General features: G+C 36.8%; 1 protein-coding gene across 1 annotated transcript; it reads left to right on the top strand.

Moving 5' to 3' along the window:
- Nucleotides 1-12,745: 12,745 nt before the first annotated feature.
- FAM188A (family with sequence similarity 188, member A) lies at nt 12,746-94,229 on the top strand. Its single transcript, XM_011934277.1, has 15 exons — nt 12,746-13,069; nt 24,173-24,252; nt 29,456-29,516; nt 31,126-31,299; nt 34,412-34,463; nt 35,371-35,485; nt 38,128-38,201; nt 39,037-39,116; nt 50,964-51,034; nt 55,755-55,835; nt 76,638-76,710; nt 83,224-83,296; nt 85,894-85,981; nt 90,208-90,279; nt 93,264-94,229. Exons 1-15 carry the CDS (start codon nt 12,976-12,978, stop codon nt 93,411-93,413), a joined length of 1,338 nt encoding a protein of 445 aa, XP_011789667.1. The 5' UTR covers nt 12,746-12,975; the 3' UTR covers nt 93,414-94,229.
- Nucleotides 94,230-115,182: the final 20,953 nt, after the last annotated feature.

The following is a 115,182-nucleotide window of genomic DNA, read 5'->3' as shown; positions in this document are numbered from 1 at the left end:
AAACAACCCCATCAAAAAGTGGGCAAAGGATATGAACAGACACTTCTCAAAAGAAGACATTTATGCAGCCAACAGACATATGAGAAAATGCTCATCATCAATGATCATCAGAGAAATGCAAATCAAAATCATAATGAGATACTATCTCATGCCAGTTAGAATGACAATCATGAAAAAGTCAGGAAACAAGAGATGCTGGAGAGGATGTGGAGAAACAGGAATGCTTTTACACTGTTGGTGGGAATGTAAATTAGTTCAACCATTGTGGAAGATGGTGTGGCGATTCCTCAAGGATCTAGAACTAGAAATACCATTTGACCCAGCAATCCCATTACTGGGCATATACCCAAAGCATTATGTATCATGCTACTATAAAGACACATGCACACATATGTCTATTGTGGCACTATTCACAATAGCAAAGACTTGGAACCAACCCAAATGTCCATCAATGATAGACTGGATTAAGAAAATGTGGCACATATGCACCAAGGAATACTATGCAGCCATAAAAAAGGATGATTTCATGTCCTTTGCAGGGATACAGATGAAGCTGGAAACCGTCATTCTCAGCAAACTCTCACAAGGACAGAAAACCAAACACTGCACGTTCTCACTCGTAATTGGGAGCTGAACAATGAGAGCATATGGACACAGGATGTGGAACATCACACACTGGGGCCTGTCGGGGGCTGGGGTGCTGGGGTAGGGATAGCATTAGGAGAAATACCTAATGTAAATGACGAGTTGATGGGTGCTACAAACCAACATGGCACATGTATGTATGTCTATGTAACAAACCTGCACATTGTGTACATGTACCCTAGAACTTAAAGTATAATAAAAATTTTTTAAAAAATTTAAAAAACTCATGCAAAATAAAAAACCCTTATACTTGCAAGAAAGTAAGGGAAACCCCATAGGCAAAACCAGAAGAAGAACCCAGAAAATAAAAGCAACAACCCAAAGAACTTAATATTTTTCAGCTGTCCTAGAGGAAAGAATATGTATTTTGAGTGGTGGTAACTGGTTTCAAAGTTGTTTGGCTTAAAGGGCTCAAGCCAAAATATAATAACTTCAACTTGACTAGTGATGTCACTAGTTGAAACTGAGCCATTCAAATCGCTGTACCATTAGTGAAACTGTGGAATAGAAAAAAGAAATACCTGCCAGCCCAGGAAAAAGGCATGGATGCTTATATATCTTGACCTGGGAATCTAGATGGATAAGTAAAATGTCAGATCTGAGAATTTTTGATAATGGAGTTCCTGGCATGGGCTCAAGTTCTTCAGTCCATTATCTATGTGGTTCAGGAATGTTTCAGTTGAGAAAGCAACATAAAACTGGCCTGTGATTGCATCACTGCATAATATCACTGGAAGTACCTGGATGAAGCACATTCAAAACCTTTTTATGGGACACATACTCTCTTTAGACCATATAACCAGATAGGAATCCTGCAACAAACAAACAAACAAACAAACAAAAAACTCTCCATTGAACATGAGTTCATAACTCATAAATCAGAAAACTAACAAGAAAACATTTTATTATAAGTGAGCTAGGAAATACTATCATGAAAGTTCAGTCAAATTTGGAAAACAATCAAATGGAACTTGTATAAATACAAATATGTTATTGAAATTAAAAACCTAATAGGTTGGACAAAACAGATAAGACAGAGCTAAGCAGAGAATTAATAAATGGGAGACTTTATTGCAGATATATAATGCTCCAGAGAGAAAGAAATGAAAAGTGGGAAAGAGAAGTTGAGCCATGGAAGATGGAAGAACGAAGCCCAATGTATGTCTATTCAGATTTCCAGAGATGAACAAGAAATGAAATAATGGAGAGAAAATATTAAAAACTAAATGGTTGAAATGTTCTCCAAACTGATGAAAGACACAAATTCCCCAGTTGACAATGTATAACACTCCCAAGCAGTATAAATAGAAGTGAAATACCTAGGTAATCCAGTGGAATAGCAGAAACTTAAAGATGAGGAAGTAATCCCAAATGCAAAAAGAGAAACAAGACTGGTTTCCTAAAAAGGAATGGCAATTAGATAAACCACCAACCTTTCAAAAGTAATAATAAACGACAGACAACTGTAGAATGTTATCTTTTAAGGAATGACAGAAAGCAACTTATTCATTTATTTCATGTATTTTATTTGTAATTTAGAGATGAGGATTTTTTTTTTCCTTTTCCACACTTTCACTAATGGTACAGCCATTTGGCTCAGTTTCAACTAGTAAAATCACACAAGTTCAAGTCATTATCTTCTGGCTTTAGCCCTTAAAACCAAACAACTTTGAAACTAATTGCCACTCCACAAAGCATATATATTTTCCTCCAGTGCAGCTGAGAAATAATGAGTTCTTTTGTTTATTGCTCTGATTTTCTGGGTTCTGCTTCAGATTTTGCCTATGGGGATACCTGTTACTTTCTTGCAAGTATAAGTTTTTGAGAGTATGTTTGCCATGTTATACAAGTAATTTTAAAATGTGTTTACTGGTTATTTATCTAGACCACATATTTCCAAAATCAGTTTATTTTATTTTTAATTTAATCATCATAATAGAGACAAAGTCTCATCCCTAAAAAAAAAAAAAAACTGTACCTACCTTATGTCAGTTAAATGAATTAACATTTGTAACTCTTAAACAGGGCTGGCTCATAGTAAATGCTATGCAAATGTTTGATAAATAAAAATAAAATACATAAAATCCACCCTCCACCTCTGCCTCCTGAGTAGCTAGGACCACAGGTGCAAACCCAGTGGTGAGCATACTCTTAATTTTCATTTTACTGGTGAGAAAACTGAGGAAGAGTTAGGTAAAGCAACATTCTCAAAGGCACATGACTAGTAAGAATTTAGACCTTGGAATTTTATCCCACCTAAATTAACACATAAGAATAATGACAAGATAGGTCAGGTGTGGGAGTACACGCCTGTAATCCCAGCCCTCCAAAAAATTAGCCAGGCATGGTGGCATGTGCCTGTAGTTCCAACTACATTGGAGGTTGAGGTAGGAGGATCACTTGAGCCTGGGAGTTCAAGGCTCCTATTAGCCAAGGTGGCGCCACTGCACTCCAGCCTGGGCTACAGAGTGAGACACTGTCTCAAAAAAAAAAAAAAAAAAGAATGACAAAAGTAAGCACCCTCTTTACAAATCAATGTTTAGTGACAATAAAATTTCTCATTGGAAGAATTTGAAAACTATATGCTTTAGGAAATGGGAAATTAAATCCAAAAAGAAGGAAAGGTAAGCAAAGAAAGTGACAAGTAGGACAGTAAACTTGAACAAACGTTGACTATAAAAACATAATACAGATGAAGACTAATTATAGAGATTACATAAAGGGGAACTAAATATTGGACACTGCCATTATTTATTCTAATATGATCTTACAGATTAAATGAATTATTTGTTAGGTATAACAACTCTAAATGTGTGGGTATCAGATATATAATATAGCAATATATAAAGCAATGCTCGATACAACAGCAAGAAAAATATTGACAAATCCACCTCCACAGTGGGAAATTTAACAGTCTCCTTTCTAAATGATTAACTAGATTTAAACATTTTTTAAGGCTATGGATGGATAAAACAATGAATTAATCTCTTAAACTGTTACCAATACATAAAACCCTATACCAAAAAATCAGAGAGAGCTGATATTCTTCTCAATTAGGCATGAAACTTTTTTTAAAAATGACTAAGAACTAAGCCTAAAAGCAACTTTCACCGAATACCAAAGTATCAGGATTATAAAAACAATTGTCCTCTGAACAAAATATAATTAAAACAATAATAAATAGATAACTCTAAGAGATGTCTGAAGGTTTAAAACCTACTTGTAAATAACAAATGGGTTAAGGAAAAAAAAGGGAATCATAAAACATTTGAACTGAATGATAATTATAAAAATATTATATATCAACATTTCTGTGAGATTTAGATTGTAACTTTATAGCACTAAATATTATATTAGAATGCAGTAGGAAGGTTGAAAAATAATGAATCAATCATCCAACTCAACAAGTGAGAAAAACAACCACCAAAAAACAGAAGGTGATCATTTTGCAACTCTCAATGGAATAATTGATTCAGGCAAGAATTTTTAGTGCTGCTAAACCATTAAATAAAAGGCTAACAGAGAATTGAAATGACACAGAGCTAAGGTAGAGCCCACAGGTTACTTGCATGCGGACACCTTGCATGAATAATCAATATTAGCAACACTAGTAATTAGATGACTGACCAGTTTTGGTGTGATGCAATAAGAAAAACATAACATTCTTAAGATATTCTTGCAAAGAAGTGTTTTGCCATCTAATTAATGTACTCAAATTAAATCGAATCAAATCTTTCCATCTAAACTTCTGATTTACAGGAAATTCCAAAACCTAAGCAAGGTACAAATGAAACATTCCTACAAGGAAACAATCAGAGAAGGAAACAATCAGAATCAAATGTTCTAAAGGAAAATTGATGCAGTCTCTTCAACAAATTGTCATGAAAAAACAGGGGAAGAGGAATGTTCTACGTTAAAATATTCTTTAGAGAAATGCCATATGTTGTCATTGATTGTATCATGGCCTGTCAAAACTAGCTCTAAAAGGTGTTGTAAAACTTAATGGAGACATGCAGATAAAGACTGATAATAAATTATTTTAGGAAATTATTAATTTTGTTGGACGTGATAATGTGGTTATGTGGGAAAGTTTTAATTCTTAGAGATGCATTCTGGAATAACTAGGGAAATATTGTTATGACACCTATAATCAGTTATTTTAAAATTTACCAAAAATAAATGAAACAAATGATTTAATTATTAAATCTAGGTGTGACAGGTGTTTATTATCCCTTTCTCTCCATTTTTTCATATATTTGACATTTTTAATAACACGTTTCAAAAATACAAACCAAAGAATGTAGAAGCAGCCTTGGGGGCTCTACTGTTGTTTGCTTTTGAAGGTGCAAAAGACCTCTGTCTGTCCATCTAGGCTCCAGTCCCGCCTAAGGCTGCTTCCCAAAGCCACAGAATGTGTGACACGATGCCCAGGGGCAGAGGTGGTTCATTCTTCAGCAAGCATGACCTTCTGCCTGGACAGAAGCCATGCTGGTGATTATGACATGAATTCAACCAGGGAGTTTGTTAATGATCATGTACCTTCTCCTCCCCAGGTTTTATATGCAACCTTCCAATATCGAGTTTTAGCCAAGCCAATCTGGACAGCTTCTAAGAGAACCAAGAAAATTGGGAGAGAGTCTGGGATACAATTAAAAGCAGTTTCAACTCATAGAATCAATTTTGTTTTACTATTGCTGACTTAGTTCAAAACTGCCAGACGTTCCTTTCTGGGCATCCAAATCCATTCAGTTTCTGAGTTTTCCCCAACAGAAATTGTCATTCTTCTTCCAGACTATGGAAGAAGAGTTCAATATTGTACCATAATTCCCTGCCTTAGCCACAGTCTCTCTTTCCATATTTGTTACCCATGGTCAAGAAGCTTGAGTATAATACAATAAGATATTTTTGGAGAGAGAAAGAAAGAGACCACATTTATGTAACTTTTACTACAGTATATCGTTATAATTTTTCTATTTTATTATTAGTTATTTTTGTTCATCTCTTACTATACCTGATTTATAAATTAAGGTTTATCGTCAGTTTGTATATATATGAAAAAACATAGTAATTTTAGCATGAAGTACTATCTGCAGTTTCAGGTGTCTACTGGGGGTTTTGGAATGTATCCCTCATGAATTTTTTGCCATATTGGCAAAAGTTAAGCTGCTGGATTTGATATGTTTTTATTGGAGTCTCAATTCATCCAGAGGGGATTTGATCATTGCTGTGAGGGAGTCAGAGACATGCAAAAAAGTAACAGTTCGAGAGAAAGGGCTTAAGGATTAAGGGCAGAGTGTGCTATAGAAGTCCAGAAATATGCTAATTACAGAATTGAACATGAGACAGGCTATGAATCATGAAGCTTTATTTCTATTAGTCTTTTTATTTCTTCTTCTGGCCTTCCTTTATTATACTGAATAGAAGTGACGGTTGTAGGATGCCTTATATTGTTGCCAATCTAAAAGAGAAATTTTTCTTCATTAAATATGTTGTTGCTTAAGTCTTTTCGATTTTCGGTGTGCATATGGATGCGTGAGTTTCCACCTAAATTCCTTTCATTGAACCAGTCGGTATATCCATCCCCCAGCTACTGTACATTCTTGGCAGTTAAAAGTCTATAACTGTCTCTTTCTACAATTCATAATTATCCTTGACCAAACTAGAGCCACAGGGACAATCCGTGGCTAATCACTGACTGATATTGAATTACAAAGACTGCCTTTTTAAGTACCATTGGAATGATAAAGAAAGAAAATGACAGGCTTGTATTTATTAATCAGCAACCTAAGATGAAACATGAGAGTCAAAAATGGTCCCTGGCAGCATTTAAAACAAACACACTAAACCAAACAAAACTTACTTCCTGCAGTGGCAGAAACAAACAAAGCTGAAGGCCAAGACATAATTTATTTTTTGAGAGTAGGAGAATTTCAGAAAAAGCTGAATTTTCTTTGTCTTGGCGAAGGTCCTAATAATAACTAAGGGGGATCTTAGAGACTGGGGATGGGAACATCTAGCTTCAATTTCTCTTTATGTGTGCCTGTCCATAGACAACTTGAGTACCCTCAAAACATGACAGCTGGCTTCCCTCAAAGAAACAGAGACACGAGACCAGGCAGAAACTGCAATGCCTTTGAAAATCACATCCCGTTACTTTCACAATATCCAATTGGTCAGGCAGTTGGGGTCTTTTCAATGTGGAAAGGAACTACCCAAGGATATGACTATCAAGAGCCATGGTCACTGGTTGCCACCTTGGATGCTGGCATTAAGAACACTTGTGATTCATGGAAGGATATCAACGTATCAACAGGAACAGGAGTTTGGAAGAAATTGATTCTAGCTTTTATAGATGACTTTGAAGGAAGCAAGACTTCAGTGGAGGAAGTAACTGCAGATGTGTTGGCAATAGCAAGGAAACGGGAATTAGAAGTGGAGGCTGAAGGTATGACTCAATTGCTATAATGTCACGATCAAATTTTAATGGATAAGGAGTTGCTTCTTATGGATGAGCAAAGAAATCGGTTTCTTAAGATGGAATCTACTCCTGGTGAAGATGCTATGAACACTGTTGAAATGACAATAAAGGATTTAGAATATTCCATAAACTTAGCTGATAAAGCAGCAGCTGGGTTGGAGAGGATTGACTCCAATTTTGTAAGAAGCCGATCAGCAGCCACCAACATGGAGGCAAGACCCTCCACTAGCAAAAAGATTGCAACTTACTGAAGGCTGAAATGGTCATCAGCATTTTTTAGCAATTGAGTATTTTTTAAATTAAGGTATAATGTCCATTGTCTTTATTAGACATAATGCTAGTGCACATTTAATAGACTACAGTCTAGTGTAAACATAACTTTTATATGCAGTAGGAAACTAAAACATTTGTGTGACTGGCTTTATTGCAATATTCACTTTATTGTGATGATCTGAAACTCAATCTGCAATATCTCTGAGGCATGCCTGTATTTAACATTTAATATTTTTAACAGACTGTATTAGTTTGCTTGGGCTGCCATAACAAAATAGCACAGACTGGGTGGCTTAAACAGCATAAATTTATTTTCTCACAGTTCCAGAGTCTAGAAGTCCAAAATCAAGGTGTTGAGAGGGTTGGTTTCTAGCGAGGCCTCTCTTCTGGGCTTGTAGATGGCCACCTTCTCACTGTGTCATTACATGGCCTTTTCTATATAGAGGGAGACATCATGCTCTGGTATCTCTTTCTCCTCTTTGAAGGAAATCAGTTCTATTGGATTAGAATCCCACTCTTAGGACCTCATTTCATCTTAACTACCTTCTTAAAGGCTCTATCTCCAAACACAGTTTAATTAGGGGTTAGGGCTTCAATATATGGATTTCGGAGGGACAGAATTCTGTCCATTACACCCTCCATAGCCTGATATTCCTGACTTATCTCTCTTCACTAACACAAATGCTAAGATTCTGCCATGAGAGTATTTCAAGCATAAAATGCGCATCCTCCCTTTCTTCTCGAGTCAAGATTCTATCCAGCTCAAACTTCTCTGGGTTTTCCCCACTTCAATGCAGAAATAATTCATATGCCGGCCGGGCGCAGTGGCTCACGCCTGTAATCCCAGCTCTCAGGGAGGCAGAGGCGGGAGGATAGCTTGAGCCCAGGAGTTCGAGACCTGCCTGGGTAATACAGCGAGACCCCGTTCTCCACAAAAAGGAAAAAAAAAAAAAAAAAAAAAAAAAAAAAATAATTCATATGCCATCTTTGCTCCTTTATAATGTTTTGCCTAAATCATTAATAAAGCTAACACAAGAATAGTATTTTTCAATGCTCGTATTTCTTTCGTGCCTAATGTTCCCTATTAAATATCACAATCATTGTAAGATGCAATTATTAGTAAGTCCCCTTTATGAATGTGGTAACTGAAGAGAGTGTTTATTCATTCTATCACAATTGAGAACATTAAGGAATGAGCTTTTTGTAGATCATGGCACCATTCACGGATATATGAAACACGGAGAATAAAGCAGGGTTTTTGGGAAGAGTCATGTTTAATTTGGCACGTGTTGAGTTTGAGGTGCCTATGACACATCCAAGTGTGTAAATATTATATGCTTACTTTATACAGTCTTGTGTTAATGTACAAGTTGGAATTTTATCTTTTCATTTCATAATGTAAACACAAGTGCTAAAATGGCAAATAACCTCTTTTATTCTATGTCTTAGTAAAGAATGCCATAATTATTTGTCTCCTCCATATATGTTTTCAATATTTTCTCCCCATTATTCCCATACATTTCAAGTTAAAGACAGCCACTTTTCAGAATCACAGAAGTGAACAGGACCTGCAGCGAATATGACCTTAAGAAATAATCTAAATTTAGTTCTTATTTTACAGATGAAGAAAGCAAGGTGCAGCTAGTTAAATGATCCACCGAACATCACACTTACTGCCCATATAGGGACTAACGTTCAGATTTTCTAATTCCATTTCAAGAGACTATGTCATTAGACCCGTGATTCCCTAACAGTATTTTGCAGAACATAAACGATCTAAGAAGTTCAGTGAATGAAATGATTCAAATGTCTTTTAACATTAAACACGATCCCCACTCTTGGAGAGTTGCAAGGCTTGTTTAAGTTTACTTAACCCAGCTTTTAATGACAGATCCCCTTTGCCACCATGTATTAATGTCGGTAGGAGATGCATTGGGGAGTGATGCACTACGCTACCCTTGAATATGATGTTGGTGAGTTTGAAAGGGACTTGTATGCTCAGCTGGACAAGTATTATCCTGCTGAGGTAAGGTTAGGATGATGCAGAAGGAAGTAGTTTCATTTGCTTTGCTAGATTTATGCTGCTATTGGAAGGCAGAGGACATACAAATGAAAAAGTTTTTGGGTTGTTTTAATGACCCACCTAAAAGTTATTAATCTTATTACAGGGTGAGTTTTTGAAAGATTTGATTTCTTCTAGATAAGGAGTAATGTAAATACACTAAATTAGGAGTCCAGGGTTTCCAACTGGAGAATTGTACTTTTCATGTTAGTTGCTAGGAACTAGGTAATAAAGCTGTTGTGCTTTTATTTGGCAAAAAACTTTGAGGAAAGACAGGAAAATAATTAAACAGAGACTTAGAGTTTAATGCTGAGTAATTAATTTTGTTGCCTGAAATAGTAAAGATGGATAAAAAGGATTCATTATAATGGAAATCTCAGCCCAGTTTTATGGAAGCACCCTGACTTGAATTTGAAAGAAACAGAAGTATTATTAATAAAACTTACATATAAATAGGAAGTGAAAGATAATTAATACAACCTATATACACCTCAGTGATACAAGTTTAATCAAAACCATAGACAGTCCTGAGAAAAACAATATGCTAAAATATGAAGTGTTACAAATACATCAAAGAACATTTACATAATTTTCCAAGTCATTATAACAAGAGAAAGGCATTTTCATCCAGCACCAGGTATAGATGCAAAACGTGATTCATTTAAATATTTATTTTATAGATAATTATTGAATAATAACTATTTTAATGAATGTTAATTTCTATTTAAATGTTATACCTAATTAATAATTAAGCAATAAATTAACAGTAAAATATTCCTTGTTAAAGATATGTACTGCTAATTAAAAAATTTAAAAGATTTCAAATAAAAATTATAATGTGGGCCAGGTGCAGTGGCACACCCCTGTAATCCTTGCACTTTGCAAGGCTGAGGTCAGGAGTTGAAGATCAGCCTGGCCAACATGGTGAAACCCCATCTCACTAAAAATACAAAAATTAGCCAGCATGGTGGTGGGTGCCTGTAATCCGAGCTGCTCGGGAGGCTGAGGCAGGAGAATCACTTGAAATCGGAAGGCGGAGGTTGCAGTGAGCCGAGATGGCGCCACTGCACTCCAGCCTGGGCAAAAGAGCAAAACTCTGCCTCCAAAAGAAAAAAAAAAAAAGCATTATAATGTGAAAGTGGAAAGGACATTACTATAAATGTCTACCAAAATTTTACTAGCATCACTGTAGCTGGAAACTAAGAAAAATCATAGATCAAAAAATTTCTCATTAAAAAAATACATTTTGAAAATACAATTTTTTGTTTTTTCATAACTAATCAAACTTATAACTACTATCTGTATATTAATGGAAAGGAAACAAATGTGGTGTTATATATACTATACCATTAATATTTCCATACATTAATGGAGAAAGTCAAATGTGGAAACACCTCTGAACTTAGAAGTCTGCCAGTTATGAGCTCTATGTACATAGACTCTTCTGTGTCTTTCAGGAAGTGGAAGAATTATGTAAATTGTAATCAGCATGCAAATATTAGATATTTAACTGGAGCAGTCAGTACTACTTCCCCAATCTCTCACTTGCTGAGAGGCAATGAATTCTTAATTTCCAGTAAAGGCAAGTTTTGTTCCTTTGAATCATAATTATCGAGATCCAGTGATGTTCAAGGCCCCTTGCTAGGATTATGGACAGCTCTTTGCTTCCACAAATTTATATCCCAAGAGAAAAACAAATAATTCTTTGCAAATATAATGATGATAGGAACTGTCATAAGCAAGTTACAGATAAGGTACTATGAAGCTTCAGAAATTATAATTATTACTTTCAATTGTAATGATTGGAGAAAGCTTTATTAAAAAGTGGCATGCACACTATGACATGAAGGATAGGTAAGATTTGATTTGCAAAAATAAGGCAAGGAATAGTCTAAAGGGAATAAAGATCAAGAGGAATGCTATGGCTCTAGTACAGGCACTTTGGGCAAGTCCCCCTAATTACAGTAAAGAGTACTGAACAAATAAAATTAATTAAAATAAAATTAGAAATAACGTATAAATAGCAAAAAATAGCTAGAAATAAAGTATAAATTAACCTTATTTGCAATCTAAAAGATTTTAAATTAGTCAAATGCAAGGGCATTCTACAACGAAATTGCCTGTTTTTGGAATTAAAGAACATAACGTATTATACTAAAATACAATTGGCTAGAATTTATGAGTAAAAAAGTCAGAACTACTGTTGCATCAAATTCCCACAAAATGGCTTCTTCAGGTAAAAAAAAATCCACTGTTGCATAAATGCCTTCCATGTGTTAGGAAGTACACCAAATCCTCTGCATGTGTTACTTTTTCCATTTATTCCTTACAATATATGAAATGTATGCAATCTCCCTTTTAGAAAGAAAAAAGCCTAGGTAGAGAGTAGGTAACTTGCTAGTAAGTGCAAAAGGTAGGAATGTGGGCCAGTATGACTCACAGCCTGGCCTCTTAACTATGCATTACTGCATCCCAAAGTAATATGGTTTCCAAGGAGTATAAAAACCTTACACAACCAAAATAAAAGCATATATATATATATGTTTTTTTTTAAAATCAGATTTTGCCCTTTTGTTTTAAATTCAAAGCTTGGGCAATACAAGCCCTCTTTTTTTAAGCAGCACAAACATAAGTTTTCACATGAACTCAATTTAACTGCTAGTTAATTAGTAAAACCTAAACTTTAGTCCAGGTGTTGCCCACACACTCTGCAGTCTCAAAAACTGGAGATGAAAATGCTGTAACATTTACAAACAGGTTGCTTTGAATCTGTTTCCCTACAAATACCTTGTAATTCTGTGTTGCAGCTGGTAGAAGCATTTCTAATGCACATTATGCCACATTCTTTGCCATGTTTTCAGGTACTAGTTGGTCTGACTTTGATTTATTGAAGTACAGAGGTGAACAGCCTCCAGCTTATGAGAAGTGCCTTAAAAAGGCAAGGATGTTACCGCACTGTGACTCAACCATTTCCTTATAGTTCTAGTTTTACAAAATTAATATTGTAAAATACAAGCAAGGGGCATATGTTCTAGTTCCTAGGGCCTGGGCCTCAGAGCCTCCAGCTGAGCCCACAGCAGTGCCTAGAGGAAGGAGGTATTCCTGGAGGTTAGAAATACGCCGACGTCTCCTCCCAATAAAAAACTACCACCCCACCAAAGGGTCGCAGACGGTTCAGAAAGAAGAGAAGCTACTTCCACCGCTTTCCGTGGCTGTTTCCGCCTCAATTTCACTTCCGGGGAGGGCACTTCCGGGCCCTCAGCTTCTAAGGGGCGGGAGTTAAAGAGGAGTCGGAAGTGGCACTAGCACTTCCGGTACGGAAAACTCGCTGCTGCCCGGACCTGGCTTGACAGGCGCGGTCTCTGCAAGTGGCTCTCAGCCCCTTCTCCTTCTTCCTGCCTCACCTTCCAACTCGTTTGCCGCCGCCGTCCCACAGCCGCTGTCTCTGGAGTTGCCCCTTCCCCATGTTCCGGGGCAGGAGTCCGCAAAGCGAAGACCCGCCCGCTCGTTTCCCATCATGTCCGAACTGACTAAAGAGCTGATGGAGCTGGTGTGGGGCACCAAGAGCAGCCCCGGTCTCTCGGACACCATTTTCTGCCGCTGGACGCAAGGTACCCTGGCGGGGCTCTCTCACTTACAGCCGCTGCTTCCTTTGCCCTGCGAGATTCCGCGTGTGACGCCTCTCGCTCCAGCCCCTCGCGCGCCCCGCACTCTGTTCCAGTCGCCGTGCTCAGCGCTGAAGCTGGACTTTCTATAGACACGCCCTGCCTTGCCTTGGTGGGGAGAGGTTGAGTAGGAGAAAGGTTACAGCTGCCACTAAATACCCGCAGCGCCTCTTCCATCCTCCGGGCTGCCCTTCGGCTGGGGAGGAGGAGGGGGTGGCCCCTTGCTGGGTTGCAGGGCGTGACACGGAAAGTGCGCCCCGTGTCCCGGTGCCACTTTCTCAAAGGGTGCTGTGGCCTTCCCCATCTTTACCCCCTAACAGAGCTTCTATTGGTGGTAGTTGGTCTATTTTTGGTGAGAAGGAGGGACGTCCACGGGAAAGTCCAAGTGGCTAATTCAAAAAGCAGTTTTTTATTTGTATTGTCATTATGTGGTAAGGTGTGGTACTCTGTGTGTAAACACTGTTGCTTGCTAAAAAGTATACTCTTGGCCCAAAGTATCCCAGTTTTGGATATGGTTTATTATCTGTCACTGTTAAAAAAGGAATATGGATCATAGTACTTCCTATATCGGTATACTTGTAACCCAGACAGGATTTTTACTTATATAAAGAGTCTTAGTACAAATAATAATGAAATAAAAGAAGTATTTATTGAATTCCTGCACCGTAACAGGCTGGGCGCTTTATACTGGTAACTATCCCTAATTCTTAAGTTTCGATAGGCAAACAACTGACACATTCCTAAAGGTGACTTAGGAAAGATGATGATGAGGTTAAAAGCATAACCTTGAGTCAAAAGGATCAATAATTTATGTATGTAAAACAATATTATTATTAAAACATCTATTTAGAGAACACCTGTTCCCGAAATAGACTGGGGGGAATTTTGGCATAGTAAATATAAACCCCTATTTCAAAACGTGTATCTTGTAAAAAAAATTCAAGATTTACATAATCTCTCTTTCCCTCCCAGATATGTTTGTTTTAAGAGCTGGTAAAATTACAATTATGATGTATTATAAGTTGGGATCTTTAGTTCCTCACTGTTGCTCTGCAGATGAAAACAATTAGTTGTGAAGGTAAATGACTGGGCCAAACTTGCACAAATTGATAGAACTGGGAATGGATTCCAGGTCTCAATTCCTAATACACCTCTGTTTTTATTATCTTCCTTTGAGTTTCCAAACCCTACATGTAATGACCTGGGCTATTATGTCAGTTACCTAATCTTGGGCACCTTAGAGGGAGATTTTATTTTAACACTTCCCACTTTGACTTACTTATTCTAATAGTAAACAGCTCTAAAATACTGTGAAGGACTAAGAAAAAATTTACTTCCATTGTAATCAGTTAACATTGATAAAACATTTTACAGAATAGAATAAGATAATATTCAGCCCTGTTTATATTTATACTGTAATGCAAATGCAAGGAAGATTCAGGGCAGCAGTTCCAGTAATGGTTAAGAGCACAGGCTTTGGAATAGATTCAGGTTCATGCAATTTAACTTATTTAAGCCTCAGTTTCCTTCTCTGTAAAGTACGGATAATAGACCTTACAGAGTTGTTGTGAGGATTAAAGGCCATGTAAATAATGTAGGCACTTAGCACACTATCTGACATATAGTGAACACTCAGTATATGGTAGCTCTTTTTATATTATTTTAAAAAATAATTTTATATTTATTTTAAATTATTTTAATTGTAGACTAAGCCAAATTCACTCTTTGGCTTTTTCCCAACAATTACAATTAGTTGTTTATTTGATGGATAATCATTATTCTCAATAGGACTTTATAATGACTTATTAGAATGCTCTGCCACCTTTAATCATGCAGAAATTCTTGAACAGGATTAGTTCCGTCAGTACCATTTCAAAATAAAGGATTTCTTTCTTTTTTCGTTTATAGAGTGCAGTTAGTTATATTTTGAATATGTAAGTCTTCAAGGCCTTACACTGATTAAGATTTTAAGGCAACCAAACATATATTTTTGAAGTTATCACCTCTGAATCAGAGGGGTCCTGTTATTGGTTTTGGTATGTTAACTGTTGTATTCATTTGTTTGTTCTTTGAGGCCATTGCTAAATATTGCTGTGGCAGTCCTTTGGGATTATGGGAGTAGACACAAGACACTGCTTTGCTGCATTACTAATGTGACATCAACTCTGGCTTTATTTCATAGTCTGTGACTGTCTCCAATTGACAACTGCAGTCTCATTAGTCTTCTGGAAGCAAGAGACAGGTGTAAGATGTTTGGCGTGAATATTTATACAGTTATATCTAGAGATATTTCATCTATGAAATTATATTGATTGATCAACTTAAATTCTTTTGATATGGTTGCTAAAACAATAAGCTGCAGGAGTGGCACATAGTTGTTTTTAATTGGCTTGACATTTTTAGATAATTCTCTTCTACAAATCCTGTTCGTTTTAAAAAAAATGTGGGGTGTTTTTCGTTTTCTTTTTTTGGGCAGTTTTAATTTTAAAGGCAATAAGCCATGTAATTTAAGGGCTTAAAGTTGGCAGGGTTTTATTTTAACTTGAAAATTTATTCTCCTCTCTGCTTCCCTCCTGCTCAATTGCCTATAGTACTTTTTAAAGAGTAGCATATAATTTTCACTTCCTTAGCTCATTAGCACTATTTATCCTCTCCCTTCCCACAAACTATACCAGTATTCCAAGCTCTTACAGTTGAGAGTCAGTAGGGTGGGAGGGAAGACAAACAGTAAATATAATGTAGCATAAATTACACATGTACAATAAATAGTTTGAAGATGAGGAGATATGGAGTTCTGGGTGGGGTGTCCTGGGCAGGCCTTATTTTAAGATGAGGTTTGAGCCAACACTTGGAGTCAACTCTGCTAGTCATGCAGAAGTCAGAAGAAAGAGTGCTCCAGGCAGAACAAATGGTAGTTACAAAACACTTCACACAAACTACGCTTGATCTGTTCCAGCAACAAGGAGGAAGTTAGTGTGGCAGGAGAGGGAATAAAGGAAAAGGAGAATAATAAAAGATGATATAAGAAATAAAATGGCCCAAATCATGTAAAGCTGTCTAGGCTATTAGAAGGACTTTTGCTCATCTTGTACATGAAGCGGGGGTCCTTCGAAGGTTTGGAGCAAAGGAGAGATACCACCTGACAAGCTTTTAAAGGATTGATCTGCCTGCTGTGTTTGAGGATAGACTGTAGTGGATTGGGATGACAAGATCAGAGAAGAGACAGTCGCAGCAATCCAGGGGAGAAAAGATGCCATCTTGGACAGGAGTAGTGGTACTGGAGATGGTAAGAAGTGGGCAGACTGACCACACGCCAACAGAACCAAAATAAGAATCAGCTAGACCTGACAGAAGTAGTATTTCTTGTATAAATAAAACCATTTTGACTTATTTGGAATTTATTTTCTTTTCAATATTGATTGCTTAGCTCAGTGTTTGGCAAACTTCTTTAAAGGGTGAGTGGCCTTTTTATTGCCTCTCAGTTCATCAATGCTATTGCAGCAAAAGCAGCCATAGTTAGTATGGGTGTGGCTGCATTCCAAAACATGAAAGCAGATGAGGGTTGTAGTTTGCTGACGCCTGATGGAGAGTGTAAACTCTTAGAAGCCATTTTTCCTTCTTCCAATTATTTTCCTTCTTCCAGTTATTTTATTGTTTCTCCTAAAGACTAGTCAGAAAGAGAGATATTTATTTTCACTATTTGTAGCAGTGCAGTGGGTGGATTTTTTTTTTTTTTTCTTTTTACCCAGGGGAAGAGGGGCATGTAGGTGTAGTTGATTGAAATTAGAGTTTTGGGCTTTCAGTGTAGCACAATTTTTGTTACATAATATGAAAAAAAAAATGAGATTTAACAAATAACTTAGGAAAAATGAGGGATCCATTAAAATATAAATATAAAATATATTAGGAGTTAATACACTTGGGTTAATTTAAGGTTTAAAGGCATGTTTGGGTATTTATTTTAATGTGATTTACTATTCTATCAAAGTAATAAAATGAGAACACCAGCATCGTTAATTTTTCTTCCGAAGTGAAGTTAATACTGTGGATCATATCGTTTCAAATATTTTTTTGTTTTTGGAAGGTTTTAACATTCTGTTATGTAGGTTTTTCCTTTCTTCAACATACCTAAATTATGATTTGCATAACAGCCAATATTTTGTAATTCGTAATTGGTAAGCATATATGACAAAATTAATTCCTTGGTACTTTGAATATATAATTTGTTTTATTCAAATACTTCAAAGTGTCTATCATAATATATTTATACTATATTTTACAGCTTTTGAAAATCTTACCTAACCTTTGCAACAACCCTGAAAGATAGCAAAGAACAAATGTAGTTATCCTCGTTTTTTAAGATGAGAGGTCCAGTTGAGGTATTTGACTCAGCCAGGATGTCAAACTAAGTCTTTCTATAGCCTTGTTTACGTGGAAGACTAGAACTGTAGAAGCTATAGTTGTCAAAATGGTGTGCATAATGTGTGTGTGTATATATATATATATAGTAAGTAATATGAAAACAAGAAATTGAAAAATTGCGATGAGGTTCATGGCTCAGGTTTACCCTGGTTCTGAGCTATAAAATGTGAAAATGAGAAAGACTTCTCTGTGATCTCTGGTACTGTGTAATGTGATATGAAATTGTATACATAGGATTAAGTGTTTTAAAATGGATAGTTTCAGACCTAATCAGGAAAAACAGCCATTTATGATAAGTTAAGTCCTTCTAAAACTAGGAAATAATTGAGTATGAGAACTCTTGACAAGAAAAGTAATGCTGTGTCCTGAGGAATTCAAACTTAAGTAAAACCTTATTATAAAAAGAGAAGTCTACTTAGCATAGTCCTGTTTTAGGATAGAATACTTTATTTTCATTTAGCTGAATTTATTTCATTTTGGCTCTAATAACCTTTGTCCGCTATCACTTAACACACTGAAACATGTATATTGGAATTAAACAGAAATTGGCATGAAGCATAACTGCTTAGAATTCTCTCCATGGGTTTTTAATATTCAGAGTGCAAAAGCAACTCACTATAATGCAGTTCATGGATAATTGGGTTACATTATTTAAATTTTTAAGGAAGGCAAGATCCATTACTAATTCAAACTTCAATTTCATACACGAAAAGTTTGGCAGATCTTAATTTCACCTCTGCACTTGGGTACAACACTAGGGGCCATTTCCTTATTCTCAGTAGGAGAAGAGCTGGTCAAACAGTGAAGATTTCATCTCTTCTTCCTAGGTTGGACCTTAAATTTGGTTGTTTTAACATAACCAGAAACCTTAGTTGTCACTTTCCTTATTACATTTGTTCCATGCATCTTCTCTATTCCAGTTCTCCATTTGTCCTATTTTTGATCTTCCAGGCTGCTATGTATTGCCGGAGAAAATTGTGTCCAGCACCAATACTTAAATCTTAGCTGAGCCCTCAGTGCTTCTGTTAGTTCTTTCCTTATGTTTTTCGGAATTAACACTTTCCTCAATTCTGTACCTTTCTCATTCTTCTCACTCTCAATATGTAACACCTTTTCACTTTTTCATTTTTCCTCATATGTTTAACTTAAAAGTCTTCTAAAATTTACTTCTTCTGGTAGGCCAGTGGCTCTCAAGTTTTTGGAACTCAGGTCCACATTACAGTGTTAAAAATTATTGAGGACTTCAATATGAAAAAGTTAAAACTTAGACTTTGGCATTGTTTTACATTTTTGCAGATCTCTTTAATATTTATCATATTGGAAGACAGCTGGATTCCCACATCTGCTTCTCCGGTCTATGGCAATATATTGTTTTGGTTGAAGTGGATGCAGAAAATCTGGCCTCACATATGTAATTGGAAAAGGTGTAAGAAGTATGGTAGTAGCCTTTTTGGATAATTGCACGTAGTCTTCTTTAATACCACACCAAAACTTGACACGTCAGAGTATTGTAGAGATTAGTTGCAATATGAAATCTAAAACTGAATCACATAACTTTTCATCCTCTGTTAAATTGAAATCCTTTGGTCTGTCTTGCAGTTCGAGTGGATCTCTTACCTGTGCATTAATTTGTAACAGTATGCATCAGTGATTTGGAAATTATTGGTCTACTGACAATCTTCCAAATGTTAATGTATGTCATGATAACCACACTAGAAGGCACGTTTGTTTCTGTTATCAGTGAGCTCATCAGAACAATCTGTAAGCGTTGAGAAGCTGTCAGACTCACAGTGCTGGACACAAGTTTTCCAAGTTACTGCTTGAAAGCTGGAAATTTTATCACTGGCTATTTTCCTTGAAATGTCAAACTCACTTATTTCTGAGAAAATGTCAGCCAAATACTCAAATCTAAATAGTTGTAGCTTATTGGTAGTTATACTAGGTAAAAGTAACACTCCATTAAAAAAAAAAAAAGTAGCTAGTTCAGCTTGCAACTAAAAAAAAAATTACACATATACTTTTCCTTGAGATAACTTTTGAGCATCATACCCAGTATGTAGCAGAAGTGCTTTATGGGTAGCTTCCATTTTGTTCCACAGAATATATTTTTAAAAGGACACTGTATTCAAGATCAAGATGTAATAAAATTAGTAGTAAGTGTGTTCTTAAATTGGCTCTGTAGTTGTGTGAGGGTGTGGGGGTGTTTTTTAGGACAGTGACCACTAGGACAGCTTGATGTTCCTGTGTTGATTTGTGCTAAGGAACCGGCAATGTAATCCACCATAGCTTTTGTACCATCACTGTGAATGTCAACACAGCGAAATGGGCAAATCATGTCTTAGTTTTATCATTTAAATAATTGTAACCTCCAGTGGGCCCCCTGAAAGGTCCCTAGAACTTCCAGAGGTATCTGTGGACCACCTTTAAAAGTCTTTCTCAGCTCTTTTTCAGGACTTGGAGACCTTAAACTTCGTCTTTTCCATTTAATCGTTCATTCCCTTTTCTCAGTCATGCCCTTCAGCCTACAAAATTAATAATTCTTGATCCAACTACCCTTCAAACTATCATTCTTTTTCCCTTCCGCCAAACTTGAATATAGTTGTCTGTTGGTGTCCGAGGGGTAGTGGGTTCAAGGACCCCCCTGCAGATACCAGAATCCATAGACGCTCTGCAGTATTTGCATATAACCTACACACAACTTCCCCTATGCTTTAAATCATCTCTAGATTACTTACAATACCTAATACAATGTCAATGCTATATAAATAGTTATTACATTGTATTGTTTAGGGAATGATATGAAAAAGTCTGTACATGTTTAAGACAGACCCAACCATCCTTTTTTTTTTTATCACCCTCAAATATTTTCCATTTGTGTTTAGTTGAATCTGTGGTCACCAAACCTATGGATATGGATGGCCAACTGTAGTTTACTTTTACTATTTCTCTTTCTAATCCGAATTACACTTCAACCTTAAAAATTTGGCTACTCTCCCCAGTGCTGTAAATTTATATTTTTAGTATTCCCAGTGACATGCTTAATCTAGTATTTTAATTTGTATCTTTATTCAGCAGCGTTTGTCATAGTTGACTACCCTTTGCTTTTGATTTTTCCTTTCTAAGAGCTCAGTTAATGTGCTTCTCTCTTATCCTTCTAATTTTTGTCAGTCTTCTTTGCCGACTCAGCCTCTGCTCACTTTTTAATGTTCCCAACTTCATTATTTTTGTTCTATAGGTGCTCATGCACTTTTAACTGACATGTTTAAGGTAATTGAAATTGATGCCTCTAGTCCTGAGTCTGCCCTGAGCTACACACTTACATCTCCGATTTCTAAACGTTGCCAAATAGTTATCTCACATTTTTGAGACTGAACTTGGTATTCCTAGAAACAAACATGGCCATTATCTTCCCTGCCAAAACGTCAACAGGCATTAATTGAGCAATAGCTATACAACATACTGCGGGAAAACAGTGATCAGTAACACAGATACAACACCGGTCAGGCAAGGCAGATGATTAACAGGTAAACAAACAATAACTACAGATTATGATAAGTACTGGTTGTGCTGGGGGATGACGGAAGAGACTACTTACATAGGTTTGTAAGGAAATAGCCCTCTGAGGAATTAACACCTGACTGAGACCTGGCAAGTAAGGATTTATCTATATGGAGAGTAGAGGAAAGAGCATTTTCATGTAGAGAAAACAGTAAGCATCGAGGCTACAGGTAAAGTCTCTGGGATGTTCTGAGGACCTAAGGTCACGACTGTAAGTGTAAACAGAGTCAGCTGGATTGATAGATCATACAGTGTCTTCCAGACCACAAAAAGGAGTTTGAGTTTTATTTTAATTGCAGTGAGAAGCCATTGAAATGTTTTAAGCAGGCTGTGTCAAAATCTGATTTCCATTTCTAAAATATTCTTCTGGCAACTATGGTGAATACTTGGGGACTGGACAGGAGGCAGGAAGGAATAGGGAGACGTGGTTGGAAACTCTTGACAGTATTTAAGGTCAAAGATTATAGTGGTTTGAACTATAAGGTGGACTGGAGATGGGATGGAAAGGAACATGTTCAAGATATGTTTTGAAGCCTTGAAGCAGGAAGACCTTATCTTAGGGTGAAACCTAAAAAGTTTGAGTTTTCCAGAGAAATGGTTAGCAGGTGTTTTAAGCAGAAGAAACATCATGTACAAAGGGTAAGAGACAGAAAGAAAACGAAATATCTCAGGACCTGAAAGAAACCCAGTGTGCCCAGAGTCTGAAAGGAAGAATGGCAAAGGGTGAAGAGGGAGATGCAGGCAGAAGCCAGATTATACAGGACCATGTTAAGGGACTTAGACTCTGTCTGTGTCTGGAGTTTCTAATCTGGGCTGTATTTGGGAATTACGTGGTTATAACCAGTAATGGAATTACTGAGAGTAGATGAGATTACTCAGGAAGAATGCATAGAATGAAATGAGCTTAGATCCTAAAGCCAAGACCTGGGGAACATTAGCACTTAAAAGCAGTGATCATGGAGACAGAAGAACTAGAAAAGCAAAACTTGGAATGAAAAGCCAAGGGACAAAGGTTTCTCAGATTTGTGGTCAGCATTTCCGATTGATTCTTTGGGAGATTAAATAAGATAAGACTTAGTAACTAGCCTGTACTGGTCACTGATGAACTTGGGTGAGAATGAGTTTGGTTCACTCATGGGTTGAAAACCAGATTAGTGAGGGTTAAGTAAATAGTTAGGTAAGAAAATTGAAACAGGGTATATATAGATGACTAGCTGGGCTTTGGGAGGACAAGAATGATGGAGTGCTGGTTGGAGTTTTTGGTGGAATCTTAAGGTTTTGTTTTAATATGTGAGATAAATGTTTATATGCTTTCTGGAAGAGATTGAAGATAATGAGAGGAGGTGGGATGGAATGGCACCCTCTCCTTTGCTCTCATCTGGTGTCTCAAGCTAGAAACTTGATAAACAGCTCTAATTTCTTTTGTACCAAGCCATTGCCCCACTTAAACATACTAAATAAATCTTATTTTTACCTCAGAAATATTATTTGAATATACTTTCTCTTCTCCACGCTAATGTTGCTTTCATTAGGTCAGCAGCATCTCTATAGGGATGTTTAAACAACTTCTTCCTGGTTCTGTTCCTTTAAAAAAGGAAAAAGGAAAAAAAGAAAAAAGCCCAGTAAGATGATATTATTGTTTTACTGAAAGATCTCTGCTGGTTAAGTCCTGGCTCTTTGATCCTTTGCAATATTAACCACTTGTCATCTTTCCTGCTGCCCATTTGCTGACACCTTCATCCTACCCCCATGCTACCCTTTAGCTATGTTAAATTTTCTCTGATTTATAAACATTCTCTCCTCTTGGAAAACCTTTTTTCTTTAATTAAGGTATTTTCTGTAGCTGAATTTTATTCTTTCACCTTTACCTCTCTGGCAAATTGCTGTTCAAGATGAGCCTGGAAGTTACCTGTTATGATAGACTGGAGCATGCCTTTCTGTGTCCACAATACTCTGCATTCTTCTGTTACAACATTCGTTTATTCCTTTATTTTGGTAATTATCTGTTCGTATGTCTCTCTTCACCTGGACTAGTGGCTCCTCCAGACCAGAGACTGTGTCATCCAGGCATATATCCTAGATGTTTGGCATAATATCAGATGTTCATTAACGTGAAGTGATTTGGCTGAATGACTGAATAGTAACAATTAATGGAATTTATAGATTCTTAGCATTTTGGAATTGGGATTGATTATTTTAATGAGAACACTGAGGCCCAAGCAGGTGAAATGATCTTCAAAGGGTTATCCAGATGGTCACTGGGTTCTCCCAACTTCTCACCTAGGGCCCTCTGAAGAACTTCCACTAGTTGCTATCAGTCAATGCTGGTTAGGTAATATTTAAATTAAGGTGGAGCCAATGTAAACACATGTACTGTCTATGATGCCGTTGTGTTGCTCTGTCGCCCAGGCTGGAGTGCAGTGGCGCGATCTCAGCTCACTGTAAGCTCCACCTCCTGGGTTCACGCCATTTTCCTGCCTCAGCCTACCAAGTAGCTGGGACTACAGGTGTCCACCACCACGCCTGGCTAATTTTTTGTATTTTTAGTAGAGATGAGGTTTCATCGTGTTAGCCAGGATGGTCTCAATCTCCTGACCTCGTGATCCACCTGCCTTGGCCTCCCAAAGTGCTGGGATTACAGACATGAGCCATCGTGCTTGGCCAATGCCATTTAATTTTTAGCTTATAGAATGTGAGTGAAAGATTGAAATGATACAATGATATGGTATTTAAAGAGTTCTAAAAATTGTTTGAATTTAGTAGATTAACTAGTCCTCCTCAGATGAAAAGTCAGATATAGTGTCATTTTACTAAAGTCCATACTTTATCCTCCTAGAGGACTTCCTCGGTGCAAAATGTGTGGGTATATGTACTCTTGTGTACATTTTGGGGTGGGGGAGCATAGGTTCTATTGTTTTTTTTCAAAAGGTTCCTTAATCTGCATCTCATGACTTGAAGGTATTTTGCTATTGTGATAAGTGATCGTTCTCAAAGCAAAGTACATGAAAGATTCTTTTAGCTACTGCTTGAATTATATTTTTAATCTTTGCTACTTGCTTTCATTTTTAGGGTTTGTGTTTAGTGAATCAGAGGGATCTGCATTAGAACAGTTTGAAGGTGGCCCCTGTGCTGTTATTGCACCTGTTCAGGTAACATAGACTCCTTTACCAACTCCTTAGAGGGACATGTTGAAATCTTTCATACTTGTTGTTTTTTAATGTCTGTACTCCATATAGTAATTATGAGACATGATCAGTTAACTCTTAACTTTTACTCTTGTGTATTACAATAAATATCCAAAACAGAAATGAATTCAGAATATTGATGAGTTGCACAACACTAGCCTTTTGACTATATTTTCAAGGAAAAATAATAGGTGTTTCGTGACTTTGAGAAAATTAGGAAGTTTCTTGACATCTTTAATATAGAGATCCTATTAAGTAATAACATGTTATACTTTAGATAGGTACAATCGCTGTAATTGTACTATTTTCATTTGTTCAGTCTATAAAAGTTATTTTCCTAAAGTTGAAGATGATTTCATATTTTTATGGCCTATAACTTTTTCAAATTTGAAATAAGTTGGCAGCTTTTACTATTTTATGCTATAACTTTGACTTTTCTGATTGAAATTTATAACGACTGATTTCAAACAATTTCAAAAACCAAAAGTTTTTCTTTGCACAAAACATAGGATTTATCAAAATGTCTTTATTTGATTTGGAATCTTGATGTGTTACATTGTTTGAATTTCAAAGGCTGATTCGCTATGAACTGTTAAATTGTTAAAACTAAGAATTGAATTCTCAGTTTACGGCAATACTGATGTCTGTGAATGACAGTGTAACTTTAGAACTGTCATAAAAGAACTGTTATGAAAATTACAGCTAATTTATTGTTTTAACCATCATGTTTTGAAAATATATATTTAATGTGGCATTTATTTTTCTTTGGGTATAAAGAATGCATTCTGGCCGGGTGCAGTGGTTCACGCCTGTCATCCCAGCACTTTGGGAGGCCGAGGTGGGTGGATCACAAGGTCAGGAGATCCAGACCATCCTAGCTGACATGGTGAAACCCCGTCTCTACTAAAAATACAAAACATTAGCCGGACGTGGTGGCAGGCGTACATAGTCCCAGCTACTTGGGAGGCTGAGGCGGGAGAATGGCGTGAACCCGGGAGGCGGAGCTTGCAGTGAGCCGAGATTGTGCCACTGCACTCCCCTGGGTGAAAAAGCACACTCTGTCTCAAAAAAAAAAAATGCATTGCTAAACTGTTGGCTACAAAGTAAATTGTTTCTCAGAAGTTATACTCTATATATTTACATTGCCAAAAATATATTTTTGTAAAGAAAAAAATTATGGTTGATTCGAAAATATATCTTTAGTAGATCATTTTTTAAGTTTTTTTTTTTTGCATTAGAATTTTTTTAAATGAAGAAAAATTTGAATGTCCGAATCTTGCCTTGGAATTATGGAATGTGAAGAATGAAATTTAACTATAAATTAGTAATTATAGCTGTTGTACTGAGTAACTGAAACAAATTTTGGTTGTTAGTAGGAATGTTATCTGAATTTGAAGATTCCTTTGTTATGTCCATATGTAAATTAGATTATGTAAATACTGCCCCTCTTGGTCAGTAATAGCAAGGTTTTTATTGCAAGTAGTGCATGAATATAGTTAAATGGAGGGTATACCACAGGAGTTTCCTGTTTTGTAAAATACAGTATATTTCAGTAGTGGTAGTTATTTTTGCAAGTGGGGTGCTATGCAGTGATGGTTATATTCAAAGTCCTGAACCTACTTTTCTGTATCTTTGAGGTAGTAATTAAGTTTACGAATCACGGGTGGGCCACCACGGCTCACGTCTGTAATCCCAGCACTTTGGGAGGCCGAGGCAGGTGGATCACCTGAGGTCAGGAGTTCGAGACCAGCCTGGCCAATGTGGTGAAACCCCATCTCTACTTAAAATACAGAAATTAGCAGGGTGTGGTGGCAGGCGCCTGTAATCCCAGCTACTCAGGAGGCTGATGCAGAAGAATCACTTGAAACCAGAAGCTGGAGGTTGCAGTGAGCCGAGATCGTGCCACTGCACTCCAGCCTGGGCAAAAGAGTGAAATTCCATCTCAGAACAAAAAAAAAAAGAATCACATAGGCCAGGCACAGTGGCTCACACCTGTAATCCTAGCACTTTGGGAGGCTGAGGCAGAAGCATTGCTTAAGGCCAGGAGTTCAAAACCAGGCTGGGCAACATAGTGAGAGCCCTGTTGTAAAAAAAGAAAAAAAAAATTGAAAAAATTAGCTGGGCATGGTAGTGCACACTTGTAGTCCTAGCTACTCAAGAGGCTCGAAGGAGAGGGTCTAAGCTCAGGAGTTCAGGGCTGCAGTGAGCTATGATCATGCCACTGCCCTCCAGCTTGAGCAATAGAGTGAGACCCCATTTCTAAAAAGGAAAAAAAAGAGTCACGTAAAGTTTTATTTATTTACTTATTTTCTTTTATTATTATTATGTTTTTGAGATGCAGTTTTACTCTTGTTGCCCAGGGGGGAGTGCAATGATGCAATCTTGGCTCACCACAGCCTCCGCCTTCCAGGTTCAAGTGATTCTCCTGCCTCAGCCTCCCAAGTAGCTGGGATTACAGGCACGCACCACCACACCAGTCTAATTTTTTTTTTTTTTTTTTTTTTGAGACGTAGTCTCGCTTTTTCTCCCGGGCTGGAGTGCAGTGGCGCGATCTCGGCTCACTGCAAGCTCCTCCTCCAGGGTACATGCCATCCTCCTGCCTCAGCCTACCTAGTAGCTGGGACTACAGGTGCCTGCCACCACACCTGGCTAATTTTTGTGTTTTGTAGAGACGGGTGTCACCGTGTTAGCCAGGATGATCTCGATCTCCTGACCTCGTGATCTACCAGCCTTGGCCTCCCAAAGTGCTGGGATTACAGGTGTGAGCCACCACGCCCGGCCACACCCAGCTAACTTTTGTATTTTTAGTAGAGATAGGGTTTTTCCATGTTGCCCAGGCTGGTCTTGAGCTCCTGACCTCAGGTGATCCACCTGCCTTGGCCTCCCAAAGTGCTGGGATTACAGGCATAAGCGACCACGCCTGGCCGAGTCACGTACACTTTGTAAAGAATTTTGTTTGTGTTAATATTTCAGTTTAAAAGTCAAAACTAAGTTATTAAGGATGACCAGAAGTGAGCAAATACATATATTAAAACTTTTTTAGAGTATAAAAATTAGAGCATAATACTGTTTAAAAAGAATAGGCAAAATAATGGAACCAAATAGCTAATATAATCATAGACTTCATTACCTGTAACAATTTACCTGAAATTTATCACACCAGGAATAAAGAAGGAACTAAGATCAGTGGTGAAATAAAATAAAAGTTTGGTAAATCCCATCCAGATGACTTGTTAGCACTTTGAGGGGAAGATAAGTTTAGATCATTTTGTACCATATATCAAATATATTTTTGGAATAATATTTAACCATAAGAAAACTTAATGTATCATCAACACTCTTAAGAGAAACAGTGACTTCCAAACTAATACATATTTTCATTAAATATTGGCAATAAAAGGATATTGTCTTTCTTATATAAATAACTTGTAGAAGTTAATTAGAAAACCACTAAGATTCAGGGGTGAGATGGGCATAGATGTGCAGTTGTAACAGGTGGAATGATGCTTCACGGCCAAAGAATCAGGATGCTCACCCTCACTAGGAAGCCAGAAAAGTAAAAATAAAACTGTAACTAGATCCTATTTCTTACTTTTTCTCATCTTTAAAGATAAAATTACAAATGCCAGTGCATGTAAGGGTGGGATGATGCTGGCACACTCATATGCTGCCATATAGAACAAATTTGTACTTTGATTTTGGGAAGGAATTTTAAACTATAATTGGAACCATGACAATGCAGATTCTGATGCAATAGTTGAGTTTCTGTGAATCTTTTCTAAAGAAATATTTAATATGGAAAAAGTTGTATTTAAGAAGGAGCTTATATATTAAAGTAGCAAAAAAATTGCAAGCAATCTAATGCACAATAGTGTAATTTAATAAGTAAATTTTGATAAATAGCTTGATAGACAAGTAGTGATTAAGAATTATACTTACGAATTCTGTAGAAAAACAGAAAATACATTCATATGCCCATTATGATTTTCACTTGTAATAAAATTAAAACTAGGTATTAAGAAACATGGGAAGGAAGTATGTCAGAATGCTAACAGTAGTTGTATTGGCAGTGAAAAAATGAATCTCCCCATCTCACTTCTAAAATGTTGTGATGTGGTTATACTGTTCCACTTGATGGTTGTTGCCATTTTGGGGAAAAATCAGAAGCACTTGCTTACAGTATTTGTACAGACTTTATGCCTACGTAAATGGAATATTACTTAGTTTTTTGTTGTAATACCTTGAGTTGTTTATTGGTGCCAGGTACTATGCTAAGTGCATTACATAGATTTTCTCATATAATCCTCACTGTAACCTTTTAAAGTTTGTACAGTTATTTTTAGTTAGTAATAGTGGAGCCAGGATTCAAACCTAAGTTTGCCTGATTAAAAAGCAGTCTTCCTAATCTGTACACTAATACTTTCAAACACAGGTGAGGAAAAGTCATCACTGTAACCTGTTTTTCTTGGACCTGCCCTCTAGAGATTCAGATAGAGTAGGTGGAGCCCAAGAATCTGCAGTTTAAACAAGTCAGGTGACTGGGATGTAGCTACCGTTGAACTAGTTTGAGAAGGAGACACTTCCCTATGCAGCTTTTTATCCACTAGCCAATGTAACATCATTGACTCGCTTAAGGGGAAGTTTAGAAATCCATTTGTCTTTTCTTCTGAATCTTGTAGCTTTTTTAGTTAATCTTGAGCTCCCGATAATAAAGTGGTGACTGTAATAGTGTTACTTTTGTGTCATAGATGAAGGCTAAGGGAACAGAACCACTTTTATATTTAGATTTCTTTTACCTGGAGGAATCTAAATGAAATGTAGACTTGTTCCTTTTCTACAGGGCTTTCACTTTGTGAATAGAGGAGTAAGTTTCTGTGCTTTTCAGTTATTCTGTTATGTGAGTTAGTTCTTCTACTTGTCAGAAAATATGTACTGTGGAAGAAGAAGAATTTTATGAATCTAGAATCAAGTTTATAGTAGTATACTCTGAATAAATAACTCTGCACAGTTTCTGTCAAATGTGAGGGGAACCCATTTGATATCTTTACAGAACTAGTCAAAAGATTACAAAGGAGGTACAAATGATTTTTTTCCATGTTAAAATTGAAGAATGATATGATGTATAGTTATAATGCATTTCACTAATTATTGCTTCAATTGTGTAAAGGCATTTCTTTTGAAGAAGCTCCTGTTTTCTTCTGAGAAGTCTTCTTGGCGGGATTGTTCAGGTATGATAGTTGTCTTTTAAAAACTTTTGCTTCATCCTCTGCTTTAATAGAGATGATCTATGCAGGATTCATTGGCAATAGTTTAATTACAATTATCTGAGAAAATTAAGTATCAATGGGATTTTTTTTTTTTCCTGAAGTTTCCTTTTAAAATGTTTTAGAAAGTGTCGTGAACACTGACTTCATATTTCCAAATTTGGTTTTCTAACCAGGGGTTATAAGACATGATGGTATAACTAAGGGAAAAACCTTTGGCTTCTTGCTAAAACATGGTGCATTTCCTAGAACTGTTAGGTGGCAGCATACAATAAAGAATAGTCATTTTTCTTTTTTGGTCTTATTTAGCTGTGGGCAAGACCTCAGAATTATCATTATATTCCTGCATGTTTTAGTATAATGCCTTACACAATGCAAATACTGCAGATAATTTTGGATGAAGTTGCAAATGAAATTGTCATAGCTTCTGTAACTTGAACTTCTGTACCCAGAGATATGTGATGCCACCTTATAATAAGAATTTGCATTCCATGTGACAGTTTACAAAGATCTTTCCTTCACGTACACATTTCCTGTGAACCTCACAATACCTTCTGGAAGAAAGTAGGACATATTACAATCCCAGTTTTGTATCTAAGGATGTAACAGCTTACATTCCAAACCATGACTATAAAATCTAATGATTTTGAATTTAAGAGGTAAGGTATCACTTCTATAAGTTTTAAATTAATAGGTGAAATAGAAAAAAAATCTTAGTAGAGAAGAAACTATTTGAGATACTATTGTTGAACTTTTAATAAAATTTATACTGTTTCTTACACAGAACTATATTCACTTTGATAAAATATTTGTAAAGCGTTGTCGTAAGTGTCATAAATGCTGTGGTGATTATAAAGTGAACAACATCATTCCTGCCTTTAAATATCTGTTAATCCATTAGGAGAGACAGAAACCTCCTTACATCATACAATTTTTGAAAGCTTCAGAAAGTGATACTACTTCTTGAGAGTAATACTGCTTGAAAAGAGAGTGCGGCTAAGGTTCAGAAAGAGATGGTCTGAGCATTTGCGCTATTTTCTGTCAAATTTGGATGCTCAAATCTGTATTCTAACCGCTGGCGTCTGCTGATGTAATGCATTGTGGTAACATAGGTGCTGACGGTATCTCATCTCACTATTATCCCTTTGGGACAGGGTGATCCAGGACTTTAGACTAATTCAGGAGTGAGGGGAGAAAATAGAGGTCTCAACAGACCTTTCCATTGTGCTCAGTTCTGCAGTAAAGGAAACCTCATGGCTTAAATGCTGCAGTTGCTAAAGGTTTAAGAAAGTGATGATCAGTGTCAGATTGTGATCTTTCATAATGTTTAATTCTGCATTTTTCAGGATTCTTTTCCTACTTGGTTTTGTTTGGATGGCTTTATTTAAAGTGATATTTCAATCCACAAACACATTGTTTTTCTAAAACATAATTTAAAATCTATTTAGAGATGTTTTCCCTGTTTTTAAAATGCTTGATTTTCATTATTAATACGTTCTTACTATTGTTATTCATGACAGAATTTTTTTTTTTCAGAGGAAACCATTGTAACTTATGCTTTGGTTATTTTTAGAGGAAGAGCAGAAGGAACTCCTTTGTCATACCTTGTGTGATATTTTAGAAAGTGCTTGTTGTGACCACTCTGGATCATACTGCTTGGTTTCATGGTTAAGAGGAAAGACAACTGAGGAAACTGCTAGTATTTCTGGGAGTCCTGCAGAGTCTAGTTGCCAAGTGGAACATTCTTGTAAGATACATTTTTATTTCCTGAAGTTTTTTTCTTATTCCTTTGTTTTAATGAATCTATTGAATATTTTGAATAAAAAATTACATTTTCATAACATGTATTCTTTTCTAGCTTAAGCTTAATTACTGAGCCTTAATATTTTTTATTTCCATTTTATTTATTTTAATTACTAGAAGACGTTACATTTTTGCAAAAAAATGCATCTCTTAAAATAAACTTTTTAAAATGTTCTGGTTAACTTCTGCTTGATAACAATCTCTTTTGAGCTTTAGAACTCTTATTTAGAAACAATGATATACTTCAGTTTCAGATGCCTTAATGTTTTGCTTTGGTATTGCAAAAAAAGTTTTTTTTGACATCAGAAAATTTCATAAATTTATCTTTACTTGCTTCCCAGAGCAAAGATGGGGACATTTCTCTTCGTTGCAAGCTGTTACTTTTCCTTCTGAGTTATTTGGATTATTTTTATACATATAGATTATTTTAAGGCAATTTTAGTTATGCCTTAAGTTTTTCATACCTTGATTGAAGATAAGTTAAATAATAGCTATTCTCATTATTCATAAAACTTATATATTCCGTGGCTTTTAACTTTTGAAAATTCTTACGTAATTGACCCAAAAGCTGCCAATGTGAAATGGAGACAGCTAGTGGTACGGAAGCTAGTTAAGAGTTGCTTTTCTGATTGGCTTTTCAGGAGTAATCTTGCTACTTGATGGTTTTTGATAATTGGTAGTCCCAAATGCTTACGTTAAATAAGTGACTTATTCTACCCACAGAGCATCACATTAACTATCATCTCTGTGGAAATTTTTTGTAGAGAGATTACCTATCTAAAAGTACATTTCAGTTGTATGTGATACACATTTTTCTTTCCATATAGTATTATCTGTAAGATGCTGTTGCCTCCCTGGACTAAAATGTCTCTGTGTTGTCAGTGTCTTTTTTCTCCTACCTTTGCAGTTAAAATGCCTTAAGCCTGGCAAATTCTAATAGTAGTAAATTTGCAAGGAATAATTTTGAACATTTAAACAGTTGAATGATGCTTCCTTTTGAAGCCTTTGAAACATGGCCTTTCAAAAAGAACTTAACATATTTTAGAGTTTATAATGACATTTGAAGACAACAAGTGGAAAACAGTCACAAGGATGGTAGTCCAAAGTGTCATTAAGATTGGTTTTAACATATTCTCTAGGTTTTACCGTGTGGCTATAAACACTTAATAGCTTCATTTAGGATATTAAAATTTTGAAAGAGGAATTGTTGATCTTTTGAAAAATTATTTTGAAGATTATGTGCTTAAAGCCAGTCTGTATATTGATGTGTGAGAAAATAGTAAGATCTTTTTATATAACATTTTCCATTAGTATCTTAATAGTATACTGAGTGCACACTATGGAATGTGCTATGCATTTCTGTAGTGATAGGTTCCATTGCTGTAGGTTGAAGGGCCTTATAATGCATTCACTTTGGTACTTCAGTAACTAATTTAGATGGGCATATTATATTGAATTACCCTCCAAAAAACATTTTAGTAATTTTCCAGTTTACTTTGTATCTCTTTTAAAAGTTGCCATGAAGTAAACCATATTTTAAATTTTTAAAATATTGTATACATTTGAAATACTTTGTTAACTGAAAATTTGAGAATTTACCTTAGTGACAAATGAACTGTATTTATATTACAATTTTTATTCCATGTAACAATCTATTTTACCTGTTCTTTCCTTTATCCCCAGCTATGTTCTTTTTCTTGTGTTTTATATTTTTCCACCATCCCTGCCTGCTAAGCTTTTTATTTTGCTTGCCTCTTTTCTCTAAATTATTATCTTTATGTCTACTTTTGTAGTATACCCAGTAAAACTATTTAGATAATCTAACATTGCAGAACAAATAATATAATTTGGAAAAGATTAGGTAGAATTTTCATTTTCTGAAAGTTTTAATGTAAAGTGTTTTCCCCTCTTGTTAATATTACTTTCTCTACAAACATTAATTTCATTGGCTTATGTGGTGTGTATAGTTTTGGCTTGTTGGTAATGCACAGTTGTTCGCAGTAGTGAATACTCAGGTTCAATTGCAGTTTGTTTCCCACATAAACCAAGAGATAACTTAATCCATTTGGACTGCTAAAGATTTTAAAATGAAATATGAAACACAACTAGGCTTTGGAAAGCTAGCATAATGCAATATTTTAAATTGTAAATAAAAATTTAAAATTTTGACTTCATATTGAATTGACTCACCAGTGAGAATTTATATTTGATAGTAGTAAGTTTTGCTTTATAAAATATATGTGAAGTTATTCATTGTGATAAATAACTCCCCAGAGCCAAGAGTATCTGGGCTCAAATCTTATCACTGCTGTTTAATCCTGTGTACTCTTGAGAGGAGTTTTCTGTGTACCTCAGGTTCCTCTTCTGTAAAATGGAGCTTAGAGGGTTTATATGAGGATTAAATGAGGTAAGACATGTAGGGCATTTAGAAAAGGGCCTGGCACTTAGTAAACTGCTCAGTAAACATTACCTCTGATTACAATGCTTTGATTTCCTTTGATTAATAAACATAATCTAAATAAGTTACTGAAAACGTTTTAACAGTTATACAACTAAACGAGGAAACAAACTTAAAGCTGTCATTGAACCTGTGTAGTTTGAGAGTGTTATGCCTTTTTATACACGTTTGTTTAATAATTAAGCAGTAAACCTTAAAATTTTATATTATGAAAAGGAAGGTTAGCTCTGATGATATTACTTGGATTTATATAATCGGAAAGATTATTTAAAAGTGCAGGACACATTATGATGTGTGAAGCACTGATTATCAGTAATTTTTCATACTTTATAAACTACCATAGCATAGCTGAACTGAAATGTCTATTCAATCACCCTTCTGCATTCTCAGTATTATATCCATTTTAGTTATATTCATGATGACAAAGATGTTGAAATATAAATTAATGTTATAATAAAGTTGAAAATAAACTGAGAATTTTAAGGGAGTAAGGAAATAGGGAAAGTGTTGATTGCTTGAAAGTATTTACAGCCTGCTGTGTGTATCTTGTGTCATTTATTTGCCATGTGTAGTGCTGAAAAGTGTCTTTTATGTATAGCTGCCTTGGCTGTCGAAGAGCTTGGCTTTGAGCGATTTCATGCATTAATTCAGTAAGTAACATTGGAACATTTAAAATACTTACTCTGTGGACACATTGCCACTTTAAGTCTGTTCATACTGTGCAAAGGTTCTTAGTTTTACATAGAAATGCACTACTTAAACATAAATTTTAAATCCATTGCTTCAGAATTAATTTGCCTTTAAAATAGTTTGTAAATGTATAAATTACGCTGAGTCCTTAATTAACTGTCCAAATACGCTTTTTAAAAACATTAAAAAGCTTTTTCACCATTACAATGAAAAAAAATCATTTTAGCTTAATGTTTTTGTGTCTTTAACAAATATAAAAATTTTTAGTAGGATAAATATTAGAATTATTTCTTATTTGCCAGTATCTGTTTTCTATACCTTTTATTAAGAATGCCTATATTTTTGTTAGAGCATTTAAACTTTTTATTACAAAGTTAAAGGTAAAGATGGCTGTTGATAGAATTATGGGTGGCATTTGGTTTAAAATGTAACATTAATTTCTTTTACAAAAAAGCCGCAAATGTAAGTTATCTTTGGCATTCAGATATTTGTTAAGTAATTTCTAGGATTTAAAAAGTGAAGTGTTCTTTGTGTTTACCCCCTCTTACAAGAAGGCCACTCTATTGTTTAAATAACTGTATATTATTGAAGAATTTACTGATGCCAGACAGTTCACCTAAGAGATGAAGAAGTTCTCTGCCAAGTAGGTGTTCTCTCTTAATGATACAAATCGTATATTGTGATAGTTGTCAGAAATAGCTTTTGGTTTTAGTGGCTAAATTTGTATTTGAAAAATTTAGAAACGTCCCAGAAGTTTCCTGTTTGTATGTGTATGTTTTAATGTGTAAGAAAATTTAAAAATTTTCCCTTGTATGAATGTAGTTAATCTCATCATGATACCAATACTTAATTCTTTTTTTCCCCCAGAAAAAGATCATTCAGAAGTTTACCAGAATTAAAAGATGCTGTCTTGGACCAGTATTCAATGTGGGGAAATAAATTTGGAGTATTGCTTTTTCTGTATTCTGTATTACTGACAAAGGTGTGTTCAAGAAAATGCTTTTTCTGCCTTTGATTAATGTTATTTAGTGCTGTTTTTCCTGCCGTGATGAGTAATTTTATTCCTGATGCTGTTTTTAAATTCTTAGAATAAAAATCTTTTACGCTGAAAATTAGTTGATCTGTTTCCTCAGCACTCACTCCTTACTTAAGCAGTTTCATGCTTACTTTCACCTCTGCTCTTTTGGACTACAGAGATTATCAGTAATGTTCTAATTGTGGAATGCTGTCAGTTCTTCCAGATTGTGTTTCCTTTGATCCTTCCGTGTAGCACTTGACCCCTTAACCCCTTCTGGAAGCTGTTTTTGACCTTCATTCCCTTTCTTGATTTCTTTTTTTTTTTTTTTTTTTAATAGAGATGGGGTTTCACCATGTTGGTCAGAGTGGTCTTTTTTTTTTTTTTTTTTTTGATAAATCACTGTGTGTTTTCTTTCTATAACGTCTCACGATTCTTACTTTGTTTTGTTTTCTTTAATAGCTTCCTTTCCTTCTTTACCTGTTACCTTCTGCTCTTTTCTCTCCTCCTCTAAATTTTTGTATTCCAGAAATTTTCTTCCCTGGATCCAGTATACCTTTTATGGATATATCATTTACTCAGATTACCTTTATAAATAGCTATTTAATAGTTCCAGTATGTCCCTTTCTAGTCCTACTCTTTTTCCCCAAATACCTATCTAGTAACGTGTTAGTCTCAGTTGACTATCCTATTAGATCTATCATGTCTGAAATCAAACTTCTTTTATTTGACAAATGTTTTCTGAGCATTGACTCTATGCTAAGGACTATGTTAGTATTAATAATATGGGATACATTTTTAGTGATATGTATTTAGTGTTGTAAAAAAAATGACACATTAATAATTCCATTATAGCAGTGTGTTTTGGTGTTTGGTGTTCTGTCTGAACCTATTAGATGTAATCAAGGGCACACTGTTTCTAGTAGGGACCATCTGACAGAGATAGGACCTTGATGCATGAGGGCAAGTTTTCTGTATGGAAAAGCTGGAGGAAATTTTTTCCAGCAGTGGGCACTGCAAGTATAAAAGTGTAAGGGATTGAGGGTATAATGCAGGTTTAGGGAGCTCTAAGTAGTTGAGCCTTAACTGCAGCATAAGACACCAGAGAGGCAATTGTGGAAGATGAGACTGGGCATGTATGTAAGAAAAGACTTAGAGTATGAAGGCCTTTCTGCGTACACTGTGCAAAGAGTAGGTTTCATCTGCTCAGAATTGGAACACAGTAAAAAGTTTGAACAAGGGAGTGACAAGATCTTTTTGCTGATAAAAGATGTATTAAATTGGGATAGGGAGTTGTGATGGATGGAGTTGGTGTTTGTAGTACAAGACGAGAGTCTGGAAAACTAGAAAAGTGGTATTGAAATAAGAGAAGCCTAAACTAGGACAGGTCATGCAATGGAAAAGAAAGGGAGCATATTTAGAAATGTAAATAAATACTTATTTGGATTATTAAATATAAATAAGAGAACCAAAAGTGCTTAGTTGTGTAGATGTTGGGAGTAGCAGTGATAGTGGTATCTAAGATGACTGGTTTCTTGTAAGTTCTTCTTGACTGTTCAGTATTCTCTAACTTCATATGCTCAAAACGTTTGATATCTCCTGTTTATTCTTCTTTACAGACAATAAATTATCATGCAAGTTGTCCTTCCTTGACCTGGTCTTTAAAATGATATCCGCTTCCTCATTAGGGATTGTGTCGCTTGTTGATAGTATTCATCTTGACATTATCATAGCCTGATTTGTATTGTTTACGAGGATGGCACATGCAAGAGCTCATGCTTCTTTGCTTCCCCCTGCGGGATTTAGTCATTCATTAAAAATCTTGGTTGTTAATTAATCATCTATTTAATTCTTAGAAATGATAGAACCAACGGCTAAAGTTAAGTGAATAGAACAATGAATGGCAGTTGATCTTTGTCCTTTTTGGAACTGATGAGGTTACAATAAGTAGGTCTTCTGGTCCTTATCCAGTATCTAGAACTTCTGGGAGCTGAGCGCCCTTCTGGAGGTTTAGAAAATATCAGGAAATTGCTTTTTAAGAAAAGAAGGCACTTCCTGCCCTTTTAGTTTGCATTTTGTAAGTATACATTTGAATGACCAATATTTGTGAAGTAATACTTAAAATCAGAAGTAAACCTTCCATTTTATGTACCAGTTAAGTAATTAAAATGCAAATTATTTAATGTTATATCTCTATCAGTATTCATGTGTGTATGTATTTACTGCAATAAGTTTTTACATGATCTAAAAAAAATGAGTTTCCTTAACAGGTTCATATTCATTTAACTTTTAAATAATTCATTTATTAAATAATTTCTCCTTTCTCCGATTAAAAGTTAGTTCTCTCTCCTTGCCCCTTTAACCAACAGTACATATTTCATCCATGAGTGTTCTTTATATAGAGCCCATGAAAGAAAATAAAAGATATTTGAGGAACTACTTTTTACAGTTATCTCAAATGTCCCCCCACTTCAAATCTGAGTTACTCATGGTAGAAAAGTTACTTAAATAATTGTATTAGTTTATAGTGTAAACTAGTCAGTTTTTAAACTATCATAATTTTCATTTTAGTTTTTTAAAATAAGTCAATGAGTTCTTTGTTTCTTTAGGGCATTGAAAACATAAAAAATGAAATTGAAGATGCAAGTGAACCCTTGATAGATCCTGTATATGGACATGGCAGGTAATTAACTAAAATCTCTTGTCTCCTCATGTGAACTCTAGTTTTTAGAAACCTGCCTTACGATAAAACATGACTGAGTCAGGTAATTTTGCTTGTCAGTGGCGTTAACAGTATAACATCTATGGATTTGAGCACTTCTTTGTTTTATGCATTGTTTGCTTGATGTATGAAATGTTAATTTCATTTTATGTATGCATTGTATTTATTGTGGCAAATATTTTGTTTTAAGATAACAGTGGGGAGGTATTTTAACAAATCTATTTATGATTTTTTAATGATAAAATTTATTCATTTTGACTTAGAAATAATTATATCTTTGTAAATGCTTCTCTGCTTGGGAGAAAAAAATTCCCAATTTTCCTCTCGGACCACCCTCCTTCTCAAGCTTTTTATGGCTATTTTTACCAAAAATCAATGAAACAGTGATAGTTAACCTACTCTAATACATGAGTCCTTCTTTTTAGACCTTTCTGCCTCAAAGATGAAAATTCATGTATCTTTCATCAAAGACAAAATATTAATAATTATTCATTTTTAAAGATTGTAAATATTAAGTAAATTATTAGTCTATCATTTTTTATCCATTTAAATATATCTTAAAGTTGTTAAATGTATGTGAATATGTAGAACAATAAATACCACTGTGCTGATATACTTAGTGATACATTTAGCAAGGCCGAATATATAAAATGGAACATGTAAGGTTTTCCCTAACTTTGTAAATTCTTACATAATTTAAGGTGAAAAGTCATTACTTTATACCTTGCTGTAGGAATTGTTTGATTTGGCAACTAGTTATATTCATATTTAATTGCTTTTTAATATTTATTAATAGCCAAAGTTTAATTAATCTCCTGCTGACGGGACATGCTGTTTCTAATGTATGGGATGGTGATAGAGAGTGCTCAGGAATGAGTAAGTATATTCTTTGTTATGTTGCTCTCTTTGATGAATAATATTTCAGTGGAATACAGCTGATTTTTATTCATCTATTTAATGGCTCTACATTACCTAGAAATTAAGTGCTTTCTAATAGAAGAATCCTTTATAGTTTTCAAGGCACCAAAATGTTAAGACCATTAATCTTGGAGCCAGGCGATCTTGGGTTCAAATCCCAAATGTATGACTTTAGTCAAGTTACTTCTCAAGCCTTTCATTTTCTCTGGTATAAAACTGGGATTTATGACTCTTAATATATATAAACACAGTGCATATTTATTCAGAGATAGTGCTACATTCTTTGCTTAAAATTGAGCATTACAAAGCCTGGTGATGTGAAATATTTACTTTGGGTTTTTGCCTATATTACTTTTAATGTGCATACTTTAAAACACAGAGCAAATTTAATACTGTCTGAGACTTTTAAACTACCAACTCTTCCACTACCACTTCCATTTCTGGTCTCAATTATTTCTTTCCTGTGGCTTCACGTGTTGCCAGGCACATTGAAATGGATCCTATTTTGGCCAATCCATTCCATTAAGGAGAGCTGATACATAACTGAGTGAAATTACCTTCAGTTTATTACTGGGTCAGTCTGAATTCATTTATTTATTCATTTGTCTTAAATTAAGTAACCACAGTGTGCCTCTATGAAGTATGTAGTATAGGACACGAAGCTCCAGAGTTCTCAGAGCTCACAGGCAAACAGAGCAAATATAATTGAGAAAATAATAGTTACCACTTTTTGCTCCCATTGAAGTGATTCATGATCTTCCATTTGAATTTTTCTCTCAGAAATGTGTAGTTAATTAACAGAAACATGAAAGGGTATAATATTAAGGAAAAATCATTAAGATTAAAACTTCAGAATTAAAGTACCACCGTAAAACCCATTGTACTGTTTAAGAAATGTAAGAACTAAGTTCACTTCTCATTTAATTCATATGCAAAATTATTTACTTAGTGGTGAGGTTAGAATGAGAACCAAGTTTTGCTGATTTCTAGTAAAGGTCAGAGTTTAAACAGTGAAATTCATGAACAAAAACTACAAATTATCTTGCTCAGCTCTCTGTAATTGAGCTTATCCTATTTTTCAGCCCTTATTCTGATTCATAACTGAAAGCATTTAATTCTGTCAATGAAAAAAAGTCTCATCGCAGTCTCTCTTGGGTAATATACAGGTTTTCTAGGTCTCTCTTTCGCTCTCACCTGTGATGGCTTCTGCACACTCCCCTCTTTCTTCTTCTTCCAGTTGTTTCTGGACCCTCAGGTATCTTATCTCATATGATTAGGGAAGCAATAGGTGTTTGCTGAACTTGGGTCGAGGTGCCTCATCCCACTTGACCCTCTGTCCTTGCTGCTTTGCTCTGGCCTGACCCTTCCCACACTGTCTTTAGCGCATCACTCTCTCTCACACTTGGTACCCATCAGTGTGGTTCATCTTTCCACGCATTCTCCGGATTCTCGATAGCTTATCCTAGTCCCCAAACCAGAATACTCCTCTGCCTCCCTCAGCTTTTCCTCACCCAGCTTCTCGTAGACTGAGGTGAGGTACCTTTCATTGGCAGGATTAATAGTCAGAATGAGGTTTCAAGAATAGGAGGCTCCATGGTCAGGTGCAGTGGCTCACACCTGTAATCCCAGCACTTTGGGAGGCCAAGGCAGATGGATCACCTGAGGTGAGGAGTTCGAGACTAGCCTGGCCAACAGAGCGAAACCCCTTCTCTACTAAAAATATAAAAATTAGCCAGACGTGGTGATGCACGCCTGTAGTCCTAGCTACTCAGGAAGCTGAGGCAGGAGAATTGCTTGAACCCGGGAGGCGGAGGTTGCAGTGATCTGAGATCGTGCCAGTGCACTCCAGCCTGGGCGACAGAGTGAGACTCCATCTCAAAAAAGAAAAAAGGAATAGGAGGCTCCTTAGGCAGCTCTTGCCGTGAAGTCGTTACTTCCTTTACAGAATATATTAGTGAATTATCAGTTTCAGTTCTTGAGACGTACACATACATCGTTTTTGTTTCTTGAAATAATGCTTTTCAAGGCTGTCATCTTGCTGTGGACCCTTTTTCTGTGTAGTTTAAAAGCCAAAACTAAGCAATAACTTCGAAATAGCTAACTTGCAAAAGAAAATCAGATCTATTTCTTGCATTTTGGAATGTTTACTTGAAGCGAACTGTTTTCAATCATCAAACTTAAAAATGAGAAAAATACCCCATTTATCTTTCACTGAACTTGTTGGTTTTTCCTAGATAACACATAGGACACATTTTCTCTCCCGCTGCCAGGCTGGTGACTACTGCTAGAAAAGAAACCTTATTATCAGTTTTATTGGTTGGGTATACTCTAAATTAATCCTACTTAAACTCATTTGAATTCTCACTGCTGACTGTACGTTGTAACTCTTTTTTCTGCTCCTCATAACTCATTTATCTACAGCTGCTTAAGGCAGTGGATTCAAACCCCTTCTCCTCCTTATCTGTCTCTAACTTTACCTCTGCCCACTCACTCTCAGCCAACTTTAGAATCTCAAGTTGTCTTTTTTCACCATATTCTTTTTTCCTGTTTTAGAAGAACTATATATCTTTCCAGAGTTACTGTTGATTCCATTTATAGTCTCTTCTATTAAATGTGACTCTCTTCCCTGGTCTACACAAAATTTAGGTGGCTTCTGCTCCTTAAAACAAAAACCGTGATGTGTAACGACCAGACAACAAAGCCTCTTTCTCTCCATCCTTTTACCAGCAGAATTTCCTTGCCTGCATTACTAAAATATTTACTCTTTATGATCTAAAATCTGTGTCATTTGCTCTTCTAAAGCAAAGACCTCACTACCTGCTAAAATCATAGTGTTTTCTTACCCCTCATTCTCCTTGAAGGTGGCACACTGCATGACTCATTTACTAACTCTGTACCACGGACAAGAATCTTTGGATTAAAATCTCAGTCTCAGCTTCTTCTCTATAAATGGGGCAGATGTCTACCTCTCAGGTATACTGTGGAATTTAAATAAGATAAACTCCCATGCCATCTCACGTATGTATTATAGCACTCAAGACTAACATGTAGTGTAAGAGGCAGTATATCATAATGATTAAGTATGTTAGCTGTGCGGAATTAGACTACTGTGGTTCAAATCTCAGTTGTGCCATTTATTAAACTGTGGAATTAAATAAGATACTTCACTCAGTGCCTCTTTCTCATCCTCTAATGGGAATGATTATCACAGGATAGTTAGAATGAGGTGAGAAAATGGCAAAAAAGATATTCATCAAGTCCTTAAACACTGTTCAATACATGTTTGCCACTGCTGCATAATGAGCACTCTTAACAACTGGTTCTCAAACTTGTCTGCACATCACAATTACCTAGGAGAAATTTAAAATCATCGATAGTTGTAACTGCCCTTTGTAGAAAATTGAAACAGTTGAGGGCAAAGATTGTTATGCAGCTTGCCATAATGTTTCTGATGTTAATTTATTCAACAGGCTTTATTTGAAAACCTGCTAGTTATTTGTACCTTACTGTCAGGTATCTAATGACTTGCTGAGTCCTCGAGATTCTCCATTCTTGAACTTTCTCTCACAGAGGCCAAGTGGTACTGCAGGACACTGCGCCATGGTGGAACAAGTAGAGACCTTGGGAGTGGTGATGGCGCCACTTAGTTTATGCCTCTGCTGTTTGACTGTGGGCAAACTACTAGTTATCTGAGCCTCGGTTTTCTTACCTGTGCATTGAGGTTAAAAATAGACATATTCACATACGCTGCCTAGCACAAGCACAGAAATGCTAGCTGCTCTCTTTTTTTCTTCCTTTGCCAAGTCTGTTGTGGTCTCATTACTCTCACCTGTCTAGACTATCATGCTATAGCTTTCTATCAGTCATTCCACTCCAGTATATTCTACAAACTGACAGGTTAATGATTTTGTTTTACATGTCCTGTTAGGTTATTTCTCTGCTCAGTGCCTTCGGTGACTCTCTTGCTAATGCTTACCGACTAAAGTTTCAGCTTCTTAGCGTTCAAGAGCCTCTGTGTTCCTACTCAACCCTATGTTTATAATCTTTTACTAGTCTCCTTCACAAATCCAGTGCCTTAATCCACTGGTTCTCAAACTTGGCTGCACATCACAATTAACTAGGAGAAATTTAAAATCATATGCTAGGCCCTACCACCTAGAGATTGTAATGGAATTGTTCTCAGCTGGAATCTGGGCATTTATATATTTTTAAGCAAGGGATACTGTGTAGTCAGGATTAAGAACCACTGCTCTTTTCAGACGGCTAATTGTACTTTCCCCCAAATGTCCTCCTGCTCATTCCATCTGGCTCCATTAAAATGTTAACTCCTACTTAATGTCTCTCCACCTACCCCTACAGCAGGAAAAGTTTTCTCCTCCATGGTGCTTTACCTCAGTCTGCTTCGTTCTATTATACTTCGCATCATAGTTATTTGTGTACATGTTCTTACTTCTATAAACGAGGTGCATAGGCTTTTGAGGGAAACTAAGTTTTTTCTATGGACCAGTGTAGGCATTTTAGAAATAGGATCTTAATCTTTACAACAACCCTTCAAGGAAAGTATTACTCTGTATGTTATAAAGAAGGAAACTGAAGCCTACAGAGGTAAAGCAACTTGCCTAAGAATTTTCAACTAGTAACAATTTAATTATAATTTTTCTTTCTATATTACCTCCTACTATGTTGTCAGAGCAGGAAATAAGTCCAGTAAATGCTGAATGAATGTATGTCTGATGTCAGTACATGTATTTTTTTCCTAGTCTGTCTTTTTGCCTTGAGTTTCCTTATGGTAAACATTTAGATTGTTTCCATTTTTGGCTCTAAGAAACTGCCGTAGTAAACATATTTTGTATATAAGTATTTCCGTATATATTTAAGTATACCTACAAGTTAGATTTCTGAAAATAGAAAGTATATTGAAATTTTAGGCATCTGTTAATTTTGTTTTTTTTTTTTACTTACAGCTTTGTTGAGATATTCACATATGCTTGTCACCCATTTAAAATGTACAATTCAGTGTTTTAAATATTTTCTCAGAGTTGTGTAGCCATCACCACAATCAATTTCAAAACATTTCTATCATCCCAAAAAGAAACCCTGTTCCCATTAGCAGTAACTCCTTATACTTCCTTCCACGCCAGCCGTGGCAACCGCTCATCTACTTTCTGCTCTATAGATTTGCCTGTTCGGGCTGTTTCATAGAAATGGAATCATACACTATCTGGTCTTTGGTGACTGATTGATTTCACTTAGTATAATATTTTCACGTTGACCATGGTTTAGCATGTACCAGTACTTCACTCCTCTTTATTGATGAATAACATACCATTGCACAAATGTACCACATTTATTCATTCACCAACTAATGGACATGTGGAGTGTTTCCACTCGGCCATTATGAGTAATGCTGTGAGGAACATTCATATACAGGTTTTATTTTAGTGTTTCTTTGCCATAGACCAAGGAGTTGCAATCCTGGGTCATACAGTAACTCATACGATTTAACTTCTTGAGGAATGGCTGTTAAATTTTGATAGATAATGCCAGATGTCCTTCTAAAATTTGCTTTATCAACTGATAAAAGTATAAACTTACTCTTTCAAGTGTGTAGGATAGTTCGTATTTTTCTGCATCCTGCCTGACACTTAGAATTGTCCATCTTTAACATTTTGTCAGTTTGTTGACAAATGATAGACTGTTTTAATTCACATTTCTCTGGTGCTCATTGAGCCTGAGCTTGATCATCTCTTCATGTGTTTGTCAGTTTTTAGTCATCGTCTTCTGTGAATTTCCTCTTCCCATCTTTTTGGCATTTGGGGAGAAGGAGCTATTTTCTTTTGTTCGGTTTCTAGGAGGTGTTTATAAATTCTCTTAGTTCTTTCTCTATTTGACCTTTGCTGCAAGTATTGTCACCCAGCCTTCTCTCTCGTTAATTTTGTTAATGATATATTTTCTTATACCCAAGGCTTTTATTTGTTTATTTATTTATTGAGACAGAATCTCACTCTGTCACCCAGGCTGGAGTGCAGTGGTGCCATCCCAGCTCGCTGCAACCTCTGCCTCCCGGGTTCAAGCACTTCTTCTGCCTCAGCCCCCCAAGTAGCTGGGATTATAGGTATACGCCAACACGCCCAGCTAATTTGGTATTTTAGTAGAGATGGGATTTGACCATGTTAGCCAGGCTGGTCTCGAACTCCCGACCTCAGGTGATCCGCCCGCCTCGACCTTCCCAAGTGCTGAGATTACAGACATGAGCTACTGTGTCTGACTGGCTTTCATATTTATGAGGTTAAATCATTTGGTCTTTTTTTTTATATGGCTTCTATTTGAGCTTTTTTTTTTTTTTCCTCCCGTTATATCAGTTTGATGTGTCTCCCACCCCCAGATTTTTTATTTTCATTTTTTAGAGACGGGGTCTCACTCTGTCACCCAGGCCGTAGTGCAGTGGTGCAGTCATAGCTCACTGCAGCCTTGAACTGGGCTCCAGTGATCCTCTTGCCTCAGTCTCCCAAGTAGCTCAGACTATAGACGTGCACCATCATGCCTGGCTCCACCCCAAGATTAAACTAATATTCTCTAGTATTTTCCAAGAATACTTCTGTTGGCCTTTTGTTTTTTAATGTTTGGCTCTTTAGTCTATCTGGATTATGTTTTTATGAATAGTATGAGTTGGGGATCTGCCTTTTGACTTTTTCTCAAAGAATTATCTAATGTCCTAATTCTAGTCAGTTCTCCACAGATAGGAAATACATTTTTTGTTAGACACATTTTTCCATATTTACGTGTTTTTATTTCTTCTATTCCACTGATCTATTTACTTGTGACTTCCTATGCAAAACTTCACAATTACATAGTTTTATAATATACTTTGATATTCATTAGCGTGTTTCCTGACATTATACTTTTACAAAATTGTCATAGTCATTTCTACATTATCTATTCCAGTTGAACTTTTCTCTCAGCTTTTCAAGTTCCAGTTTCAAGACATCTTTGAAGATTTGGATTGATTATATTGTATTTATAGGTTATTTTGAGGAAATGATACAATATTATCTTCCCAACTATATTGTTTTGTACATTCTTTAGTAAAAATTACTTAGTGTTTTATATAGATTATATGGTCCTGAATCCATTTACTTCATTCTGCCCCAGCTTTTGAAACCATCTTTTGTTTCTCCAATAGAGCAGAAATAAGGTACAATTGAAGTAATCAAACTAAATGCATTCTTGCCCATTCTTTCACAGTGGCTAGTGTGATATTTTTCAAACTCAGTGAGATCATGTTTCTCTCTCCCTTAAAACCATTCAATGGCTGCCTTCCCTATGCACTTAAAATAAAATCCAAACTCCTTCTAAGGCTCTCAAATCCTTTTGTGGTCTATTTCCTCTCTACCTGCCATGCATCTTCATTTTGTACCGTTACATGTATGTTGAGCTAAAGTTTTCTTTGATTTTGATCTTCTGGAGATTAATTTTTTCATGGTCTCTTTTTTATCTTAAAGGAATTATTCAGTATTTGTATATTATTTTTGTCCATAATATTTTTGTATGCTTATTTGATGGTTATTTTTATTTATAATTTTCTTTATGGGATAGGGAAAGAGTCAACTCTTATAATTCAGAAACCCAGAAGTTTCATAGTTTTTTGTGGGGTTTTTTGTTTTGTTTTGTTTTTATAAAAAGAAATCAGTATTAACAGCCAGTCCAGTGCATAGCTAATTGAAAGATGATGGACTCATACATAGAATAATGCATATGTTAATTAGCTCAGTTTAGCCATTCTACAATGTATACATATTTCAGAACATGTACACCGTAGATATATACAACTTTAATTTGTCAATTAAAAAATAAACAGAAATGGATATTATAGTTAGGCCAAAAAATACCATGTTTCTTTGGTGCTTCTCTGGTTATATTCCACTTAATATGTGGAACTCCTAAAAATGCAGTCAGGAACTGAATGAGTCTTCATGGTTTGTTTCATTCTCTTTTATAAGATAATCAGGCTGGACATATTGGCTTGTGCCTTTAATTTCAGCAGTTTGGGAGGCCAAAGCAGGAGGATCACTTGAGGCCAGGAGTTTGAAACCAACCTGGGCAAGATGGCAAGACCCTGTCTCTGATAATAAAAGATAGTAAATTAATTCTGGCAAAGAAAACAAGAATATTAATCACAAAGTAATTAGAATTTTTTGCAGATGTGGAGTACATGCTTGGGACCAGAAGCATTTCAGATTTCTGATTTTTTTTTTCAGATTTGGAAATATTTGCTTTTTTCCTTACTAGTTTAGCATCCCTAATCTGAAAATCTGAAATCCAAAATGCTGTAATGAGCATTTCCTTCAAGAGTCATGTTGGCTCTCAGAATGCTTCAGATCTTGGAGCATTTTGGATTTCAGATTTTCAGATTAGGGATACTTGAAAATAGACACTTTCAAGGCTTATTGAGAAAGTCTCATACAAATAAATTCTGTAAATTGTAACATGAGAATATTATATCCTCACCGTATTACAACTTGGCATAAAAGTAAATTTTCCTTGTGTGATGATGCTCTTGCAACTAACATAAGAAGGTAAAAATGTTAAGTATATATTCTGTTTAAGAAAATAGGCATAATACATTTTTAAAATATTACCATCCAGACTAGGTGTCTAAGCATGTGTTTACTGATCAAATCTGAATAGTTCATTACCCAAGAATTATGAACAACTAGTTTGCAGTGTTTAGTAACATGATAATATTATTAGACATTTGTTTAAAAACCCAGGGAAACAGATGATGTAGTATCTAATTGTAACACTAGGTGGTGGCAACTGATTTTAGAAATTAAACTGTGAAACTGTTTCCCAATGTGTGTATTCTTTTTACATGAAAACATTTAAAGTTGCTTACATTTCAGAAGGAAAGGGAGAGAAAAGTTTGCAAAGATATGAAGTATCCATTTATACCTATTTGGGCTGTTCTCTCCCTTGTTTTGCTTTAACCTGAAGATTCTAAGACCTTTTAATCTCATGCCCTTCATGTTCTTATGGAGGATCCCAAAGCAAATAATCAATGTTTTTCATGTTAGACATTGAGAAATTTTTAAATATGTATTAATTCACTTTAAGTATATGAAAAAATGTTCAACATCACTAATCATGAGAGAACTACAAATCAAAACCACAATGAGATGTCATCTTACCCCAGTCAGAATGGCTATTAAAAAAACAGCAAAAGAAGTGTGGCGAAGATAGAGAAAAGAGAACTCCTATATGCTGTTGGTAGGAATGTAAACTTGTACAGCCACTATAGAAAACAGTATGGAGATTTCTCAAAAAAACTAGGATTACTATTTGATCCAGCAATCCCACTACTCAGTGTCTACCCGAAGACAAAGAAATCAGTATATCAAAGGAATGCCTGCACTTGCATGCTAATTGCAGCACCATTCGCAATAGCAAAGATAGGGAATCAACCTAAGTGTCCATCAACATGTCAGTGGATAAACTGGAATTCTATAAACAATGGAACTGTATTTGGCCATAACAAAGAATGAAATCCTATTATTTGCAGTATACATGGATGGAACTGGAGGTCATAATCTTAAGTGAAATAAGCCGGGAACAACAAGACAAAATCACATGCTCTTACTTATATGTGGGATCTAAAAAAATTTGATCACATGGTAGTAGAGAGTGGAATGGTAGATAACAGAGACTGGGAAGGGTAAGTGGCGGGCGGTGGGGGAAGCATGAGGGGAGTGGGTTAGAGTACAAGCATACATACAGTAAGATGGAATAAATTCAGTATTTGATAGCAGAGTAGGGTCACTATGCTTAACAAAACCATTGTACTTGAGTGATAGAAGTTCTTCATACCCTGGCTTGATCATTATGTAGTATATGTGTTTAAAAAAATTTCACATTTACCTGCTAAATTTGTAGAAATAAAACATAATTTAAAAAAACAAAATATACCCGTTATTAACATAAATAACATTTTAATAAACCATTAACAAAAATTAAGGAGAGTGACATTGTTTTAAATTTTTGCAAATCCCTTTAATGCTTGGCTTATTAGTAGACAGCCGGATCTTCATATATGCTTATAAATGTAGTCTGATACAACATAACAGATCATTCAACCTCTGTAAAACTCTGTAAAAAGGTAATTAACATCATACTATGAAAATCATGTTGATCTCACATAGTCTCTAAAAGGGTCCTGTGGTCCCTAAGGAATCCTAAACCACAATTAAAGAAGCATTGCTCTCCCCGATCTGTGCCTGTAAGAAGCTAGTGACAAAGTACAAACTGTATGTATATGCACCTTCTATTAATTTTGGATTTACCAATCCAGAAAGTTAAACTGTCAGCTCTTGCCTCACACCATCTAGATGTTGTAGTTAAGGCTACATAGTAAATGTTGGCCACAGAAATGACAGAGTTAATATTCTTAATACATTAATTGATAAGAAAATATATCCTAATGGAAAAATGGACAAAACATGACCAGATGGTAAAAAGGATGCAAAATTACATATATATTATGTTCACAGTGAATATAATTTTTAACCAGAAAGAAGTGCTTTTTAGATACATTATGGACCCGAATATATTATTATATTAATGTATGTTAGCTGAAGGGTATCGTTTATGAAAAGACTTCATTATCATCACATTTTTGTTCTCTGTGGTGTGTCTATTCTGACTTACCCACATCCATAACTTTAACTCTCATCTCTATACTGACGATTCCCAAATCTTTATATCCAACCCTGACCTTTCTCCCCTGTATTTCTGAGCCTTACTTCCAGCTGTTTATCCCTCTCTAGCTAGAGCACGTAAAGGTACCTCAGTCCCAGCTTGTCTAAAACCAAACTCATGTTACCTCTTGACATGAGTCCAGAACCTACTTCTTAATTCTCTGTTAATCACTATTTATCATGTTCCCCAGGCCAGAAACATTTAAGGAAACCTTGCCAAATTCTTCATTCCTTAAATGCATTGATTTTTCATATCTGTTGTTTCTTCTGCTTTGAATTTTCTTCTCATCTTCTTTTTGGCCTGGAAAACTATAATATGCTTCAAGATTCAACTCCCTGTTAGCACTTTTATAAGCCTTCCCTAACACTGTAAGCAGATACTAGCATACCACTCCATGTGTGTGTACAGAGAGACCACATGTTTTTTTCATCTGTCGTCTCTGGTAAAGTCGGAGCCTTTCTATGGTGGAGATCATTTTCTATTCATCTTTATTTCTCCAGTCTTAAGCACGCGGCCTGTGTTTATTTACAGGAAAGAGGGATGGCATTAAATGCCCATGTTTTAAGTATCAGGCAAGTACAGTCACTGCTACCCAATGATAAATTTTACCAGTGATTAGCATATCCATTTTTGTTTTTCAAAATGAGAGTCAATTCAAGTTAGCCCTTTTACATGGGTATTAAGTCTCTTTTTCTTCTTGTATTTTTGTCAACAATTGCATGGATTTCAGGGAGTAAATTCTTTCATTTAAAAAGTTAACACTGAATATAAAGTTTTATAAATACATTTAATATACATCTGAAGTATCACATTTACCCACCACAAACCTTATCTAATGGTATTTTATAATGAGCAATACTGTAATGATTAGTTGACATTACCTTCTAATAAATACATGCTAAGTTTTAAAGTATAGTTTTGGGTAAAAGTTAAAAGTTTTGGTGTAGTATAAATATATATATATATATAAAAGTACGTTTCAAATTTATACACACTACTACAATGCTAAGTTTTCGTTTTTTTTGTTTTTTTTTGTTTTTTTTGTTTTTGCAGAACTTCTTGGTATACATGAACAAGCAGCTGTAGGATTTTTAACACTAATGGAAGCTTTAAGATACTGTAAGGTAAACTGATTTTTAAGGTACTTTAAATGTTTTTTTGTTCAGATGTCCACTATTGTGGATACTGTTTTGTTCCTCTGACAGCACATTTGAGCACAGCAATATTGTTCAGTACCACTCTCTTCTTCCTTCCTATCCCCTACCCTAAACCAGCAGGGTTATTAAGTGTGGTTAAGCTGGCTGATTATGCTGAGTTTCCCATGCCAGGTCTATTGTTATTTTTTGTGGGAGGAGGGGCAGAACCCAGTACAAAATAATTCAAAAAAACTACAGACGTCTATTATTGAATATGAATTTATTTTTGGCAAAATGAGGATGAAGAAAGCACTGTTTCTTTATTACCTAATGAAGAATATGCTTCACCAAAACAACTGGTAATACTTTATTAGGCAAAGAGAAAGAATTGCCAGATGCCTGAAATTCTGACTTTTATCTATTCCATCTGAAAAATGATTTCACACTAAAAAAAAATGCAAGCATTTTACAGCGTTAAACTCTTTGACACATGTACTAGGGTTAGGAACTGCCATGGAACTCTCATTTATTGCTGTTTATTTCGTTCTCTTCCTACACAATCTGAAATCACCTGAAATGGGTATTGTAAATAATTTTAAATGGGATGTAAATCATTACTGACTTGAACTTCATAAGATGTCATGATTTGGGAGAAAGAAGTAGGTCTAGTTTTCTTTTTCATTAAAAAAATTTTTTTAAGTAGAGACAGGGTCTTGCTATGTTGCCCAGGCTGGTCTCAAACTCTTGACCTCAAGTTATCCTCCTATCTTGGCCTCCCTCCCTAAGTGCTGGGATTACAGGCATGAGCCTAAGGCAGCTGGCCTTCCTTTTCTATTTTAGAACAGGGTTCCATAGCAGTGGTTCGGATGGTGATGATTATATGTAATAACAATAACTATGGTTTATTCTCTTTCTTTTTTTGTCAGACAGCTTTCCTTTTTCATGGTAACACTTGAACACTGGGTGATATGCATATGATAATCAAATCGGATTTGTCCTGCCCTTACTCTTTTAGTAGTGATCATGTTGTTAAACAGTATTTTCAGTGACTTTTATTTTTGGTGACTTTAACTGTATAAGCTAAAGCTATTCTGAAACAGCCTGGCAACTAGAAAATCAAAGTGCGTCCCCTTCCCCCTAACGCATATACACATACATTCATAGATCCTAAAGAAAGTTAAGCATGGAGGCAGGGGTTGGGGCAGGTGAGATGTGCTTGCATGCCTGCGTCTTGTATGATGCTAGGGGGTGGAGATTTTATATTTGGAAATATTTCCTGTGTATCCCTTAAGACCCTGATGGTCTTTGCAGTTGCATTGCTTTCTCTCTACTGCTGTGCTCCAACCACACTGGTGTCCTCTCACTTTCCCAGACATGCCCAGCCCGCTCCGGTGCTTGCTGTCCTTTCTGCCTGGAGTCATCCAGCTCTTGAGATGGATGGCTCATTGTCCCCTTCAGGCTGGACTTCAGATCGTACCTCAGAGACTTTTTTCTTGACCACTCCCTCAGTTACTCCTTTCCACAATATTTAATAGGAATGATTAATGACCCTTTTTGTTTACGTAACTTTTTAAATCTTGAGTTTGCTCTTCTATTGTCTTCCCTAATGGAATATAGACTCTTTGGAAACAGGGACACTGCTAGGTACATATTAGGTGCTAGGTGCTCAGAAATATTTGTTGAATGAATAAATGGACATATTCAGCAGAATTGTAAGGTTTTCTAAATGTGAGCTTTACTTCGCTTTAATTTTTAGGTAGAACAGAAGAACATTTTTCTCCTCAAGATCTTAGTGGGAAGTCAATCGCTGCTGTATATTCTTCTGTTTATATATTGCTGTAGTGTTTTAGCCGTTAACTATGGTTTTTGAATAAGATTTAAGGACTCTGTTAATGGAGCAGCAAAACACACTAACACTTGCATAGGTGAAAGGCAAAACTCTGTTCCAACTGCAAATGAGAGAGGGAAGCCAGGCAGGGCCACATGCAGGATTGCATCTGGAGACTGGGGTACAGCAAGCTGGAGCCATAGGAACAGCTTATGTACCTCAAGTAGGATGGGGTCAGCTAGATTGCCTGGACTCCCCTGTGGATTGGCTAATTTGAATAATTCTGGGGGGCTCTTGGGTTATCCCTAATAGTCTGGTACTTGACTCCAGGATGATGAGGGTGATCCCTGGAGTGTGGGAGACCTATAATGGCAGTGGCTGGAGTAAGAACTTAATTAGCTGTCTTTTTCAAGAAATGACTGGCTTCTAGTCAGGGCCTCAAAAGTGAGTCAAGACAGCATTTTTTGAAAATCTGTATTACACTACAGTGTTCATCTCTTAACTTCTCAAATTCTATCTATATTTTACATTTACTTTTTATCAGATGCTTGGAGGAATGGCATTAAGGAAGTCATTGTGCTTTTGTTAATTTTGTAAGTCTGAACATTTCCCTATGCTTTGATAAGTGTAGCAGATTTCCCTTTACAGATAAAATTAACATTTTGCAATACCATTTTGACCATACAAGCATTAATACAATTAAGGTGATGAAATGATCTCTTTCTCCCTCCTGCATGCACTCTTTCTCCTTCTCAACACACACATACAAACCCAGCAAAGAATAAAGTGGCTATGGCTACTTTTGACTCTACTTAAAAAAAAAAAAAAAAATAGATTTATAACTCACATACCAGAAAATTCACCATTTTAAAGCATATAATTCAGGACTTTTTAATAGATTCATGATGCTGTGCAACCATTACCCCAATCTGATCCCAAAATGGTTTCCTTACCCACAAAAAGAACCCTGAACCCATTAGCGGTCACATGCTCCTCCCACTCAGCCCCTGGAAGCCACTACTCTGCTTTCTGCCTCTGTGGATTTACCTCTTTTGTACATTTCGTACCAGTGGAATCATATAGTATGTAGCCTTTAGTTTCTGGCTCCTTTCACTTAGCTTAGTGTTTTCATTGTTCATCTATGTTTTTACATGTGTTAGTATTTAATTCCTTTTTATGACCAAATAATATTCTTTTGTATGTTAAACCAGTTTTATCTGTTCATCAGTTGGGTTGTTTCTACTTTAGCTATTATGACTAGGGCTGCTGTAAACATTGATGTACGAATTTTTTGTGAACATGTTTTTATTTTTCTTTGGCATATACCCAGGACTAAAATTACTGGTCAAACAGTAATTCTATTTTTAACTTTCTGAGGAAGTGTCAAGCTGTTGTTCAAAGCGATTACACTTATTTATGCATTCAATATATTTTTACTATTATAAAACATTCCATGAGTTTAGCATTCATTTATTCTTTGATCTTTTTTTACTTCTACCTTAATTCAAATACACACTTTTTCTAAAAGAAAGGTTAATATCTAATCTGTTCACCACACGAGGCACCATGTGATGTGATGGAAATCTATCAGAGTAGAAGTCAGAAAACCTAAGTTCTAATTCTAGCTCTGTACTATTTAGTTGCTTGAGATGAGACCAGGCACAGATCCTGTGTATTTCTCTGGTTCCGTATATATAAATTCAAGGACTTGCACAGCTCACCTCTAAAATCCTTGTCCACTCTGGAACTGTGATCATATCTTTCCCTCTTTCTTTGTTCCTTTTCTTTTATTCTTCTCTGCTGTTCCCAAACCATCCTTCCTGCTTTACTGACTCAACATTGCCACGTTAGCACATCTAACTCATCCCTCCCATCATAGGACAAAGGTACTAGTTTCTCTGTCCATGGATACAAAAGAATACCTATTTTCCACTGTCCTCCTAGTGATAAGAATAAATTCCACAGGGCCAGGGTGGTGGTTGAAGCAGGGGCTGCTGGCTGATTAGGAAAGAATTTTTGGCCTGACTGCCGCAAACAGCCACTTGGAATTCCCCAATTATAGGCAGTCTGTAAGAAAAAGGAAAATGCAGCAAATTGTATTGGTAAGATTCATCATTTTTAAGTTAAAGTTTCTGTCTTCATATGAGAGTGGGATTGAATGACATGAGCATGTTGGTTTTCGTAAGTCTATTCTATTTGTTCAGTATTAAGCTTTTTTTTCCTCAATCACACACACACAATTGTGTTCTCAAGTTTTTGGTATAGTAATGTTCACAGATTATATAACCTTGAGAGCAGGGTACAAATAGGGCTTTTTATACATTTTAAAGAGACTGTTCATATTGTGAAACTTTGAACTTACCTTCTATTATGAAGAGTCAAATAACAGGACACTTACATACTTAGATGGCTTAAATTGTAATTTTTCTTGATTGGGAACAAAGATGTTCTTTCCCTTTGATTATTCATAAATCTACTCATTTGATAAACTATAATTATTTTCCTTATAAAGTTATTATCAACAAGTTTATAGTTTTAGGGTTTGAGCTTTCTTGCTGAAATTCTAAGAAGTGGTCATTTTATCTAGGAACTTTAGCAAAACCTGAGAATGACTCTTAGCGCTAAATAGTTATCTCCAGCTGTGTTAAATCTATATTGTTGTTTTAATGTCAAAGTACAATATCAGCTCAGTACCGACAGTCTTCTACGCTCATTTTTACATTCAGCATTTGATCTCTGTGGGTGAGATGCTTGGGCACAATACATTATTTCAGTTAAATATAAATTGGACACTTTATGCTTCAGATATTTATGGGCAAATAAGAGGCAGTATAAATTTTTAATTTGTTTATTTGTTTTATTTTGCTACATTTGTTCTAGGTTGGTTCTTACTTGAAATCTCCAAAATTCCCTATTTGGATTGTTGGCAGTGAGACTCACCTCACCGTATTTTTTGCCAAGGTATGCTTATAGCAGGATTTTTTTTTTAAGTTATGACATCAGGCAAACAAGTATTATAAGTTCATATTTGGTTTGGATCTTTGTGCAAACTTCAGTCTTTTCCCACAACAAATGAATTGTTCAAAAATCTCAAAAACTAATACCGAAGAACATACTGTTTTCCTGCTCTAAATCTGGAGTCTTTTAATCAAAATCTGTCATGATTTAGTTATAATTTCTTTCTTTCTTTAGAGCTTTAGCTTTTTGAATTTTTTCGGAAATCACTGTTATGGAGAAAGCAACTGAATTTTGAAGTTTTAGATTGCTTTTCTTGTAAGTAGGCTACAAGATTAACTTAGATGATACATGATGTAAAATGTTTTAATTACAGCATCTCCTTTGAAAAAAATTTTAAAATCTATTAGTAGTTCAATGGTATTGAAGTCAAATGCTCTTTTAAGATTGATTACTTCCTACAATTTTAATTTATACCTGATTACAATATTGAAATAGCTGAAATATATCTGAGTATTTCTTTTCTTTTCGTCTTTTTTTTTTTTTTTTTTTGAGATGGAGTCTCACTCCGTTGCCCAGGCTAGGGTGCAATGGCACAATCTCGACTCACTGCAACCTACGCCTCCTGGGTTCAAGCGATTCTCCTGCTTCAGCCTCCCAAGTAACTGGGACTACAGGTGGATGCCACCACACCCAGCTAATTGTATTTTTAGTAGGGACAGTTTCACCATGTTGGCCAGGCTGGTCTCAAACTCCTGACCTCAAGTGATCTGCCCACCTCGGCCTCCCAAAGTGTTGGGATTACAGGCATGAGCCACTGTGCCCCGCCATATCTGAATATTTCTATTTCAAATTCTTAAAACTATTTTTAAATCTCAACTATAATCTGTATGTCATGTTTTTCCACAATTGAGTGGTTAAGAGCTTTGGCCTCAGACAACTTTGGTTTTAATCCCAGCCTTGCCACTTCCTAACAATTCTCAGCCCCCTTTCCTGTGTCTTTAAAATAGGGATTCATAATAGTACCTAGCTTTTAGAATTACTGTCAGGCGTAAATACAAAGTAATTAGCAGTGCCTAGTACAAATTAAATGCTCAGTAAATCTTAGCTGTGATCGTCGTCATCATCATCATTTTTAGTATTCAAGAAACGTGTATTAAACATCTCTGGGATCATAGGTAACTTGATAGGTGGCTGAATGTTCGTAGGAAGATACAGAATTGTATTGTTGAGGTTTCTTCATTGTGCTTTCCTGATTTGTCCTTGTACTTTTTGAGCATACATTTGTCAATGTAAGTTTATTATTTGTTTCTGTAGAAAGTACAAATGGTATAAATTATACCCTAGTCTGAATTGACAATGCTAATTTTCGTGAATGTAATTATGTATTACAGTATTTAACTTTATTGCATTGGCAAAAGTCCAGATAGGGGTTATAGAGCAAGATACATAATTACCTTTTCTTAAGCAAGGAGAGCTTTAAAATTAAACTCTAAAAGTACAGAGTTACTGATACATTGCATTTAGTCTGACAGCTTTTGCTATTTATTTCCCTCCTGAAGTAGAGAGAGGAAGTTAAAAAAAAACAATGTGAACTACAAAAACTAACAATTACTAATTCCTGAGTGAGGATTTCGTTTTATACATTTCCATAAAAGAAAATTAATTGACTTACACAAAAATGTATTTTCAAACCAATTTTTAATCATGTTTATCTGCAACCTTATTCTCTAAGGAAAACTAATTATATGAAACTAAAAGGGTTAAATATAAAAGATGACAATATTTTAAATCTTAAGTTTTATAATTGATATTTAAGAAATGATTTTGTTGTCAGAACAGTAGGAGAGATTTCACAGAAGGTGAATACAAGGAACAGTGTCAAATGAGCTATGAGTCTGAGGACGTTATCTGAAAAAGTTAGTGGTGTTGAGGGAGTTCCTAAGAGTGGAATAGGCCCTTCTTTTTATGACATACACTCTTCCTACCTGTCCTGATACTTTTGTGGTTCCCGTAGCATTTGCCCATTGTGCTGTCGCACGTGTCACACAGCACACGGTTTCTAATTCCCATGCGGTTTTCTGCGTGTTCCGCAGCAGCCAGTTCACTTTGTTGTTCCACAGCAGCCAGTTCACTTTGTTGTTCCGCAGCAGCCAGTTCACTTTGCCTAGGGCCTTTGTCTTTGTCTCCGGCCCACATTTTTATTCATAGTTCCCCATCAGGTGCAGTGACATGTTGGATTAGAGACGTGCAGTTAAGAGAAAAACACAAACTCCTGCTATGTGGCTGTAGGAACTGTTGAATTTTATACTAATTGTTACTGTTTTGAGACTTACCTGTGTAGTCTCAGGATCTGGTATATAGTCTAGCACACTAGGGGTGGGAGAAATTATTAGTTGAATGAATAAAACTTTTGGACAGATTTCCCACATTTGGGTTCCAGTGACATTTATATCCCCTAAGAATATTTTACACGACTCATTGTGATGCATCTATATACTTTCTTAGAATATCGAATTTGGATTGTTTGAAATGTTACCTTTAAAAGGAATTACCAGTGAAGAATTGTTTTTTTCCCCTTGATATAAAAGTAAAACAAAGCTCATTTACCTTAATGGTAAATGAGAACAATAATACTTGATCACATTTATTGAGTCCTGTTTTAGATTTGTTAAATATAAACTGATGTTCTTATAGTCTTCACCATATAAAAAATACTGGAAATTTTGCTCTTCTGAAAATTATAACAAGAACCATTATTCGGCCCTTTCTTCTTTTATATTTCTGCATTTGAGCAAGCAGTTTTGGCTGTGGGTTTTTCTTTTTTTGTTTGTTTTTGTTTTTGTTTTTTTGAGTTTGGTGAGTTTGCCTTATACATTCAGTGGCCTGAAACATTGTTTTAATATTTCCCCAGCAGTTCCTTGTAAATATTATGTCTTTTTTTATAAAACTGATATGTTTGTTGGTGTATTTCATGTGCTGACTTCTTTGTTCTGGTTACAGTTAGGTAAAAAAGTCTATTTTAAGTTCATAATTTTCAAGGCAGTCTGTAATTTGGCATTGTGAAATGCCTGTGAAGAACAGTGGAATTCTTCATGTGCCTTACGCGGTGAAGGTGGTAATAGTTGCAAGTGTCTTCATTCATTCATGTACTCAATTATCAGCTTTTTACTGGACTCTGGTATGTGCCTGGCATTACGCCAGGTGTTACGAATACAGTGGTGAGCAAAAATAGATATGGGCCTGTCTTTAATGGAGGCGGACATTCTCCTTGAGTTACTCAAGGATGTTCAAATAATCCCATAAATTTACCAGTGTGATGAGTGCTGACGAAGCACAGGTCCGTAATGCTGTAAGAATTTATTGTAGTTTTGGAAAACTAGGATGTTTCCTTGAAAAACTGATGCCTCAAATGAGAACCTGAGGTATCAGATTAAAGCAGAGGAGGAGAGGGGAAAGAGCATTCTCTACATCACAAATAGAGCAAATTCATGCCTAAACAAGGAAGGACGGACAGACAGATGAACTGGGGTGAGAACAAACTGAAAGACAAGGGCTGGAGGGAGCACTGAGAATTAGGGAGACAAGGTGGAAGATGAGGCTGGAAGAACAGCAGGCCATGTTACTCTTTGATACTAAGAGTTACGACAACTGGACTTAACGAAAAATTGGTAGTGGGAGTAGTTTTGGGGAGGTGGGAAGGAAGGGAACAGGATTAAATTCACATTTGGAAAAGATAACTGTGGCTAATTGTAGAGACTGGATATATTGAAGGATAACCCAGGGAATAAGTAAAAAAGACTTCTCTAGTTGTATTTCAGGTAAGCAACGAGTGTAATTTGGTCCAGGGTAGTGAGGTAGAGGGAATAAGCATGGATTTCAGAGATTTGCTCCTTGAGGTAGAATGACAGGACTGCATGATGGATTGGATTTGGCAGCAGAGGGGTAGAAATGTCTAATAAGATAGGTGTGGCTAATGATTAGATCTTTTTTTTTTTTTTTTTTTTGAGACGGAGTCTGGCTCTGTGGCCCAGGCTGGAGTGCAGTGGCCGGATCTCAGCTCACTGCAAGCTCCGCCTCCCGGGTTCACGCCATTCTCCTGCCTCAGCCTCCCGAGTAGCTGGGACTACAGGTGCAGCCACCGCGCCCGGCTAGTTTTTTGTATTTTTAGCAGAGACGGGATTTCACTGAGTTAGCCAGGATGGTCTCCATCTCCTGACCTCGTGATCCGCCCGTCTCGGCCTCCCAAAGTGCTGGGATTACAGGCTTGAGCCACCGCGCCCGGCCTAATGATTAGATCTTAGAGCTTTAGAAAATGTGTATGTAACAGTTTAGCTGTTGTTGAACGTAACTGCTCGTTATTAAAGCAATTTGTTCACTATATGCATATCACATAATAAGTGGGATTGGGGAAATGAGAGGTACCTCTCAGACAGGCATGCTGAGCTTGCTGAGACAGGCTATGCTGTAGCTTTTCTGACATCACTTTCTTGTATTTCCCTCCAAAGAGCGGTGATGGGAGACAATCTATTACGTAGACTGATGCACCACGTAAAAACTGCTTAGTTTTTAAATTGAAATTTAGCACTAGTGAGAGCTGTCAGAATCCTTTGACCCACATCTATACTTTATGCCAAAGGAACCAGTCCATAAAGGAATTAAAAACGTTTCTAATGTTGCATGGGTAGGAAGGTAGAAATGTGATAGCTAAGACAGAGTAAAATATCAGAAGCTGTTATTGAATTTAACCTTCTGTGTGGGGTAAAAAGATACGTGTTAAGTGAATTAATAAAGTAAAATATGTTGCCAGTAATATTTAATGCATGAATAATTGAGAAGGGATAATTATACTATTTCCCAGAAATAATAGAACATTGAAATTTACAGAGTACGATTTTGCTTTCTTAAAATGAAGAATTGGCCGGGCACAGGGGTTCATGCCTGTAATCCTAACACTTTGGGAGGCCGAGGCAGGTTAATCACCTGAGGCCAGGAGTTCAAGACCATCCTGGTCAATATGGCAAAACCCGTCTCTACTAAGAATACAGAAATTAGCCAGGCATGGTGGTGGGCGCCTGTAATCCCAGCTGCTCAGGAGGCTGAGGCAGGAGAATCACTTGAACCCAGGGGATGGAGGTTGCGGTGAGCTGAGATTGTGCCACTTTACTCCAACCTGGGCAAAGGAGCAAGACTCCATCTCAAAAAAAATAAAAATAAATAATAAGTAAAATGAAGAATTAAGCATTATTGCAAATGTACATGGAAAACTGAATTAAGCATCTAATTAGAAAGTTTTATTCTTAAGTTTTGGATTATAAGTTCTAGTTTTATATGTTCTATACACGTAATTAAATTTTTGTAGGAATGCAAGCTTTATGTATTAGACCCTAGTAATAGGAGAACGTGCACATATATTATCTTTTTCCTGAAGCGAATTAATGACTTTGGCCAAAAATTATGAGTAATGTTAACTATATTACAAGTAAGATGAAGCACAAATTGACATTTTCTTAAATAGTAGCACTTTTGAGTTCTATTCAATTTTCATGATTTAAAAGTATTTCCTTTAAATCAGTGACATTCAAATATATATAGCACTACTTTAAATACATTACAGTTTTGGAATGTGTGTGTGTGTTGTGTTAGAAGTGAATATCACCTCCAAAATTTTCACAAATATTAATCTATACATAGTCTCATGACTAGCACTGAAAATATTGTGATGTCAAGTGGTTGATGGCTTTGGCTCCTTTTTCTAAATTTTGTAAGTAAATTTTAAAAATGTATTTTGGCATATTTATATACAGGACAGACTAAGGTCTCAGCGATTAAATGTGATGAAAGTAGTGTAGTATATTGACTAAGTTTTAAAATTACAGCATTGTTCTTCCTCAGAAAAAAATATCTTTGACATTTCAACTTTGGTTTTATTGTGAATTATGTTTATTTAAATTTGACTTGATTTTCTTAGTGAGTTGTTTTTTCTTTTCTTCTCTACCCTTATTCCTAACTTACTTTCCTTTAGAAGTCGAAGCTTGTGGCCCATGTTCATTTGCGTTATCAAAATAATCGGCATAGTTTGAAAACTGAATTTTTCCACATCTTTGCCAATACTGGATTATTAAAATTATTATTATAGTCATCCTAGTGGGGGTTAAGTGGTAATTGTAATTTTGATTTGCATTTCCCTAATGACTAATGAGCATCTTTTTATGTGCCTGTTGTCTACTTCTACATCTTCTTTGGATAAATGTTCAGGTCCTTCGCTTGTTTTTTAATTGGGTTGTTTGTCTTTTTGTTACTGAGTTATAAGAGTTTTTAGTATATTCTGGGTACTAGATTCATACTCTGTATTTACTTGTTTTCTATATCATCTCTCTCTCAGTAGTAAGCTCTGTGAAGGCAGGATTTTTGTGTTTTGTTACCTACTGTTTGCCAGTTCCTAGAGCAGTGCCAGGCATAGTGTAGGTGCTCAATGGCTTTTTGTTGACCGAATACATTACTGAACACGCTGTAGATCAATCTTTAAAAAATTGTGAGAGAACCATGTTATTACTTGATAAGTTGGGGGTCGGGAAGTGCACTTAAGATTGCTGAATAGTCTTGGATCATCAGAATTCAATAGATCTGTATCTTACGTGGAGGGCAGATAGAAAAACTAGCTTTTGCTATCCCACCTGACCAATTCAAACCACCCATATTATTGAATAGAAACAGCTGTCATGAGTATTTACAAATAAGCTTTGTCAAACTACCTATATGCTGTATAACATGTTAAAAATTTACTTTCATGATGAGGATGGTTAAGAAAATTGTTTCTGTCCAGTGAAATAACCTCTTAACTATCTGTTTTTGTTTTTGAAATGAACTATTTACTTTTAGGACTTAAAGTAATTAAATATAATTTTTTTTAAAGGGCACTAGTATAGGTTCATGATTTTAATTTTCAGTGCCAAAGTATTTACTTAATGTACTTGTCACTTTATATTTGATATATGCAGTGACCCAGAATTTACCTTTTTAATTGTACTGGAGTCCTCTTCCTGACCTCCAATCATCCCACACGTTTTGTAGGATTAAAAGAGATTTTTCACAAGTCAGTTTTACTTGAAAATCATCATTAAAAATTAATAATTGTATGAACAGGTTGTAAAAATGTTCAGGTTGATCATTGATAACATTTCTTTCATGAAGAAATATAATTTTAAGTTTTTAAATTTAAACTGCCGTGTTTTATAAATCATCTTTTCTGTCTGATACAAAGTCATCTTTTCTTACTCACCCTCTGTCTCTGTCAAACAACAGAACTGTTATTGTACTCCTTGACATAGTATCCTAAGGAGTCCAGTGGTGAGAAATACATCTAAGCCGCCCTATGTAAATGAGAGCTGTATAGTTACTACTGAGGGAAATATCACAGAATCTAACTTCAGGAACCTTATAGGAACTGCAGAGTCATCAAGCAGCAGGGTTCCCACAGAACTTCTAATACGAGGATACGGGTGAGGTGAAATGTAGTACGTAAATGGACCTCTTCAAAGAGGGAAACTTAATTCCTATTAAGTACGATGGAGAACTTTCCAAGCAGGTCATCTGAGCTATAGCAGAACAAAGGTCTGTACATGGAGACAGAATGTGCCCCGTGGGCATGGGTCTTCAGAAATCGTATCATGGCACTTTCAATGAGGTTACTTGAAAATATGCGAACCTGCTGCACAGGTAAAAAGAAATGTACTTTGAAAAGTAGATGGTTAAGGAATACAGAACTTAAACTCAACTTTCTGAATAGTTTTTCCTTAATTTCAGAAGAAAAAACTAGCTCTTATTAGATGAAGGCTGTGTAACATTTGTTTTATAATATGTTAAATATTTAAGGAGTCAGGTCTTTCATAATAATACATAATAATTTAGGTGTTCAAATACTAGGGCATTTGTCCTCTTTTTTCTCCCTAACCATCATTCTCCCCATTGATTCTTTGTCTTTTATTTTTATATTTGGAGTTTAAGAGTAATTTATTTAGGTCAGTTTCTTAATTTCCCTTAAATTGGGAACTAATTACAAAATTAATTTTCAATGCAAATTCAAAATGGGCACTTTAAATCTGAAAATCTACTTTAAATATTCCTAGAATTTAGAATGCATAAAATGGAAGACATAATAAATGCCCTTTTTGTTTTTATTGTGCATTTGAATCTCAATGTGGAGTGACAGCTGTTGATCCAATATAAAAATAGTTGAACCCTACGTATACCATCTAGTTTCATCTTCAGAAGATCAGTGGCTAATTTGCTTGGTACCCCCATTTAAACTCTCCTTTGAAGTTGGGGAGATGAGTTTTACATCCCTTTTTTGTTGCGTTTTATGGTTATAAAGGGACTCTGTGTGTGTGCAGAACCTGACCTTTGACCTTTCCTTTGATAAAGCAGTTTTCTTGTCAGGTATGAACACATGAAAATCCATGACACAACTGTTTATATAAAGAAACTGAATGTAATGCTAAGGAGGAAAAAATTATTTAACTATTGCTGTGTGAGCTGACATTGTTCTTCCAGTGGGATCTGTTACTGGGAATGTAGGGAGCATTATTTCTACAGCAAAGCTGCTTTTATTACCCTTGGGTGTAACAGGAAGAATACTGAGGTGAACTGTTAGAGCCTGTTTCTCTTAGGTGTTTAAAAATTGGACAGTTATACTTTGACATTTCTCTGCGTGTAATAAAACGATGTTAAGGAAAAGTAGTAAAGTGATGCTTTATAGGCTTTACTGTTCCAAGAAAATTCACAGTTGGCATTTTGTGTTTTATTGCAGTTTGGTTACCTCATCCTTTTATCCTAAGTAAATCCTGAAGTTTGTGCGTATATTGAGATTTTGTGCCTTATCTAGTACAGAAAGGAAATAGGGAAAATGCTAATGTATTTGTAGTTTAATCAAAATTTACGTGACTTTTAACACCTTAAAATAGCAACTTAAAAGAATACTGAAGTTAATCTCGTATCTGAACTACTTGGAAAGTTTGGGTAGACATCTGGACATCTTAATTTTCAATGATGTGAATTACTACAAATAAATAAATTTTTAATCACAAACTCCTTCCTAGCTGCTTAGCACGCTTTGGGGCTGTCCCCCATCAGCAGTCTAGGATTACGCCAAAGACTTGTGCCACCATAATACTAAAGCTTTTTACTTCTGATCATTTTCACCAGAAAACTTTCAAAATATAAATGTTCTTGCCTCCCTAAGCCAAGTGGACATCAATTACCCTTATGTACTCTTTGCCTTATGCAGCTGTATTTGTTTGTCTGGTGTTTGTGATTTCCCTGAATTTTCTTTTTCTTTCAGTTATTATTTCTCAGTCATCAGTGATGTCAGCCTTCCTGGAAGAAGTCTCTCTCTCCCATTGAATTTTTCTTTTTCTCCTACAATAGTATCCAAATAATTATCTAAAGATAAAATACTGATGGAAGGGCCTAGAAGTATTCTGTTAGGAATGAAGCCTGTGAGTTTTAATTAAGAGTCGGTATCTTTAAGCCCACACCCCGAGCTATCTGTTTAGAATTGATAGAAAAAAATTATAGCCAGTAGAGTTGATAGCAGAGTACAAAAAAAGGTCTTTACAAAAAAAGGTCTTGTACGGTTAATAGATGACCATCACTAAGTCTTACTGAGTTTAATTTGGGAGATTTTTGCGCGTGTATGCACACGCTTTGCTTATGTTATCCTCTGCCCAGAATGTGCTTATCAAAATCTTGCTCAGCATTCCTGGTCCAACCTTCCACCATTCGTATTGTGTCCACTGATTCTCCTACTCTCTTGTTGCTTCTATTCTTCCAGCCTACTACCTTCTTGTGGCACTACCTGATTTCCCACACTACTTACTGTCACACACATTCAGCATTGTGCTAAGTACTGTTGAAGTGTAAGGATTACTGAATGTTGTCTGTGTGTTAGGCAGTATACTAATCATCTCAGGAGTATTCCTCATTTAATCCGCAAACCAACCCTGTGAGCTGCGTGCTGTTTTCATCTACATGTTAGAGTCTGGGGCCAGTGAGAAAAATGACATCTCCAAAGTTAGATACTAGTGAGTACCAAGGCAGGATTCAAACTCCAGTCTTCTGACTTCTGAGCTGTGCATTTAACTACTTCCCTCCCTCAAGAAAACAACTCATTATGCTAGAGTGGAGTAGAGCCTGGAAGAGGGGAGAAGTAGGTGTAGAAGAGATTATACTTGAATGAGAGGATATGGTAACTTTGAGACTGATATGAAATGAAGGCTGTATAGATGTAGTGTTATAATGGGAAAGTTAATACTGTATTTGGGGAATAGTAATTGGTTGATTATAGCTAAACCATACTAGTTGTGCTAGGATATTAAGATGAAAGCAAAGGTTGACGATCAGCTATAGGACCAGCTTAAATAATCAGATTTATTTCCAAATCATCTTTACTATATAAAAGTCTGTCTTGATATGGAAAGCTAAACAGGAATATCCATGGCATGAATATAAAGCAAATTCATGGAAGTAGAACGGCCTTCTCAGTCAACAATCAAAGCTTCTCTGTACAGCTGTGATAAAATTTTAAATTATAAATGTGAGTACTGTGACTAATTTTTAATCATGCAAACCTTGTTTAAAATTGTAGAAAAGGAGGGTAGGAGTGGTTGGGGGCCCTCACTTTTTGTTCATACTAGTCCAAGCCTCCCAAGATTAAATTATTGGTATTGAGTAGACTACAGTTTCAGTCATCTTCTTAAGCATTCATTTTCATAGGAAACATGAAGTCTGCATATGTGGAGATTCCTCCATGTGAAGCTTACATTGTTAAGGTCAGAGTCCCTGGGTAGCATGAGGGAAGACACAGGAGGAAAATGTAGACTGCTCTCAATAGGAAGATCAAATGGAATACATGTGGCACAAGCAACATACAGCCCAAGCCAGAGTATTACGTTTTAATCCCTTTTGCCAGCTGGCTGCAGTAACCAACAACCCTGACATTTCAGTCATGTACACAGTGGTATTCAAGAAGGGGGTGATGAGAACAACCCGTCCGGCGGGTAGAAGGAGTATGTGACCACTGACATTGTTTAGATTTGCCTGCATGTGGTGATGGCAAAAAGGAATTTGAGAATGTTTTAACATCTCTAAAAACAATGTACCCTCTTTTTGCCTGTACTGGAACACACACACTACACTGCCACCCTCTCCCCAACACACCCAGCCCAAAGCTTACCGCCCTTGTAACTTACATGTCAGCTGCAGGTGTGCTCCACGTGTCTCCTTTATTTTAAAATCTGGGCTGAAGGAGTAGCCTCTGCCTGGAATGTGCAGTTCTCATAAGAGAGGGAAAAGAACAAGACTCCTGGCCAAACCAGATAGTGGCACTTAAAGCTTCTGCTGGGAGCTGGCATAATGTCACTCCCAGTTGTATTTCTCTGGCTAAATCTGACGTCACTGAGGCACAGAATTAGGCCCCTTTCACAGACAGGTACTTCACGTCACTTAGTAACAGACAGTGACAAATAATCCTCTTAGAAGGAGGAAGCAGCAACTAATTGGGAACAATAATATTATCTACCACCATCGATTACCTTGTATCTAGGTGATTATACAGTTTAAGTTAATTCCAGTGATACGGAGTTCTAACTTTGAAATAAAGAGGAACTTTATCTTTTCAGGTACCTTTATCTGTATTACCAGTATAACTATTGACTGTTCACCAGAAACCTTTTAAAATGTAACGTTAACTATCCTTCTAAACACCTACTAAATTATAAGGCCTGTGTACAGTGGGTTGGTCAGGGATAAAAGTATTTTATTACTAAAAGGGTCTTGAAGTATATTCATTAAGCCTTTCATCATTATCAACAGCAATTTGCTGTCATGAATAATCAAAGAACCTCCAAGAACGTCACCTAACTTCAAGAAAAGCTCGACGGATTTTTTAAAGTGAGTTGGTCAATTATGATAATTTGGAGAGTCAGCAGCTCACTCATTAATGATTTTACTAATTATGGCACAAGAGTAGATCACATCTGTTGGAAACGTCTTCTCCCACTGCCTTCTTTCCACTTGTGCATTTAGAGTCGGTGTTTCTAGAGGAAGAACCTCAGAGGACTCTGCTGTTTCCTACCCTGACTTCTCTGCCCATGTTACACAGATTGGTGCCTCACAGCAGTGGGCTACTGTGGAGGTGACCTGGGCTTTACACGTTATTTGGAAAATAATGAAAGAGTAAGAAAAAGGACCACCATCCTTCCTGCTTTCAGATACTGGGATTAACTGAATTCTGTTAATCCTGCTGGTGCTAATGACATACTATGTTTTGAGATAATTTAATTGACTTAAAATCTATTTCCCAAATTATTTGGTCATAAATATAGATAGTAAGCAAAGACTAAAGGTGAAACATTATAAAGTAAAATTTTGCTTAAAGGTAAATTATATACCAGTTACCTTTTATTTATTTATTGGAGGGACTTTTAACACTATAAAATGTTGTCTGCAAGCTAAAGTGTCATAAATATATGTGCAATCATTCTTGAAGTTAGATGATGATGCTCTTGGAGGTTCTTTGATGAATCATGACAGCAGATTGCTCTTCATAATGATGAAAGGCTTAATGAATAAACTTTAAAGACCTTTTCAGTAGTGAAGTACTTATCCCCAGCCAACCCACTGTACATAGGCCTTATATTTCAGTAGGTGTTTAGAAGGATGGCTAATGTTACAACATTTTAAAAGGTTTATGGTGAACAGTGAATAGTTATACTGATAATACAGAGCTGCGTGAAAAGGAGATATCTGTTTCATGATTGTAGGCTATTAGTCCCGTTAACAGCTTGGTCCACCTACCTCCATCCCCAACTCCCCGCCAACCCCCTGCAATTAAGCTGAGTGAGGCTAGGTAATTTTAAAAGCTACATTGTTTAGCAATCCCTGTTGACCAGTAAATTGGTTGAATATAAATTCATTTGATAAAATCCTGTGATTATATCAGACTAATATAAAGAACTGCTTTTACAATAAAAATAATTTCGATGATAGAGCTTTAATTGCTAACTAAAACAGTATGTAATAGTTGAGTCTTACGTGTGTAGGGTCTCTTCCTACTGAGGGTACCTAAAAGAGTTCCAAATGCAGTACATGTTGAAATTTTCTCCTAAGTATTACAACTAGGGATGAAGAAAAGAAAATGCAAGTATATTTGCTGACCTTGGAATCTCTTTACTTAATTATCGTTCGTGGGGTTTTTTGTGTGTGTGTTGGGGGGGGAGTATAGGATTAGTGTATATTTGTTAGAACTTCATCCTAGAATATAATTTTCTTAGGATAATTTTAATAATATTCATGCAAGTAAAGATAGACTAGCATGTTTTTCTCTCTTCTATTAGACTGCGACCTTGAGTGCACAGATTGGGTTTTTCTCTACCATCTATTAATAGCCTGCCAAATGATTAAGAAATTATGATTTTGTGTATAGTTAGAGAAAATATACTACATATGGAACCTAAAAGCTGTTGCTATATTAAATTTTGGAAATGGAAAATCTAAGGGGTGGAATCCTCCTCTTCACATTTATAAAGTTATTACATTCTTTCTAACCGTTTTATGTACAATAAGAAAAATACGGCGGTAAAACGCTTTCAATTGAATGGAATTCTACACTTGCTCTTCAAACTTGCTATGCAAATATGCAGTATATTGAATGTTAATATTAAGTTTGCTACATGGATTTTTCTACAGATCTTTATACTAGGAACCCCGTTTACAAGTGTTTAAGTTAAATAAATTGGTAAAAATTAGTGTTTATAATTTGAATTAAAATTACAGAGTTAAAAGAACTGCAAAATGAAACACTTTAATGGGAATAGAAGGTGGTTTTGTAACTTTTTCTGATTACATCTCTAAACATTTAAACATTACATAAATTTAAACAAGGTTTAACTAAAAGATCATTTTCTATGGTAATCCAAAAAGCATTGTAAACACTCAAAATAAGCAAGCCAGTAATCACTTTAGAAGACTATGTACTGGTTTTGATTTGTGAAAGAAAACTTCTGAAATATTTCCATTTGAATTTACAATAATCTCTTGGGTTTTTTCTCTTTTCATCCTGTAGTATAAACACATCTTTTCTAAGTAATATGATTGAGTTAATGCCTAAGGAGTTGACCAGATTAGCTGTTAGTAGTATATGACCGAGACCAAAAAAGGAAAACATGATTTTTTTTTTTTCTTGTTCAAGACACAGTTTTTTTTATTAGTAATGGCAGTTATAGTTGGTGGTTTTGTTATTTGGAACCTAACCAGTATCGCCGGATTGTTTGTTGGGAGGAAAAAAAGAGTTTCTGTTTAGATAGCTAACAAATGGGTTTGTTATCATTTCCCCACAAACAGGGTTTTGAGTTACTTGTTTTACACTTAACTTCAACCAATAAGTTGCCTTAATTCCTGATACGATTTGGCTGTTTGTCCCTACCCAGATCTCATCTCCCATAGCAAGGAGGGACCTGGTGGGAGGCGATTGGGTCATGAGGGCTGTTTCCCGCATGCTGTTCTTCTGATAGTGAGTTCTCAGGAGATCTGGTTGTTTGATATATATCTGGTGCTTCCCCTGCATGCTCTTTTCCCTGCTGCCTTGTGAAGAAGGCGCTTACTTTTCCTTCACTGTCTGGCATGATTGTAAGTTTCCTGAGGCCTCCCCAGCCAGCCATGCAGATCTATGAGTCAATTAAACCTTTTATTTATAAATTACCCCGCCTCAGGTAGCATCTTTATAGCAGTGTGAAAATAGACTAATGCAATTCATTTTTGAAAACATAATTGACCCTTGAGCAACCTGGGAGTTAGGGTGCTAACCCCCTGCATAGTCAAAAATCCACATAGAACTTCAGACTCCCTCAAAAATTTACTGTTAGCCAGTTGTTGACTGGAAGCCTTATCTAAACCAACAGTAGGTTAACATATCTTTTGTATTTTATATGTATTATATACTGGATTCTCATAAGCTGGAGAAAAGAATATGTTAAAATTATGATGAATGTCAGTTTGTTCTGGCCCTGCTTCTTATACATCACCTTCCTCATTGTCCAGCACTGGTTCAGAAGCATTCATCTCTATCAAACTATCTTCTGTTATTTCCTCTGATGTGGTGTCTGTTAGCTCTTGAATTTCTCCAAGATCTGTATCTTGAAACCCTTTACCCTGATTGGCTGTGTAAATCCTGTGAAGTCATACACAATATCTGGACACAGTCCTCTCTAGCAGGAATATGTTTTGGGCTGGATGGATTAGCTTTTTCTGTAACAATGATGGCCTCTTCAGTACTGTGTAATCCTACCAGACTTCCATGTTGTTCTTGCTGTTGGGGTTCTGTTTAATAGGAATAACCATCTTTTCTACAGAGTACTGTGTGTAATGAGCCTCGAGGGTCCTTATGACCTCCTAATCTAGAGGCTGTATTAGTGGTGTTGCATTAGAGGGCAGTTAACTACTTTGATGCCTTCGGTGGTGAGCTCGTGGGGTTCTGGGTGGCCAGGGACCTTGTCCAATATCTGAAGAACTTTAAAAGGTGGTCTCTTACTGGCAGGGTACTATGTAACTTCGGGTACACAGCGTTGATAGAACCGATCCAGAGAAAGTGTTCTCTTTCAGGCCTTCTTTCTTATACAACCAAAAGATTGGCAAGCTGGTGTTGTCTTTTCCCTTCAAGGCTTGGGGTTAGCAGTTTTATAGATAAGGGCAGTCCTGATCATCACCCTGACTGCATGTGCATAAAACAATAGCCTTTTCCTTCCTGTCTTAAATCCTAGTGCTTGCTTCTGTTCCTTACTTATAAGTGTTCTTTATGGCTTTTTTCCCCCCAGAATAGGGCACCTTTGTCCACATTAAAAACCTGTTCAGGCAGATACTCTTTCTTCTCAAAGATTTTCTTAATGGTTTCTAAACTTAACCTGCTGCCTCTTTGTTAGCAGAAGCTGCTTCTCCTGTTACCTTGATATTTTTAAAGCCAAACCAGTTTCTAAAATTATCAAACCATCCTTTGCTGGCATTAAGTTCTCCACCTTTAGCTCCTTCACTTTTGTTTTGCTTTAACTTGTCGTATAATGATTGCACTTTTTCTTGAATCTTATTAGAATCTAAAGGTGTGCCTTTCCTATAGCAATCCTGCATTTACATACAAGTCGCATTTTTTGTACAAGGAGGTATTTTTGCAAAATGTGGCAAATTTGTATGGCTGCAACAATGGCTTCATGAATTTCCTTTTCTTTTTTTATGATATTCTTACGCTGGATTCATTTCTCTTGACATAGTGAGCATCCCTCAATCCATGGTGCATATCAAGCAATTCCACTTTTTCTTACGTCCAGACTTTTGTTTCTTGGGACCACTTCCAGCATCACTGGTGGCACTTCATATGGGTCCCATGGTTTTATTCAAGATTTACAGTATTGCACTAAACATGATGAAAAGTACGTGAGGACTGCTTCGAATCACTTTTTACTGTGGTTGTGGAACTCACTGGAGCGATGGGCTGCACATGCGGAGATGATTAGCGCCACACTTGTGCTTTAAGCAGATTCAACACAAGCTCACCACAATAGCATCAGGAGATGGTGATGAAATTATTCCAGTAGTACAGTATGCACTAAAGTTAATTTCATGCTGTTATGATCTGATACTGCGTTTTTACATTCGTTTACATCTCTTGACGGTGAATGGTGCCAGGTATGGTCTGTATGCCCCTGTTTTGGTACATTTTAACTTTTTGTAATAGATTTGTGGCATTTCATGGTAGTAAAAAAAAAAAGACTAGTATCTACATATATTTTATGCATGCATGGCATACTTAGTTTTTTCTTAATTTTTGAATATATCGCTAGGCTGCACAGTTTGTGAGTTTTTCAAACTGTTGCAAATTTCCAAGAAAAATTTCCAATATATTTATTGAGAAAAAATTCACATATAAATGGACCCATGCAGTTCAAATCCGTGTTGTCTGAGGATCAACTGTACTCGCTTCTTAGTTCTTTGAAGGAATCTGCTTTCATCAGTTTTCAATATTTTCCCTGGCAGGTTCCCCAGCCATAACCTCAATCTAACACTAGTATTCTATTTCTAATAGCTCATGAGAAGCTCGCAATTGGCAAACAGTGAGTGTTTGTAGTGTGCCAAGTATTAAGATAACTCTTAATTCTACTTGGATGTTTAACCATTAGCTCCAAACTCTTAAAAGTTCAAAAATCAAATTCATTCTTCTGTCGAAGCTCATTTCCCTTCCTAAGTCCTCCTTTTCTGTCACAGTTCTGAGTCCTATTCACATGTTTCAGTTTCCCTGTGTGCTATGAAGTCACATCTCCCTGCCTTTCATGATTCCATTCCTTCTAGCTAGAATTCCCTGCCCTCTTTTCTATTTCTGATAATAGCCAAAATATATTCTTTGTAAAAATCTGTAAATTTTGATGATTAAGATGTCTTTGTTGCCCCCATATATCACAAAGTTGGCATGTTTAATAAATGTTAAGGGCTGGCTGCAGTGGCTCAAGCCTGTAATACCAGCACTTTAGGAGGCCGAGGCGGGTGGATCATGAGGTCAGCAGTTCAAGACCAGCCTGTCCAAAATAGTGAAACCCCATCTCTACTAAAAATACAAAAATTAGCCGGGCATGGTGGCGGGTGCCTGTAATCCCAGCTACTCGGGAGGCTGGGGCAGAGATTTGCTTGAACTTGGGAGGCAGAGGTTGCAGTGAGGTGCGATCATGCCACTGCATTCCAACCTGGGCAACAGAGCAAGACTCCATCCATCTCAAAAAAATAAATGTTAGAGCATTTGGGGGGAAAAGTATGTAATATATTATCTAAATCATGAGTCAGCAGATGGCCCTCAGGCCAAATCAAGTCACCACCTGTTTTGGTAAAAGTTAAGTTTTATTGGAACATAGCCATGGTCATGTATTTGCTGCTAAATCCACGTTCCCTGCAAAACATAAAAATTTACTCAATGGCCCATTACAGAAAAATGCTTACCAAACCCTGCTCTAAATGAACACGTGTTAACTAGAGTCCACCGGGACATTTGCCTGAGTTCCAACTGCTCTTTCTATAGCAGGCGAGCTTGTATAGCCTATTCATAACCAGAGGCAAGAAAGAGATAAGTGGTATACTTTTCATTAAGGTTTACTTTAATTTCGTTCTACGTTGGCATAGTTTTTTTTTTTTTTTTGAGACGGAGTCTTGCGCTGTCGCCCAGGCTGGAGTGCAATGTCATGATCTCGGTTCACTGCAACCTCCGCCTCACAGGTTCAAATGATTGTCCTGCCTCAGCCTCCCAAGTAGCTGGGATTACAGGAGCCCGCCACCACGCCCAACTATTTTTTGTATTTTTAGTAGAGATGGGGTTTAACCATGTTGGCCAGTCTGCTGTCTAACTCCTGACCTCATTATCTGCCCGCCTTGGCCTCCCAAAGTGTTGGGATTACAGGCGTGACCCCCAGCGCCCAACCACTAGCAGAGTATTTTTTTAAAAAACACATGGCACTTAGATAAAAGGCATCAGGTAGTTTGCTTTAAATTATTTTTACACTCCAGACTTTCAGCTTCTTAATGCCAGAGAATCTGATCTAAACATTCTATGGCTAAAATCTGGAAGTGTACTTGCTTCCCTCTACTATGTAAACAGCAATAATTTCCCAAACTTTACTTTGTAGCAATATTGAAGTAATGCTTCAGTTACATTTCTACTACCTTTCCCCCACAAAGATTTAGTTTAACCCAGAAAAAATAACCTGATACTCCCTTTTCTTCTATTTAGATCATAGTTTTAAGTAATATTTAGAAATTTCCAGCAATATCTTAAAACTCATTTTAAAACTTTTCCTCACTTATTAGTGACCCAAAAAAAGGTTGAGAATGGAACAGATGGTGAATAGAAAGAATAACTGTATCCTGATTTTGTGCCCCTGTAAGTTCCCCTCTGCATAAAATTTGATCTGTTAACCGTGTACCTTCTCAGCCAGAATTTCAAAGGTTATGGTGTTCATCTACAAATTTCAACAGTCAAATGGAGACAACTGAAAAAGAAAAATGTGTTAGAAATAGTTAAGGGAGCTAAAGCTTATACTAGAATAAATGTAGAAATCTGCAACTAAGGTTTGGGAGTGATAAAGGGAACTGAGGAATAATAATAACCCATGTGTCAGCAATTGCTCCCTAAATCTGAGAGCCAACACTGCAATCCTGGCTTTGGGATAAAAGTTAATTATAGAGCTAAGGCTATATTGGTAATGTATCAGAAAAAGGAAAGAGGGTTTTTAAGAACTATTGTTCAGGTTAAGTAAAACTTTCTTTAACCCAGTCATCCCACTCTGGTGACCTGCTGTGCAAATATAACTGCACGTTTATGATGTTACATGTTCAGGTTTATTTGATTCAGCATTTTTTTGTAACAGCAAAAGACTAGATACAGTTCAAGGGTCCAGCAATAAAGGACTAGTTCATAAAATCAAAAAGGCATTGAAAGTTAAGCCAAAGGAAAAACATGTCACTTGGGCATATACATTATCAGCAAAATAATGTTGGAAATGCAGTGAAGGGTGAGCCTAAGAAGTTTCTAGGAAGGGATTGTAAATGAGAGACAACTGTACATTACAAAATTTTACAAATGTTAAAAAATATCAAGTGGTTTTTAAGTTGCTTTACCTTTTATTATAATACATGAAAAGTGTGTAAGGGCTTGCACAGGTTGCCTTGTTTTAGTTCCCATTCCTGTTTTTTATAAATAAGGTTTTCAGGAACCGAGTCCTAATGGTTGAGTTAGAACTCCTCTGATTCTTAGTTTCTTCACCCGTGAACAGGGTAAAGGTGAGATATTAGAATAACAGTTAAGAAGTACATTTCTTGCAAAAATTGTGTCCACAGGGGAACAGCATTTTAGATTTTAACATTTGTACCCCATAAAAAGGATTCAAGGTAGTAGGAAGGGATACTTGGAAACTTCCTCTCTGATGACGTTTGTCTGAGTGAACACCAGTATAGGCAAAGATAATTATAGGTAAAAGCTAACTAAAGGTAAACAATAAGTGCCTGCATTTTAGATTCATGTGTGTCAAGTAGAATTTCGTAATGGCTTAGATATGTGGGGTAAATGTAAAGAATCAAAGATAACACAATTTTTGTGCTTAGAATTCTGGTAAATATTTTCTGTGATAAATTAGTCATGGTAGAGAATTTGTTTTATGCGAGAAAGAAATTTCTGTCTCTAGGGTGTTTCCTTTGAGTTCTGAAAAATCAAAATTCTGGACATGTAGAACTTGATTGAGCTTTGACTAGGCTACTAAATTAACATTTTTAATGCATTGCTATCTAATCGTATCATTATTTGCTATAATAAATCTCTGGATTTTATTTTCGAATATTTGAAAACTAGAGTATATTTTAGTTCTTCTTACCTGAACAAAAAAATGTGGGAAAAAATGGTTCGGGTTTTTTTGTGTGTGTGTTTTATGTTTTCTTTTTTTATAATGCTACATTTTTATAGTAATTTTCCCCAGTGTTTTAAGTATTTATATAAGGCTTCACATGTATTGTTCACAACAATTTTCTGTGGTTTAAGTTTTATTGCCATTTTTCAAATGTAAAATAAATGACCTGGAAAGTTTATGACCTATCTCGTTACACATCTGTGATACAAATGTAACTCAAAGTCTTCTGACTCCAATGTCATTATGTCTCCCTACCCTAGTATCTGTTTTCTTTTTAATGTCATGATACTATAGCTAGTTGACAACGTGCTTCTTATCTTTTCAGGATATGGCTTTAGTTGCCCCTGAAGCTCCTTCAGAACAAGCCAGAAGAGTTTTTCAAACCTACGACCCAGAAGGTAAAAGATTTTATTAACATCATCTCTGTGTTTTATGTCTTCATATGTTTGAAATACATTGATACCTACCTGATTTTATTCAAAAGATATATTGGGTTATTTAATGAAACGTAAGTTGTGTTTCTTGAACATTTTAAAAGGAAAATAGTGAAAATGTGAGCAAATGAAAGAGCACACAAGTACTTGCTGAGTTGGGTTTCTTGGAATACTGAAGGTATAGTTGACCTCTGATTAATCTTCACCCCAAACAGGGAAAAATACCACCTTTTGAACAAACTGTTTGAAAAGTAAGTCATTTTCTTCTTTACTTATTCAAACGAATATTAAATAAACACATCTTCCAGGATATTTCTGTATAATTGACCTCCCAGGATAAAGAAGCAGAGGAAGATCATCTGAATCATTCACTTTGGAGCCTATGCTTAGCTATTCTACCTAACAAAGTATAGTTTTATATATCCTTAAAATGTCTGCTGAGTCGTTGTCACCGAGGTTGTTTTGATCACTTTTGTGTTTACATATTTAGGTAATAGTTACGACTTTATTATCGCTAACTCACTGACCTTTCAAGTATAACTTCAAAACTAAGTTGTCATACTTGAAAGTTCCCTTACAAAGTACCACGTAGAAATGGAAGTTGCTGGATCAGTGAAGTCCTTGTGGACACCTGAATGGATTCAGTTATCTTTATGAATATACTTTCTTCTATCTTGAAACTTTTTACACTTAGCGATCTGCTCTTTTCCTCTCTGAAAATCCATGTCATGCAAATTCTAAGAATATACTTTTAGCACTTACTAGCAAATAACTTTAGGCTAGTTACTTTTAGGTCTCCTGTTTTCTTAGGTATCATTGTTAGAACGACTATACCTAGTTCTTAGAGGCATTATGAATATTAAATGAATAATGTAGAAAGCACCTTGCCCAGTGGTACAAGCGATTGTCCAAGGTAATAGTCATATTCTTACCCCAGTATAACTACGAACATTCCAAAACCAAACACATGGCTTTCATGTAATCGTTAAGTGTTGTGTTGTGTTGTGTTTTACTAGTGAAGATTTGGGAACCACAGTTGAAACTGGGAGTGAATGAATTTCATGAGAAAAGAAACATACAAGGAGAGGATCAGAAAATCTTAGGAGATAATAACTATTAAAGAATAAAGGCATGAAAAAATGCCTTCAGAGCAGACATAGGAGCCCTAAACTTTAGAAGGCTGATGTTGTAAGACTAAAAAAATTTCATCAATGCTGCAAAGATTCTGAAGTTAAGGTTGTTAAAGTAGGAGACAGTTGTCAAAAGTAGTAGCTTTGTTTGCTTTCAGTAATCACTAATGAGGTAGCAGGCTTGTACTATTCTTTTACCATGTACCAAGGAAAATTAGAACTTCTCAGATTACCAATACTAAAACATAACTTATAATCAGTGCAGTTATTTCAGAATTGAGTTGTGAGAGATGCATATGAAAATAAATTTGCTGCATTTCTACTAGACAAAGAAAATTATTAAATGGTTTTAATCTACAGAGTTATGTGTAACAACTTATCAGGACTATAAGCAAAATTTATTCAGATAGCTTAGAAACTGTGCCTCTATATATGACTTAGGAAGAAGATAAAATCTACTTTCATCTAAATATCACACTGTTCATGGTTTAGCTATGTGATGGCTCTAAGTAGTAGTAGGATTAAAAGTCGATTAATTTTTCAGTTTGTATTCTTTTCAATCACTTACAGACTAATCTGCTAATTTAATTTTCTTTCTCCAAATGGTATGCTTTTGTTTCAAGATGTAAGCAAATCACGCTTTCTCAGAATACTTAGTATACAAAAAGTTCTTACAAGCATTCAGATACAGTTTCCATTTAGCAGAGACTGGTATAGGGACAGTTATCCTTTGTCACCCTCCTCAGAATGCTTGTAGAATAACTGACCTAGAAGGACACCGAAGGTACCCAGGAGTATTTTTGTATCTTTATCTCACTTTTAGCTCCCACCCCGGTTGCTAAACTCAGGTATCTGACTGGGTGGATTTGCAGTCACACTGTTAACACTGTGCTGTGGGTATATTCCTAATTAAATAGACATGTAATGTACAGGCTAATCACCATTTGTAGCATTGCCTCTATGAGACCACATCTTCCATAACCTAAACAAGTGATTTAGTACTGATCATTTGGAACATAAACCTGGTATGTAAGTGGGAATCTGTCTAAGAATGATGTGTGGCATTTGCATGGAATGTTACAATTTCTAAAGCACTTTACCTCCATGTCCTCATTAAAACCTTGCCACAAACCTAGGACATAGGCAGGGATCATCATCGTTTGTGTTCTTTAGAGAACAACCTTGTGATGGTTTGAGTCACTTCTCCAGAGCCACATGCCTAAATGTGAGAACCAAGACTAGATTTTAAGTGTTTCAGCAATCTTTCCCCTTCTCTATACTATACCAGTATCTTTCTGAAAGGCCAAAGTCATAAAGAGGTACTTTTTAACCTTTCCAAATTTAAGTTTACTTTGAACTGTTAATTTAACGGAGTAAGGATTTGATACTGTCATTTCTAGTTGAGCAATTTCTGCCCGTTTCAGAATCTTGAGGATCTTAGGAGCCCAATACTTATTTTGATATCAAGCATACTTATAAAACAAGGTCAAAAATATATTTTTTAACTGTTAGTTTCTCATTTGGAATACTAGCAAAATTGTACTTTCTGCAGGACCTTGATGTATCTCCTCTAGATAATTGGCTCAGTTTAATCTCACATTCAGAAAGGGGAGACTAGCATACGTACTCAGCTTAAAGAGAATCAGGTATCAGGCCTATTCAAAGTGTTCCACATGAGCCTCGGAGAAAGGCCACAGTGTTTATTTTTGTGGATCTTTTTTGTGGAAGAAAGTGTTTGGATATGTGCTTTGTATTCAGGTACATGTTTTATAGGAATTTTTGTAAAATTATAAGGATGAAGATACATTAGATACTGAACAAGAATTCTCTAATGCCTCTGGATACCAGGAAAATGGCTCAATCTCTGTTACTCCTCACTAGCTGTGTGATGTTGGACAAGTTCCTAACTCAGTTTTTCATCTGTAAAATGGACTTAATAGCAACTACTTTATATGAATTAGTCAGTACTCAATACCTTAACCGTTGTGTTGTTTTTTAAAAATGTGTGGCACAGAGCTTATTCCATAATCTCCAAAGACATCAAGGTCTGCATAGGTAGTGTTTGAAGTGCTCATCACAGGTTTTCACATTATACATAATGGATTTTGTTTTCTTCTTTCTCCTTTATCCCTTCCCCCTTGTACAATTACATGTCAGGAAGCAACACCATTTCTTTTAAAAGATCCCAGTCTTTAAGAATAATTGGACTATTGTAGATTGAGCTTAATATACACCACTCCCTAGACATCCTCTAGAATTGCCTTGTCTTTTCTGTTCCTTTTAAATAAATGCTCCTCCCTGTGCCCTTGCTGTGGCCTCCCTGCACTCCTGTCACTGCCATCACTGTTTGTGTCAGGCAGCCCCAGCTAACAGTTTTCTGTACGCTGCCACCATATTTTGCACCTTTTCCATCACATAACAAATGTTATCAAGCAGCTATGAGTCAAGCAGTGTGGTAGGCCCTGGGGATCTGGACTCCCTGCCCTCCAAAACTCATTGCCCACTGGGGAGCCAGGTGGGCCAGCCAGAAGTAATGCCAAAGAGGTCCGGAAAAGCTCAACTCTGGTGTCTGTGTGACTTGGCCTTGGGGAAGAGGCCACTTGCTTTTTCAGTAAGAGTATTTATTAAATTGTAGATCTATATTAAGGTTTTAATGGTATATTGCTACATAAATATACAGTGTTTAAAATAAAATCACTTAATATTTGACTACAATGACATTAAATTCTAATTTTTTTTTTGATTCCCAAGAAACCATAATCTCTCTCTCCCACAGTATATGGAAAATGTTAGTCTCAAGTATGCTGGGCTTCACAGTTTCCTTATAAGCTGTTTGTTGCAAAACTCTTGAGAAACCTTTTTCCAACTTCTCTGTTAATTTTGAGTATTTGTTATTTGCCTTCTTCCTGCAGTGTCCAGTTTAGCTAGTATCACTGTTAAAATTGAGACCTGCTGGTCTCTCCTGTTTTTTTCTTAATCTTTCAGAACAGAAATCCTGATTGTTTTATATTTCCTTTGAAAACCCAATTCAGGTTTCCTCCCAGTTATGAAACAGTTATCTTATCCAGTAAATGACACGCCTCACTTTCACTCTCCTTCATCAGCACTCTTTTGCATTGAGTTATTCCTCCCCACAATCTCTAAGGACTTGACACTTTTAGCAATCTGGATATTTGGTAAAAATCTTTAAAAATTTTAAATCAACACCTTTTTTCCTCCTTTCAGCCACAATCCGACAGTATTACAATATGTATGTGCTAGCCATTGGCTGCTCTGCCCTCTGCCCTCTTTTCATAGTCCCCATTCTTTTGTGTTGATATCTATGTAGTTAATTTACCAACGCATGCAAGTTCTATTTTTTTATTTTAGTTCTTCATAGATCTGCTTGACTAATCAAATGGTATTCTGAGATTTCCTTTGCTGTTGACTTTCAGGTCATCTTTTCATCTTTGTGCCTCTGTTTCCTTATTCTCTAGGGAGTCAGTTGATGAAATGTCAGATGACCTAGGTTTCATCTGTTTTTACACTTAACGATTCTGGTCTTTTTCTAAAGAATTTTTTTGTAGGTATGATTAACATATCAAAGTACGTTTTCTACAAAGGAGAATAATTTTGAAATCTCTTTCTAATCTTGACTATATTAAAAGTCTTTGAATTATTGAGAAAATTCTATTACATCTTTAGTTTTAAAATTAGTATTTTAAGCATGTTGTTAAGAAGGTCACATTGTTGCTTTTGTTGGCATTTGCCAATTAACTTTTTCTTGGGGTGGGAGCTGAGTTGCAGGTTATAGTTTCTGCGGAAAGGCTGCCAGCTGTGACAAACTACACGCTGTTAGTGCTCCTGAAGAATGTTGTACAAATTGAGCATCCCTAACCCGAAAGTTTGATCCTCCAAAATTTTGAGTGCCTATATGACCCTGTGGAGCATTTCAGATTTTGGACCAGATTGGGGATGTTCAACCATTATATAAACCAGAAGAAATCTGAAATCTAAAACACTTCTAGAACCAAGCATTTTGGATGAGGAGACTCCACCTGTACTACCAAATGGATATAGCCTATAAACACAGAAACCTAATTGTTCCTGTCTGCTGGTGGCCACATAAAGCCTGTTTCACATTTGGAGATGCTGAGCCTTTTTAGCTGTGACCTAACTTAATCATCAGAGCTAAGCCCACAGAGCTTGAATGTTTTTACAAGTGCCTTCAACCAAGGTCGTCTTTATTCTCAATACCTCAAATTATTGGTAACCTAACAAACTGGAATTACTCTAACCCTTCACTTAAAAAATTGCACATTTTTAATTATCCTAGATGACTCATAACCTTTTAGTCAAGGCCAATCTGTCTTCAAATGGATAAACAGCTCCTTATGAGGTTTAAGAATAGAAAAGACCATTCTACAATCATAACTTCATTCCTGATAGTGATAGTGTACAATTCCACATCCTGAAAGAGCAACTGCACACTTTATTCTGTAGTTTGATTGTAGGAGCAGGGCTTTTGGACATCTTGTACTCCATGGCAAGATTTTTTTTTAATCATCTAATCTCTGAAGGACATTGGAAGCTGATTTAAAGCTGAGAGTCTTCAGGCATGAGTAAATGGATAGGGGAAATTGGGCACTGTACATTTAAGGAATAAACAAGTTACTTGTTTAAAACCACTCTCATTTCAAACTGTCCCACGAGGACTTTGTGTGTGTCATGGTCTGTTGCATCATCAGAGTTTGGGCCATGTTCCATAAAGTAGTCATCATCAGCATTAGTTTGACTCTTCATTTCAGGATTTTTTGGTGTTTTTTAAAAAAACCTACAGCTTTTATTTAAATCACCAAGTCTGTTTTAGAATATCTTTGCTGTTAATCTGTCAGTTGTCTAAATATCAGTGGATTGCTAACATTCCTTCAGGAAACGAAATAACATTGTGACAAAGGGAATTTGTTGGTAAAGAATTCTTTTAAATGAACTTTTAAATGGGAATGTAAAGGTTTACTTTGTTTATTGAAAGATTAAGTAGAAAAATATTTTCCCTGCTTAACGCTGTAACACTGTTTAGAACACTGTTTAAAGATCAAATAATTTGACTTCAAGCCTCGGAGTTCTCAAGTTATAAAATTTTCTTATTTGAAACTAACCTAGAAAATAAATATTTGCCGATGTTTCCTAGAAAACTAATAGAAGAGAGTCTCTAATAACAATAGGTACAATGCCTAAAATAAGCAACATACTATTCCTTCACTCTTCGTATTTTTTATGCGATTTTTTTCCTGGAATCTGATCAGCAGTAACAGCATTTCTTGAAGTAAATTCTTTTTCAAGTTGTTTCTGATTTTTTCCCCCCCAGATAATGGATTCATACCTGATTCACTTCTGGAAGATGTGATGAAAGCATTGGACCTTGTTTCAGATCCTGAATAGTAAGCTAAACAGGAAGTGTTATTTAGCCAACTCAAAAAGATTCATTTAAGTTTAAGACATATTGTACATTTTTACCTTTTTAAAAATCTATATCTGCATATATGAAGCATAGCAATCCATGTAAAGCAAAGATTTAGAAAGAAATTGAACTAATCCAATGTTATAGCAGACTCGACATACTTAAATTGAGTTTCCGTTCCCACCCAGCAGTTATTGTCCTGCTTTTTAAAAAATGCTAAAAGTGTCTTTCTATAAACTTTAAAAACTTTTTTCTCTGCAAAGACTTCCCCATGTCTTAAAATTTTGTGTGACTTTAGTATCTTCAGTAAAGTAATGACGGTTCTATGTAGATAGTGCTAGTTGCCCTGCTTAAATAACCAGCAGGCCTCTGACTTTCCCTCTTAAATAAAGATGATCAAAGATATCTAACATTTCTAAATGATTAACTGACCTGAAACTTGTGGGGGTGGCTGCAATATATTGGTTTTCAGTATTTCTTAGGATCCTGTCATTGTCTTCATTCTCACTGTTATGTTTTATACATTGTTACATCTACAACTTCCTCTGTAGATTAAGATCTTCAGTTATTATCCATGAAAAAATAACTCTTGTTAAGTGGATATATGTATTGATCAAATATGGGAATAAAAGTTAAGATAGGATCTGTACTCCTTTTTTCAGCATAGCTTTTCCTTCCGTAGGTTTTTCTAAGAATGAAAAAACGTGAGCTTATCGAACATAATGAAAGGGTTCAGCAAAAGCAACAGGACATATTGGTAGACACCGTTTTTACAATTTGATCCTGTTCTGTTTTTAGATGAGTTCAGTCATGCTTTCTTTGAAAGTATGCAATACATATAAACATTTATAAACCAGCCACATCTGAATTAATCTGTCTCTTACTAGAGCTGTGATTTCATCCATTCTCAATAGAAATATTAACAAATGAATATTAATAATTGTTTTCAATTTAAAGAGAAATTCATAGTGTTGACCTAGTCCAACAAATGGTATGATACTAGTTACTACACTTCTAACTTTATTTCCAAGTAGAGACCCTCTTGTTTACACTGCTCTAATTTGCAAAAGAGAATTAACTCAAGTAATTTTTGTTACTGACCAGACTAAGGAAGAGAAAGAAGAAAAAGTTGTGTGTGTGTTTTTTTCCAAATTATTACGTAGCTATATGTCATCTACCTAATTTTCCTTGTTTTACAGATAGAAAACGTATCTTGAATCATAAAGTTAGTACATTTGATTCAGGTTGTTTTTCTTGAAGTAGCTGAAAGATTGGACTGAAGTATTCACTCTACTTTGGCCTAGTTACAGTTATAATACAGGATGGCCCATAAAATAACTGGGCCGTCCTAAGGATTAAATGAATTAAATATATTATGACCCTGCCTTCATTTGCTTCATCATAACTTCCTGGCCTTACTCAGACTCATTAAAATGCCATATCCTTTGTACAGTATGCCATACAAGAATGATAACCACGGGCCCACAAAAGCATCTCACAAGGCCAATACTACATGTCAGGTAGCAGGACTGCGAGGCAGCCTGACCCAGGTGTTTCCCAGAGAGACGGCTATGTCAGCACAGATGCAACTTTCATAAACCTTAAAAATAGTTTACCCTCACAAGAATAGCTTCAGCTCCTTTTGTGAAAGGCACACCTGGTAACTGACCCAGACCGAAGCAGCAAACTCAAAGGAGAGAAGCTGCCCCTGGGGAAGGTGACTAGAATCGCCTGAAATGTCCAAACATAACACTTTACATGTTGTGTAGTAAGGTAGACTTAACTGGTCCTTTATAGTTTGAGATAGCATGGAAAATAAAACTTTTCTGAAGACTATTTCCATTTTTAAACCAATTAAACTGCAGTCTGCTTTTTTCTGCCTTCTTTCTAGTCTAGTCACACATAACACCACCTGTCACCAGCCTTGGTATACCTACATCATAAGGGCTGGTACGCAGCTGCCCATACCTTAGGTTAGGCTGCTGCCGGACCAATACAGTATATATCACTCACTGTCATTCATGACACATTAGCTCTTTGAGAATTAATGTAGCTCTTTAACCTTCAAATTACACTGTCTATGAATTTTAAGCTTCTATCTCATTTAGTTCTTAAAAGTAAGCTTTTTAAGAGATGTTTTCTATTATCTGATGTTCCACTGCCTTTTGACCGTGTTTCTTTTTCTGCTTGGGCTTAAAATAAACATTTTGTTAGTTAAATGCCTTATTTGATTGTTAAATTCAGGCGTACCTATGAAGCAAAGAGAATTTGCCTTTGGGAAGTTACAAGCTTGAGTTTATAAGCCTTGGTTTTTAAATTACTTTACCTAATAAGGAACAATATTCCAAAGTCGTCACAATTTAAATTTTAAATAGTAACAGATTACTCTAGTTTAAAAATAACCAAGTTTTGGCAAATTAGATGTCATTCCTGTGTATTTGTCATTAAGGTTCTAAAAAGAACAGCTCTTAGTATTTTTGGCAGTTGAATGTGTTGTAGTACCAGTAATTTAATCATGAAAGAAAAGCAGCTTTTTTTTCCTCTGGTATCCACTGTTTTTCTTTTTTCTCCCCATAGTATAAATCTCATGAAGAATAAATTAGATCCAGAAGGATTAGGAATCATATTATTGGGCCCATTTCTTCAAGAATTTTTTCCTGATCAGGTAACATAGTTGAGGAAATATATTTACTGTTACTCTGTTGGGATGATTACCTGTGATTGTTTGCAGCATTTTCTCTTTCTGTACAATGTCCTAATGCACAGATATGAGACTGAGAAAGCACTGTTACGTGGAAACCTTCCCAGACAGAGGGACTGTGTGTTCGAATACAGTAACGCAGTGCCTTGATGGGTAGGGTAGCAGAAGATGATGCAGACACCAGTCTACACACGTAACGATATGGAGAGAACAGTTCGGAAGTTTGTGGAGTAAAAAGAGAAAGATTATCTTTCTCTACTCCCACCCCCACTTTTCTTCTCTTGGGAAACTGTTAAATACTGTGAGAGAAGGTCAAGGTGGCTGTGGGTAGTAGAAGCCCCTACCTAGTGAAGCTAAGCTCCAGGAGAATTTCAGTTGCGTGGGTCTGTGCTGTTTCCCATTGGAACATACCTTCCACTGGGCTTCGATAGGCGTTCAGTTACCTGGAATAGCAGAGGCATCTGTGCCAACGTTAATGTTTCTGGGTTATATCTGTATCACTGGCAAGCCAGTTCTGTATCCAACACCTGTCTTTGTTCTCTAAGTGAAGCATTTTACCACTAAATCAAATTACTTAAGTAGATAATATACATCATGGTCATTTTATCAGATATCAGTGTAGTTTGCACTGAAGTTCATTGTTGGAATAGACATTCCAATTTCTATTTTACCGCTATTATTAGAGAGATTGACAAATAGAAATAATTTAAAAGCTAGAGGGAAAATTACTAAAATTCAAGATGTAATTGTTAAGAAAGATTGTTAAATTCTAGATAAAATTGTTAAAGAGGTAAGATTCAAAAAGTAACTGAGGATATCACAATGTAGACAATGTAGACTACTGGACTTTTTAAAACTTTGGCAAAGACTTCATGAAAAATTAGAGTGTATTTTCTGATGTTAGACCCTTCAGTGTGATAATCCTCTTTGTTCACATTCTGACTACTAGATTTTTTTTTTATTGGAATCTGGTGTTCTAGATATCTGGATAAATAATAAGTTATAGCATTTTAAACTTTGATACAGTATTAATTTTAATTATATTTCAAGGCTATGGGAACATTTGATAGAAATATTGATTTAGTTATAAATACAGTAAAAATACAATATTCTTGTTTTTTATTTAATTTGGGGAAGATTTTGAAAAGTGAGAAATGTAAAGTGAGACAGTTGTAGTAATTTTTTAGGTAATAAGAGGGTTCCAGTCCCTTCTCTTTCACCTGTAACAGACATTTCCATTTAGTTGTACTGTTTGTTCCCTCTGTGTTCCTCTCTCACTGTTTGCTTGTTGCCTGCTATTCTGAAGACACTCTCCACCTGAGCCTGGTTTGTCTCGTTGCCTCTGTATAGTTCATGCTGTTTCCCTCCCCAGAGCATGTGATCCTGCTCCTGATTACCTTTCAAGCAGTGAGTTCTCAGTGTGATCTCCAAGAGCTTGTTAGAAATGCAAATTCTCAGGTTTCTCCCTGAAGCAGAGACTTTAAGGGTGGGTGCAGCAATGTGGTCTAACAAGCCCAAGGCCCAAGTTACAGAACAGCTGCTTTAGAGGAAGATCTGTCACAGTACCACCTATTCCCATCCTGTAGCAGCTCAGACACCCTGTGTCATAGATCTTTTCCGATCATGCCCTGCATACCACTGATGTCCCCTTTCTCCTGTAGCCACAAAATGCATAGTGACTCAGCACTCCTTTTGGCAATTAGTCACGTACTGTCTTGTCCCTAACAGATGAATATAGTGATCATTCAGTAAACTGTTTATTTATTTAAGATGGAGTCTCGCTCCATCACATGGGCTGGAGTGCAGTGGCACGATGTCAGCTCACTGCAACCTCCGCCTCCCTGGTCCAAGCAATTCTCCTGCCTCAGCCTCCTGCGTAGCTGGGACTACACATGGTGGCCTGCCACCACGCCTGGCTAATTTTTGTATCTTTAGTAGAGATGGGGTTTCACCTTGTTGGTCAGGCTGGTCTCAAACTCCTGACCTCAGGTGTTCCACCCGCCCTGGCCTTCCAAAGTGCTGGGATTACAGGCATGAGCCACTGCACCTGGCCCAGTAAACATTTATTTAATCAACCACAAATAAACGAAGTTGTGAAACTGGAGTGACAAGGACAGCCAGGAAAATATTTAACTTCAGTAATCTTTACAATGCTTCAAGTAGGTCCTGTGGAAGAACATTTCTTTGCTGTGAGATAGAGGCTGATGCAGGAGGAAAAAAGTCGGAATATTTATAAGCTTTTCAAGGTCATTCGTTTAAATAAGAATAGCAGTAGCAGCTCCCATTTCCCAAGCACATACTCTCCATCAGGCACTGTGTGCCTTCTAAACGCCATACTATTATTTTCCCCATTTTGACAATGAGGAAATTGAGTATTAGAGAACTTAAGACAATTGTTGAAGGTCATACACTAGGTATTTTAGTAGCTGATTCAGGAATCTAACAGAGTCTGTCGAACCACAGAGTCTACGCACTTTGCCACTGGACTACACTACCTTTTGTTGGTATTTCTGTATTTTATGCCAGTTAATTACTGGAAATAGGGAATATAAATTGTATTCGATTACAGGAAAATGGTTATTTTTTAAGTTTAAATAATTAACTCTGATAGTCAAGAGTCAAATTATGTAACTAATTGCATTGACTCATGTAATTAAGGAAAGGATCAAATTGATTTTTCTATTTTCTGTAAGTCATTTTGAGTGGGATACAAAAAAAATTTAAGAGTTTAGGCTCTGGTTGGGAATGTAAGACATAAAAAGTTAAACAGTCTTTCAAAATAACAATAGACAAGATGATACAAGGTAGTACTATATGATTCATTCTCAAATTATTTAGACAATTGTTATGATAAAGGTAAAGTTCCAGTGTAGTAAAAAACCAACTAGTGTGTTCAGAAAAAACTTCATAGAAAAAGTAAGATTTAAACCAGGTCTGGAAAAAAGAAGGAGAGGAGGGCATTTTAGAGAAGAGTAAAAAAAAATTCATGAATGTGCAAAAGGGCCAACAAAAGATCTTTTCATAGGGAAATGAGTCATGCTTGTCCAAAACAGAATTCAGAAAGGTGAGTAATTGGAGATAAGACTAAAAAGGTAGATAAAGCCCTGTATGAATGCAGGTCACAGAACCCCAGCCTAAACTGGCATAAGTGAGGCGGAAAATACACGAAGGAAAAGGAGTAACTCAGGTGAATTGAAGCAGCAAGCACTGGGAAGGTGCTCCTGGAGTCCTTGAACAGCACTGGGAGCGTCTCCACCTCCCATCCCCTCTTCTAAAGTGGCTACATTCTCACAGCCTGTCTTTCTGTAGGAGCTGAAGCTCCAGTTGCCAGCAGCTGTCTTCCCTTAATTCCAGTTGGAAAAATTCTAAGGAGGGCCACATGCCTGCTTGTATCCATGGGATATGGCCAGGAAGCCAAGGGGGTTCCATCCAGCAGAGGCCCTGAGGGAAATCCCTGGGAGCCAGGCCCATAATGGCCTTGAACGCCAAGTTAGGAGGGTTGAACATGGTCTTTAGCTAATTGAAAAGCAAGGTTAAGATAGTGGGAATAACATGACCCATTTTTCTACAAGCTTACTCTGTTAGTGACATATAGAATGTCCTTTATTGAATATTACTGAAGTTGCCTTAAGCATTAAAGTATTTCTTCATTTCTCACAGTGCTCTTTTCACTAATTAATGGTTGACAATATTCAAATATTGGATTTTTTTTGGAAAAGAAACCACTAATTCAATATTGTGGGCCAAATTTGAAGTATTGGTACATACTGGAAGTGTATTTAGTCTGAGTAAAAGTGATGCTACTGCTTTTCTCAATTCATTGAGGGGAACAAATTATTTACATAGAAAGAGAGATAAATTTTAGGAAATATTTTTGTTTCAGAAGCTTGTCTTTTGAAAAACAGTTATAGTGATACATGCATAATTAAAAACATAAAATAAGTTAGTGTGGAAGAGTTTATAATGGAAATCAACCTTCCCTCCTTTCCAGCATCTTCTTCAGAGGCAACACTTTCAGCTTCAGGGCTTTCTGGTAGTTTTAACTCCATAAACCTAAGTTCCTTCTTTTGTCAAATGAGTCCCCAATCAAAGGACAAGGATTTGAGAAACATGTGTTTTACTTTCAGTTGATTAGAAATTGCCTGATATAAATATAATTTAAAGTTTTAATAGTCCTTTATTTATAATAGGGCTCCAGTGGTCCAGAATCTTTTACTGTCTACCACTACAATGGATTGAAGCAGTCAAATCATAATGAAAAGGTATGATAATTCACATAGTCGTCGGTCTTCAACTGGGTTGATGAAATAAGTACGTGAGTATGTAACAACATTCGATTCCCATACAGTGGCTACCTGAGATTATTCCAGGAGTCTCTTTACTATGATGACACATTTTAGACTTGGTCATCTTTCGATTTGACCAGTATATGTCAGTCTACATTGGAGATTAACATTGGACTTCAGAGCAGTAGCTTCACCGTGACTAAATACACCCCCATACAGATCGTTACCCTTTGGCAATGTAGCATGTTTCTAAATCAACATTGTAGTTAGTCCAGTGAAAGTTGTTACTGATCCATTTAAAGGAATAAAGAGGTGACAGTGAGATTTTGTATTGGAAAAAAATATTTTTAAATAAACAACCTTCGTAGCCAGCATTTATTGAGCATTTACCCGAAATTGTATTAAGCACTTTGCTTAAGTGTCACACCACCACACCACCTTATGAAGTAAGTGTTGTCTGTATATCCCCGTTTCACAGGTCAAGTGGCCAGGAAATGATAGAGCTGGGAGTGAAACTTAGTCCAACTCAGAGCCCCTGCTCCTACTGATGATGCTTCACAGCTTTCCTTTGCTAACCGCTGACAAAGCACATAGGTGATTCACTGCCAGCTGTACTCAACCTGGCTTAACGCTAGAGTTCGGTTGCATCAGTTTCCCCTTTTTGAATGTCTATTATCTTTGCATTTATTCAAGTATCAGTTACAGTAGATACTAATTATAGTATATATATTAGTTACAGCCAATTTTAAAGGAATAAGGTCTAACATTCCTTTTTAATTTGATCTGCCCATGCTGACTTCATGTATCTAAATTGTGGAAGGTTACAGAAAACAGATAGTGTAAATTAAGTACATAATTTTAATTAGATGAAATCTAAAAGACTAAAATTTACTGTTATCTTTATAACAAAATATAAATTAGATAATTTTATCAGGTCCAAAGATAGATAGACAGATAGATATATGCAAAGAACATACATTGTCAAGAAAATTTGGATGCTGTTTTCTAATGTGCGAATGAGTGCTTCATCTAGAGTTTGACGTTTGCACAGCTTTGTAATAGGAGGTACATTATAATCACTAATTGTTCACCTATACAATCCCTGCCAGATATATCTCAAATATTATCCATATTTTACAGATGAGGCATCTGAGACAGGGAGATTAAGTGACTCACCCAGGGTCACACAGCATGTCATTGGCAGAGCAGGGATTGGAACTGAGTTCCTGATTCCCAATCCTGTCCTTGGTCTGCTTGGCCACTCTACCTGTATATAGTGTAAGTTTTCAAATCATGCTTGGGACAAGCTTCTGACACACTAACAAAAAGATTAGAAAACAAATGAGATGAACTGTTAAAATGACGGTAATATACAACAGCTATAAAGCAAAGTATGGATGTCATTAAGTCACAGAAGTATGTTTTGAAGTTATTCAAGAGCTAAAATCATAAGCTGCATAGCAAGGTCCTATTTAAAAAGGTAACAGACAAAAGGAGAATGCTGGCAAAGTGAGATGGAGTCTGAGCCACCAGGCATCCAAGCCTGATTGAGGCCATGGAGGTGGGTCATGGTACCTTGCCCAAGCACTTCTGCTCCGATGACATGAGCACATGAAGTTCTTTGTGAAAAATAGAGCCGGTTGTATTTAACTTAATAACTTGAATTATATTCATGTATAACTTTTCAGAAAAGGCAGTTTTGCTTTGGGGACTGAAAAGCCAGAGTTGTAGTTTCAATGTCAATTTATTTCATCAACACTAGAAACTAATATATTAAATAAAGATGCCAGAAAAATGTATTTCACATTACAATATATCTTTAGTGCTTTCTTAGGAATGAGTAGATTGATGACACAAGATTATCTGATCTAGTAATATATTCTGTTCCTATATTTAATGTGTTTTAGAGGCAACTACCATTTAAGGATAACAAAGTTGTTTCTTTTGGCTTCTTAGTTAAATAGCTTATGGCTTTTATTTTGGAAGAACATAATTACACTCGTGTATCAGCCAGTGAATGTGTAAAAATAATTTTACATACTTGGGAAGAAGACTATCTATGTCTGTTTCTTTTAAATTACACAGCATCAGAATTTCTCTTGGTGCAAAAAGAAATTAGCCACCGAGGAGTGCCTTAATGTCCACAGTGAGCCCTTGGTAATGACTTAGGGTTTTTGTTGATTGTTATGTCCAAAATACTGTTTAAATATGTTTCATTGTAAATTAATCAGAATAAAATTTTTCTTGGTATTCACCTGCCAGTCAATATGTATTTATGTGATCATTGCCACTGCATATACAGTATCTGGTTAGTTTGATCTTCAACCTCTATTTTACTTTTCCTTCTGTCCTGGCATCTTTTTAAATTTTTTCTCCATGATTTTTCATGCTGTACAGAATGCACTCGTGGAATTGCATTTTAGGAATATTTAATACCATAATAGCAAATTTTGTTGACATTCAAATTGTTTACAGCTCTAGAAATCCAATACTTAAATTAGAAGGAGAAACATGTTCCTCAGAACATAATAGCTATATTCCTTTTATAGCTCTCCATTTCATGAGGCAGTATGAGCATCTGAGAACCTCAGTATAAAAGCAGTAGGACCTGTATAAATTATATGTAAATATGATAATTAAACATTTCTTTCCAATGGTATAGACCCATTGAAGAATGTTTTTTTCTTAGAAACAGTCTATGTGTTTTATGATTCACATGATCTTGAATTTTTAAAAATCACCTGGCCAGCTAGCAATTAAATATCATTTACAAATTTACTTTGACATAAATCAGTAAGCAGATATTCCTGTTCATTTCTAACAAAATAAAATTACTTGTAAAGTTTCATCTGCAACAATATGTAATACCTTATTTGCTAGTCTCTAAAAGTTGTTTTCATTCCACGTAAGAATTTGCTAAGACTGTTGACTGACCTTGGTGGCTTTATTTTATTCAACAGGTCATGTATGTAGAAGGGACTGCAGTTGTAATGGGTTTTGAAGATCCCATGCTACAGACAGACGACACTCCTATTAAACGCTGTCTCCAAACCAAATGGCCGTACATTGAGTTACTCTGGACCACAGATCGCTCTCCTTCACTAAATTAATTTGCCTAAGTATTTATAAGGAGGATCTTAATAACAGATGTTGAAAGAGTGGGGTCAAGACTGGCAATTGGCTGGATTAAGCTAAACACTGGTATCACTGATTAACTGTAAATAACAATTAAAAACACATTTTCAGTGTTTATGATATGTTTAAATTATTTGTCCTAAAGCTTTATGTTAAAGATTAGCCTATTTTAACCCTTTGTGTGAAATTTACTAGCAAAATTAAGCTTTAATCAAAGTTCATCACTTTTGCATTCAGATATTTGGTCATTTACTTACCAAATTACAAACACAATACTATAGCATTTGTATATTGAGTATTAGAGTTACTATTTATAAACTTCTACTTTTGGGTTTTATTTCATTGAGGCACATTTTATTATTGTTTGAATGATTCCAGCTTGTCATGTATGAGCCTCTACACTGAAAGGCAGAAGAGTTCATTTTTCTAAGATCTGTTTTTCATTAGAAATATTGACAAATAACAAATTGTCAGTTTGGATCCTTTGACAATTGACTTAACTCTGGCATGTTCACAAAAAGTAGAAACTCTCAGAGACCATTACCATTTATTCACAAATGTATAGGGGATGTATTCTAAAAACTGATAGAATCTGATAGTCAACACTGTTAACTTTTACTGTATAATTGCCAAATATACTTTTCCAAATTCATCCCAACAGCCCTGTAAGCCAGCTTTTGTCTATATTTATAAACACGATAAATGCATGAGAACATCTGTTATTACATTAGTATATTGTGTTATTTATTATGATCCTAGTTGATGGCCTAAATAAACACCTTTTTCTTTAACTGTACCCTTGCATTTTTTACCTTTGTGGCTCACAATAAACAAGTACGTACTTCTAAATGTTTCTACCCAGCAACCTTGAGAGTACAGAGTACTACAAATGGCTAATGAAGTCATACAGGTCCTCGAATAAGAGACCAGGACTTATGCTAACCTAAGAGCTTCGCTAACTCAGCCAGCCAGAAGCACGAGAACCCACATGGCAGCTGTCTAGACCAGTGAGCAAAGATGCAGAGATTTGCTGTATTCCAATAGGTTTATCGCCCAGCAATTTGAAATCACAATAGCCATTAACACTTTTTTTCCTCCACTTGTAAAGCAGATAATTATATATAGTATCCTCTTACACATTTCAGAACTGAACGTCACCTTCAATAATATAGTTCCTGTGTGAATTTCTGTTTGGGTTTTGTTTTCTTTCATACACAATTACAATATAATTAAGCATAGGTAAAGGCATGAGATTTTGTGTATAACTTTCGGTGACATTCAGTTCAGGAGTGTGATACTACCTACTAAACTTACAGCTTTCAAATGTCAATATTTTGGTCTAGTCTTGGCTACTTCCAAATCTGTATAAAATACATTATGCTAGAATTAGTTTCTCAAAACTCTGGTTTAATAATCCCATATTCCATAAGGATTACACAGAATCATAGATTTTCTCATAAACATCAAGCCTACAAAATAGAATGGTCTTAACATTGTTACTTAACAAATTATCCCAAAACTTTATGGCATAAAGCAACCATTTTATTAAATGTACAAATTCTTTGCTCAGGAATCCAAATGGGGCAAGGTGGGGATGCATGGCTTGTCTGCTTCAGTCAGCAGCCAGGGGCTAGAATTATCTGAAGCTGTCTCTACTCACATGGCAGTCATGACTGGACCTTAGCTTGGTATCATTGCTATAGAACACTACATTAAACAACCACGGGGACATTTCCTTTCCACATGCACTTGGGCTGCTTTCCAAACTAGATTATATGCTGGCAGTAAAGTCTAGAAAATCTCAAAAGCTTGGAAGTTAAGTGACACATTAATGAATAACCAAAGGGTCAAAGAGAAATTGCAATGGAAATTAGAACATACTCTGAGTGTTAATGAAAATATGACATAGCAAAAATAAATATATAGCATTAAATACTACATATTAGAAAAGTAAAACGTTTGAAAATTGGGAACCTAAGCTTTTATCTCAATAACAAACCCAAAATAAGATGAAGTAAATCATAAAAGAATATCCATATACAAAAGAATGAATCTGGACCCTTACCTCACACCATTTGCAAAAAGTAACTTAAAATGATTATCTATCTAATTATAAAAGCTGAAACTATAAAATCCCTAGAAGAAAACAAAGGAGTAAATCTTCATGACCTTGGGTTAGGTAGTGGTTTCTTAGCTAAGATACAAAACACAAATGACAACAAAGATAAATTGGACTTAAAAACTTGTGTGTGTCAAAGGACACCCTCAAGAAAGTGACATGACAACCCATAGAATGGGGAAAATATTTGTAAATTATATTAAGAAATTTGAATACAGCATATATAAACTGACAACAAAAAAATACTTTTAAATAGACAAATGATATGAAGAGATATTTCCCCCAAAGAAGATTAGTCCTTAGAGAAATACCAATGAAAACCATGAGATATCACATCATAGTCATTGGGATGACTAAAATATAAAAACATCTACAAAAGCAAGTGTTGATGAAGATGGGGAGAAATTGGAACTTTCATACATTGCTGGCGGGGATATAAAATGGTGACGACATGTCAGATTCAGTTTTGTAGCTGCTCAAAAAAATACAGAGATGGCACATGCCTCACTAATCCCAACTCCTAGGTATATAACCAAGAGAAATGATGAAAATATATTCACGAAACTTTCTGTGAATGTTCATACCTGTATTATTTCATAATAACCACAAAGTGGAAACAACCTGTTGATCAGCTAATAGATGGATAAACAAATGTAGTATTGATTCAACTTAGCAATTTTTCAACTCTTACAGTGGGTTTATCAGGGTATTAAATGCATTTTTGACATAATATTTTTGACTGATTATGGATTTATCAGGACATAACCCCACAGTAAGTCAAAGAGCATCTGTATATATATACAATGGAACCTTATTTGGCATTTAAAAAGAATGAATTACACAGGCTACAACATAGAAGACCCTTAAAAAAACATTATGCTACGTGGAAGAAGCCAGTCACAAAGGCTGTGTGCCTGATTCCATTTATGTGGAATGTCCAGAATAGGCAAACATAGTGGATTTGCAGGAGCTGGAGGGGGGACAGAGTAGGTTAACAGGATTGAGGAGTGACTGCTAATGGGTATAGAATGCCTTTTTGGGGTGATGCAATGTTCTAAAATTAGATTATAGTGAGAGTTGTACCACTCTGAATATACTAAAAACCACTTAATTGTGAAAATAAAAGATAAATGGGGAAACCAATGAAATAGAAAATAGATACATAATGGAAAAAAAAGTCAGCAAATCCAAAACTTAGGTCTCTGCAAAAAATCAATATAATTGATAAATTTAACAAGATCAAGAAAAAATGAGAAAGCATTAGCATCAGGAACAAAAAGGGAAACATTAAGTTATCTGGATATTAAAATAATTGGAGGAGATTGTGAGCTGTCTTATGCCAAATTAAATTTAAAAATTCAGATCAAACAGACAATTTGAAAAAAAAAAAACAGCAGAAGCAGAACTGACACAAGAAATTCTGTATGTCTTAAAGAAATGTAATCAATAATTTAAAAACTTTCCTCAAAGAAAACTCCCTGGCCTGGATGGCTTCACTAACAAATGCTTTCAAACACTTAAAGAAAAAATAACACCAATTTTAAATGCTCCCAGGAAATAGAAGGAATAACTTTGTAATTCCGGTTATGAATCCAGAATGAGCCTAAGATAATACTAAAACCTGACGAAGACATTAAAAGAAAGAAAAATTATAGACAAATATTTCCCATGATCATGGGAACAAAAATCCTATACAAATATGAAACATGAATAAATTATATAGACATGTATGTGTGTATATATAATACATCACGACTAAGTGAGGAGTACGGCAGAAGTGGTAAGTTGGTTTAATATTAAAAATAAGCATTTTTCACATTAACAGGAGAAAAGTCATGATTCAACAGAGGCAGAAAAAGCATTTGATATATAATGTATTTAAAATTTGTTTATGATTTTTTTAATCTCAGTAAACTTAGACTAGAAGGGAGCTTTTTTAATATGATAAAGAATGTTTAGAAAAGAAACACATTCTTAATGGTAAAATATTAAATGCTTTCTCCCCCAAGTTCAGGATCATGACAACTATGTCATTTCACCTCTTCTGTACGGCACTGTCCTGTGGAAGTTCTGGCCAGTGCAATAAGGCAATCAAAAGAAATAAAGTATCAAACAATTAGAAAAATGTTAACGTGTCATCACTGATAGATAACATGATTAATAGATATACATACACAGATGCTTAGAATTCATAAGTAGATTCAGCCAGTTGCTGGATATAAGGTCAATATACAAAAACTATTTTTATAGACATGAAACAGGCAATGAGAAAAAATTTTAACCGTTTTTTGTAGCATCAAAAAACCCCGCATACCTAGGAATATGAATTCATACAATGGACAATTACATATTACATAACCACTGCCGAGATAAAGATAGGGAATATTTCCTTCCCTCTCCTAGTCAATATCACCTGAAAAAGTAACACTATTCTGACTGCCATTGTCATAGGTCAATGTCGCCCGTTCTTGACTTTCATATAATTAGAATAACACACATACTCTTTTGTATCAGGCTTTTTTTTTTGTATCTCTGAAATTCTCCCACTTTTGCATGCATCAGATTCATTATTTCTTATTAACATGTAGTTATCCATTGTATGAATTCATAATACTATTTGGGATATGTTGATGGATATTTATCATTTCCAATTTAGGGTTATTATGGAGAAAATAGCCCCAAACATTTGTAATATACGACTTTTGGTGAATGTAGCATTCGTTTGTGTTGATTACAAACTCGGGTGAAATTGTTGAGTCATAAGGGAGGTATAGGTGTATTCAACTTCAGCTGACAGACTAAATAAATGTGCCAAAAATATTGCATCAAGTTATGCTCCCATCAGCAATATGAGAGTTCCTGTTTTTCCACATTGTCAGCAACACTTTGTATTATTACTCCTTTTAATTTTAGCTGATTTGGCTGAAGGTGTGGTAATACCTCATTGTAGTTTTAATTTGCATTTCTTTGCTGGATAATTAAGTGCCATTTCAATGCTTACAGATCATATGGATCTCTTTTTTTGTGAAATACTAATTCGAGTCTCTTGCCCATTTTTACATTTGGTTGCGTTTTTCTTTTTGATTGGTAGGAGTTCTTTATATATTCTGAAATAAGTCCTTTGTTTCATATACATAAAGTGGAGATATCTTTTTCTGGTCTCTGTATTGCCTTTCTACTCTCTTAATGTTGTATTTTAATGAACAAATTCTCAATAAGGTCCTATTTATCATCCTTTTATGAATAGTATTTTTGTGTATCTTTTTAAAGAAATCTGACTACTGCAAAGTCACAAATTTTCCTAATTTTTAGAAGCTTATGGTTTTATTTTCACATTAGCTCTATTATCCATTTTAAATTAAATTTCTGTATATGAAATAAGACAAGTCTAGGCTCATTATTTTCAAATAAACACTGATCAACAATATTTATCAACAAGACTAACCTTCTATTTCATTGTAGTGGAGCCTTTGTTAAAAATCAGGTATGTTTGCGAGTCTGTTCCTGAACCATTTTGTTCCACTGGTTCGTCTCTCCTTGTACACACACCACATATAATTACTGCAAGTATACAAAATCTTGAAATCTGACAAATTAATTTCTCCAACTTTGTTTTTCTACTTCAAGATTAACTTGGCTACTTTCAGTCCCTTTCACTGTCTGTATAAATTGAAGAATCAGATAATCAAATCCACCAAAACAAAACAAAAAAAAACCACTAATGAGATTCTAATTAGGATTTCATTGAATTTAAATCTCAATTTGGGAAGAACTGACTCTTTGTGATATTGAGTCTTCCAGTCTATGAGTGTGGTGTATTACTCCATTTATTTACTGCTTTGTCCCTTAGCAATGCTCTCTAGTTTTCAGTGTAGAAAGTTGGACATCACTCACTGAATTTATTCCTAATCAGGGTTTCCACTAAACTGCCACTGAGGTGCCTGTTTCTGATAGTGAACACCTGAAGTGGGGACCTCACTGGCAGTTTAGCAAGGAAGAGTGAGGGCATGGATTTAGGGTAATCATGGCTACAGTGAGCCACAATTGCACCACTGCACTCCAGCCTGGGCAACACAGCAAGACCCTGTCTCAAAAAAAAAAAAAAACCTATATGCAAATTTAAAAGAATTGTGGGGTCAAGAGGTGGTTTCAGGGAGACAACATGTAAAGTGTCACCTTACACAATCACTGAGAGCAGGTTGCAATAAAGAGATACCTGATGGGCAGGAAGCATAAATCGATGGGGATGGGACAGTCAAAGAAATAGAAAAACACAAAACATAAAAACAAAAAAGGCAATAAAAAAAAAGTCACACTGTAATAAATGTCAGCATGAGCTCCCCCGGTTTGTCAAGTATTATTTTCTCAGTCTTTAAGTTATAAGTGTAGATACCATTTCTTTCAGTGCCTTTGAGTCAGTAAATAGGTTTGCTCCGTGGCCTTTCCACAATCCTATAGCATGAGTGTCCCTGTTTTGTAAATGGGGCACCTGAAATGCAGAAAATGAATGCCCATAACCACACAATCAGAACATGGCAGTGCTAAGACGTGAGGCCGGCTGGATGGCCGCTATGCTCTGACCCCTGAGTTCCTGTGAACCATGGTGTGGTGCCCAGCCATGAGGACAGTTAACGTCACCCATACCTTCAACAATCAGGCAATTTTGCAAGGCACGAAGCAATGAAGACCAGACCAGAGGTGAAACACATCTCACCACTTCCTTCCTAGTATGAATTTAGGTGATTCACTGAACCCTTCCATAAACAGAATGGAGTTGAAAATAATATTCATCTTCATTCATTCACAAGAATTAATTGAACACGGCTGTATGTACTAAATAAGATATTAAGCATAAATCATGCTAGCTCATATTAGCTGGTCAACAAATGTTTGTTCTGTCTGCCGGTCTCTTCCTCATGAAGTAGATAGAAAGGGGAAGACATGTTACCACATGTACCTAGGAGACACTTCCAACTGCATACAAAATTTACACCAGCTCAATCTATGGAAACTCAGTTTCAATTTAACAGAAGAAAAATAGATACGTGGCTCACTGACATGTAACACAGTACTTATCATGTCAGGTTATATAAGTTAATTTCCTAAGCATGAAAAAGATCTGCGCTGAAGGAATTTTGATCTGAGTATAAAACCAAAAGTACAAATATTTTTTCACTATGTTCTGAACCAGAGTTAATATTAAACATCTATACTGAAGAACACCAACTCATTCTATCAACACATTGCTTATACACTTATATACGCAATAATTTTTTCCTCCCTGTCAACTGCACTTCTTGTTCGCACTAATGTTGCATATTAAATCAATTGACTAATTATAAACAAATATTTTGAATCAAAAAGCAAATGTGAGCGATTTCCAGCTGCCTTATGGAATGAAAACATTTTGTCTATAAATACATCTATACTCATGGTGAAACTTAATAGAAGAAATATGTCCCATTAAAAATCACACTGCTCTGGAAAAACAAAACAACATAATAGTGTTTCTTTTCATTTACTGCAATTCCTATGTAGTCTCATTTACTTACTGTCACACCTTTTTAATCCACTTATTTTTACAATTTCAAGAAAATTGATACTATCTTTTCCTAGCTGATAGAGTCCTGAAATCCTCATTGAAATATACAGTATTTCTTTACAAGAGCTTGGGGCTAGAAGTTAGCATAGTAGATGGCTCTGAGGTCAGAGTGGATCCCTGACAGACAGAGGTCCTAGCCACGCGGTCTTGGACAAGTAAGTTCCAAAATAAAATATTCAAGCTCTCCAACAATCCAACATTTTAGGGAATGGGGCAATGAGGGCAACAGTTTCCAGCATATTTCTTTTTTTTTTTTTTTTTTTTTGAGACAGAGTTTCACTCTTGCTGCCCAGGCTGGAGTCCTATGGCGCGATCTCGGCTCACTGCAACCTCCACCTCCCGGGTTTAAGCGATCCTCCTGCCTCAGCCTCCCAAGTATCTGGGATTACAGGCATACACCACCATGCCTGGCTAATTTTGTATTTTTAGTAGAGATGGGGTTTCTCCATGTTGGTCAGGCTGGTCTCGAACTCCTGACCTCAGGGGATCCACCCTTCTTGGCCTCCCAAAGTGCTGGGATTACAGGTGTGAGCCACCGCACCCAGCCTCCAGCATATTTCTAAAAACAGGTTTGTGGTCTCACATTAACAAGCACTGCAGTAAGTTTGGAGCCTTTCAGATACAGCAACCAGAGCTTTTTATATCTGTAGTTCTAGTAACACTTTATGAAACAAAATTGGGACTCAATAGTGGTGTGTTGAATGGTTATTTAATATTAACACCCACTTGTTATCCATTATAATCTTCATTCACTGGAGGAAATTTGCAGGAACTGATTTTTCTATCAAACTCTGGGGCTATGAGTTTTCCTATCCTGGGTAAATGTAACAGCTGGAATAAACCTGGATAGGAGAAGACATGAAATGAAAGTAACATACTAAGACACAACTGACCCCAGCTCCCATATACCCAAAAATGACAATATTGGGTGATTCAAATGAATCTTCATTGGTGAGATTCTCGGGGTTCGTTGCACGATTGGTCAAAACCTCTGGCAATGAGATAGGAAAGAATGCTTTAGGTGAAAGGGTGCTGTCTCTCTCCTAATAGCGAGCCAAACCTTGAGGCTCTGGTTTGGCTACAGAGGGGTTTGATCACAGTGGAACAAGATGACTCAGGGCCCATGACCGACTTCCATGGAGGCCAGGAGGTGAGCGTGAGCCCGACTGGTACCCAGATGTCTCGGGAAGACACCGAGGAAAGGCGGTGAGGATTGGCAGGAAAGGAAGAGGGAGAAGGCCAAATGCAAACACCTAGTTAAATATTTTTAAGAAGAAACAGTATCCTAACCAGGACAGGCAACATCAAAGGTAGTTAGGAGCCAAAACCAGACAGCCCCAAAGAGGTGGACTTGGAGATGGGAGAATTTCCAAGCAGCAGGGAGGAGGGGGCTATCTAGAAAGGGAGACTGAGGGTACCAGGTAGAGCTCATGCTGCATCCCTGATGCACAGATGAGACAGTAAAATCCAGAAGTGAAGGCCCCAGTAAGTAGCAACACTGGACCTACTTGTCCTTGAGCCCAGTGCAAGGCAAGACCAATGAGTAGAGAGTCCACGGTCTTCATAGGCAAAGCACGGAGGAGATTATACTTTTCCTTCTGCAGTCAGTTCCCTGCCACCTGGACATGCAGTATTCTAACTGGGACAGGGTGAAGTGGCTTACACCTGGAATCCCAGCACTTTCGGAGGCCAAGGTGGGCAGATGGCTTGAGGTCAGGAGTTCGAGACCAACCTGGGCAACATGGCAAAACCCCATCTCTAGTAAAATTATAAAATTTAGCTAGGCATGGTGGTGCATGCCTGTAATCCCAGCCACTCAGGAGACTGAGGCAGGAGAATCGCTTGAACCTGGGAGGTGGAGATTGCAGTGAGCCAAGATCGTGCCATTGCACTCCAGCCTGGGTGACAGAGCGAGGCTCTCTTTAAAAAAAAAAAAAAAAAAAAAGTCCTAATTGGTTTTGTTGATTCAGCTCTGCTTCTTGGTTCATGAGCCAGGGTCCTACCTCCCTTTCTTTGTGTAAGAAAATGAGACAGGAAAAAGGAGGAGCAGAGAGGGCCTTTCTGGGGTTGTCACCTTTGCACAAGTATAACATTCATGGTGAGAGACCACGCCCTCCTTCCACATCCTGGGTCTGGGAGCCAGTGGGTTGCCTCCCTTCCCTGAAACTAAGTGAGCAATGCATCAAAAGAAACACTTTTTGAGGCAGTGGGTGTTTGCAAGAATAAGAGACCTTCTTAGACAGCAGATAAGGGGGTACGCCCTGCTGAACAGGAAGGAAGAGAATTGGAGAAGGTATGGCATGGCAGGAGGGCAGCCTGCATTTCTACATTCTAGGGCCCCGGGGAAGGGAACCACGCTTGATTGATCTCCAGGTGGTCCAGCTGGGACAGCAGTCAATCAGGAGTCTAGTACTTCACCTATCGAAAACCTGTGCAGAAGGGAGGCCCCTCAGCACACAAAGAACCTGCCCAAGTACCCACCTGAGAGAGCAGCATTTGGGAACCCACTGAACAAAGAACACCAATGGTGGCTCAGTGTTAGCCAGAAAAGAAGAGGCCACCCCCCAAGAGAGGACTACAAGACTTTCTGCTCCCAGAAAGAAGGGTGCATCGCCTTCCCTTTCCTCCCTCCTCGCCCTGGCACCTTGGAATATCAACCATGAGTGTGCGAAGTGGTTTCCTGGACCTACCCCCAGCACTTCCCTCACCCTCAATTCAAGCAGCCAAATTCCCCATTCAGGCCTGTACTAACCCAGGCAGGATAGGATATGGGGGAAGCTGAGGGTGACAATGAGTTTGAAACGGATGCTTTAGATTAAATTGATTTTAATAACTTTGAGTGGAAAGTTAGGAAACCTTAGCATCATCTTTAATCTCTCTCTCCGTCCCATTAACCACCAAAAGAGGCTCTCAGTTCTACCTTCAAAGGATATCCACAATCCATCTGCTTCTCACCATCACACTGCTTCCATTCTGGTACAGCCACCTTAGCTATCACCTGAATGACTACACAAAGCCTCCCCCATTTACATTCCAGCTTCCCACCTCGCCCCGCTACGTCTATTTATTACACAGCAGACAGAATGATCCTATTAAACGCAAGTCAGATTGTGTCACTCCCCTGTTCAAAACCCTCCTGTGCTTGTCTGACACATGATCTTCACCCACCCTCATTTCTTCTCTGATTCCATTTCCAGTAACTACCCCACAAAGACATTCATATGTTCCAGCTACAACTGGCCTCTCTGCCGTTCTTCAAATGACCACGCATGTTGCCTCAGGGCCTTTGCACTTGCTTTCCCTCTTCTTAAGACTTTTCAGGTTTTTTTGTTTTTGTTTTTGTTTTGAGACAGAATGTTGTTCTGTCACCCAGGCTGGAGTGCAGTGTTGAGATCTCGGTTCACTGCAAACTCTGTCTCCTGGGTTCAAGCGATTCTCATGGCTCAGCCTCCTGTGTAGCTGGGATTACAGGCGTCTGCTGCCACACCTGGCTATTGAAACTCTTCATTCGGATATTCCAAGGTTCCTCCCTTTACCTCCTTTAGATTGCTTAAATGTCTCCTTCCAAAGAAGTCCACCCTGGCCATGCGATTTAAAATTGAACTTCTTCTCTCCAGGTCTCCTTCTCCTTCTTCTCCTTCTTCTTTCTTCTCCTTCTTCTTTCTTCTCCTTCTTCGTCTTCCTCCTCCTCTGCCTCCTCCTCTTATTCTTCTTCCTCTTCTTCCTTTCCTCCCCTTCCCCCTTCTTCTCTTCCTCCTCCTCCTTCCTCTTCTTCCTTCTTCCTTCTTTCCTCCTCCTCCTCCTCACCCTTATCTACATCTGGCATGTTCTGCTAACTGTGGTAGAATATACATTCATGCTTTCAACTGTTTGTTTCCCAGTCCAGTCAGGAGTGTTCATATGACCTGTTTTGGCCAATTAAATGCCAGAGGAAGTGATGCATGCTACCCCTAAGCAGAAGCTGCAAAGCCATCCTATGGCTTTATCACCTCTCTTCTCCCTCTGCCATCAGACCAGCACATCCCAAGGAGGGCTTTCTCTCTGACCTTGAAGGTGCTACGATGAGAGCTGCAGCCAGTCTACAAAGGCCACCTAATGTAAACTCACTGCTGTATTTAGGTTGCACCATCCATGTGCCTGTGGCCTGTCCTCATGGTGGGGAAGGCTCAATAAGAGACTAAATTACCAGTTGTTTGATGGGAAAAGAATCAGAAAAAAGGAAGCTCTGCATTGTCAAAAGGACATTTACAGCAAGCTATTAATGCTGGGTGTTTTCACCATTCTCTTAAGTCACAGAATATTTCCCGCCAGGTGCCGTGGCTCATGCCTATAATCCCAGCACTTTGGGAGGCCAAGGCAGGTGGCACACTTGAGGTCAGGAGTTTGAGACCAGCCTGGACAACATAGCAAAACCCTGTCTCTACTAAAAGATAGATAGATAGATAGATAGATAGATAGATAGATAGATAGATAGATAGATAGATAGATAGATAAGCCAGACATGATGGTGGGTGCCTGTAATCCCAACTACTTGGGAGGGTGAGGCAGGAAAATCATTTGAACCTGGGAGGCAGGGTGTGCAGTGAGTGGAGATCGCACCACTGCACTCCAGCCTGGGTGTCAGAGATAGACTCCATCTCAAAAAACAAACAACAACAATAAAAAGAAAACACAAAGAATATTTCCAGTATATAACTAATTCCAAGCTAACTCATCCACTCTTTATTATCTATATTTTCCACTAGGATATAGACTCAGTGAAAGCAAGGATGTTTGCTTGTTTTGTTCAGTACTGTATAAACTGTTTAACACACAGTGGGAATTCAATAAGCATGTGTTGAATGAATTACTCCTGCGAAGAACTGGTCAAAAGATGGGTAAAGGAAATTTGATCAAGTGTGGTTTAAGTCAGTGATCAAGAAAAAAAAAAATACAACTTAATATTTTTACTACCAGAGCTGTAATCACACAATCAACAATTTATCTGTGTGCTTGGGGCAGAGCAAATGCTGCGTTCAGGTTTGCTATTACGCCTGTTATCATTATCGGTTACACCATAATTGAAATTATGATATAAACATCAATGATATTTTGAGAATGGAGAAGTCTTTGTCAAGGCTGGGTCCCTGTGATGGTGGAAAGTTCCAGATAGCCTTGTTTGCACAGCTGACACCCTTGGCTGCTGACTGGGAGTTCAGCTAGGGTTGCATCCAGGGTTCTCAGTTCTTCTTCAGATGGACTTCCCCCACAGCACAGAAGCTGGATTCTAGAAGGGGGCAATCCAAGAGGACAAGTCCTAAAGTATAAGAGCCAAGCACACCTTCACTTGTATAATGTTTGCTGATGCTCCGTTGGCCAACGTTAGACACATGGCCAAGCTCAGAGTCAGTGAGGGAGGTGACCACGCCAGGACATGAGCTCTAGGGAGAACGGGTCACTGGGAGCCGCCAAAGTCACACACAGGCCATCTCGGGCAGCGTCTGCACCAAAGACAGATCCAATATCCAAAATCTCTAACTTATCTCTTTATCCAATTGTGAACTAATTCAGGAGGTCCTTTCACACAGACAACTTTGCAAAAGCCAGATTTGTAAATGATAATATAAATTTCTTGAGTTTTGTTAGAAAATATGCCAAAATCTGGGCTGGGCATGTTGACTCACTCCTGTAGTCCCAGCACTTCGGGGGGCCGAGGCGGACAGATCACTTGAGGCCAGGAGTTTGAGATCAGCCTGGCCAACATGGTGAAACATCATCTCCACTAAAAATACAAAAATTAGCCAGGTGTGATGGTGTGCACCTATAGTCCCAGCTACTCAGGAGGTTGAGGTAGGAGAATTGCTTGAACCTGGGAGGCAGAAGTTGCAGTGAGCTAAGATTGTGCCACAGTCTGGGTGATAGAGCAATACACTGAAGAAAAGAAAGGGAAGGGAAAGGGAAAGGGAAGGAAAAGAAAAGAAATGAGAAGAAAGGACAGGAGAAGAGAAGAAAAGGAAGAGAGAAGAGAAGAGAAAGAGAAAGAAAAGAGGAAGAAGGGAGGGAGGGAGGGAGGGAGGCAAAGAAAAGAAAGAAAAAGTAAATATGCTAAGATCAAAACTCAGTACCATCTATGCGCACGTGACAGATCTTCACAGTGGGTGAGGGGCAGTAAGAGACCAAATTACAGGTTGTTTGGAGAGCAAATAGCAAAAAGGAAACTGTGGTCAAAAGGACACTTACAGCAAGTCAGTGATGCTGGGTGTTTTCAGCTTTCCCTAAGTTAAAGAATACTTCCATCTCACTCACTGAAACTCGCAATTAGAGTCGATATAAGCAGCCTCCAGTACAACAGACAATGAAACCAGGTTTCACCTGCAAAATTTCTTCTGTAAAGATTTAATATGACCTCATGCAATCATTATGCCAGAATTAAATAGCACCAGGTAACCAGGGACACATCTTCTACTAGTTCTAGTTTAAACTGGTGGTTTCTGGAAGAAATTCAAGGATACTGGTTTCAACCACAATATGTACATAACGCCTCACAGTTGATTAATGACCCTAATAGCTAATCACATTCAAATCCTGATGCTGCTTCTTTACATCAGCTGCAGCGAGTAATATTTTTGCACGTGCTTCCAATTCCTAAAAGGACTGGACCCTATTCGGGCATAAAATTGAAAACAAGACACAGTGACTCATGCCTGTAATCCCAGCACTTTGGGAGGCTGAGGCAGGCAGATCACCTGAGGCCGGGAGTTCAAGACCAGCCTGACTAATATGGAGAAATCCCATCTCTACTGAAAATACAAAATTAGCTGGGCGTGGTGGCACATGGCTGTAATCCAGCTACATGGGAGGCTGAGGCAGGAAAATTGCTTGAAACTGGGAGGTGGAGGTTGCGGTGAGCCAAGATAGTGCCATTGCACTCCAGCCTGGGCAACAAGAGCAAAACTGTGTCTCAAAAAAAAAAAAAAAAAACCTGAAAACAAGTGTTTAGAAACATCAATCTGGCATCACTTATCAGACTGTTAGGAAAAGAAAGACCAAAGATGGAAAAATAAATTAATGGTGAGGCCCCTGACTAGGGAAGGAAAAAGAAAGATGAACAAGCACAGGAAAGAAAGATCAACAGGATGGGGTTTGACGGTTTCATTGGATATGGGGTACAAAGAGGAGGACATAAACATGATTTCGACTTTTTTATTTCAGGGGTTGAAAATGGAATTAGGGGAAAAAATAATCTGGAATCAGAAGGAGTAGCAGGATAAGTTATTTGAGGGCTACATTCAGTTTTAAATACAGTTATTCATTCAACAGATTTTTTTTAGCTAACATTAACTGCCAGACACAATTCTAAGCTCTAGGCTCCAGTGGCAAATGAGACAAGGTTTTTGCCTTCAGGCAGCTCATGTTCCACTGGAGAGAGGCATACTGCAACCATCTAAGCAAACAAAATAATTTCTGATAACATATAAATGCTATCAAGAAAATAAAAGTTGGAAATAAGACGGTGAATGGGATTGATGGGGAGGTGGTAACTGCATGACCTGGGGAAGTCAGGGAAAGCCCGAGACGGGGATGATATGAATGAACTCACTAAGGAAGCATCTCAAGGGGAGGCATTCCAGGTAGAAAGAACAGCAAGTAGAAAGGCTCTAAGCTGCGAACTAGGTTTGCATGTTTGAAAGTGGGAAATAGTTTTTATTTTCATAGAAATGGTGTTTCTTGACATGTTTCCTGACACTGAGTGCTTCCTCCTTCATAGCGCTTCTTATGCTGCTTCCTTCTTCATAGCGTTTCTTATGCTTGTGAGTACCTTGCTTCCCTCAACAGACTCTCAAATGAAAATGCTGAGGGAACCAATGGCCTGAGGAGGTCTGGGGTCAGTCCAAAGACATCTCAGAGTTCAGGAGGACAGAACTCCCCAGAAGGCACCAGGAGGATGCCACACAAGACATAACATACTTCAGCAGGTCCCTGTGCAGGGTACAAAGTGACCAGGAAAGAGAGGGCGTCTCAGCTCCCCAGAAATTCATGAACTTCTCTTTTCATTCAGGTGACATTGTGGGAAGGATGAGCAGGAGGAAACACCCTGACAGGGAATTTGAAGTTTATTAACTGAATCAATTTACCTGGAAGGAACTATTTTAAAGAGAAGACGACCATTATCTTTACTTGTCAAATCTAAGTGTCTTTCTGGCATCTATGCGAATGGAGGCTCAAGAGTTATGCATGTTCAAGTAAAAACAATAAGGAAAACTATAATTTGTTTCCATCTTTACATCATAGTCTATTAAATTTGACCCTGTTCTATTAATAGGGCAAATTATCAACTCAAAAAAAAAAAAAAGAAAAGAAAAGAAAGTTGGAAATGAAGGAGACAAGGTAGAAGACTAGTTGAAGGATGGCAGGCAGAGGTCTGTTGACATTCGAGTTTTAGGCTACGGTGAGAAGTTTGGATTTCATTCTCATAGTTATGGGGCACCACTGGAGAACATGAAATATGAAAGTGTCAGGATCTGATTTAAAAGATCACTCTGCTCTGTGGGGGTGTGTAATATAAAGCACCAAAAGTGGACCCAAGCGGTAAGTTAGAATGCTTCTGCAGGACTTGAGTAAGAGCTGTTGGCCTGGATTACGTGCTGGCAGCAGAGGAGATGAGCACTGTCCAACTGGTAGATAAACTTTGTGATAGAAGACCAATAGACTTGCTGATGGACTTAAGGTGGGAGGTGAGGAAAAGAAGGTAATCTTACAAGACTGGTATCTGAAGAGCCTAAAAAGAGAGATAGAGAGACAGAAAGTGAGAGGCACTGAGGGAGACGGTAAGAAAAACACATGCAGGAGTTGAGAGACAGCAAGAGAAAGAATAGCAAGATTTTCAAGATGGGAGGGTTCTCTAGGTACCTAGAAATACAGGGATAGAAGTTAGATGAAAGGTTAGAATTGCAGATGTAAACTGGAAACTTATCAGCCTAAATGTGATGGTTCAAATGTTCATACATACTAATAGGCTAAACGTAGACCAGGAACAGCAATTCATGGAAAGGTGAGTATTCTTATTTAGAAATTAGCAGGATGAAGGAGAGTCATAGGGCCATTCACAGAGACCAATGACCTGAGCAGGGAGAGGCCAAGGTGGACTGAAGCTGTGTAAATACAGGCACTGGGTCTCAGATGACTTCATCCACTAGCAAAGCCCATTGCAGGGCTTTGTTTGTTGGTTTGTTTAATCTGGGACTTTGAAATAACTGAGGATGTTTCAAAGGCCTTACTGATCCAGAAGGACAAGGGCTTGGAAAGGGTCATTTTTAAAAGGAAGGCTTGGCAAACTGAAAGTCTTGAAATTGAAATCAATTAACAACAAGACACCAATATACACCTAGTAGAATGGACAAAGTCCAACACATTGACATCAAATGCTGACAAGACTGTGGAGCAAACAGGAACTCTCATGCCTTGCTGGTGGGTATGCAAAATGGTACAACCCCTTTGGAAGACAGTTTGGTAGTTTTTTACAAAACTAAACATACTCTTATGATACACTCCAATAATCGTGCTTCTTAGTATTTACCCAAATGAATTGAAAACTCAGGTCTACACAAAAACCCGCACGAGGATGTTTGTTTATGCTTAATTTATAACTGGCAAAACTTGTAAGCAAGCAAAACATCTTTCAGTGAGTGAAGGAATAAATGAACTCTGGTACACACAATTATTCACTGCTAAAAACAAATGAAGTATCAAGCCACGAAAAGATGCAGAGGAAATTTACATTCTTGAAAAGGCAAAACTATGTATACATGAAAAAGATCAGTGGTTGCCAGGAAAAAGGTTTGGGGGGAAGGATGACTAGGTACACAGAGGATTTTTAGGGCAGTAGAATTATTCTGTATGATGCTACAGTGGTATAATACATTTGTCCAAATCCATGGAATGCACAGCACAGAGTGAACCCTAATGTCAACTCTGGACTTTGGGGGACAATGATGTATCAGGGCAGGTTCATCGCTTGTAGTACATGGCGGATGTCCATTAGTAGGGGAGGTTATATGTGGGTGGGGACAGAGGATATATGGGAACTCTCTGTGCTTTCTGCTCAATTTTGCTATGAACCTAAAACTGCTGTAAAAATTAAATTTCATTAACGTTTTTTAAAGTGAGATGAGCAGAGAAGTAGGGTCTAAGACAAAAGGAAAGAGACCCAGAACCACAACTAGAGCCATCAGTCAGATAAGGATGGTTGCTGCAATGTGTTAGCTCAACTCCACTCTTCAGTTGCCTAGCCACAAACCATGGCACCATCTTCATTCCTCTTCTCTCTCATATCCCTCATCCAGTCCATCAGCAAATACCTTTGGCTGTGTCTTCAAAGTGAATGAAGATGCTAATCACTTCTCCCCATCTCCACCATCCAACCTCCTCCTCTTCCTCGTTTATTACAGTAGCTTCATGATGAGACTCCTGCACCCCACACTCCTTTGACTACCTAGGGTCTATGCTCAATAATGGAGCCCAGGGATCCTATTAAAACTTAGGCCAAGGTCATGTCCCCACTCAAAATCCCCCAAAGTCTTCCCTTCTCACTCAGAGAAAAACCAACAACATCCTTTCATGGCTGAAAAGCACCCACAACTGTGTAGTCCTATCTCAGATCATTCCTATCAGCCTCCCCTCCCCTCCCAGCTCTTCCTGTACCCCACTCACATCCCCAACTTGCTCCTCCAAGAATTCGCCAGGCATGGCCTTTGTGCTTCTTGGTCTTTCTGTCTGAAATGTTCCTCCTCAGGGCACCTATGTGAGTCACACCCTCGTTTTCTCCAGCTCTTTACACAATGCCTTCTTCTCTACTTCCAATAAAATTGCGATAGAATGTCCCCCTTCCCCCATCCCCCCACTGCCACCCACAACTACTGGCCAGGCATTTGCTATCCCCTTTACCTTGTATTATTTTTCTCCATGGCACTTTTTACTACTTGGCATTTTCTGCCTTGAATGTTTCATTATTTTATTGTGTGTCTCTCCTCCCTAGAATGTAAGTCTCAGGAGGGCAGAGGCTGTGATCTACCCACTGCTGTGTCCTCAGCACCTAGTGTCCGGCACACCCCAGGCACTTGAACATTCCTTGTTGAATGAATTACTGACTGTGCAAATAGAAGAAATTTCCAAATGTTTGAAGGTGAATGTGAAAAAGAAATGAAAAAGTGAGCCACGGAGGCTGCTGGAATGTCTCCTAGCACAGTTTTACCATTTTTAGAACAAATGGCACATTCCACTATTTTATTAAGGAAGTTCCTGCCTCTTTTATTATTGTGCACTGATGGCCCAAACTGATACATGTTTTATATCTTTCATTGATATGTGACTTTTAAACCTCATTTGCTTAATGCAGTCTTTATGAACTAAATTACGTTTTTTAGGATGCATGGAGTTGATTACAAGCTCCAGCAAAGCCTGAATCATAGCTGTTTGTCTTTTAGGCTATTTTCAGATGCCTTTGCTTGTAGACTACATCACTACATCTAAGTGAAAAAGCAAAACAAAACAAAACAAAACAAAAAGCTCTACCCACTCTCAAAGACTTGAACAGAAAACAACTGTCATGTTTATCAAAACCTGATAAACTTTAAAAACCACTACTATTAGTTCAATAGCCAAAGCAAACTGCAAACAAGCCAGGCATGTTTTTGATAAGACATCAATTTGCTATCACTAAGAAATTATAGCAAAATGAGAACTCACCTGTCTCTTTGCTCAGTGCCTTAAAAATGAAAACAACATGAAATAGCTTCAATTACATTTACTGAACAAATAGAAAGAAAGCAGCGTTAGGCTCTTATGAGCACCACTAAACAAGAAAACCCGTAGTGTCACTGATATTTTCATTTCTATCTTTTAATAAGTGTGGATACCATAGTTAAGGATGAAAAGGAAAACTAAAGATGAAAAAAGAAAACTGGGAATACCCCATTGAGCCACTCAAAAACAGGACCAGAATCTCAGATTCTGCAATACCCTTAAAACTGCAGCAATTTGTTTTCTGCAGTTTTGGTATCACTGTCCTCATTATCCCTTCAAACCTTCTTATGTAGCCAGAAAATAGAAGGAATCTAAGGGGGAAAAAAACCAGAAGAGCTGCAAACCTTCGACATGAAAGAACACTGTTCCATCCCTGTGTAGTGCTATGTAGCAATGAAACAGACAGAAGGCTAAAACTTGTCTGTTACAGCAATTAGGAGCTTTACAAGGTTAAATCTTGTTGTAGGTCTCCAAGGCCTGTCTCTATGGGAACTGCAAATCATCAACACATGACTTTGAAACATAGACTGTTTCTCCCATGGAACATCCCCAGACACATGCGGTAGGGTTGAGGTGGAGGAAATCTTTCATGGCTAAAATTGTTACCTACAGGTTCATCTTTACTCTCATATTTCCTAGGGTTAAGGTTAATTTTTTAAAAAACGGAGCCTCACTCTATTGCCCAGGCTGGAGTGCAGTGGCACGATATTGGCTCACTGCAACCTCCTCCTCCCGAGTTCAAGTGATTCTCCCTGCTTCAGCCTCCCAAGTAGCTGGGATTACAGGCGTCTGCCACCACACCCAGCTAATTTTTGTATTTTTACTAGAGACAGGGTTTTGCCGTGTTGGCCAGGCTGGTCTTGAACTCCTGACCTCAGGTGATCTGCCTGCCTTGGCCTCCCAAACTACTGGGATTACAGGCGTGAGCCACTGCGCCTGGTCAAGTAATACTTCTTCTTCCCATCCTGTCCTTATCCTCGAGCTATAATAATTAGCATAGTGGGATACAGCTTCTGAAATAGACTGATGGAGCAGAATAGAAGGTATAGAAATGTGTTCATGTGTGTACACACGTCTGTGTCTGCGTGTGTAAAATATGTGAATTTTAAAGAAAAGGGAAAAGGATGGATTTGTCAACCTGTATCCATGTGAGAAAAAAAACGTAGTTAAATCCTTACCTTGTATCTTACACTAAAGTATATTCCAAATGCATGTGATAGGCTAAGAATTCTGATAAAAAGTTACAAGTGACTTTTTATATGGCCTCAGGAGGGAAAAAGACTTTCTAAAGCGTCACATAAAATAGGAAAACGATATCACGCCTGTAATCCCAGCACTTCAGGAGGCCAAAGCGGGTGGATCATGAGATCAGGAGATCGAGACCATCCTGGCCAACACGGTGAAACCCCGTCTCTACTAAAAATACAAAAAAACAAATTAGCTGGGCATGGTGGTATGCGCCTGGAGGTGTATGGTGGTATGCTACTCAGGAGGCTGAGGCAAGAGAATCACTTGAACCTAGGAGTTGGAGACTGCAGTGAGCCAACATTGCGCCACTGCACTCCAGCCTGGGCGAGAGAGCGAGACTCTCTCATTTAAAAATAAAAATAAAAACACCATTCTAAGCCTTGGCTTCCCTCCTTCTTTATTTTTCCTGAAGAGACAAGGTCTTGCTCTGTCACCCAGGCTGGAGTGCAGTGGTGCAATCACAGCTCACTGCAACCTCAAACTACTGGGCTCAAATGATCCTCCTGCCTCAGCCTTTTGAGTAAGTGGGACTACAGGTGTGTACCACCACACCCAGATCATTCTTTGTAGAGACTGGTTCTCAAAGACCCAAGCTGGTCTTCAACTCCTGGCCTCAAACAATTGAAGACTTGGCCTCCCAAAGTCCTCGGATTACAGGCATGAGTGCAGCAGCTGGTTTCCCTCTTGAAAACGAGAATACTAATAAAGCATAGAAAAAGTTTAATGTTCTTTGGCCCTGCCCTTGAGTCCTCAATAAAATAATTTCACGTACTATGGTGTGGGTAAATCTGTGTGTGGACACGAGTCTGTCCACATGATCCAGTTCTCCCAGTTTACCCAACACTGTTCAGTTTTAGATCTGAAAGCCCAGTAACCCAGGACACTCCCCAGTGCCAGGCAGACTGCCACAGCTGGTCACTCTACAACACACATACATAGCCAAGGACCTGGCAAGATGTGCAGCAAGGCTTTAATGGTATTTAATTCTGGGAAA

This window comes from Colobus angolensis, unplaced genomic scaffold (genome assembly GCF_000951035.1).
Source record: "Colobus angolensis palliatus isolate OR3802 unplaced genomic scaffold, Cang.pa_1.0 Scaffold133, whole genome shotgun sequence".
Classification (NCBI taxonomy): domain Eukaryota; kingdom Metazoa; phylum Chordata; class Mammalia; order Primates; family Cercopithecidae; genus Colobus; species Colobus angolensis.
The sequence above is the reverse complement of the archived record's forward strand: the minus strand, read 5'-3'. Positions and strand labels throughout refer to the sequence as shown.

Bases quoted from the DNA above. Each gene is read 5' to 3' on its own strand.
- FAM188A (XM_011934277.1), top strand. From the start codon at position 12,976: ATGTCCGAACTGACTAAAGAGCTGATGGAGCTGGTGTGGGGCACCAAG. The intron at 31,300-34,411 runs GTAAGATACATT...TTTTATGTATAG, and splicing joins TTGCCAAGTGGAACATTCTT to CTGCCTTGGCTGTCGAAGAG. The intron at 35,486-38,127 runs GTGTGTTCAAGA...TTGTTTCTTTAG, and splicing joins ATTCTGTATTACTGACAAAG to GGCATTGAAAACATAAAAAA.